Raw genomic sequence first — 144,179 nt, 5'->3', positions numbered from 1 at the left:
TACTTGTGAGTTTTAACATTTTTATACGGGTATCTGAGCCCTATCAGATAAAATGTTTAAGTGTTTAACCAACCTTCTTTCAAAAACACCACTCATTTAGACTAAATTATAAATGTAACCAGTATCCACCTCAGTTCTCAGGTTTTCAACACAATTTCCCAGTGACCAAACAGGTTCCTTCCCATACAAAAGCTTTTTCATCCTGTATTCCTAATATATGAAGCACATTTCTAAATATTTCCCTTGTCTATCAATGTGAATTCTCAGAGTTTGATTCACTATTCTGTAAAGATTCTAGCTCATTCATTATGAAATCCACGTGTTTATACAGCCATTCCCTGCATATAAGAGCTCTTTCAACTTAATTATTACTACTTTGAACACTAGAATAACTATCATTTTGAATCCTAAGAGTTTTGAATACTTTCATGCTGTTATATCGATCCATGAAAGCAAAGATTTAAGTGTTTAACTTAAGAACTCCAACCCATTTTGACAGAATAATAAATATAAACATTATGGCACTCACCTCTCAGCTTTTTGAACACATTTCCCAGTGACTAAATTGTGTCCTTCAGATAATTGAGATCTCTGAACAAGTAATTCTAGAGTATGAAGCCTTACTTTAAATATTTCCCTAGTCTTAGGCCTAACACTAACCATAATACTAACCCTAAACCGAGTCCAAACCCTAACCCTAACCCTAACCCTAACCCTAACCCTAACCTTAACCCTAACCCTAACCCTAACTCTAACCCTAAACCTAGCCCTAGCTCTAACCCTACCCTAGCATTAACCCTAACCCTAACCCTAACCCTAGACCTAACGCTATCCCTAACCCTAACCCTAACCCTAGCCCTAGCCCTAACAATAACCCGAACACTAACCCTAACCTTACCCCTAACCCTAACTCTAACCCTTACTCTAAACTGTCATATCAGCTGTATGAAAATAACTATTTAAACTCTGAGACCTAAGAAAATGAATGTTAAAATGTATAACCTACCTTCTTTCAAAAACGCCAACTCATTGAGAATGAATTATAAATGTAACCAGTATCCAAATCAGTTCTCTACTCTTAGAACACAATTTCCCAGTGATTAAACAGTGTCCATCAGATATTATGGCTCTATGAACAGGTATACCTAGTGTTGCAAGTACATTCCTAAATATTTCCCTTGACTATCATTGTGAATTCTGCATTTGATTGACTTTATTCCACTGTTTCAAGCTCCTTCATTGTGAATTCCAAGTATTTATACAGCATTTTTCCATATATACCAGCTCTTTTAACGTGAGTGATTATTATTCTAAAGACTATCATACCTTTCACAGCTCATGGAATACAAATTCTCAGTATTTCCACAGTGCACTAGAGGTATTAATGTTCTACAAACATATTCTCGGTGTTTTAGACACATTCCTAGACATTTCCCTAGTCAGTCATTTTTACTTGTGAGTTTTAACATTTTTATACGGGTATCTGAGCCCTATCAGATAAAATGTTTAAGTGTTTAACCAACCTTCTTTCAAAAACACCACTCATTTAGACTAAATTATAAATGTAACCAGTATCCACCTCAGTTCTCAGGTTTTCAACACAATTTCCCAGTGACCAAACAGGTTCCTTCCCATACAAAAGCTTTTTCATCCTGTATTCCTAATATATGAAGCACATTTCTAAATATTTCCCTTGTCTATCAATGTGAATTCTCAGAGTTTGATTCACTATTCTGTAAAGATTCTAGCTCATTCATTATGAAATCCACGTGTTTATACAGCCATTCCCTGCATATAAGAGCTCTTTCAACTTAATTATTACTACTTTGAACACTAGAATAACTATCATTTTGAATCCTAAGAGTTTTGAATACTTTCATGCTGTTATATCGATCCATGAAAGCAAAGATTTAAGTGTTTAACTTAAGAACTCCAACCCATTTTGACAGAATAATAAATATAAACATTATGGCACTCACCTCTCAGCTTTTTGAACACATTTCCCAGTGACTAAATTGTGTCCTTCAGATAATTGAGATCTCTGAACAAGTAATTCTAGAGTATGAAGCCTTACTTTAAATATTTCCCTAGTCTTAGGCCTAACACTAACCATAATACTAACCCTAAACCGAGTCCAAACCCTAACCCTAACCCTAACCCTAACCCTAACCCTAACCCTAACCTTAACCCTAACCCTAACCCTAACTCTAACCCTAAACCTAGCCCTAGCTCTAACCCTACCCTAGCATTAACCCTAACCCTAACCCTAACCCTAGACCTAACGCTATCCCTAACCCTAACCCTAACCCTAGCCCTAGCCCTAACAATAACCCGAACACTAACCCTAACCTTACCCCTAACCCTAACTCTAACCCTTACTCTAAACTGTCATATCAGCTGTATGAAAATAACTATTTAAACTCTGAGACCTAAGAAAATGAATGTTAAAATGTATAACCTACCTTCTTTCAAAAACGCCAACTCATTGAGAATGAATTATAAATGTAACCAGTATCCAAATCAGTTCTCTACTCTTAGAACACAATTTCCCAGTGATTAAACAGTGTCCATCAGATATTATGGCTCTATGAACAGGTATACCTAGTGTTGCAAGTACATTCCTAAATATTTCCCTTGACTATCATTGTGAATTCTGCATTTGATTGACTTTATTCCACTGTTTCAAGCTCCTTCATTGTGAATTCCAAGTATTTATACAGCATTTTTCCATATATACAAGCTCTTTTAACATGAGTGATTATTATTCTAAAGACTATCATACCTTTCACAGCTCATGGAATACAAATTCTCAGTATTTCCACAGTGCACTAGAGGTATTAATGTTCTACAAACATATTCTCGGTGTTTTAGACACATTCCTAGACATTTCCCTAGTCAGTCATTTTTACTTGTGAGTTTTAACATTTTTATACGGGTATCTGAGCCCTATCAGATAAAATGTTTAAGTGTTTAACCAACCTTCTTTCAAAAACACCACTCATTTAGACTAAATTATAAATGTAACCAATATCCACCTCAGTTCTCAGGTTTTCAACACAATTTCCCAGTGACCAAACAGGTTCCTTCCCATACAAAAGCTTTTTCATCCTGTATTCCTAATATATGAAGCACATTTCTAAATATTTCCCTTGTCTATCAATGTGAATTCTCAGAGTTTGATTCACTATTCTGTAAAGATTCTAGCTCATTCATTATGAAATCCACGTGTTTATACAGCCATTCCCTGCATATAAGAGCTCTTTCAACTTAATTATTACTACTTTGAACACTAGAATAACTATCATTTTGATTCCTAAGAGTTTTGAATACTTTCATGCTGTTATATCGATCCATGAAAGCGAAGATTTAAGTGTTTAACTTAAGAACTCCAACCCATTTTGACAGAATAATAAATATAAACATTATGGCACTCACCTCTCAGCTTTTTGAACACATTTCCCAGTGACTAAATTGTGTCCTTCAGATAATTGAGATCTCTGAACAAGTAATTCTAGAGTATGAAGCCTTACTTTAAATATTTCCCTAGTCTTAGGCCTAACACTAACCATAATACTAGCCCTAAACCGAGTCCAAACCCTAACCCTAACCCTAACCCTAACCCTAACCCTAACCTTAACCCTAACCCTAACCCTAACTCTAACCCTAAACCTAGCCCTAGCTCTAACCCTACCCTAGCATTAACCCTAACCCTAACCCTAACCCTAGACCTAACGCTATCCCTAACCCTAACCCTAGCCCTAGCCCTAGCCCTAACAATAACCCTAACACTAACCCTAACCTTACCCCTAACCCTAACTCTAACCCTTACTCTAAACTGTCATATCAGCTGTATGAAAATAACTATTTAAACTCTGAGACCTAAGAAAATGAATGTTAAAATGTATAACCTACCTTCTTTCAAAAACGCCAACTCATTGAGAATGAATTATAAATGTAACCAGTATCCAAATCAGTTCTCTACTCTTAGAACACAATTTCCCAGTGATTAAACAGTGTCCATCAGATATTATGGCTCTATGAACAGGTATACCTAGTGTTGCAAGTACATTCCTAAATATTTCCCTTGACTATCATTGTGAATTCTGCATTTGATTGACTTTATTCCACTGTTTCAAGCTCCTTCATTGTGAATTCCAAGTATTTATACAGCATTTTTCCATATATACCAGCTCTTTTAACGTGAGTGATTATTATTCTAAAGACTATCATACCTTTCACAGCTCATGGAATACAAATTCTTAGTATTTCCACAGTGCACTAGAGGTATTAATGTTCTACAAACATATTCTCGGTGTTTTAGACACATTCCTAGACATTTCCCTAGTCAGTCATTTTTACTTGTGAGTTTTAACATTTTTATATGGGTATCTGAGCCCTATCAGATAAAATGTTTAAGTGTTTAACCAACCTTCTTTCAAAAACACCACTCATTTAGACTAAATTATAAATGTAACCAGTATCCACCTCAGTTCTCAGGTTTTCAACACAATTTCCCAGTGACCAAACAGGTTCCTTCCCATACAAAAGCTTTTTCATCCTGTATTCCTAATATATGAAGCACATTTCTAAATATTTCCCTTGTCTATCAACGTGAATTCTCAGAGTTTGATTCACTATTCTGTAAAGATTCTAGCTCATTCATTATGAAATCCACGTGTTTATACAGCCATTCCCTGCATATAAGAGCTCTTTCAACTTAATTATTACTACTTTGAACACTAGAATAACTATCATTTTGATTCCTAAGTGTTTTGAATACTTTCATGCTGTTATATCGATCCATGAAAGCGAAGATTTAAGTGTTTAACTTAAGAACTCCAACCCATTTTGACAGAATAATAAATATAAACATTATGGCACTCACCTCTCAGCTTTTTGAACACATTTCCCAGTGACTAAATTGTGTCCTTCAGATAATTGAGATCTCTGAACAAGTAATTCTAGAGTATGAAGCCTTACTTTAAATATTTCCCTAGTCTTAGGCCTAACACTAACCATAATACTAGCCCTAAACCGAGTCCAAACCCTAACCCTAACCCTAACCCTAACCCTAACCCTAACCCTAACCCTAACCTTAACCCTAACCCTAACCCTAACTCTAACCCTAAACCTAGCCCTAGCTCTAACCCTACCCTAGCATTAACCCTAACCCTAACCCTAACCCTAGACCTAACGCTATCCCTAACCCTAACCCTAGCCCTAGCCCTAGCCCTAACAATAACCCTAACACTAACCCTAACCTTACCCCTAACCCTAACTCTAACCCTTACTCTAAACTGTCATATCAGCTGTATGAAAATAACTATTTAAACTCTGAGCCCTAAGAAAATGAATGTTAAAATGTATAACCTACCTTCTTTCAAAAACGCCAACTCATTGAGAATGAATTATAAATGTAACCAGTATCCAAATCAGTTCTCTACTCTTAGAACACAATTTCCCAGTGATTAAACAGTGTCCATCAGATATTATGGCTCTATGAACAGGTATACCTAGTGTTGCAAGTACATTCCTAAATATTTCCCTTGACTATCATTGTGAATTCTGCATTTGATTGACTTTATTCCACTGTTTCAAGCTCCTTCATTGTGAATTCCAAGTATTTATACAGCATTTTTCCATATATACCAGCTCTTTTAACGTGAGTGATTATTATTCTAAAGACTATCATACCTTTCACAGCTCATGGAATACAAATTCTCAGTATTTCCACAGTGCACTAGAGGTATTAATGTTCTACAAACATATTCTCGGTGTTTTAGACACATTCCTAGACATTTCCCTAGTCAGTCATTTTTACTTGTGAGTTTTAACATTTTTATACGGGTATCTGAGCCCTATCAGATAAAATGTTTAAGTGTTTAACCAACCTTCTTTCAAAAACACCACTCATTTAGACTAAATTATAAATGTAACCAGTATCCACCTCAGTTCTCAGGTTTTCAACACAATTTCCCAGTGACCAAACAGGTTCCTTCCCATACAAAAGCTTTTTCATCCTGTATTCCTAATATATGAAGCACATTTCTAAATATTTCCCTTGTCTATCAATGTGAATTCTCAGAGTTTGATTCACTATTCTGTAAAGATTCTAGCTCATTCATTATGAAATCCACGTGTTTATACAGCCATTCCCTGCATATAAGAGCTCTTTCAACTTAATTATTACTACTTTGAACACTAGAATAACTATCATTTTGATTCCTAAGTGTTTTGAATACTTTCATGCTGTTATATCGATCCATGAAAGCGAAGATTTAAGTGTTTAACTTAAGAACTCCAACCCATTTTGACAGAATAATAAATATAAACATTATGGCACTCACCTCTCAGCTTTTTGAACACATTTCCCAGTGACTAAATTGTGTCCTTCAGATAATTGAGATCTCTGAACAAGTAATTGTAGAGTATGAAGCCTTACTTTAAATATTTCCCTAGTCTTAGGCCTAACACTAACCATAATACTAGCCCTAAACCGAGTCCAAACCCTAACCCTAACCCTAACCCTAACCCTAACCCTAACCCTAACCCTAACCTTAACCCTAACCCTAACCCTAACTCTAACCCTAAACCTAGCCCTAGCTCTAACCCTACCCTAGCATTAACCCTAACCCTAACCCTAACCCTAGACCTAACGCTATCCCTAACCCTAACCCTAGCCCTAGCCCTAACAATAACCCTAACACTAACCCTAACCTTACCCCTAACCCTAACTCTAACCCTTACTCTAAACTGTCATATCAGCTGTATGAAAATAACTATTTAAACTCTGAGACCTAAGAAAATGAATGTTAAAATGTATAACCTACCTTCTTTCAAAAACGCCAACTCATTGAGAATGAATTATAAATGTAACCAGTATCCAAATCAATTCTCTACTCTTAGAACACAATTTCCCAGTGATTAAACAGTGTCCATCAGATATTATGGCTCTATGAACAGGTATACCTAGTGTTGCAAGTACATTCCTAAATATTTCCCTTGACTATCATTGTGAATTCTGCATTTGATTGACTTTATTCCACTGTTTCAAGCTCCTTCATTGTGAATTCCAAGTATTTATACAGCATTTTTCCATATATACCAGCTCTTTTAACGTGAGTGATTATTATTCTAAAGACTATCATACCTTTCACAGCTCATGGAATACAAATTCTCAGTATTTCCACAGTGCACTAGAGGTATTAATGTTCTACAAACATATTCTCGGTGTTTTAGACACATTCCTAGACATTTCCCTAGTCAGTCATTTTTACTTGTGAGTTTTAACATTTTTATACGGGTATCTGAGCCCTATAAGATAAAATGTTTAAGTGTTTAACCAACCTTCTTTCAAAAACACCACTCATTTAGACTAAATTATAAATGTAACCAGTATCCACCTCAGTTCTCAGGTTTTCAACACAATTTCCCAGTGACCAAACAGGTTCCTTCCCATACAAAAGCTTTTTCATCCTGTATTCCTAATATATGAAGCACATTTCTAAATATTTCCCTTGTCTATCAATGTGAATTCTCAGAGTTTGATTCACTATTCTGTAAAGATTCTAGCTCATTCATTATGAAATCCACGTGTTTATACAGCCATTCCCTGCATATAAGAGCTCTTTCAACTTAATTATTACTACTTTGAACACTAGAATAACTATTATTTAGATTCCTAAGAGTTTTGAATACTTTCATGCTGTTATATCGATCCATGAAAGCGAAGATTTACGTGTTTAACTTACAAATTCCAACTCATTTTGACAGAATAATAAATATAAACATTATGGCACTCACCTCTAAGCTTTTTGAACACATTTCCCAGTGACTAAATTGTGTCCTTCAGATAATTGAGATCTCTGAACAAGTAATTCTAGAGTATGAAGCCTTACTTTAAATATTTCCCTAGTCTTAGGCCTAACACTAACCATAATACTAGCCCTAAACCGAGTCCAAACCCTAGCCTTAACCCTATCCATAACCCTAACCCTAACCCTAGCCCTAACCCTAACCTTAACTCCAAGCATAACTCTAACCCTAAACCTAGCCCTAGCTCTAACCCTACCCTATCATTAACCCTAACCCTAACCCTAACCCTAACAAACCCTAACCCTAACCCTAGACCTAACGCTATCCCTAACCCTAACCCTAGCCCTAGCCCTAGCCCTAACAATAACCCTAACCCTAACCTAACCCTAACCCTAGCCCTAGCCCTAACCCTAACCCTAACCCTAACCCTTACTCTAAACTGTCATATCAGCTGTATGAAAATAACTATTTAAACTCTGAGCCCTAAGAAAATGAATGTTAAAATGTATAACCTACCTTCTTTCAAAAACGCCAACTCATTGAGAATGAATTATAAATGTAACCAGTATCCAAATCAGTTCTCTACTCTTTGAACACAATTTCCCTGTGATTAAACAGTGTCCATCAGATATTATAGCTCTATGAACAGGTATACCTAGTGTTGCAAGTACATTCCTAAATATTTCCCTTGACTATCATTGTGAATTCTGCATTTGATTGACTTTATTCCACTGTTTCAAGCTCCTTCATTGTGAATTCCAAGTATTTATACAGCATTTTTCCATATATACCAGCTCTTTTAACGTGAGTGATTATTATTCTAAAGACTATCATACCTTTCACAGCTCATGGAATACAAATTCTCAGTATTTCCACAGTGCACTAGAGGTATTAATGTTCTACAAACATATTCTCGGTGTTTTAGACACATTCCTAGACATTCCCCTAGTCAGTCATTTTTACTTGTGAGTTTTAACATTTTTATACGGGTATCTGAGCCCTATCAGATAAAATGTTTAAGTGTTTAACCAACCTTCTTTCAAAAACACCACTCATTTAGACTAAATTATAAATGTAACCAGTATCCACCTCAGTTCTCAGGTTTTCAACACAATTTCCCAGTGACCAAACAGGTTCCTTCCCATACAAAAGCTTTTTCATCCTGTATTCCTAATATATGAAGCACATTTCTAAATATTTCCCTTGTCTATCAATGTGAATTCTCAGAGTTTGGTTCACTATTCTGTAAAGATTCTAGCTCATTCATTATGAAATCCACGTGTTTATACAGCCATTCCCTGCATATAAGAGCTCTTTCAACTTAATTATTACTACTTTGAACACTAGAATAACTATCATTTTGATTCCTAAGAGTTTTGAATACTTTCATGCTGTTATATCGATCCATGAAAGCGAAGATTTACGTATTTAACTTAAAAATTCCAACTCATTTTGACAGAATAATAAATATAAACATTATGGCACTCAAATCTAAGCTTTTTGAACACATTTCCCAGTGACTAAATTGTGTCCTTCAGATAATTGAGATCTCTGAACAAGTAATTCTAGAGTATGAAGCCTTACTTTAAATATTTCCCTAGTCTTAGGCCTAACACTAACCATAATACTAGCCCTAAACCGAGTCCAAACCCTAGCCTTAACCCTATCCATAACCCTAACCCTAACCCTAGCCCTAACCCTAACCTTAACTCCAACCATAACTCTAACCCTAAACCTAGCCCTAGCTCTAACCCTACCCTATCATTAACCCTAACCCTAACCCTAACTCTAACAAACCCTAACCCTAACCCTAGACCTAACGCTATCCCTAACCCTAACCCTAGCCCTAGCCCTAGCCCTAACAATAACCCTAACCCGAACCTAACCCTAACCCTAGCCCTAGCCCTAACCCTAACCCTAACCCTAACCCTTACTCTAAACTGTCATATCAGCTGTATGAAAATAACTATTTAAACTCTGAGCCCTAAGAAAATGAATGTTAAAATGAATAACCTACCTTCTTTCAAAAACGCCAACTCATTGAGAATGAATTATAAATGTAACCAGTATCCAAATCAGTTCTCTACTCTTAGAACACAATTTCCCAGTGATTAAACAGTGTCCATCAGATATTATGGCTCTATGAACAGGTATACCTAGTGTTGCAAGTACATTCCTAAATATTTCCCTTGACTATCATTGTGAATTCTGCATTTGATTGACTTTATTCCACTGTTTCAAGCTCCTTCATTGTGAATTCCAAGTATTTATACAGCATTTTTCCATATATACCAGCTCTTTTAACGTGAGTGATTATTATTCTAAAGACTATCATACCTTTCACAGCTCATGGAATACAAATTCTCAGTATTTGCACAGTGCACTAGAGGTATTAATGTTCTACAAACATATTCTCGGTGTTTTAGACACATTCCTAGACATTTCCCTAGTCAGTCATTTTTACTTGTGAGTTTTAACATTTTTATACGGGTATCTGAGCCCTATCAGATAAAATGTTTAAGTGTTTAACCAACCTTCTTTCAAAAACACCACTCATTTAGACTAAATTATAAATGTAACCAGTATCCACCTCAGTTCTCAGGTTTTCAACACAATTTCCCAGTGACCAAACAGGTTCCTTCCCATACAAAAGCTTTTTCATCCTGTATTCCTAATATATGAAGCACATTTCTAAATATTTCCCTTGTCTATCAATGTGAATTCTCAGAGTTTGGTTCACTATTCTGTAAAGATTCTAGCTCATTCATTATGAAATCCACGTGTTTATACAGCCATTCCCTGCATATAAGAGCTCTTTCAACTTAATTATTACTACTTTGAACACTAGAATAACTATCATTTTGATTCCTAAGAGTTTTGAATACTTTCATGCTGTTATATCGATCCATGAAAGCGAAGATTTACGTATTTAACTTAAAAATTCCAACTCATTTTGACAGAATAATAAATATAAACATTATGGCACTCAAATCTAAGCTTTTTGAACACATTTCCCAGTGACTAAATTGTGTCCTTCAGATAATTGAGATCTCTGAACAAGTAATTCTAGAGTATGAAGCCTTACTTTAAATATTTCCCTAGTCTTAGGCCTAACACTAACCATAATACTAGCCCTAAACCGAGTCCAAACCCTAGCCTTAACCCTATCCATAACCCTAACCCTAACCCTAGCCCTAACCCTAACCTTAACTCCAACCATAACTCTAACCCTAAACCTAGCCCTAGCTCTAACCCTACCCTATCATTAACCCTAACCCTAACCCTAACTCTAACAAACCCTAACCCTAACCCTAGACCTAACGCTATCCCTAACCCTAACCCTAGCCCTAGCCCTAGCCCTAACAATAACCCTAACCCGAACCTAACCCTAACCCTAGCCCTAGCCCTAACCCTAACCCTAACCCTAACCCTTACTCTAAACTGTCATATCAGCTGTATGAAAATAACTATTTAAACTCTGAGCCCTAAGAAAATGAATGTTAAAATGAATAACCTACCTTCTTTCAAAAACGCCAACTCATTGAGAATGAATTATAAATGTAACCAGTATCCAAATCAGTTCTCTACTCTTAGAACACAATTTCCCAGTGATTAAACAGTGTCCATCAGATATTATGGCTCTATGAACAGGTATACCTAGTGTTGCAAGTACATTCCTAAATATTTCCCTTGACTATCATTGTGAATTCTGCATTTGATTGACTTTATTCCACTGTTTCAAGCTCCTTCATTGTGAATTCCAAGTATTTATACAGCATTTTTCCATATATACCAGCTCTTTTAACGTGAGTGATTATTATTCTAAAGACTATCATACCTTTCACAGCTCATGGAATACAAATTCTCAGTATTTGCACAGTGCACTAGAGGTATTAATGTTCTACAAACATATTCTCGGTGTTTTAGACACATTCCTAGACATTTCCCTAGTCAGTCATTTTTACTTGTGAGTTTTAACATTTTTATACGGGTATCTGAGCCCTATCAGATAAAATGTTTAAGTGTTTAACCAACCTTCTTTCAAAAACACCACTCATTTAGACTAAATTATAAATGTAACCAGTATCCACCTCAGTTCTCAGGTTTTCAACACAATTTCCCAGTGACCAAACAGGTTCCTTCCCATACAAAAGCTTTTTCATCCTGTATTCCTAATATATGAAGCACATTTCTAAATATTTCCCTTGTCTATCAATGTGAATTCTCAGAGTTTGATTCACTATTCTGTAAAGATTCTAGCTCATTCATTATGAAATCTACGTGTTTATACAGCCATTCCCTGCATATAAGAGCTCTTTCAACTTAATTATTACTACTTTGAACACTAGAATAACTATCATTTTGATTCCTAAGAGTTTTGAATACTTTCATGCTGTTATATCGATCCAAGAAAGCGAAGATTTAAGTGTTTAACTTAAAAATTCCAACTCATTTTGACAGAATAATAAATATAAACATTATGGCACTCACCTCTCAGCGTTTTGAACATGATTTCCCAGTGACTAAATTGTGTCCTTCAGATATTAAATACCTCTGACCAAGTATTTCCAGTGTATGAAGCCTTACTCTAAATATTTCCCCAGTCTATCACTGTGAATTCTCAGTTTGATTCATTACTGTCTTGTAATTCAAGCTTTCATTGTGAATTCCAAGTTTTTCTATAGCATTTTTCCATCTACAGCAGCCCTTTTAAAGTGAGTGATTACTCTTTTAAAGACTATCCTCCTTTCACAGCTCATTGAATACAAATTCTCGGTATTTCAACATTGTTCTAGAGGTATTACGGTTCTAATTCGTATTCCAAGTGTTTCTGACACATTCCTAGACTTTTCCCTGGTCTCTCATTTGTACCTGTGCGAGTTTTAAGATTTTCATACAGGTATGTGAGCCCTAAGATAATGAATGTTTAAATGTTTAACAAACCTTTCTAAAACGCCAACGCATTTAGACTAAATTATAAATGTAACCAGTGTCCAACTCAGTTCTCAGCTCTTTGAACACGATTTTCCAATGACTAAACAGTTTCCTTCGATTATAAAGCTCTTTGCACATGTATTCCCAGTGTTTTAGCACATTCCTGAATATTTCCCTAGTGTATCCTTGTGAATTCTCAGTGTGTGATTCACTTTTGTCCACTGATTCCACCTCATTCATGGTGAATTCCAAATGTTTATATGCCATAACTCTATCCTTAACCCTAACCCTCACGCTAATCCTAACCCTAACCTTAAGCTTAAACTGTCGTATCAGCTGTATGATAATAACTATTTAAGGTACCTGAGCCTTATGAAAATGAATGTTCAAATATTTAACCCACCTTCTTTCAAAATCGCCAACTCATTGAGACTGAATTATAAACGTACCCAGAATCCAACTCAGTTCTCTACTCTTTGAACACAATTTGCCAGTGGGTAAACGCTGTCAATCACATATTGAAGCTCTATTGAACAAGTGCACCTAGGGTATCAAGTACATTCCTTGATAATTCCGTAGTCTATCAGTGTGAATTCACATTGGTTTATTCAGTTTTTTCTCATAATTCAAGCTCCTTCATTCTTAATTCCAAGTGTTTTCACAGCGTTTTTTGTCATATAGCAGCTCTTTTAACGTGTGTGATTACTATTTTAAACACTATCCTACCTTTCACAGCTCTTTGAATACAAATTCTCGGCATTACCACAGTGCTCTGGAGGTATGAAGATGCCACAGACATATTCCAAGTGTTTCCGACACATTCCTAGACATTTCCCTGGTCTGTCATTCGTAGCTCCGAGAGTCTGAACATTTTCATATGGGTATGTGAGCCCTAAGAAAATGAATGTTTAAGTGTTTAACCAACCTTCTTTCAAAAACGCCAGCACATTTAGACTGAATTTAAAAGGTAATCAGTATCCACCTCAGTTCCCAGGTCTTCAAACAATTTACCAGTGACCAAACAGTTTCCTTCCGATACAAAATCTCCTTAATCCTGTATTCCTAGGATATGAAGCACATTCCTAAATATTTCTCTTGTCTATCAATGTGAATTGTTAGTTTGATTCACTATTCTGTAGAGATTCTAGCTCATTCATTATAAAATCCACGTGTTTATACAGCCATTCACTATATATAAAAGCTCTTTTAACGTAAATTATTACTACTTTGAACACTAGAATAACTATCATTTTGATTCCTAAGAGTTTTGAATAATTTCATGCTGTTATATCGATCCATGAAAGCGAAGATTTAAGTGTTTAACTTAAAAACTCCAACTCATTTTGACAGAGTAATAAATATAAACATTATGGCACTCACCTCTCAGCTTTTTGAACACGATTTCCCAGTGACTAAATTGTGTCTTCAGATATTAAAGATCTCTGAAGAAGCATTTCTAGTGTACGAAGCCATATTCTAAATATGTCCCTAGTCTATCACTGTGAATTCTCAGTTTGATTCACTATTGTCTTGTAATTCAAGCTTTTTTTTGTTAATTCCACGTGTTTCTATAGCATTTTTCCATCTACAGCATCCCTTTTAATGTGAGTGAATACTATTTTAAAGACTATCCTACCTTTCACAGCTCTTTGAATATACATTCTCAGTATTTCAACAGTGCTCTAGAGATATTATGGTTTTAGACGTATTCCAAATGTTTCTGACACATTCCTAGACTTTTCCCTGGTCTCTCATTTGTACCTGTGAGAGTTTTAAGATTTTCATAGAGGTATGTGAGCCCTAAGATAATGAATGTTCAAATGTTTAACCAACCTTTCGAAAAAGCAAACGCATTTAGACTAAATTATAAATGTAAGCAGTGTCCAACTCAGTTCTCAGCTCTTTGAACACGATTTTCCACTGAGTAAATTGTGTACTAACTCTAACACTAACCTTAAACTGTCATTTTAGCTGTATGATAATAACTATTTAAGATATGTGAGCATTATGAAAATGAATATTTAAATATTTAACCAACCTTCTTTCAAAAACGCCAACACATTTAGACTGAATTTAAAAGTTCAGTACCCACCTCAGTTCCCAGGGCTTCAACACAATTTCCCAGTGACCAAACAGTTTCCTTCTCATACAAATGCTCTTTCATCCTGTATTCCTAGGATAGGAAGCACATTCCTAAATATTTCCCTTATCTATCAATGTGAATTCTCAGATTTTGATTCACTATTTTGTAAAGATTCTAGCTCTTTCATTATGAAATCCACGTGTTTATACAGCCATTCCCTATATATAAGAGTTCTTTCAACTTAATTTTTACTACTTTGAACACTAGAATAACTATCATTTGGTTCCTAAGAGTTTTGAATACTTTTATGCTGTTATATCGATCCATGAAAGCGAAGATTTAAGTGTTTAACTTAAAAACTCCAACTCATTTTGACAGAATAATAAATATAAACATTATGGCACTCACCTCTCAGCGTTTTAAACACGATTTCCCAGTGACTAAATTGTGTCCTTCAGATATTAAAGACCTCTGATCAAGTATTTCTAGTGTATGTGCCTTACTCTAAATATTTCCCCAGTCTATCACTGTGAATTCTCAGTTTGATTCATTACTGTCTTGTAATTCAAGCTTTCATTGTGAATTCCAAGTTTTTCTATAGCATTTTTCCATCTACAGCAGCCCTTTTAATGTGAGTGATTACTATTTTAAAGACTATCCTCCTTTCACAGCTCTTTGAATACAAATTCTCGGTATTTCAACATTGCTCTAGAGGTATTACGGTTCTAATTCGTATTCCAAGTGTTTCTGACACATTCCTAGACTTTTCCCTGGTCTCTCATTTGTACCTGTGCGAGTTTTAAGATTTTCATACAGGTATGTGAGCCCTAAGATAATGAATGTTTAAATGTTTAACCAACCTTTCGATAACGCCAACGCATTTAGACTAAATTATAAATGTAACCAGTGTCCAACTCAGTTCTCAGCTCTTTGAACACGATTTTCCAATGACTAAACAGTTTCCTTCGATTATAAAGCTCTTTGCACATGTATTCCCAGTGTTTTAGCACATTCCTGAATATTTCCCTAGTGTATCCTTGTGAATTCTCAGTGTGTGATTCACTTTTGTCCACTGATTCCACCTCATTCATGGTGAATTCCAAATATTTATATGCCATAACTCTATCCTTAACCCTATCCCTCACGCTAATCCTAACCCTAACCTTAAGCTTAAACTGTCGTATCAGCTGTATGATAATAACTATTTAAGGTACCTGAGCCTTATGAAAATGAATGTTCAAATATTTAACCCACCTTCTTTCAAAATCGCCAACTCATTGAGACTGAATTATAAATGTTACCAGAATCCAACTCAGTTCTCTACTCTTTGAACACAATTTGCCAGTGGGTAAACGCTGTCAATCACATATTGAAGCTCTATTGATCAAGTGCGCCTAGGGTATCAAGAACATTTCTAGATAATTCCATAGTCTCTCAGTGTGAATTCACATTGCTTTATTTAGTTTTTTCCCATAATTCAAGCTCCTTCATTATTAATTCCAAGTGTTTACACAGCGTTTTTTTGTCATATAGCAGCTCTTTTAACATTTGTGATTACTATTTTAAACACTATCCTACCTTTCACAGCTCTTTGAATACAAATTCTCGGCATTAACACAGTGCTCTGGAGGTATGCAGGTTCCACAGACATATTCCAAGTGTTTCCGACACATTCTTAGACATTTCCCTGGTCTGTCATTCATAGCTCCGAGATTCTGAACATTTTCATATGGGTATGTGAGCCCTAAGAAAATGAATGTTTCAGTGGTTAACTAACCTTCTTTCAAAAACGCCAGCACATTTAGACAGAATTTAAAAGGCAATCAGTTTCCACCTCAGTTCCCAGGTCTTCAAACAATTTACCAGTGACCAAACAGTTTCCTTCCGATCAAAATCTCCTTAATCCTGTATTCCTAGGATATGAAGCACATTCCTAAATATTTCTCTTGTCTATCAATGTGAATTGTTAGTTTGATTCACTATTCTATAGAGATTCTAGCTTATTCATTATAAAATCCACGTGTTTATACAGCCATTCCCTATATATAAGAGCTCTTTTAATGTAAATTATTACTACTTTGAACACTAGAATAACTATCATTTGGTTCCTAAGAGTTTGGAATACTTTTATGCTGTTATATCGATCCATGAAAGCGAAGATTTAAGTGTTTAACTTAAAAACTCCAACTCATTTTGACAGAATAATAAATATAAACATTATGGCACTCACCTCTCAGCGTTTTGAACACGATTTCCCAGTGACTAAATTGTGTCCTTCAGATATTAAAGACCTCTGATCAAGTATTTCTAGTGTATGAAGCCTTACTCTAAATATTTCCCCAGTCTATCACTGTGAATTCTCAGTTTGATTCATTACTGTCTTGTAATTCAAGCTTTCATTGTGAATTCCAAGTGTTTCTATAGCATTTTTCCATCTACAGCAGCCCTTTTAATGTGAGTGATTACTATTTTAAAGACTATCCTACCTTTCACAGCTCTTTGAATACAAATTCTCGGTATTTCAACATTGCTCTAGAGGTATTACGGTTCTAATTCGTATTCCAAGTGTTTCTGACACATTCCTAGATTTTTCCCTTGTCTCTCAATTTTACCTGTGCGAGTTTTAAGATTTTCATACAGGTATGTGAGCCCTAAGATAATGAATGTTTAAATGTTTAACCAACCTTTCGAAAACGCCAACGCATTTAGACTAAATTATAAATGTAACCAGTGTCCAACTCAGTTCTCAGCTCTTTGAACACGATTTTCCAATGACTAAACAGTTTCCTTCGATAATAAAGCTCTTTGCACATGTATTCCCAGGGTTTTAGCACATTCCTGAATATTTCCCTAGTCTATCCTTGTGAATTCTCAGTGTGTGATTCACTTTTGTCCACTGATTCCACCTCATTCATGGTGAATTCCAAATGTTTATATGCCATAACTCTATCCTTAACCCTAACCCTCACGCTAATCCTAACCCTAACCTTAAGCTTAAACTGTCGTATCAGCTGTATGATAATAACTATTTAAGGTACCTGAGCCTTATGAAAATGAATGTTCAAATATTTAACCCACCTTCTTTCAAAATCGCCAACTCATTGAGACTGAATTATAAACGTACATAGAATCCAACTCAGTTCTCTACTCTTTGAACACAATTTGCCAGTGGGTAAACGCTGTCAATCACATATTGAAGCTCTATTGAACAAGTGCACCTAGGGTATCAAGTACATTCCTTGATAATTCCGTAGTCTATCAGTGTGAATTCACATTGGTTTATTCAGTTTTTTCTCATAATTCAAGCTCCTTCATTCTTAATTCCAAGTGTTTTCACAGCGTTTTTTGTCATATAGCAGCTCTTTTAACGTGTGTGATTACTATTTTAAACACTATCCTACCTTTCACAGCTCTTTGAATACAAATTCTCGGCATTACCACAGTGCTCTGGAGGTATGAAGATGCCACAGACATATTCCAAGTGTTTCCGACACATTCCTAGACATTTCCCTGGTCTGTCATTCGTAGCTCCGAGAGTCTGAACATTTTCATATGGGTATGTGAGCCCTAAGAAAATGAATGTTTAAGTGTTTAACCAACCTTCTTTCAAAAACGCCAGCACATTTAGACTGAATTTAAAAGGTAATCAGTATCCACCTCAGTTCCCAGGTCTTCAAACAATTTACCAGTGACCAAACAGTTTCCTTCCGATACAAAATCTCCTTAATCCTGTATTCCTAGGATATGAAGCACATTCCTAAATATTTCTCTTGTCTATCAATGTGAATTGTTAGTTTGATTCACTATTCTGTAGAGATTCTAGCTCATTCATTATAAAATCCACGTGTTTATACAGCCATTCACTATATATAAAAGCTCTTTTAACGTAAATTATTACTACTTTGAACACTAGAATAACTATCATTTTGATTCCTAAGAGTTTTGAATAATTTCATGCTGTTATATCGATCCATGAAAGCGAAGATTTAAGTGTTTAACTTAAAAACTCCAACTCATTTTGACAGAGTAATAAATATAAACATTATGGCACTCACCTCTCAGCTTTTTGAACACGATTTCCCAGTGACTAAATTGTGTCTTCAGATATTAAAGATCTCTGAAGAAGCATTTCTAGTGTACGAAGCCATATTCTAAATATGTCCCTAGTCTATCACTGTGAATTCTCAGTTTGATTCACTATTGTCTTGTAATTCAAGCTTTTTTTTGTTAATTCCACGTGTTTCTATAGCATTTTTCCATCTACAGCATCCCTTTTAATGTGAGTGAATACTATTTTAAAGACTATCCTACCTTTCACAGCTCTTTGAATATACATTCTCAGTATTTCAACAGTGCTCTAGAGATATTATGGTTTTAGACGTATTCCAAATGTTTCTGACACATTCCTAGACTTTTCCCTGGTCTCTCATTTGTACCTGTGAGAGTTTTAAGATTTTCATAGAGGTATGTGAGCCCTAAGATAATGAATGTTCAAATGTTTAACCAACCTTTCGAAAAAGCAAACGCATTTAGACTAAATTATAAATGTAAGCAGTGTCCAACTCAGTTCTCAGCTCTTTGAACACGATTTTCCACTGAGTAAATTGTGTACTAACTCTAACACTAACCTTAAACTGTCATTTTAGCTGTATGATAATAACTATTTAAGATATGTGAGCATTATGAAAATGAATATTTAAATATTTAACCAACCTTCTTTCAAAAACGCCAACACATTTAGACTGAATTTAAAAGTTCAGTACCCACCTCAGTTCCCAGGGCTTCAACACAATTTCCCAGTGACCAAACAGTTTCCTTCTCATACAAATGCTCTTTCATCCTGTATTCCTAGGATAGGAAGCACATTCCTAAATATTTCCCTTATCTATCAATGTGAATTCTCAGATTTTGATTCACTATTTTGTAAAGATTCTAGCTCTTTCATTATGAAATCCACGTGTTTATACAGCCATTCCCTATATATAAGAGTTCTTTCAACTTAATTTTTACTACTTTGAACACTAGAATAACTATCATTTGGTTCCTAAGAGTTTTGAATACTTTTATGCTGTTATATCGATCCATGAAAGCGAAGATTTAAGTGTTTAACTTAAAAACTCCAACTCATTTTGACAGAATAATAAATATAAACATTATGGCACTCACCTCTCAGCGTTTTAAACACGATTTCCCAGTGACTAAATTGTGTCCTTCAGATATTAAAGACCTCTGATCAAGTATTTCTAGTGTATGTGCCTTACTCTAAATATTTCCCCAGTCTATCACTGTGAATTCTCAGTTTGATTCATTACTGTCTTGTAATTCAAGCTTTCATTGTGAATTCCAAGTTTTTCTATAGCATTTTTCCATCTACAGCAGCCCTTTTAATGTGAGTGATTACTATTTTAAAGACTATCCTCCTTTCACAGCTCTTTGAATACAAATTCTCGGTATTTCAACATTGCTCTAGAGGTATTACGGTTCTAATTCGTATTCCAAGTGTTTCTGACACATTCCTAGACTTTTCCCTGGTCTCTCATTTGTACCTGTGCGAGTTTTAAGATTTTCATACAGGTATGTGAGCCCTAAGATAATGAATGTTTAAATGTTTAACCAACCTTTCGAAAACGCCAACGCATTTAGACTAAATTATAAATGTAACCAGTGTCCAACTCAGTTCTCAGCTCTTTGAACACGATTTTCCAATGACTAAACAGTTTCCTTCGATTATAAAGCTCTTTGCACATGTATTCCCAGTGTTTTAGCACATTCCTGAATATTTCCCTAGTGTATCCTTGTGAATTCTCAGTGTGTGATTCACTTTTGTCCACTGATTCCACCTCATTCATGGTGAATTCCAAATATTTATATGCCATAACTCTATCCTTAACCCTATCCCTCACGCTAATCCTAACCCTAACCTTAAGCTTAAACTGTCGTATCAGCTGTATGATAATAACTATTTAAGGTACCTGAGCCTTATGAAAATGAATGTTCAAATATTTAACCCACCTTCTTTCAAAATCGCCAACTCATTGAGACTGAATTATAAATGTTACCAGAATCCAACTCAGTTCTCTACTCTTTGAACACAATTTGCCAGTGGGTAAACGCTGTCAATCACATATTGAAGCTCTATTGATCAAGTGCGCCTAGGGTATCAAGAACATTTCTAGATAATTCCATAGTCTCTCAGTGTGAATTCACATTGCTTTATTTAGTTTTTTCCCATAATTCAAGCTCCTTCATTATTAATTCCAAGTGTTTACACAGCGTTTTTTTGTCATATAGCAGCTCTTTTAACATGTGTGATTACTATTTTAAACACTATCCTACCTTTCACAGCTCTTTGAATACAAATCCTCGGCATTAACACAGTGCTCTGGAGGTATGCAGGTTCCACAGACATATTCCAAGTGTTTCCGACACATTCTTAGACATTTCCCTGGTCTGTCATTCATAGCTCCGAGATTCTGAACATTTTCATATGGGTATGTGAGCCCTAAGAAAATGAATGTTTCAGTGGTTAACTAACCTTCTTTCAAAAACGCCAGCACATTTAGACAGAATTTAAAAGGCAATCAGTTTCCACCTCAGTTCCCAGGTCTTCAAACAATTTACCAGTGACCAAACAGTTTCCTTCCGATCAAAATCTCCTTAATCCTGTATTCCTAGGATATGAAGCACATTCCTAAATATTTCTCTTGTCTATCAATGTGAATTGTTAGTTTGATTCACTATTCTATAGAGATTCTAGCTTATTCATTATAAAATCCACGTGTTTATACAGCCATTCCCTATATATAAGAGCTCTTTTAATGTAAATTATTACTACTTTGAACACTAGAATAACTATCATTTGGTTCCTAAGAGTTTGGAATACTTTTATGCTGTTATATCGATCCATGAAAGCGAAGATTTAAGTGTTTAACTTAAAAACTCCAACACTTTTGACAGAATAATAAATATAAACATTATGGCACTCACCTCTCAGCGTTTTGAACACGATTTCCCAGTGACTAAATTGTGTCCTTCAGATATTAAAGACCTCTGATCAAGTATTTCTAGTGTATGAAGCCTTACTCTAAATATTTCCCCAGTCTATCACTGTGAATTCTCAGTTTGATTCATTACTGTCTTGTAATTCAAGCTTTCATTGTGAATTCCAAGTGTTTCTATAGCATTTTTCCATCTACAGCAGCCCTTTTAATGTGAGTGATTACTATTTTAAAGACTATCCTACCTTTCACAGCTCTTTGAATACAAATTCTCGGTATTTCAACATTGCTCTAGAGGTATTACGGTTCTAATTCGTATTCCAAGTGTTTCTGACACATTCCTAGATTTTTCCCTTGTCTCTCAATTTTACCTGTGCGAGTTTTAAGATTTTCATACAGGTATGTGAGCCCTAAGATAATGAATGTTTAAATGTTTAACCAACCTTTCGAAAACGCCAACGCATTTAGACTAAATTATAAATGTAACCAGTGTCCAACTCAGTTCTCAGCTCTTTGAACACGATTTTCCAATGACTAAACAGTTTCCTTCGATAATAAAGCTCTTTGCACATGTATTCCCAGGGTTTTAGCACATTCCTGAATATTTCCCTAGTCTATCCTTGTGAATTCTCAGTGTGTGATTCACTTTTGTCCACTGATTCCACCTCATTCATGGTGAATTCCAAATGTTTATATGCCATAACTCTATCCTTAACCCTAACCCTCACGCTAATCCTAACCCTAACCTTAAGCTTAAACTGTCGTATCAGCTGTATGATAATAACTATTTAAGGTACCTGAGCCTTATGAAAATGAATGTTCAAATATTTAACCCACCTTCTTTCAAAATCGCCAACTCATTGAGACTGAATTATAAACGTACATAGAATCCAACTCAGTTCTCTACTCTTTGAACACAATTTGCCAGTGGGTAAACGCTGTCAATCACATATTGAAGCTCTATTGAACAAGTGCACCTAGGGTATCAAGTACATTCCTTGATAATTCCGTAGTCTATCAGTGTGAATTCACATTGGTTTATTCAGTTTTTTCTCATAATTCAAGCTCCTTCATTCTTAATTCCAAGTGTTTTCACAGCGTTTTTTGTCATATAGCAGCTCTTTTAACGTGTGTGATTACTATTTTAAACACTATCCTACCTTTCACAGCTCTTTGAATACAAATTCTCGGCATTACCACAGTGCTCTGGAGGTATGAAGATGCCACAGACATATTCCAAGTGTTTCCGACACATTCCTAGACATTTCCCTGGTCTGTCATTCGTAGCTCCGAGAGTCTGAACATTTTCATATGGGTATGTGAGCCCTAAGAAAATGAATGTTTAAGTGTTTAACCAACCTTCTTTCAAAAACGCCAGCACATTTAGACTGAATTTAAAAGGTAATCAGTATCCACCTCAGTTCCCAGGTCTTCAAACAATTTACCAGTGACCAAACAGTTTCCTTCCGATACAAAATCTCCTTAATCCTGTATTCCTAGGATATGAAGCACATTCCTAAATATTTCTCTTGTCTATCAATGTGAATTGTTAGTTTGATTCACTATTCTGTAGAGATTCTAGCTCATTCATTATAAAATCCACGTGTTTATACAGCCATTCACTATATATAAAAGCTCTTTTAACGTAAATTATTACTACTTTGAACACTAGAATAACTATCATTTTGATTCCTAAGAGTTTTGAATAATTTCATGCTGTTATATCGATCCATGAAAGCGAAGATTTAAGTGTTTAACTTAAAAACTCCAACTCATTTTGACAGAGTAATAAATATAAACATTATGGCACTCACCTCTCAGCTTTTTGAACACGATTTCCCAGTGACTAAATTGTGTCTTCAGATATTAAAGATCTCTGAAGAAGCATTTCTAGTGTACGAAGCCATATTCTAAATATGTCCCTAGTCTATCACTGTGAATTCTCAGTTTGATTCACTATTGTCTTGTAATTCAAGCTTTTTTTTGTTAATTCCACGTGTTTCTATAGCATTTTTCCATCTACAGCATCCCTTTTAATGTGAGTGAATACTATTTTAAAGACTATCCTACCTTTCACAGCTCTTTGAATATACATTCTCAGTATTTCAACAGTGCTCTAGAGATATTATGGTTTTAGACGTATTCCAAATGTTTCTGACACATTCCTAGACTTTTCCCTGGTCTCTCATTTGTACCTGTGAGAGTTTTAAGATTTTCATAGAGGTATGTGAGCCCTAAGATAATGAATGTTCAAATGTTTAACCAACCTTTCGAAAAAGCAAACGCATTTAGACTAAATTATAAATGTAAGCAGTGTCCAACTCAGTTCTCAGCTCTTTGAACACGATTTTCCACTGAGTAAATTGTGTACTAACTCTAACACTAACCTTAAACTGTCATTTTAGCTGTATGATAATAACTATTTAAGATATGTGAGCATTATGAAAATGAATATTTAAATATTTAACCAACCTTCTTTCAAAAACGCCAACACATTTAGACTGAATTTAAAAGTTCAGTACCCACCTCAGTTCCCAGGGCTTCAACACAATTTCCCAGTGACCAAACAGTTTCCTTCTCATACAAATGCTCTTTCATCCTGTATTCCTAGGATAGGAAGCACATTCCTAAATATTTCCCTTATCTATCAATGTGAATTCTCAGATTTTGATTCACTATTTTGTAAAGATTCTAGCTCTTTCATTATGAAATCCACGTGTTTATACAGCCATTCCCTATATATAAGAGTTCTTTCAACTTAATTTTTACTACTTTGAACACTAGAATAACTATCATTTGGTTCCTAAGAGTTTTGAATACTTTTATGCTGTTATATCGATCCATGAAAGCGAAGATTTAAGTGTTTAACTTAAAAACTCCAACTCATTTTGACAGAATAATAAATATAAACATTATGGCACTCACCTCTCAGCGTTTTAAACACGATTTCCCAGTGACTAAATTGTGTCCTTCAGATATTAAAGACCTCTGATCAAGTATTTCTAGTGTATGTGCCTTACTCTAAATATTTCCCCAGTCTATCACTGTGAATTCTCAGTTTGATTCATTACTGTCTTGTAATTCAAGCTTTCATTGTGAATTCCAAGTTTTTCTATAGCATTTTTCCATCTACAGCAGCCCTTTTAATGTGAGTGATTACTATTTTAAAGACTATCCTCCTTTCACAGCTCTTTGAATACAAATTCTCGGTATTTCAACATTGCTCTAGAGGTATTACGGTTCTAATTCGTATTCCAAGTGTTTCTGACACATTCCTAGACTTTTCCCTGGTCTCTCATTTGTACCTGTGCGAGTTTTAAGATTTTCATACAGGTATGTGAGCCCTAAGATAATGAATGTTTAAATGTTTAACCAACCTTTCGATAACGCCAACGCATTTAGACTAAATTATAAATGTAACCAGTGTCCAACTCAGTTCTCAGCTCTTTGAACACGATTTTCCAATGACTAAACAGTTTCCTTCGATTATAAAGCTCTTTGCACATGTATTCCCAGTGTTTTAGCACATTCCTGAATATTTCCCTAGTGTATCCTTGTGAATTCTCAGTGTGTGATTCACTTTTGTCCACTGATTCCACCTCATTCATGGTGAATTCCAAATATTTATATGCCATAACTCTATCCTTAACCCTATCCCTCACGCTAATCCTAACCCTAACCTTAAGCTTAAACTGTCGTATCAGCTGTATGATAATAACTATTTAAGGTACCTGAGCCTTATGAAAATGAATGTTCAAATATTTAACCCACCTTCTTTCAAAATCGCCAACTCATTGAGACTGAATTATAAATGTTACCAGAATCCAACTCAGTTCTCTACTCTTTGAACACAATTTGCCAGTGGGTAAACGCTGTCAATCACATATTGAAGCTCTATTGATCAAGTGCGCCTAGGGTATCAAGAACATTTCTAGATAATTCCATAGTCTCTCAGTGTGAATTCACATTGCTTTATTTAGTTTTTTCCCATAATTCAAGCTCCTTCATTATTAATTCCAAGTGTTTACACAGCGTTTTTTTGTCATATAGCAGCTCTTTTAACATGTGTGATTACTATTTTAAACACTATCCTACCTTTCACAGCTCTTTGAATACAAATCCTCGGCATTAACACAGTGCTCTGGAGGTATGCAGGTTCCACAGACATATTCCAAGTGTTTCCGACACATTCTTAGACATTTCCCTGGTCTGTCATTCATAGCTCCGAGATTCTGAACATTTTCATATGGGTATGTGAGCCCTAAGAAAATGAATGTTTCAGTGGTTAACTAACCTTCTTTCAAAAACGCCAGCACATTTAGACAGAATTTAAAAGGCAATCAGTTTCCACCTCAGTTCCCAGGTCTTCAAACAATTTACCAGTGACCAAACAGTTTCCTTCCGATCAAAATCTCCTTAATCCTGTATTCCTAGGATATGAAGCACATTCCTAAATATTTCTCTTGTCTATCAATGTGAATTGTTAGTTTGATTCACTATTCTATAGAGATTCTAGCTTATTCATTATAAAATCCACGTGTTTATACAGCCATTCCCTATATATAAGAGCTCTTTTAATGTAAATTATTACTACTTTGAACACTAGAATAACTATCATTTGGTTCCTAAGAGTTTGGAATACTTTTATGCTGTTATATCGATCCATGAAAGCGAAGATTTAAGTGTTTAACTTAAAAACTCCAACACTTTTGACAGAATAATAAATATAAACATTATGGCACTCACCTCTCAGCGTTTGGAACACGATTTCCCAGTGACTAAATTGTGTCCTTCAGATATTAAAGACCTCTGATCAAGTATTTCTAGTGTATGAAGCCTTACTCTAAATATTTCCCCAGTCTATCACTGTGAATTCTCAGTTTGATTCATTACTGTCTTGTAATTCAAGCTTTCATTGTGAATTCCAAGTGTTTCTATAGCATTTTTCCATCTACAGCAGCCCTTTTAATGTGAGTGATTACTATTTTAAAGACTATCCTACCTTTCACAGCTCTTTGAATACAAATTCTCGGTATTTCAACATTGCTCTAGAGGTATTACGGTTCTAATTCGTATTCCAAGTGTTTCTGACACATTCCTAGACTTTTCCCTTGTCTCTCAATTTTACCTGTGCGAGTTTTAAGATTTTCATACAGGTATGTGAGCCCTAAGATAATGAATGTTTAAATGTTTAACCAACCTTTCGAAAACGCCAACGCATTTAGACTAAATTATAAATGTAACCAGTGTCCAACTCAGTTCTCAGCTCTTTGAACACGATTTTCCAATGACTAAACAGTTTCCTTCGATAATAAAGCTCTTTGCACATGTATTCCCAGGGTTTTAGCACATTCCTGAATATTTCCCTAGTCTATCCTTGTGAATTCTCAGTGTGTGATTCACTTTTGTCCACTGATTCCACCTCATTCATGGTGAATTCCAAATGTTTATATGCCATAACTCTATCCTTAACCCTAACCCTCACGCTAATCCTAACCCTAACCTTAAGCTTAAACTGTCGTATCAGCTGTATGATAATAACTATTTAAGGTACCTGAGCCTTATGAAAATGAATGTTCAAATATTTAACCCACCTTCTTTCAAAATCGCCAACTCATTGAGACTGAATTATAAACGTACATAGAATCCAACTCAGTTCTCTACTCTTTGAACACAATTTGCCAGTGGGTAAACGCTGTCAATCACATATTGAAGCTCTATTGAACAAGTGCACCTAGGGTATCAAGTACATTCCTTGATAATTCCGTAGTCTATCAGTGTGAATTCACATTGGTTTATTCAGTTTTTTCTCATAATTCAAGCTCCTTCATTCTTAATTCCAAGTGTTTTCACAGCGTTTTTTGTCATATAGCAGCTCTTTTAACGTGTGTGATTACTATTTTAAACACTATCCTACCTTTCACAGCTCTTTGAATACAAATTCTCGGCATTACCACAGTGCTCTGGAGGTATGAAGATGCCACAGACATATTCCAAGTGTTTCCGACACATTCCTAGACATTTCCCTGGTCTGTCATTCGTAGCTCCGAGAGTCTGAACATTTTCATATGGGTATGTGAGCCCTAAGAAAATGAATGTTTAAGTGTTTAACCAACCTTCTTTCAAAAACGCCAGCACATTTAGACTGAATTTAAAAGGTAATCAGTATCCACCTCAGTTCCCAGGTCTTCAAACAATTTACCAGTGACCAAACAGTTTCCTTCCGATACAAAATCTCCTTAATCCTGTATTCCTAGGATATGAAGCACATTCCTAAATATTTCTCTTGTCTATCAATGTGAATTGTTAGTTTGATTCACTATTCTGTAGAGATTCTAGCTCATTCATTATAAAATCCACGTGTTTATACAGCCATTCACTATATATAAAAGCTCTTTTAACGTAAATTATTACTACTTTGAACACTAGAATAACTATCATTTTGATTCCTAAGAGTTTTGAATAATTTCATGCTGTTATATAGATCCATGAAAGCGAAGATTTAAGTGTTTAACTTAAAAACTCCAACTCATTTTGAAAGAGTAATAAATATAAACATTATGGCACTCACCTCTCAGCTTTTTGAACACGATTTCCCAGTGACTAAATTGTGTCTTCAGATATTAAAGATCTCTGAAGAAGCATTTCTAGTGTACGAAGCCATATTCTAAATATGTCCCTAGTCTATCACTGTGAATTCTCAGTTTGATTCACTATTGTCTTGTAATTCAAGCTTTTTTTGTTAATTCCACGTGTTTCTATAGCATTTTTCCATCTACAGCATCCCTTTTAATGTGAGTGAATACTATTTTAAAGACTATCCTACCTTTCACAGCTCTTTGAATATACATTCTCAGTATTTCAACAGTGCTCTAGAGATATTATGGTTTTAGACGTATTCCAAATGTTTCTGACACATTCCTAGACTTTTCCCTGGTCTCTCATTTGTACCTGTGAGAGTTTTAAGATTTTCATAGAGGTATGTGAGCCCTAAGATAATGAATGTTCAAATGTTTAACCAACCTTTCGAAAAAGCAAACGCATTTAGACTAAATTATAAATGTAAGCAGTGTCCAACTCAGTTCTCAGCTCTTTGAACACGATTTTCCACTGAGTAAATTGTGTACTAACTCTAACACTAACCTTAAACTGTCATTTTAGCTGTATGATAATAACTATTTAAGATATGTGAGCATTATGAAAATGAATATTTAAATATTTAACCAACCTTCTTTCAAAAACGCCAACACATTTAGACTGAATTTAAAAGTTCAGTACCCACCTCAGTTCCCAGGGCTTCAACACAATTTCCCAGTGACCAAACAGTTTCCTTCTCATACAAATGCTCTTTCATCCTGTATTCCTAGGATAGGAAGCACATTCCTAAATATTTCCCTTATCTATCAATGTGAATTCTCAGATTTTGATTCACTATTTTGTAAAGATTCTAGCTCTTTCATTATGAAATCCACGTGTTTATACAGCCATTCCCTATATATAAGAGTTCTTTCAACTTAATTTTTACTACTTTGAACACTAGAATAACTATCATTTGGTTCCTAAGAGTTTTGAATACTTTTATGCTGTTATATCGATCCATGAAAGCGAAGATTTAAGTGTTTAACTTAAAAACTCCAACTCATTTTGACAGAATAATAAATATAAACATTATGGCACTCACCTCTCAGCGTTTTAAACACGATTTCCCAGTGACTAAATTGTGTCCTTCAGATATTAAAGACCTCTGATCAAGTATTTCTAGTGTATGTGCCTTACTCTAAATATTTCCCCAGTCTATCACTGTGAATTCTCAGTTTGATTCATTACTGTCTTGTAATTCAAGCTTTCATTGTGAATTCCAAGTTTTTCTATAGCATTTTTCCATCTACAGCAGCCCTTTTAATGTGAGTGATTACTATTTTAAAGACTATCCTCCTTTCACAGCTCTTTGAATACAAATTCTCGGTATTTCAACATTGCTCTAGAGGTATTACGGTTCTAATTCGTATTCCAAGTGTTTCTGACACATTCCTAGACTTTTCCCTGGTCTCTCATTTGTACCTGTGCGAGTTTTAAGATTTTCATACAGGTATGTGAGCCCTAAGATAATGAATGTTTAAATGTTTAACCAACCTTTCGAAAACGCCAACGCATTTAGACTAAATTATAAATGTAACCAGTGTCCAACTCAGTTCTCAGCTCTTTGAACACGATTTTCCAATGACTAAACAGTTTCCTTCGATTATAAAGCTCTTTGCACATGTATTCCCAGTGTTTTAGCACATTCCTGAATATTTCCCTAGTGTATCCTTGTGAATTCTCAGTGTGTGATTCACTTTTGTCCACTGATTCCACCTCATTCATGGTGAATTCCAAATATTTATATGCCATAACTCTATCCTTAACCCTATCCCTCACGCTAATCCTAACCCTAACCTTAAGCTTAAACTGTCGTATCAGCTGTATGATAATAACTATTTAAGGTACCTGAGCCTTATGAAAATGAATGTTCAAATATTTAACCCACCTTCTTTCAAAATCGCCAACTCATTGAGACTGAATTATAAATGTTACCAGAATCCAACTCAGTTCTCTACTCTTTGAACACAATTTGCCAGTGGGTAAACGCTGTCAATCACATATTGAAGCTCTATTGATCAAGTGCGCCTAGGGTATCAAGAACATTTCTAGATAATTCCATAGTCTATCAGTGTGAATTCACATTGCTTTATTTAGTTTTTTCCCATAATTCAAGCTCCTTCATTATTAATTCCAAGTGTTTACACAGCGTTTTTTTGTCATATAGCAGCTCTTTTAACATTTGTGATTACTATTTTAAACACTATCCTACCTTTCACAGCTCTTTGAATACAAATTCTCGGCATTAACACAGTGCTCTGGAGGTATGCAGGTTCCACAGACATATTCCAAGTGTTTCCGACACATTCTTAGACATTTCCCTGGTCTGTCATTCATAGCTCCGAGATTCTGAACATTTTCATATGGGTATGTGAGCCCTAAGAAAATGAATGTTTCAGTGGTTAACTAACCTTCTTTCAAAAACGCCAGCACATTTAGACAGAATTTAAAAGGCAATCAGTTTCCACCTCAGTTCCCAGGTCTTCAAACAATTTACCAGTGACCAAACAGTTTCCTTCCGATCAAAATCTCCTTAATCCTGTATTCCTAGGATATGAAGCACATTCCTAAATATTTCTCTTGTCTATCAATGTGAATTGTTAGTTTGATTCACTATTCTATAGAGATTCTAGCTTATTCATTATAAAATCCACGTGTTTATACAGCCATTCCCTATATATAAGAGCTCTTTTAATGTAAATTATTACTACTTTGAACACTAGAATAACTATCATTTGGTTCCTAAGAGTTTTGAATACTTTTATGCTGTTATATCGATCCATGAAAGCGAAGATTTAAGTGTTTAACTTAAAAACTCCAACTCATTTTGACAGAATAATAAATATAAACATTATGGCACTCACCTCTCAGCATTTTAAACACGATTTCCCAGTGACTAAATTGTGTCCTTCAGATATTAAAGACCTCTGATCAAGTATTTCTAGTGTATGTGCCTTACTCTAAATATTTCCCCAGTCTATCACTGTGAATTCTCAGTTTGATTCATTACTGTCTTGTAATTCAAGCTTTCATTGTGAATTCCAAGTTTTTCTATAGCATTTTTCCATCTACAGCAGCCCTTTTAATGTGAGTGATTACTATTTTAAAGACTATCCTCCTTTCACAGCTCTTTGAATACAAATTCTCGGTATTTCAACATTGCTCTAGAGGTATTACGGTTCTAATTCGTATTCCAAGTGTTTCTGACACATTCCTAGACTTTTCCCTTGTCTCTCAATTTTACCTGTGCGAGTTTTAAGATTTTCATACAGGTATGTGAGCCCTAAGATAATGAATGTTTAAATGTTTAACCAACCTTTCGAAAACGCCAACGCATTTAGACTAAATTATAAATGTAACCAGTGTCCAACTCAGTTCTCAGCTCTTTGAACACGATTTTCCAATGACTAAACAGTTTCCTTCGATTATAAAGCTCTTTGCACATGTATTCCCAGTGTTTTAGCACATTCCTGAATATTTCCCTAGTGTATCCTTGTGAATTCTCAGTGTGTGATTCACTTTTGTCCACTGATTCCACCTCATTCATGGTGAATTCCAAATGTTTATATGCCATAACTCTATCCTTAACCCTAACCCTCACGCTAATCCTAACCCTAACCTTAAGCTTAAACTGTCGTATCAGCTGTATGATAATAACTATTTAAGGTACCTGAGCCTTATGAAAATGAATGTTCAAATATTTAACCCACCTTCTTTCAAAATCGCCAACTCATTGAGACTGAATTATAAACGTACCCAGAATCCAACTCAGTTCTCTACTCTTTGAACACAATTTGCCAGTGGGTAAACGCTGTCAATCACATATTGAAGCTCTATTGAACAAGTGCACCTAGGGTATCAAGTACATTCCTTGATAATTCCGTAGTCTATCAGTGTGAATTCACATTGGTTTATTCAGTTTTTTCTCATAATTCAAGCTCCTTCATTCTTAATTCCAAGTGTTTTCACAGCGTTTTTTGTCATATAGCAGCTCTTTTAACGTGTGTGATTACTATTTTAAACACTATCCTACCTTTCACAGCTCTTTGAATACAAATTCTCGGCATTACCACAGTGCTCTGGAGGTATGAAGATGCCACAGACATATTCCAAGTGTTTCCGACACATTCCTAGACATTTCCCTGGTCTGTCATTCGTAGCTCCGAGAGTCTGAACATTTTCATATGGGTATGTGAGCCCTAAGAAAATGAATGTTTAAGTGTTTAACCAACCTTCTTTCAAAAACGCCAGCACATTTAGACTGAATTTAAAAGGTAATCAGTATCCACCTCAGTTCCCAGGTCTTCAAACAATTTACCAGTGACCAAACAGTTTCCTTCCGATACAAAATCTCCTTAATCCTGTATTCCTAGGATATGAAGCACATTCCTAAATATTTCTCTTGTCTATCAATGTGAATTGTTAGTTTGATTCACTATTCTGTAGAGATTCTAGCTCATTCATTATAAAATCCACGTGTTTATACAGCCATTCACTATATATAAAAGCTCTTTTAACGTAAATTATTACTACTTTGAACACTAGAATAACTACCATTTTGATTCCTAAGAGTTTTGAATAATTTCATGCTGTTATATAGATCCATGAAAGCGAAGATTTAAGTGTTTAACTTAAAAACTCCAACTCATTTTGAAAGAGTAATAAATATAAACATTATGGCACTCACCTCTCAGCTTTTTGAACACGATTTCCCAGTGACTAAATTGTGTCTTCAGATATTAAAGATCTCTGAAGAAGCATTTCTAGTGTACGAAGCCATATTCTAAATATGTCCCTAGTCTATCACTGTGAATTCTCAGTTTGATTCACTATTGTCTTGTAATTCAAGCTTTTTTTGTTAATTCCACGTGTTTCTATAGCATTTTTCCATCTACAGCATCCCTTTTAATGTGAGTGAATACTATTTTAAAGACTATCCTACCTTTCACAGCTCTTTGAATATACATTCTCAGTATTTCAACAGTGCTCTAGAGATATTATGGTTTTAGACGTATTCCAAATGTTTCTGACACATTCCTAGACTTTTCCCTGGTCTCTCATTTGTACCTGTGAGAGTTTTAAGATTTTCATACAGGTATGTGAGCCCTAAGATAATGAATGTTCAAATGTTTAACCAACCTTTCGAAAAAGCAAACGCATTTAGACTAAATTATAAATGTAAGCAGTGTCCAACTCAGTTCTCAGCTCTTTGAACACGATTTTCCACTGAGTAAATTGTGTACTAACTCTAACACTAACCTTAAACTGTCATTTTAGCTGTATGATAATAACTATTTAAGATATGTGAGCATTATGAAAATGAATATTTAAATATTTAACCAACCTTCTTTCAAAAACGCCAACACATTTAGACTGAATTTAAAAGATCAGTATCCACCTCAGTTCCCAGGGCTTCAACACAATTTCCCAGTGACCAAACACTTTCCTTCCCATACAAATGCTCTTTCATCCTGTATTCCTAGTATATGAAGCCCATTCCTAAATATTTCCCATGTCTATCAATGTGAATTGTCAGTTTGATTCACTATTCTGTAAAGATTCTAGCTCATTCATTATGATATCCCGTGTTATACCGCCATTCCTTATATATAAGAGCTCTTTCAACTTAATTATTACTACTTTGAACACTAGAATAACTATCATTTGGTTCCTAAGAGTTTTGAATACTTTTATGCTGTTATATCGATCCATGAAAGCGAAGATTTAAGTGTTTAACTTAAAAACTCCAACTCATTTTGACAGAATAATAAATATAAACATTATGGCACTCACCTCTCAGAGTTTTGAACACGATTTCCCAGTGACTAAATTGTGTCCTTCAGATATTAAAGACCTCTGATCAAGTATTTCTAGTGTATGTGCCTTACTCTAAATATTTCCCCAGTCTATCACTGTGAATTCTCAGTTTGATTCATTACTGTCTTGTAATTCAAGCTTTCATTGTGAATTCCAAGTTTTTCTATAGCATTTTTCCATCTACAGCAGCCCTTTTAATGTGAGTGATTACTATTTTAAAGACTATCCTCCTTTCACAGCTCTTTGAATACAAATTCTCGGTATTTCAACATTGCTCTAGAGGTATTACGGTTCTAATTCGTATTCCAAGTGTTTCTGACACATTCCTAGACTTTTCCCTGGTCTCTCATTTGTACCTGTGCGAGTTTTAAGATTTTCATACAGGTATGTGAGCCCTAAGATAATGAATGTTTAAATGTTTAACCAACCTTTCGATAACGCCAACGCATTTAGACTAAATTATAAATGTAACCAGTGTCCAACTCAGTTCTCAGCTCTTTGAACACGATTTTCCAATGACTAAACAGTTTCCTTCGATTATAAAGCTCTTTGCACATGTATTCCCAGTGTTTTAGCACATTCCTGAATATTTCCCTAGTGTATCCTTGTGAATTCTCAGTGTGTGATTCACTTTTGTCCACTGATTCCACCTCATTCATGGTGAATTCCAAATATTTATATGCCATAACTCTATCCTTAACGCTATCCCTCACGCTAATCCTAACCCTAACCTTAAGCTTAAACTGTCGTATCAGCTGTATGATAATAACTATTTAAGGTACCTGAGCCTTATGAAAATGAATGTTCAAATATTTAACCCACCTTCTTTCAAAATCGCCAACTCATTGAGACTGAATTATAAACGTACCCAGAATCCAACTCAGTTCTCTACTCTTTGAACACAATTTGCCAGTGGGTAAACGCTGTCAATCACATATTGAAGCTCTATTGATCAAGTGCGCCTAGGGTATCAAGAACATTTCTAGATAATTCCATAGTCTCTCAGTGTGAATTCACATTGCTTTATTTAGTTTTTTCCCATAACTCAAGCTCCTTCATTATTAATTCCAAGTGTTTACACAGCGTTTTTTTGTCATATAGCAGCTCTTTTAACATGTGTGATTACTATTTTAAACACTATCCTACCTTTCACAGCTCTTTGAATACAAATCCTCGGCATTAACACAGTGCTCTGGAGGTATGCAGGTTCCACAGACATATTCCAAGTGTTTCCGACACATTCTTAGACATTTCCCTGGTCTGTCATTCATAGCTCCGAGATTCTGAACATTTTCATATGGGTATGTGAGCCCTAAGAAAATGAATGTTTCAGTGGTTAACTAACCTTCTTTCAAAAACGCCAGCACATTTAGACAGAATTTAAAAGGCAATCAGTTTCCACCTCAGTTCCCAGGTCTTCAAACAATTTACCAGTGACCAAACAGTTTCCTTCCGATCAAAATCTCCTTAATCCTGTATTCCTAGGATATGAAGCACATTCCTAAATATTTCTCTTGTCTATCAATGTGAATTGTTAGTTTGATTCACTATTCTATAGAGATTCTAGCTTATTCATTATAAAATCCACGTGTTTATACAGCCATTCCCTATATATAAGAGCTCTTTTAATGTAAATTATTACTACTTTGAACACTAGAATAACTATCATTTGGTTCCTAAGAGTTTGGAATACTTTTATGCTGTTATATCGATCCATGAAAGCGAAGATTTAAGTGTTTAACTTAAAAACTCCAACTCATTTTGACAGAATAATAAATATAAACATTATGGCACTCACCTCTCAGCGTTTTGAACACGATTTCCCAGTGACTAAATTGTGTCCTTCAGATATTAAAGACCTCTGATCAAGTATTTCTAGTGTATGAAGCCTTACTCTAAATATTTCCCCAGTCTATCACTGTGAATTCTCAGTTTGATTCATTACTGTCTTGTAATTCAAGCTTTCATTGTGAATTCCAAGTGTTTCTATAGCATTTTTCCATCTACAGCAGCCCTTTTAATGTGAGTGATTACTATTTTAAAGACTATCCTACCTTTCACAGCTCTTTGAATACAAATTCTCGGTATTTCAACATTGCTCTAGAGGTATTACGGTTCTAATTCGTATTCCAAGTGTTTCTGACACATTCCTAGACTTTTCCCTTGTCTCTCAATTTTACCTGTGCGAGTTTTAAGATTTTCATACAGGTATGTGAGCCCTAAGATAATGAATGTTTAAATGTTTAACCAACCTTTCGAAAACGCCAACGCATTTAGACTAAATTATAAATGTAACCAGTGTCCAACTCAGTTCTCAGCTCTTTGAACACGATTTTCCAATGACTAAACAGTTTCCTTCGATAATAAAGCTCTTTGCACATGTATTCCCAGGGTTTTAGCACATTCCTGAATATTTCCCTAGTCTATCCTTGTGAATTCTCAGTGTGTGATTCACTTTTGTCCACTGATTCCACCTCATTCATGGTGAATTCCAAATGTTTATATGCCATAACTCTATCCTTAACCCTAACCCTCACGCTAATCCTAACCCTAACCTTAAGCTTAAACTGTCGTATCAGCTGTATGATAATAACTATTTAAGGTACCTGAGCCTTATGAAAATGAATGTTCAAATATTTAACCCACCTTCTTTCAAAATCGCCAACTCATTGAGACTGAATTATAAACGTACCCAGAATCCAACTCAGTTCTCTACTCTTTGAACACAATTTGCCAGTGGGTAAACGCTGTCAATCACATATTGAAGCTCTATTGAACAAGTGCACCTAGGGTATCAAGTACATTCCTTGATAATTCCGTAGTCTATCAGTGTGAATTCACATTGGTTTATTCAGTTTTTTCTCATAATTCAAGCTCCTTCATTCTTAATTCCAAGTGTTTTCACAGCGTTTTTTGTCATATAGCAGCTCTTTTAACGTGTGTGATTACTATTTTAAACACTATCCTACCTTTCACAGCTCTTTGAATACAAATTCTCGGCATTACCACAGTGCTCTGGAGGTATGAAGATGCCACAGACATATTCCAAGTGTTTCCGACACATTCCTAGACATTTCCCTGGTCTGTCATTCGTAGCTCCGAGAGTCTGAACATTTTCATATGGGTATGTGAGCCCTAAGAAAATGAATGTTTAAGTGTTTAACCAACCTTCTTTCAAAAACGCCAGCACATTTAGACTGAATTTAAAAGGTAATCAGTATCCACCTCAGTTCCCAGGTCTTCAAACAATTTACCAGTGACCAAACAGTTTCCTTCCGATACAAAATCTCCTTAATCCTGTATTCCTAGGATATGAAGCACATTCCTAAATATTTCTCTTGTCTATCAATGTGAATTGTTAGTTTGATTCACTATTCTGTAGAGATTCTAGCTCATTCATTATAAAATCCACGTGTTTATACAGCCATTCACTATATATAAAAGCTCTTTTAACGTAAATTATTACTACTTTGAACACTAGAATAACTATCATTTTGATTCCTAAGAGTTTTGAATAATTTCATGCTGTTATATCGATCCATGAAAGCGAAGATTTAAGTGTTTAACTTAAAAACTCCAACTCATTTTGACAGAGTAATAAATATAAACATTATGGCACTCACCTCTCAGCTTTTTGAACACGATTTCCCAGTGACTAAATTGTGTCTTCAGATATTAAAGATCTCTGAAGAAGCATTTCTAGTGTACGAAGCCATATTCTAAATATGTCCCTAGTCTATCACTGTGAATTCTCAGTTTGATTCACTATTGTCTTGTAATTCAAGCTTTTTTTTGTTAATTCCACGTGTTTCTATAGCATTTTTCCATCTACAGCATCCCTTTTAATGTGAGTGAATACTATTTTAAAGACTATCCTACCTTTCACAGCTCTTTGAATATACATTCTCAGTATTTCAACAGTGCTCTAGAGATATTATGGTTTTAGACGTATTCCAAATGTTTCTGACACATTCCTAGACTTTTCCCTGGTCTCTCATTTGTACCTGTGAGAGTTTTAAGATTTTCATAGAGGTATGTGAGCCCTAAGATAATGAATGTTCAAATGTTTAACCAACCTTTCGAAAAAGCAAACGCATTTAGACTAAATTATAAATGTAAGCAGTGTCCAACTCAGTTCTCAGCTCTTTGAACACGATTTTCCACTGAGTAAATTGTGTACTAACTCTAACACTAACCTTAAACTGTCATTTTAGCTGTATGATAATAACTATTTAAGATATGTGAGCATTATGAAAATGAATATTTAAATATTTAACCAACCTTCTTTCAAAAACGCCAACACATTTAGACTGAATTTAAAAGTTCAGTACCCACCTCAGTTCCCAGGGCTTCAACACAATTTCCCAGTGACCAAACAGTTTCCTTCTCATACAAATGCTCTTTCATCCTGTATTCCTAGGATAGGAAGCACATTCCTAAATATTTCCCTTATCTATCAATGTGAATTCTCAGATTTTGATTCACTATTTTGTAAAGATTCTAGCTCTTTCATTATGAAATCCACGTGTTTATACAGCCATTCCCTATATATAAGAGTTCTTTCAACTTAATTTTTACTACTTTGAACACTAGAATAACTATCATTTGGTTCCTAAGAGTTTTGAATACTTTTATGCTGTTATATCGATCCATGAAAGCGAAGATTTAAGTGTTTAACTTAAAAACTCCAACTCATTTTGACAGAATAATAAATATAAACATTATGGCACTCACCTCTCAGCGTTTTAAACACGATTTCCCAGTGACTAAATTGTGTCCTTCAGATATTAAAGACCTCTGATCAAGTATTTCTAGTGTATGTGCCTTACTCTAAATATTTCCCCAGTCTATCACTGTGAATTCTCAGTTTGATTCATTACTGTCTTGTAATTCAAGCTTTCATTGTGAATTCCAAGTTTTTCTATAGCATTTTTCCATCTACAGCAGCCCTTTTAATGTGAGTGATTACTATTTTAAAGACTATCCTCCTTTCACAGCTCTTTGAATACAAATTCTCGGTATTTCAACATTGCTCTAGAGGTATTACGGTTCTAATTCGTATTCCAAGTGTTTCTGACACATTCCTAGACTTTTCCCTGGTCTCTCATTTGTACCTGTGCGAGTTTTAAGATTTTCATACAGGTATGTGAGCCCTAAGATAATGAATGTTTAAATGTTTAACCAACCTTTCGATAACGCCAACGCATTTAGACTAAATTATAAATGTAACCAGTGTCCAACTCAGTTCTCAGCTCTTTGAACACGATTTTCCAATGACTAAACAGTTTCCTTCGATTATAAAGCTCTTTGCACATGTATTCCCAGTGTTTTAGCACATTCCTGAATATTTCCCTAGTGTATCCTTGTGAATTCTCAGTGTGTGATTCACTTTTGTCCACTGATTCCACCTCATTCATGGTGAATTCCAAATATTTATATGCCATAACTCTATCCTTAACCCTATCCCTCACGCTAATCCTAACCCTAACCTTAAGCTTAAACTGTCGTATCAGCTGTATGATAATAACTATTTAAGGTACCTGAGCCTTATGAAAATGAATGTTCAAATATTTAACCCACCTTCTTTCAAAATCGCCAACTCATTGAGACTGAATTATAAACGTACCCAGAATCCAACTCAGTTCTCTACTCTTTGAACACAATTTGCCAGTGGGTAAACGCTGTCAATCACATATTGAAGCTCTATTGATCAAGTGCGCCTAGGGTATCAAGAACATTTCTAGATAATTCCATAGTCTCTCAGTGTGAATTCACATTGCTTTATTTAGTTTTTTCCCATAATTCAAGCTCCTTCATTATTAATTCCAAGTGTTTACACAGCGTTTTTTTGTCATATAGCAGCTCTTTTAACATGTGTGATTACTATTTTAAACACTATCCTACCTTTCACAGCTCTTTGAATACAAATTCTCGGCATTAACACAGTGCTCTGGAGGTATGCAGGTTCCACAGGCATATTCCAAGTGTTTCCGACACATTCTTAGACATTTCCCTGGTCTGTCATTCATAGCTCCGAGATTCTGAACATTTTCATATGGGTATGTGAGCCCTAAGAAAATGAATGTTTCAGTGGTTAACTAACCTTCTTTCAAAAACGCCAGCACATTTAGACAGAATTTTAAAGGCAATCAGTTTCCACCTCAGTTCCCAGGTCTTCAAACAATTTACCAGTGACCAAACAGTTTCCTTCCGATCAAAATCTCCTTAATCCTGTATTCCTAGGATATGAAGCACATTCCTAAATATTTCTCTTGTCTATCAATGTGAATTGTTAGTTTGATTCACTATTCTATAGAGATTCTAGCTTATTCATTATAAAATCCACGTGTTTATACAGCCATTCCCTATATATAAGAGCTCTTTTAATGTAAATTATTACTACTTTGAACACTAGAATAACTATCATTTGGTTCCTAAGAGTTTTGAATACTTTTATGCTGTTATATCGATCCATGAAAGCGAAGATTTAAGTGTTTAACTTAAAAACTCCAACTCATTTTGACAGAATAATAAATATAAACATTATGGCACTCACCTCTCAGCGTTTTGAACACGATTTCCCAGTGACTAAATTGTGTCCTTCAGATATTAAAGACCTCTGATCAAGTATTTCTAGTGTATGAAGCCTTACTCTAAATATTTCCCCAGTCTATCACTGTGAATTCTCAGTTTGATTCATTACTGTCTTGTAATTCAAGCTTTCATTGTGAATTCCAAGTGTTTCTATAGCATTTTTCCATCTACAGCAGCCCTTTTAATGTGAGTGATTACTATTTTAAAGACTATCCTACCTTTCACAGCTCTTTGAATACAAATTCTCGGTATTTCAACATTGCTCTAGAGGTATTACGGTTCTAATTCGTATTCCAAGTGTTTCTGACACATTCCTAGACTTTTCCCTTGTCTCTCAATTTTACCTGTGCGAGTTTTAAGATTTTCATACAGGTATGTGAGCCCTAAGATAATGAATGTTTAAATGTTTAACCAACCTTTCGAAAACGCCAACGCATTTAGACTAAATTATAAATGTAACCAGTGTCCAACTCAGTTCTCAGCTCTTTGAACACGATTTTCCAATGACTAAACAGTTTCCTTCGATAATAAAGCTCTTTGCACATGTATTCCCAGGGTTTTAGCACATTCCTGAATATTTCCCTAGTCTATCCTTGTGAATTCTCAGTGTGTGATTCACTTTTGTCCACTGATTCCACCTCATTCATGGTGAATTCCAAATGTTTATATGCCATAACTCTATCCTTAACCCTAACCCTCACGCTAATCCTAACCCTAACCTTAAGCTTAAACTGTCGTATCAGCTGTATGATAATAACTATTTAAGGTACCTGAGCCTTATGAAAATGAATGTTCAAATATTTAACCCACCTTCTTTCAAAATCGCCAACTCATTGAGACTGAATTATAAACGTACCCAGAATCCAACTCAGTTCTCTACTCTTTGAACACAATTTGCCAGTGGGTAAACGCTGTCAATCACATATTGAAGCTCTATTGAACAAGTGCACCTAGGGTATCAAGTACATTCCTTGATAATTCCGTAGTCTATCAGTGTGAATTCACATTGGTTTATTCAGTTTTTTCTCATAATTCAAGCTCCTTCATTCTTAATTCCAAGTGTTTTCACAGCGTTTTTTGTCATATAGCAGCTCTTTTAACGTGTGTGATTACTATTTTAAACACTATCCTACCTTTCACAGCTCTTTGAATACAAATTCTCGGCATTACCACAGTGCTCTGGAGGTATGAAGATGCCACAGACATATTCCAAGTGTTTCCGACACATTCCTAGACATTTCCCTGGTCTGTCATTCGTAGCTCCGAGAGTCTGAACATTTTCATATGGGTATGTGAGCCCTAAGAAAATGAATGTTTAAGTGTTTAACCAACCTTCTTTCAAAAACGCCAGCACATTTAGACTGAATTTAAAAGGTAATCAGTATCCACCTCAGTTCCCAGGTCTTCAAACAATTTACCAGTGACCAAACAGTTTCCTTCCGATACAAAATCTCCTTAATCCTGTATTCCTAGGATATGAAGCACATTCCTAAATATTTCTCTTGTCTATCAATGTGAATTGTTAGTTTGATTCACTATTCTGTAGAGATTCTAGCTCATTCATTATAAAATCCACGTGTTTATACAGCCATTCACTATATATAAAAGCTCTTTTAACGTAAATTATTACTACTTTGAACACTAGAATAACTATCATTTTGATTCCTAAGAGTTTTGAATAATTTCATGCTGTTATATCGATCCATGAAAGCGAAGATTTAAGTGTTTAACTTAAAAACTCCAACTCATTTTGACAGAGTAATAAATATAAACATTATGGCACTCACCTCTCAGCTTTTTGAACACGATTTCCCAGTGACTAAATTGTGTCTTCAGATATTAAAGATCTCTGAAGAAGCATTTCTAGTGTACGAAGCCATATTCTAAATATGTCCCTAGTCTATCACTGTGAATTCTCAGTTTGATTCACTATTGTCTTGTAATTCAAGCTTTTTTTGTTAATTCCACGTGTTTCTATAGCATTTTTCCATCTACAGCATCCCTTTTAATGTGAGTGAATACTATTTTAAAGACTATCCTACCTTTCACAGCTCTTTGAATATACATTCTCAGTATTTCAACAGTGCTCTAGAGATATTATGGTTTTAGACGTATTCCAAATGTTTCTGACACATTCCTAGACTTTTCCCTGGTCTCTCATTTGTACCTGTGAGAGTTTTAAGATTTTCATAGAGGTATGTGAGCCCTAAGATAATGAATGTTCAAATGTTTAACCAACCTTTCGAAAAAGCAAACGCATTTAGACTAAATTATAAATGTAAGCAGTGTCCAACTCAGTTCTCAGCTCTTTGAACACGATTTTCCACTGAGTAAATTGTGTACTAACTCTAACACTAACCTTAAACTGTCATTTTAGCTGTATGATAATAACTATTTAAGATATGTGAGCATTATGAAAATGAATATTTAAATATTTAACCAACCTTCTTTCAAAAACGCCAACACATTTAGACTGAATTTAAAAGTTCAGTACCCACCTCAGTTCCCAGGGCTTCAACACAATTTCCCAGTGACCAAACAGTTTCCTTCTCATACAAATGCTCTTTCATCCTGTATTCCTAGGATAGGAAGCACATTCCTAAATATTTCCCTTATCTATCAATGTGAATTCTCAGATTTTGATTCACTATTTTGTAAAGATTCTAGCTCTTTCATTATGAAATCCACGTGTTTATACAGCCATTCCCTATATATAAGAGTTCTTTCAACTTAATTTTTACTACTTTGAACACTAGAATAACTATCATTTGGTTCCTAAGAGTTTTGAATACTTTTATGCTGTTATATCGATCCATGAAAGCGAAGATTTAAGTGTTTAACTTAAAAACTCCAACTCATTTTGACAGAATAATAAATATAAACATTATGGCACTCACCTCTCAGCGTTTTAAACACGATTTCCCAGTGACTAAATTGTGTCCTTCAGATATTAAAGACCTCTGATCAAGTATTTCTAGTGTATGTGCCTTACTCTAAATATTTCCCCAGTCTATCACTGTGAATTCTCAGTTTGATTCATTACTGTCTTGTAATTCAAGCTTTCATTGTGAATTCCAAGTTTTTCTATAGCATTTTTCCATCTACAGCAGCCCTTTTAATGTGAGTGATTACTATTTTAAAGACTATCCTCCTTTCACAGCTCTTTGAATACAAATTCTCGGTATTTCAACATTGCTCTAGAGGTATTACGGTTCTAATTCGTATTCCAAGTGTTTCTGACACATTCCTAGACTTTTCCCTGGTCTCTCATTTGTACCTGTGCGAGTTTTAAGATTTTCATACAGGTATGTGAGCCCTAAGATAATGAATGTTTAAATGTTTAACCAACCTTTCGATAACGCCAACGCATTTAGACTAAATTATAAATGTAACCAGTGTCCAACTCAGTTCTCAGCTCTTTGAACACGATTTTCCAATGACTAAACAGTTTCCTTCGATTATAAAGCTCTTTGCACATGTATTCCCAGTGTTTTAGCACATTCCTGAATATTTCCCTAGTGTATCCTTGTGAATTCTCAGTGTGTGATTCACTTTTGTCCACTGATTCCACCTCATTCATGGTGAATTCCAAATATTTATATGCCATAACTCTATCCTTAACCCTATCCCTCACGCTAATCCTAACCCTAACCTTAAGCTTAAACTGTCGTATCAGCTGTATGATAATAACTATTTAAGGTACCTGAGCCTTATGAAAATGAATGTTCAAATATTTAACCCACCTTCTTTCAAAATCGCCAACTCATTGAGACTGAATTATAAACGTACCCAGAATCCAACTCAGTTCTCTACTCTTTGAACACAATTTGCCAGTGGGTAAACGCTGTCAATCACATATTGAAGCTCTATTGATCAAGTGCGCCTAGGGTATCAAGAACATTTCTAGATAATTCCATAGTCTCTCAGTGTGAATACACATTGCTTTATTTAGTTTTTTCCCATAATTCAAGCTCCTTCATTATTAATTCCAAGTGTTTACACAGCGTTTTTTTGTCATATAGCAGCTCTTTTAACATGTGTGATTACTATTTTAAACACTATCCTACCTTTCACAGCTCTTTGAATACAAATTCTCGGCATTAACACAGTGCTCTGGAGGTATGCAGGTTCCACAGACATATTCCAAGTGTTTCCGACACATTCTTAGACATTTCCCTGGTCTGTCATTCATAGCTCCGAGATTCTGAACATTTTCATATGGGTATGTGAGCCCTAAGAAAATGAATGTTTCAGTGGTTAACTAACCTTCTTTCAAAAACGCCAGCACATTTAGACAGAATTTTAAAGGCAATCAGTTTCCACCTCAGTTCCCAGGTCTTCAAACAATTTACCAGTGACCAAACAGTTTCCTTCCGATCAAAATCTCCTTAATCCTGTATTCCTAGGATATGAAGCACATTCCTAAATATTTCTCTTGTCTATCAATGTGAATTGTTAGTTTGATTCACTATTCTATAGAGATTCTAGCTTATTCATTATAAAATCCACGTGTTTATACAGCCATTCCCTATATATAAGAGCTCTTTTAATGTAAATTATTACTACTTTGAACACTAGAATAACTATCATTTGGTTCCTAAGAGTTTTGAATACTTTTATGCTGTTATATCGATCCATGAAAGCGAAGATTTAAGTGTTTAACTTAAAAACTCCAACTCATTTTGACAGAATAATAAATATAAACATTATGGCACTCACCTCTCAGCGTTTTGAACACGATTTCCCAGTGACTAAATTGTGTCCTTCAGATATTAAAAACCTCTGATCAAGTATTTCTAGTGTATGAAGCCTTACTCTAAATATTTCCCCAGTCTATCACTGTGAATTCTCAGTTTGATTCATTACTGTCTTGTAATTCAAGCTTTCATTGTGAATTCCAAGTGTTTCTATAGCATTTTTCCATCTACAGCAGCCCTTTTAATGTGAGTGATTACTATTTTAAAGACTATCCTACCTTTCACAGCTCTTTGAATACAAATTCTCGGTATTTCAACATTGCTCTAGAGGTATTACGGTTCTAATTCGTATTCCAAGTGTTTCTGACACATTCCTAGACTTTTCCCTTGTCTCTCAATTTTACCTGTGCGAGTTTTAAGATTTTCATACAGGTATGTGAGCCCTAAGATAATGAATGTTTAAATGTTTAACCAACCTTTCGAAAACGCCAACGCATTTAGACTAAATTATAAATGTAACCAGTGTCCAACTCAGTTCTCAGCTCTTTGAACACGATTTTCCAATGACTAAACAGTTTCCTTCGATAATAAAGCTCTTTGCACATGTATTCCCAGGGTTTTAGCACATTCCTGAATATTTCCCTAGTCTATCCTTGTGAATTCTCAGTGTGTGATTCACTTTTGTCCACTGATTCCACCTCATTCATGGTGAATTCCAAATGTTTATATGCCATAACTCTATCCTTAACCCTAACCCTCACGCTAATCCTAACCCTAACCTTAAGCTTAAACTGTCGTATCAGCTGTATGATAATAACTATTTAAGGTACCTGAGCCTTATGAAAATGAATGTTCAAATATTTAACCCACCTTCTTTCAAAATCGCCAACTCATTGAGACTGAATTATAAACGTACCCAGAATCCAACTCAGTTCTCTACTCTTTGAACACAATTTGCCAGTGGGTAAACGCTGTCAATCACATATTGAAGCTCTATTGAACAAGTGCACCTAGGGTATCAAGTACATTCCTTGATAATTCCGTAGTCTATCAGTGTGAATTCACATTGCTTTATTTAGTTTTTTCCCATAATTCAAGCTCCTTCATTATTAATTCCAAGTGTTTACACAGCGTTTTTTTGTCATATAGCAGCTCTTTTAACATGTGTGATTACTATTTTAAACACTATCCTACCTTTCACAGCTCTTTGAATACAAATTCTAGGCATTAACACAGTGCTCTGGAGGTATGCAGGTTCCACAGGCATATTCCAAGTGTTTCCGACACATTCTTAGACATTTCCCTGGTCTGTCATTCATAGCTCCGAGATTCTGAACATTTTCATATGGGTATGTGAGCCCTAAGAAAATGAATGTTTCAGTGGTTAACTAACCTTCTTTCAAAAACGCCAGCACATTTAGACAGAATTTAAAAGGCAATCAGTTTCCACCTCAGTTCCCAGGTCTTCAAACAATTTACCAGTGACCAGTTTCCTTCCGATCAAAATCTCCTTAATCCTGTATTCCTAGGATATGAAGCACATTCCTAAATATTTCTCTTGTCTATCAATGTGAATTGTTAGTTTGATTCACTATTCTATAGAGATTCTAGCTTATTCATTATAAAATCCACGTGTTTATACAGCCATTCCTTATATATAAGAGCTCTTTTAATGTAAATTATTACTACTTTGAACACTAGAATAACTATCATTTGGTTCCTAAGAGTTTTGAATACTTTTATGCTGTTATATCGATCCATGAAAGCGAAGATTTAAGTGTTTAACTTAAAAACTCCAACTCATTTTGACAGAATAATAAATATAAACATTATGGCACTCACCTCGCAGCGTTTTGAACATGATTTCCCAGTGACTAAATTGTGTCCTTCAGATATTAAAGACCTCTGATCAAGTATTTCTAGTGTATGAAGCCTTACTCTAAATATTTCCCCAGTCTATCACTGTGAATTCTCAGTTTGATTCATTACTGTCTTGTAATTCAAGCTTTCATTGTGAATTCCAAGTGTTTCTATAGCATTTTTCCATCTACAGCAGCCCTTTTAATGTGAGTGATTACTATTTTAAAGACTATCCTACCTTTCACAGCTCTTTGAATACAAATTCTCGGTATTTCAACATTGCTCTAGAGGTATTACGGTTCTAATTCGTATTCCAAGTGTTTCTGACACATTCCTAGACTTTTCCCTTGTCTCTCAATTTTACCTGTGCGAGTTTTAAGATTTTCATACAGGTATGTGAGCCCTAAGATAATGAATGTTTAAATGTTTAACCAACCTTTCGAAAACGCCAACGCATTTAGACTAAATTATAAATGTAACCAGTGTCCAACTCAGTTCTCAGCTCTTTGAACACGATTTTCCAATGACTAAACAGTTTCCTTCGATAATAAAGCTCTTTGCACATGTATTCCCAGGGTTTTAGCACATTCCTGAATATTTCCCTAGTCTATCCTTGTGAATTCTCAGTGTGTGATTCACTTTTGTCCACTGATTCCACCTCATTCATGGTGAATTCCAAATGTTTATATGCCATAACTCTATCCTTAACCCTAACCCTCACGCTAATCCTAACCCTAACCTTAAGCTTAAACTGTCGTATCAGCTGTATGATAATAACTATTTAAGGTACCTGAGCCTTATGAAAATGAATGTTCAAATATTTAACCCACCTTCTTTCAAAATCGCCAACTCATTGAGACTGAATTATAAACGTACCCAGAATCCAACTCAGTTCTCTACTCTTTGAACACAATTTGCCAGTGGGTAAACGCTGTCAATCACATATTGAAGCTCTATTGAACAAGTGCACCTAGGGTATCAAGTACATTCCTTGATAATTCCGTAGTCTATCAGTGTGAATTCACATTGCTTTATTTAGTTTTTTCCCATAATTCAAGCTCCTTCATTATTAATTCCAAGTGTTTTCACAGCGTTTTTTGTCATATAGCAGCTCTTTTAACGTGTGTGATTACTATTTTAAACACTATCCTACCTTTCACAGCTCTTTGAATACAAATTCTCGGCATTACCACAGTGCTCTGGAGGTATGAAGATGCCACAGACATATTCCAAGTGTTTCCGACACATTCCTAGACATTTCCCTGGTCTGTCATTCGTAGCTCCGAGAGTCTGAACATTTTCATATGGGTATGTGAGCCCTAAGAAAATGAATGTTTAAGTGTTTAACCAACCTTCTTTCAAAAACGCCAGCACATTTAGACTGAATTTAAAAGGTAATCAGTATCCACCTCAGTTCCCAGGTCTTCAAACAATTTACCAGTGACCAAACAGTTTCCTTCCGATACAAAATCTCCTTAATCCTGTATTCCTAGGATATGAAGCACATTCCTAAATATTTCTCTTGTCTATCAATGTGAATTGTTAGTTTGATTCACTATTCTGTAGAGATTCTAGCTCATTCATTATAAAATCCACGTGTTTATACAGCCATTCACTATATATAAAAGCTCTTTTAACGTAAATTATTACTACTTTGAACACTAGAATAACTATCATTTTGATTCCTAAGAGTTTTGAATAATTTCATGCTGTTATATCGATCCATGAAAGCGAAGATTTAAGTGTTTAACTTAAAAACTCCAACTCATTTTGACAGAGTAATAAATATAAACATTATGGCACTCACCTCTCAGCTTTTTGAACACGATTTCCCAGTGACTAAATTGTGTCTTCAGATATTAAAGATCTCTGAAGAAGCATTTCTAGTGTACGAAGCCATATTCTAAATATGTCCCTAGTCTATCACTGTGAATTCTCAGTTTGATTCACTATTGTCTTGTAATTCAAGCTTTTTTTTGTTAATTCCACGTGTTTCTATAGCATTTTTCCATCTACAGCATCCCTTTTAATGTGAGTGAATACTATTTTAAAGACTATCCTACCTTTCACAGCTCTTTGAATATACATTCTCAGTATTTCAACAGTGCTCTAGAGATATTATGGTTTTAGACGTATTCCAAATGTTTCTGACACATTCCTAGACTTTTCCCTGGTCTCTCATTTGTACCTGTGAGAGTTTTAAGATTTTCATAGAGGTATGTGAGCCCTAAGATAATGAATGTTCAAATGTTTAACCAACCTTTCGAAAAAGCAAACGCATTTAGACTAAATTATAAATGTAAGCAGTGTCCAACTCAGTTCTCAGCTCTTTGAACACGATTTTCCACTGAGTAAATTGTGTACTAACTCTAACACTAACCTTAAACTGTCATTTTAGCTGTATGATAATAACTATTTAAGATATGTGAGCATTATGAAAATGAATATTTAAATATTTAACCAACCTTCTTTCAAAAACGCCAACACATTTAGACTGAATTTAAAAGTTCAGTACCCACCTCAGTTCCCAGGGCTTCAACACAATTTCCCAGTGACCAAACAGTTTCCTTCTCATACAAATGCTCTTTCATCCTGTATTCCTAGGATAGGAAGCACATTCCTAAATATTTCCCTTATCTATCAATGTGAATTCTCAGATTTTGATTCACTATTTTGTAAAGATTCTAGCTCTTTCATTATGAAATCCACGTGTTTATACAGCCATTCCCTATATATAAGAGTTCTTTCAACTTAATTTTTACTACTTTGAACACTAGAATAACTATCATTTGGTTCCTAAGAGTTTTGAATACTTTTATGCTGTTATATCGATCCATGAAAGCGAAGATTTAAGTGTTTAACTTAAAAACTCCAACTCATTTTGACAGAATAATAAATATAAACATTATGGCACTCACCTCTCAGCGTTTTAAACACGATTTCCCAGTGACTAAATTGTGTCCTTCAGATATTAAAGACCTCTGATCAAGTATTTCTAGTGTATGTGCCTTACTCTAAATATTTCCCCAGTCTATCACTGTGAATTCTCAGTTTGATTCATTACTGTCTTGTAATTCAAGCTTTCATTGTGAATTCCAAGTTTTTCTATAGCATTTTTCCATCTACAGCAGCCCTTTTAATGTGAGTGATTACTATTTTAAAGACTATCCTCCTTTCACAGCTCTTTGAATACAAATTCTCGGTATTTCAACATTGCTCTAGAGGTATTACGGTTCTAATTCGTATTCCAAGTGTTTCTGACACATTCCTAGACTTTTCCCTGGTCTCTCATTTGTACCTGTGCGAGTTTTAAGATTTTCATACAGGTATGTGAGCCCTAAGATAATGAATGTTTAAATGTTTAACCAACCTTTCGATAACGCCAACGCATTTAGACTAAATTATAAATGTAACCAGTGTCCAACTCAGTTCTCAGCTCTTTGAACACGATTTTCCAATGACTAAACAGTTTCCTTCGATTATAAAGCTCTTTGCACATGTATTCCCAGTGTTTTAGCACATTCCTGAATATTTCCCTAGTGTATCCTTGTGAATTCTCAGTGTGTGATTCACTTTTGTCCACTGATTCCACCTCATTCATGGTGAATTCCAAATATTTATATGCCATAACTCTATCCTTAACCCTATCCCTCACGCTAATCCTAACCCTAACCTTAAGCTTAAACTGTCGTATCAGCTGTATGATAATAACTATTTAAGGTACCTGAGCCTTATGAAAATGAATGTTCAAATATTTAACCCACCTTCTTTCAAAATCGCCAACTCATTGAGACTGAATTATAAACGTACCCAGAATCCAACTCAGTTCTCTACTCTTTGAACACAATTTGCCAGTGGGTAAACGCTGTCAATCACATATTGAAGCTCTATTGATCAAGTGCGCCTAGGGTATCAAGAACATTTCTAGATAATTCCATAGTCTCTCAGTGTGAATTCACATTGCTTTATTTAGTTTTTTCCCATAATTCAAGCTCCTTCATTATTAATTCCAAGTGTTTACACAGCGTTTTTTTGTCATATAGCAGCTCTTTTAACATGTGTGATTACTATTTTAAACACTATCCTACCTTTCACAGCTCTTTGAATACAAATCCTCGGCATTAACACAGTGCTCTGGAGGTATGCAGGTTCCACAGGCATATTCCAAGTGTTTCCGACACATTCTTAGACATTTCCCTGGTCTGTCATTCATAGCTCCGAGATTCTGAACATTTTCATATGGGTATGTGAGCCCTAAGAAAATGAATGTTTCAGTGGTTAACTAACCTTCTTTCAAAAACGCCAGCACATTTAGACAGAATTTAAAAGGCAATCAGTTTCCACCTCAGTTCCCAGGTCTTCAAACAATTTACCAGTGACCAAACAGTTTCCTTCCGATCAAAATCTCCTTAATCCTGTATTCCTAGGATATGAAGCACATTCCTAAATATTTCTCTTGTCTATCAATGTGAATTGTTAGTTTGATTCACTATTCTATAGAGATTCTAGCTTATTCATTATAAAATCCACGTGTTTATACAGCCATTCCCTATATATAAGAGCTCTTTTAATGTAAATTATTACTACTTTGAACACTAGAATAACTATCATTTGGTTCCTAAGAGTTTTGAATACTTTTATGCTGTTATATCGATCCATGAAAGCGAAGATTTAAGTGTTTAACTTAAAAACTCCAACTCATTTTGACAGAATAATAAATATAAACATTATGGCACTCACCTCTCAGCGTTTTGAACACGATTTCCCAGTGACTAAATTGTGTCCTTCAGATATTAAAGACCTCTGATCAAGTATTTCTAGTGTATGAAGCCTTACTCTAAATATTTCCCCAGTCTATCACTGTGAATTCTCAGTTTGATTCATTACTGTCTTGTAATTCAAGCTTTCATTGTGAATTCCAAGTGTTTCTATAGCATTTTTCCATCTACAGCAGCCCTTTTAATGTGAGTGATTACTATTTTAAAGACTATCCTACCTTTCACAGCTCTTTGAATACAAATTCTCGGTATTTCAACATTGCTCTAGAGGTATTACGGTTCTAATTCGTATTCCAAGTGTTTCTGACACATTCCTAGACTTTTCCCTTGTCTCTCAATTTTACCTGTGCGAGTTTTAAGATTTTCATACAGGTATGTGAGCCCTAAGATAATGAATGTTTAAATGTTTAACCAACCTTTCGAAAACGCCAACGCATTTAGACTAAATTATAAATGTAACCAGTGTCCAACTCAGTTCTCAGCTCTTTGAACACGATTTTCCAATGACTAAACAGTTTCCTTCGATAATAAAGCTCTTTGCACATGTATTCCCAGGGTTTTAGCACATTCCTGAATATTTCCCTAGTCTATCCTTGTGAATTCTCAGTGTGTGATTCACTTTTGTCCACTGATTCCACCTCATTCATGGTGAATTCCAAATGTTTATATGCCATAACTCTATCCTTAACCCTAACCCTCACGCTAATCCTAACCCTAACCTTAAGCTTAAACTGTCGTATCAGCTGTATGATAATAACTATTTAAGGTACCTGAGCCTTATGAAAATGAATGTTCAAATATTTAACCCACCTTCTTTCAAAATCGCCAACTCATTGAGACTGAATTATAAACGTACCCAGAATCCAACTCAGTTCTCTACTCTTTGAACACAATTTGCCAGTGGGTAAACGCTGTCAATCACATATTGAAGCTCTATTGAACAAGTGCACCTAGGGTATCAAGTACATTCCTTGATAATTCCGTAGTCTATCAGTGTGAATTCACATTGGTTTATTCAGTTTTTTCTCATAATTCAAGCTCCTTCATTCTTAATTCCAAGTGTTTTCACAGCGTTTTTTGTCATATAGCAGCTCTTTTAACGTGTGTGATTACTATTTTAAACACTATCCTACCTTTCACAGCTCTTTGAATACAAATTCTCGGCATTACCACAGTGCTCTGGAGGTATGAAGATGCCACAGACATATTCCAAGTGTTTCCGACACATTCCTAGACATTTCCCTGGTCTGTCATTCGTAGCTCCGAGAGTCTGAACATTTTCATATGGGTATGTGAGCCCTAAGAAAATGAATGTTTAAGTGTTTAACCAACCTTCTTTCAAAAACGCCAGCACATTTAGACTGAATTTAAAAGGTAATCAGTATCCACCTCAGTTCCCAGGTCTTCAAACAATTTACCAGTGACCAAACAGTTTCCTTCCGATACAAAATCTCCTTAATCCTGTATTCCTAGGATATGAAGCACATTCCTAAATATTTCTCTTGTCTATCAATGTGAATTGTTAGTTTGATTCACTATTCTGTAGAGATTCTAGCTCATTCATTATAAAATCCACGTGTTTATACAGCCATTCACTATATATAAAAGCTCTTTTAACGTAAATTATTACTACTTTGAACACTAGAATAACTATCATTTTGATTCCTAAGAGTTTTGAATAATTTCATGCTGTTATATCGATCCATGAAAGCGAAGATTTAAGTGTTTAACTTAAAAACTCCAACTCATTTTGACAGAGTAATAAATATAAACATTATGGCACTCACCTCTCAGCTTTTTGAACACGATTTCCCAGTGACTAAATTGTGTCTTCAGATATTAAAGATCTCTGAAGAAGCATTTCTAGTGTACGAAGCCATATTCTAAATATGTCCCTAGTCTATCACTGTGAATTCTCAGTTTGATTCACTATTGTCTTGTAATTCAAGCTTTTTTTTGTTAATTCCACGTGTTTCTATAGCATTTTTCCATCTACAGCATCCCTTTTAATGTGAGTGAATACTATTTTAAAGACTATCCTACCTTTCACAGCTCTTTGAATATACATTCTCAGTATTTCAACAGTGCTCTAGAGATATTATGGTTTTAGACGTATTCCAAATGTTTCTGACACATTCCTAGACTTTTCCCTGGTCTCTCATTTGTACCTGTGAGAGTTTTAAGATTTTCATAGAGGTATGTGAGCCCTAAGATAATGAATGTTCAAATGTTTAACCAACCTTTCGAAAAAGCAAACGCATTTAGACTAAATTATAAATGTAAGCAGTGTCCAACTCAGTTCTCAGCTCTTTGAACACGATTTTCCACTGAGTAAATTGTGTACTAACTCTAACACTAACCTTAAACTGTCATTTTAGCTGTATGATAATAACTATTTAAGATATGTGAGCATTATGAAAATGAACATTTAAATATTTAACCAACCTTCTTTCAAAAACGCCAACACATTTAGACTGAATTTAAAAGTTCAGTACCCACCTCAGTTCCCAGGGCTTCAACACAATTTCCCAGTGACCAAACAGTTTCCTTCTCATACAAATGCTCTTTCATCCTGTATTCCTAGGATAGGAAGCACATTCCTAAATATTTCCCTTATCTATCAATGTGAATTCTCAGATTTTGATTCACTATTTTGTAAAGATTCTAGCTCTTTCATTATGAAATCCACGTGTTTATACAGCCATTCCCTATATATAAGAGTTCTTTCAACTTAATTTTTACTACTTTGAACACTAGAATAACTATCATTTGGTTCCTAAGAGTTTTGAATACTTTTATGCTGTTATATCGATCCATGAAAGCGAAGATTTAAGTGTTTAACTTAAAAACTCCAACTCATTTTGACAGAATAATAAATATAAACATTATGGCACTCACCTCTCAGCGTTTTGAACACGATTTCCCAGTGACTAAATTGTGTCCTTCAGATATTAAAGACCTCTGATCAAGTATTTCTAGTGTATGTGCCTTACTCTAAATATTTCCCCAGTCTATCACTGTGAATTCTCAGTTTGATTCATTACTGTCTTGTAATTCAAGCTTTCATTGTGAATTCCAAGTTTTTCTATAGCATTTTTCCATCTACAGCAGCCCTTTTAATGTGAGTGATTACTATTTTAAAGACTATCCTCCTTTCACAGCTCTTTGAATACAAATTCTCGGTATTTCAACATTGCTCTAGAGGTATTACGGTTCTAATTCGTATTCCAAGTGTTTCTGACACATTCCTAGACTTTTCCCTGGTCTCTCATTTGTACCTGTGCGAGTTTTAAGATTTTCATACAGGTATGTGAGCCCTAAGATAATGAATGTTTAAATGTTTAACCAACCTTTCGATAACGCCAACGCATTTAGACTAAATTATAATTGTAACCAGTGTCCAACTCAGTTCTCAGCTCTTTGAACACGATTTTCCAATGACTAAACAGTTTCCTTCGATTATAAAGCTCTTTGCACATGTATTCCCAGTGTTTTAGCACATTCCTGAATATTTCCCTAGTGTATCCTTGTGAATTCTCAGTGTGTGATTCACTTTTGTCCACTGATTCCACCTCATTCATGGTGAATTCCAAATATTTATATGCCATAACTCTATCCTTAACCCTATCCCTCACGCTAATCCTAACCCTAACCTTAAGCTTAAACTGTCGTATCAGCTGTATGATAATAACTATTTAAGGTACCTGAGCCTTATGAAAATGAATGTTCAAATATTTAACCCACCTTCTTTCAAAATCGCCAACTCATTGAGACTGAATTATAAACGTACCCAGAATCCAACTCAGTTCTCTACTCTTTGAACACAATTTGCCAGTGGGTAAACGCTGTCAATCACATATTGAAGCTCTATTGATCAAGTGCGCCTAGGGTATCAAGAACATTTCTAGATAATTCCATAGTCTCTCAGTGTGAATTCACATTGCTTTATTTAGTTTTTTCCCATAATTCAAGCTCCTTCATTATTAATTCCAAGTGTTTACACAGCGTTTTTTTGTCATATAGCAGCTCTTTTAACATGTGTGATTACTATTTTAAACACTATCCTACCTTTCACAGCTCTTTGAATACAAATCCTCGGCATTAACACAGTGCTCTGGAGGTATGCAGGTTCCACAGACATATTCCAAGTGTTTCCGACACATTCTTAGACATTTCCCTGGTCTGTCATTCATAGCTCCGAGATTCTGAACATTTTCATATGGGTATGTGAGCCCTAAGAAAATGAATGTTTCAGTGGTTAACTAACCTTCTTTCAAAAACGCCAGCACATTTAGACAGAATTTAAAAGGCAATCAGTTTCCACCTCAGTTCCCAGGTCTTCAAACAATTTACCAGTGACCAAACAGTTTCCTTCCGATCAAAATCTCCTTAATCCTGTATTCCTAGGATATGAAGCACATTCCTAAATATTTCTCTTGTCTATCAATGTGAATTGTTAGTTTGATTCACTATTCTATAGAGATTCTAGCTTATTCATTATAAAATCCACGTGTTTATACAGCCATTCCCTATATATAAGAGCTCTTTTAATGTAAATTATTACTACTTTGAACACTAGAATAACTATCATTTGGTTCCTAAGAGTTTTGAATACTTTTATGCTGTTATATCGATCCATGAAAGCGAAGATTTAAGTGTTTAACTTAAAAACTCCAACTCATTTTGACAGAATAATAAATATAAACATTATGGCACTCACCTCTCAGCGTTTTGAACACGATTTCCCAGTGACTAAATTGTGTCCTTCAGATATTAAAGACCTCTGATCAAGTATTTCTAGTGTATGAAGCCTTACTCTAAATATTTCCCCAGTCTATCACTGTGAATTCTCAGTTTGATTCATTACTGTCTTGTAATTCAAGCTTTCATTGTGAATTCCAAGTGTTTCTATAGCATTTTTCCATCTACAGCAGCCCTTTTAATGTGAGTGATTACTATTTTAAAGACTATCCTACCTTTCACAGCTCTTTGAATACAAATTCTCGGTATTTCAACATTGCTCTAGAGGTATTACGGTTCTAATTCGTATTCCAAGTGTTTCTGACACATTCCTAGACTTTTCCCTTGTCTCTCAATTTTACCTGTGCGAGTTTTAAGATTTTCATACAGGTATGTGAGCCCTAAGATAATGAATGTTTAAATGTTTAACCAACCTTTCGAAAACGCCAACGCATTTAGACTAAATTATAAATGTAACCAGTGTCCAACTCAGTTCTCAGCTCTTTGAACACGATTTTCCAATGACTAAACAGTTTCCTTCGATAATAAAGCTCTTTGCACATGTATTCCCAGGGTTTTAGCACATTCCTGAATATTTCCCTAGTCTATCCTTGTGAATTCTCAGTGTGTGATTCACTTTTGTCCACTGATTCCACCTCATTCATGGTGAATTCCAAATGTTTATATGCCATAACTCTATCCTTAACCCTAACCCTCACGCTAATCCTAACCCTAACCTTAAGCTTAAACTGTCGTATCAGCTGTATGATAATAACTATTTAAGGTACCTGAGCCTTATGAAAATGAATGTTCAAATATTTAACCCACCTTCTTTCAAAATCGCCAACTCATTGAGACTGAATTATAAACGTACCCAGAATCCAACTCAGTTCTCTACTCTTTGAACACAATTTGCCAGTGGGTAAACGCTGTCAATCACATATTGAAGCTCTATTGAACAAGTGCACCTAGGGTATCAAGTACATTCCTTGATAATTCCGTAGTCTATCAGTGTGAATTCACATTGGTTTATTCAGTTTTTTCTCATAATTCAAGCTCCTTCATTCTTAATTCCAAGTGTTTTCACAGCGTTTTTTGTCATATAGCAGCTCTTTTAACGTGTGTGATTACTATTTTAAACACTATCCTACCTTTCACAGCTCTTTGAATACAAATTCTCGGCATTACCACAGTGCTCTGGAGGTATGAAGATGCCACAGACATATTCCAAGTGTTTCCGACACATTCCTAGACATTTCCCTGGTCTGTCATTCGTAGCTCCGAGAGTCTGAACATTTTCATATGGGTATGTGAGCCCTAAGAAAATGAATGTTTAAGTGTTTAACCAACCTTCTTTCAAAAACGCCAGCACATTTAGACTGAATTTAAAAGGTAATCAGTATCCACCTCAGTTCCCAGGTCTTCAAACAATTTACCAGTGACCAAACAGTTTCCTTCCGATACAAAATCTCCTTAATCCTGTATTCCTAGGATATGAAGCACATTCCTAAATATTTCTCTTGTCTATCAATGTGAATTGTTAGTTTGATTCACTATTCTGTAGAGATTCTAGCTCATTCATTATAAAATCCACGTGTTTATACAGCCATTCACTATATATAAAAGCTCTTTTAACGTAAATTATTACTACTTTGAACACTAGAATAACTATCATTTTGATTCCTAAGAGTTTTGAATAATTTCATGCTGTTATATCGATCCATGAAAGCGAAGATTTAAGTGTTTAACTTAAAAACTCCAACTCATTTTGACAGAGTAATAAATATAAACATTATGGCACTCACCTCTCAGCTTTTTGAACACGATTTCCCAGTGACTAAATTGTGTCTTCAGATATTAAAGATCTCTGAAGAAGCATTTCTAGTGTACGAAGCCATATTCTAAATATGTCCCTAGTCTATCACTGTGAATTCTCAGTTTGATTCACTATTGTCTTGTAATTCAAGCTTTTTTTTGTTAATTCCACGTGTTTCTATAGCATTTTTCCATCTACAGCATCCCTTTTAATGTGAGTGAATACTATTTTAAAGACTATCCTACCTTTCACAGCTCTTTGAATATACATTCTCAGTATTTCAACAGTGCTCTAGAGATATTATGGTTTTAGACGTATTCCAAATGTTTCTGACACATTCCTAGACTTTTCCCTGGTCTCTCATTTGTACCTGTGAGAGTTTTAAGATTTTCATAGAGGTATGTGAGCCCTAAGATAATGAATGTTCAAATGTTTAACCAACCTTTCGAAAAAGCAAACGCATTTAGACTAAATTATAAATGTAAGCAGTGTCCAACTCAGTTCTCAGCTCTTTGAACACGATTTTCCACTGAGTAAATTGTGTACTAACTCTAACACTAACCTTAAACTGTCATTTTAGCTGTATGATAATAACTATTTAAGATATGTGAGCATTATGAAAATGAACATTTAAATATTTAACCAACCTTCTTTCAAAAACGCCAACACATTTAGACTGAATTTAAAAGTTCAGTACCCACCTCAGTTCCCAGGGCTTCAACACAATTTCCCAGTGACCAAACAGTTTCCTTCTCATACAAATGCTCTTTCATCCTGTATTCCTAGGATAGGAAGCACATTCCTAAATATTTCCCTTATCTATCAATGTGAATTCTCAGATTTTGATTCACTATTTTGTAAAGATTCTAGCTCTTTCATTATGAAATCCACGTGTTTATACAGCCATTCCCTATATATAAGAGTTCTTTCAACTTAATTTTTACTACTTTGAACACTAGAATAACTATCATTTGGTTCCTAAGAGTTTTGAATACTTTTATGCTGTTATATCGATCCATGAAAGCGAAGATTTAAGTGTTTAACTTAAAAACTCCAACTCATTTTGACAGAATAATAAATATAAACATTATGGCACTCACCTCTCAGCGTTTTGAACACGATTTCCCAGTGACTAAATTGTGTCCTTCAGATATTAAAGACCTCTGATCAAGTATTTCTAGTGTATGTGCCTTACTCTAAATATTTCCCCAGTCTATCACTGTGAATTCTCAGTTTGATTCATTACTGTCTTGTAATTCAAGCTTTCATTGTGAATTCCAAGTTTTTCTATAGCATTTTTCCATCTACAGCAGCCCTTTTAATGTGAGTGATTACTATTTTAAAGACTATCCTCCTTTCACAGCTCTTTGAATACAAATTCTCGGTATTTCAACATTGCTCTAGAGGTATTACGGTTCTAATTCGTATTCCAAGTGTTTCTGACACATTCCTAGACTTTTCCCTGGTCTCTCATTTGTACCTGTGCGAGTTTTAAGATTTTCATACAGGTATGTGAGCCCTAAGATAATGAATGTTTAAATGTTTAACCAACCTTTCGATAACGCCAACGCATTTAGACTAAATTATAATTGTAACCAGTGTCCAACTCAGTTCTCAGCTCTTTGAACACGATTTTCCAATGACTAAACAGTTTCCTTCGATTATAAAGCTCTTTGCACATGTATTCCCAGTGTTTTAGCACATTCCTGAATATTTCCCTAGTGTATCCTTGTGAATTCTCAGTGTGTGATTCACTTTTGTCCACTGATTCCACCTCATTCATGGTGAATTCCAAATATTTATATGCCATAACTCTATCCTTAACCCTATCCCTCACGCTAATCCTAACCCTAACCTTAAGCTTAAACTGTCGTATCAGCTGTATGATAATAACTATTTAAGGTACCTGAGCCTTATGAAAATGAATGTTCAAATATTTAACCCACCTTCTTTCAAAATCGCCAACTCATTGAGACTGAATTATAAACGTACCCAGAATCCAACTCAGTTCTCTACTCTTTGAACACAATTTGCCAGTGGGTAAACGCTGTCAATCACATATTGAAGCTCTATTGATCAAGTGCGCCTAGGGTATCAAGAACATTTCTAGATAATTCCATAGTCTCTCAGTGTGAATTCACATTGCTTTATTTAGTTTTTTCCCATAATTCAAGCTCCTTCATTATTAATTCCAAGTGTTTACACAGCGTTTTTTTGTCATATAGCAGCTCTTTTAACATGTGTGATTACTATTTTAAACACTATCCTACCTTTCACAGCTCTTTGAATACAAATCCTCGGCATTAACACAGTGCTCTGGAGGTATGCAGGTTCCACAGACATATTCCAAGTGTTTCCGACACATTCTTAGACATTTCCCTGGTCTGTCATTCATAGCTCCGAGATTCTGAACATTTTCATATGGGTATGTGAGCCCTAAGAAAATGAATGTTTCAGTGGTTAACTAACCTTCTTTCAAAAACGCCAGCACATTTAGACAGAATTTAAAAGGCAATCAGTTTCCACCTCAGTTCCCAGGTCTTCAAACAATTTACCAGTGACCAAACAGTTTCCTTCCGATCAAAATCTCCTTAATCCTGTATTCCTAGGATATGAAGCACATTCCTAAATATTTCTCTTGTCTATCAATGTGAATTGTTAGTTTGATTCACTATTCTATAGAGATTCTAGCTTATTCATTATAAAATCCACGTGTTTATACAGCCATTCCCTATATATAAGAGCTCTTTTAATGTAAATTATTACTACTTTGAACACTAGAATAACTATCATTTGGTTCCTAAGAGTTTTGAATACTTTTATGCTGTTATATCGATCCATGAAAGCGAAGATTTAAGTGTTTAACTTAAAAACTCCAACTCATTTTGACAGAATAATAAATATAAACATTATGGCACTCACCTCTCAGCGTTTTGAACACGATTTCCCAGTGACTAAATTGTGTCCTTCAGATATTAAAGACCTCTGATCAAGTATTTCTAGTGTATGAAGCCTTACTCTAAATATTTCCCCAGTCTATCACTGTGAATTCTCAGTTTGATTCATTACTGTCTTGTAATTCAAGCTTTCATTGTGAATTCCAAGTGTTTCTATAGCATTTTTCCATCTACAGCAGCCCTTTTAATGTGAGTGATTACTATTTTAAAGACTATCCTACCTTTCACAGCTCTTTGAATACAAATTCTCGGTATTTCAACATTGCTCTAGAGGTATTACGGTTCTAATTCGTATTCCAAGTGTTTCTGACACATTCCTAGACTTTTCCCTTGTCTCTCAATTTTACCTGTGCGAGTTTTAAGATTTTCATACAGGTATGTGAGCCCTAAGATAATGAATGTTTAAATGTTTAACCAACCTTTCGAAAACGCCAACGCATTTAGACTAAATTATAAATGTAACCAGTGTCCAACTCAGTTCTCAGCTCTTTGAACACGATTTTCCAATGACTAAACAGTTTCCTTCGATAATAAAGCTCTTTGCACATGTATTCCCAGGGTTTTAGCACATTCCTGAATATTTCCCTAGTCTATCCTTGTGAATTCTCAGTGTGTGATTCACTTTTGTCCACTGATTCCACCTCATTCATGGTGAATTCCAAATGTTTATATGCCATAACTCTATCCTTAACCCTAACCCTCACGCTAATCCTAACCCTAACCTTAAGCTTAAACTGTCGTATCAGCTGTATGATAATAACTATTTAAGGTACCTGAGCCTTATGAAAATGAATGTTCAAATATTTAACCCACCTTCTTTCAAAATCGCCAACTCATTGAGACTGAATTATAAACGTACCCAGAATCCAACTCAGTTCTCTACTCTTTGAACACAATTTGCCAGTGGGTAAACGCTGTCAATCACATATTGAAGCTCTATTGAACAAGTGCACCTAGGGTATCAAGTACATTCCTTGATAATTCCGTAATCAGTGTGAATTCACATTGGTTTATTCAGTTTTTTCTCATAATTCAAGCTCCTTCATTCTTAATTCCAAGTGTTTTCACAGCGTTTTTTGTCATATAGCAGCTCTTTTAACGTGTGTGATTACTATTTTAAACACTATCCTACCTTTCACAGCTCTTTGAATACAAATTCTCGGCATTACCACAGTGCTCTGGAGGTATGAAGATGCCACAGACATATTCCAAGTGTTTCCGACACATTCCTAGACATTTCCCTGGTCTGTCATTCGTAGCTCCGAGAGTCTGAACATTTTCATATGGGTATGTGAGCCCTAAGAAAATGAATGTTTAAGTGTTTAACCAACCTTCTTTCAAAAACGCCAGCACATTTAGACTGAATTTAAAAGGTAATCAGTATCCACCTCAGTTCCCAGGTCTTCAAACAATTTACCAGTGACCAAACAGTTTCCTTCCGATACAAAATCTCCTTAATCCTGTATTCCTAGGATATGAAGCACATTCCTAAATATTTCTCTTGTCTATCAATGTGAATTGTTAGTTTGATTCACTATTCTGTAGAGATTCTAGCTCATTCATTATAAAATCCACGTGTTTATACAGCCATTCACTATATATAAAAGCTCTTTTAACGTAAATTATTACTACTTTGAACACTAGAATAACTATCATTTTGATTCCTAAGAGTTTTGAATAATTTCATGCTGTTATATCGATCCATGAAAGCGAAGATTTAAGTGTTTAACTTAAAAACTCCAACTCATTTTGACAGAGTAATAAATATAAACATTATGGCACTCACCTCTCAGCTTTTTGAACACGATTTCCCAGTGACTAAATTGTGTCTTCAGATATTAAAGATCTCTGAAGAAGCATTTCTAGTGTACGAAGCCATATTCTAAATATGTCCCTAGTCTATCACTGTGAATTCTCAGTTTGATTCACTATTGTCTTGTAATTCAAGCTTTTTTTTGTTAATTCCACGTGTTTCTATAGCATTTTTCCATCTACAGCATCCCTTTTAATGTGAGTGAATACTATTTTAAAGACTATCCTACCTTTCACAGCTCTTTGAATATACATTCTCAGTATTTCAACAGTGCTCTAGAGATATTATGGTTTTAGACGTATTCCAAATGTTTCTGACACATTCCTAGACTTTTCCCTGGTCTCTCATTTGTACCTGTGAGAGTTTTAAGATTTTCATAGAGGTATGTGAGCCCTAAGATAATGAATGTTCAAATGTTTAACCAACCTTTCGAAAAAGCAAACGCATTTAGACTAAATTATAAATGTAAGCAGTGTCCAACTCAGTTCTCAGCTCTTTGAACACGATTTTCCACTGAGTAAATTGTGTACTAACTCTAACACTAACCTTAAACTGTCATTTTAGCTGTATGATAATAACTATTTAAGATATGTGAGCATTATGAAAATGAACATTTAAATATTTAACCAACCTTCTTTCAAAAACGCCAACACATTTAGACTGAATTTAAAAGTTCAGTACCCACCTCAGTTCCCAGGGCTTCAACACAATTTCCCAGTGACCAAACAGTTTCCTTCTCATACAAATGCTCTTTCATCCTGTATTCCTAGGATAGGAAGCACATTCCTAAATATTTCCCTTATCTATCAATGTGAATTCTCAGATTTTGATTCACTATTTTGTAAAGATTCTAGCTCTTTCATTATGAAATCCACGTGTTTATACAGCCATTCCCTATATATAAGAGTTCTTTCAACTTAATTTTTACTACTTTGAACACTAGAATAACTATCATTTGGTTCCTAAGAGTTTTGAATACTTTTATGCTGTTATATCGATCCATGAAAGCGAAGATTTAAGTGTTTAACTTAAAAACTCCAACTCATTTTGACAGAATAATAAATATAAACATTATGGCACTCACCTCTCAGCGTTTTGAACACGATTTCCCAGTGACTAAATTGTGTCCTTCAGATATTAAAGACCTCTGATCAAGTATTTCTAGTGTATGTGCCTTACTCTAAATATTTCCCCAGTCTATCACTGTGAATTCTCAGTTTGATTCATTACTGTCTTGTAATTCAAGCTTTCATTGTGAATTCCAAGTTTTTCTATAGCATTTTTCCATCTACAGCAGCCCTTTTAATGTGAGTGATTACTATTTTAAAGACTATCCTCCTTTCACAGCTCTTTGAATACAAATTCTCGGTATTTCAACATTGCTCTAGAGGTATTACGGTTCTAATTCGTATTCCAAGTGTTTCTGACACATTCCTAGACTTTTCCCTGGTCTCTCATTTGTACCTGTGCGAGTTTTAAGATTTTCATACAGGTATGTGAGCCCTAAGATAATGAATGTTTAAATGTTTAACCAACCTTTCGATAACGCCAACGCATTTAGACTAAATTATAATTGTAACCAGTGTCCAACTCAGTTCTCAGCTCTTTGAACACGATTTTCCAATGACTAAACAGTTTCCTTCGATTATAAAGCTCTTTGCACATGTATTCCCAGTGTTTTAGCACATTCCTGAATATTTCCCTAGTGTATCCTTGTGAATTCTCAGTGTGTGATTCACTTTTGTCCACTGATTCCACCTCATTCATGGTGAATTCCAAATATTTATATGCCATAACTCTATCCTTAACCCTATCCCTCACGCTAATCCTAACCCTAACCTTAAGCTTAAACTGTCGTATCAGCTGTATGATAATAACTATTTAAGGTACCTGAGCCTTATGAAAATGAATGTTCAAATATTTAACCCACCTTCTTTCAAAATCGCCAACTCATTGAGACTGAATTATAAACGTACCCAGAATCCAACTCAGTTCTCTACTCTTTGAACACAATTTGCCAGTGGGTAAACGCTGTCAATCACATATTGAAGCTCTATTGATCAAGTGCGCCTAGGGTATCAAGAACATTTCTAGATAATTCCATAGTCTCTCAGTGTGAATTCACATTGCTTTATTTAGTTTTTTCCCATAATTCAAGCTCCTTCATTATTAATTCCAAGTGTTTACACAGCGTTTTTTTGTCATATAGCAGCTCTTTTAACATGTGTGATTACTATTTTAAACACTATCCTACCTTTCACAGCTCTTTGAATACAAATCCTCGGCATTAACACAGTGCTCTGGAGGTATGCAGGTTCCACAGACATATTCCAAGTGTTTCCGACACATTCTTAGACATTTCCCTGGTCTGTCATTCATAGCTCCGAGATTCTGAACATTTTCATATGGGTATGTGAGCCCTAAGAAAATGAATGTTTCAGTGGTTAACTAACCTTCTTTCAAAAACGCCAGCACATTTAGACAGAATTTAAAAGGCAATCAGTTTCCACCTCAGTTCCCAGGTCTTCAAACAATTTACCAGTGACCAAACAGTTTCCTTCCGATCAAAATCTCCTTAATCCTGTATTCCTAGGATATGAAGCACATTCCTAAATATTTCTCTTGTCTATCAATGTGAATTGTTAGTTTGATTCACTATTCTATAGAGATTCTAGCTTATTCATTATAAAATCCACGTGTTTATACAGCCATTCCCTATATATAAGAGCTCTTTTAATGTAAATTATTACTACTTTGAACACTAGAATAACTATCATTTGGTTCCTAAGAGTTTTGAATACTTTTATGCTGTTATATCGATCCATGAAAGCGAAGATTTAAGTGTTTAACTTAAAAACTCCAACTCATTTTGACAGAATAATAAATATAAACATTATGGCACTCACCTCTCAGCGTTTTGAACACGATTTCCCAGTGACTAAATTGTGTCCTTCAGATATTAAAGACCTCTGATCAAGTATTTCTAGTGTATGAAGCCTTACTCTAAATATTTCCCCAGTCTATCACTGTGAATTCTCAGTTTGATTCATTACTGTCTTGTAATTCAAGCTTTCATTGTGAATTCCAAGTGTTTCTATAGCATTTTTCCATCTACAGCAGCCCTTTTAATGTGAGTGATTACTATTTTAAAGACTATCCTACCTTTCACAGCTCTTTGAATACAAATTCTCGGTATTTCAACATTGCTCTAGAGGTATTACGGTTCTAATTCGTATTCCAAGTGTTTCTGACACATTCCTAGACTTTTCCCTTGTCTCTCAATTTTACCTGTGCGAGTTTTAAGATTTTCATACAGGTATGTGAGCCCTAAGATAATGAATGTTTAAATGTTTAACCAACCTTTCGAAAACGCCAACGCATTTAGACTAAATTATAAATGTAACCAGTGTCCAACTCAGTTCTCAGCTCTTTGAACACGATTTTCCAATGACTAAACAGTTTCCTTCGATAATAAAGCTCTTTGCACATGTATTCCCAGGGTTTTAGCACATTCCTGAATATTTCCCTAGTCTATCCTTGTGAATTCTCAGTGTGTGATTCACTTTTGTCCACTGATTCCACCTCATTCATGGTGAATTCCAAATGTTTATATGCCATAACTCTATCCTTAACCCTAACCCTCACGCTAATCCTAACCCTAACCTTAAGCTTAAACTGTCGTATCAGCTGTATGATAATAACTATTTAAGGTACCTGAGCCTTATGAAAATGAATGTTCAAATATTTAACCCACCTTCTTTCAAAATCGCCAACTCATTGAGACTGAATTATAAACGTACCCAGAATCCAACTCAGTTCTCTACTCTTTGAACACAATTTGCCAGTGGGTAAACGCTGTCAATCACATATTGAAGCTCTATTGAACAAGTGCACCTAGGGTATCAAGTACATTCCTTGATAATTCCGTAGTCTATCAGTGTGAATTCACATTGGTTTATTCAGTTTTTTCTCATAATTCAAGCTCCTTCATTCTTAATTCCAAGTGTTTTCACAGCGTTTTTTGTCATATAGCAGCTCTTTTAACGTGTGTGATTACTATTTTAAACACTATCCTACCTTTCACAGCTCTTTGAATACAAATTCTCGGCATTACCACAGTGCTCTGGAGGTATGAAGATGCCACAGACATATTCCAAGTGTTTCCGACACATTCCTAGACATTTCCCTGGTCTGTCATTCGTAGCTCCGAGAGTCTGAACATTTTCATATGGGTATGTGAGCCCTAAGAAAATGAATGTTTAAGTGTTTAACCAACCTTCTTTCAAAAACGCCAGCACATTTAGACTGAATTTAAAAGGTAATCAGTATCCACCTCAGTTCCCAGGTCTTCAAACAATTTACCAGTGACCAAACAGTTTCCTTCCGATACAAAATCTCCTTAATCCTGTATTCCTAGGATATGAAGCACATTCCTAAATATTTCTCTTGTCTATCAATGTGAATTGTTAGTTTGATTCACTATTCTGTAGAGATTCTAGCTCATTCATTATAAAATCCACGTGTTTATACAGCCATTCACTATATATAAAAGCTCTTTTAACGTAAATTATTACTACTTTGAACACTAGAATAACTATCATTTTGATTCCTAAGAGTTTTGAATAATTTCATGCTGTTATATCGATCCATGAAAGCGAAGATTTAAGTGTTTAACTTAAAAACTCCAACTCATTTTGACAGAGTAATAAATATAAACATTATGGCACTCACCTCTCAGCTTTTTGAACACGATTTCCCAGTGACTAAATTGTGTCTTCAGATATTAAAGATCTCTGAAGAAGCATTTCTAGTGTACGAAGCCATATTCTAAATATGTCCCTAGTCTATCACTGTGAATTCTCAGTTTGATTCACTATTGTCTTGTAATTCAAGCTTTTTTTGTTAATTCCACGTGTTTCTATAGCATTTTTCCATCTACAGCATCCCTTTTAATGTGAGTGAATACTATTTTAAAGACTATCCTACCTTTCACAGCTCTTTGAATATACATTCTCAGTATTTCAACAGTGCTCTAGAGATATTATGGTTTTAGACGTATTCCAAATGTTTCTGACACATTCCTAGACTTTTCCCTGGTCTCTCATTTGTACCTGTGAGAGTTTTAAGATTTTCATAGAGGTATGTGAGCCCTAAGATAATGAATGTTCAAATGTTTAACCAACCTTTCGAAAAAGCAAACGCATTTAGACTAAATTATAAATGTAAGCAGTGTCCAACTCAGTTCTCAGCTCTTTGAACACGATTTTCCACTGAGTAAATTGTGTACTAACTCTAACACTAACCTTAAACTGTCATTTTAGCTGTATGATAATAACTATTTAAGATATGTGAGCATTATGAAAATGAACATTTAAATATTTAACCAACCTTCTTTCAAAAACGCCAACACATTTAGACTGAATTTAAAAGTTCAGTACCAACCTCAGTTCCCAGGGCTTCAACACAATTTCCCAGTGACCAAACAGTTTCCTTCTCATACAAATGCTCTTTCATCCTGTATTCCTAGGATAGGAAGCACATTCCTAAATATTTCCCTTATCTATCAATGTGAATTCTCAGATTTTGATTCACTATTTTGTAAAGATTCTAGCTCTTTCATTATGAAATCCACGTGTTTATACAGCCATTCCCTATATATAAGAGTTCTTTCAACTTAATTTTTACTACTTTGAACACTAGAATAACTATCATTTGGTTCCTAAGAGTTTTGAATACTTTTATGCTGTTATATCGATCCATGAAAGCGAAGATTTAAGTGTTTAACTTAAAAACTCCAACTCATTTTGACAGAATAATAAATATAAACATTATGGCACTCACCTCTCAGCGTTTTGAACACGATTTCCCAGTGACTAAATTGTGTCCTTCAGATATTAAAGACCTCTGATCAAGTATTTCTAGTGTATGTGCCTTACTCTAAATATTTCCCCAGTCTATCACTGTGAATTCTCAGTTTGATTCATTACTGTCTTGTAATTCAAGCTTTCATTGTGAATTCCAAGTTTTTCTATAGCATTTTTCCATCTACAGCAGCCCTTTTAATGTGAGTGATTACTATTTTAAAGACTATCCTCCTTTCACAGCTCTTTGAATACAAATTCTCGGTATTTCAACATTGCTCTAGAGGTATTACGGTTCTAATTCGTATTCCAAGTGTTTCTGACACATTCCTAGACTTTTCCCTGGTCTCTCATTTGTACCTGTGCGAGTTTTAAGATTTTCATACAGGTATGTGAGCCCTAAGATAATGAATGTTTAAATGTTTAACCAACCTTTCGATAACGCCAACGCATTTAGACTAAATTATAATTGTAACCAGTGTCCAACTCAGTTCTCAGCTCTTTGAACACGATTTTCCAATGACTAAACAGTTTCCTTCGATTATAAAGCTCTTTGCACATGTATTCCCAGTGTTTTAGCACATTCCTGAATATTTCCCTAGTGTATCCTTGTGAATTCTCAGTGTGTGATTCACTTTTGTCCACTGATTCCACCTCATTCATGGTGAATTCCAAATATTTATATGCCATAACTCTATCCTTAACCCTATCCCTCACGCTAATCCTAACCCTAACCTTAAGCTTAAACTGTCGTATCAGCTGTATGATAATAACTATTTAAGGTACCTGAGCCTTATGAAAATGAATGTTCAAATATTTAACCCACCTTCTTTCAAAATCGCCAACTCATTGAGACTGAATTATAAACGTACCCAGAATCCAACTCAGTTCTCTACTCTTTGAACACAATTTGCCAGTGGGTAAACGCTGTCAATCACATATTGAAGCTCTATTGATCAAGTGCGCCTAGGGTATCAAGAACATTTCTAGATAATTCCATAGTCTCTCAGTGTGAATTCACATTGCTTTATTTAGTTTTTTCCCATAATTCAAGCTCCTTCATTATTAATTCCAAGTGTTTACACAGCGTTTTTTTGTCATATAGCAGCTCTTTTAACATGTGTGATTACTATTTTAAACACTATCCTACCTTTCACAGCTCTTTGAATACAAATCCTCGGCATTAACACAGTGCTCTGGAGGTATGCAGGTTCCACAGACATATTCCAAGTGTTTCCGACACATTCTTAGACATTTCCCTGGTCTGTCATTCATAGCTCCGAGATTCTGAACATTTTCATATGGGTATGTGAGCCCTAAGAAAATGAATGTTTCAGTGGTTAACTAACCTTCTTTCAAAAACGCCAGCACATTTAGACAGAATTTAAAAGGCAATCAGTTTCCACCTCAGTTCCCAGGTCTTCAAACAATTTACCAGTGACCAAACAGTTTCCTTCCGATCAAAATCTCCTTAATCCTGTATTCCTAGGATATGAAGCACATTCCTAAATATTTCTCTTGTCTATCAATGTGAATTGTTAGTTTGATTCACTATTCTATAGAGATTCTAGCTTATTCATTATAAAATCCACGTGTTTATACAGCCATTCCCTATATATAAGAGCTCTTTTAATGTAAATTATTACTACTTTGAACACTAGAATAACTATCATTTGGTTCCTAAGAGTTTTGAATACTTTTATGCTGTTATATCGATCCATGAAAGCGAAGATTTAAGTGTTTAACTTAAAAACTCCAACTCATTTTGACAGAATAATAAATATAAACATTATGGCACTCACCTCTCAGCGTTTTGAACACGATTTCCCAGTGACTAAATTGTGTCCTTCAGATATTAAAGACCTCTGATCAAGTATTTCTAGTGTATGAAGCCTTACTCTAAATATTTCCCCAGTCTATCACTGTGAATTCTCAGTTTGATTCATTACTGTCTTGTAATTCAAGCTTTCATTGTGAATTCCAAGTGTTTCTATAGCATTTTTCCATCTACAGCAGCCCTTTTAATGTGAGTGATTACTATTTTAAAGACTATCCTACCTTTCACAGCTCTTTGAATACAAATTCTCGGTATTTCAACATTGCTCTAGAGGTATTACGGTTCTAATTCGTATTCCAAGTGTTTCTGACACATTCCTAGACTTTTCCCTTGTCTCTCAATTTTACCTGTGCGAGTTTTAAGATTTTCATACAGGTATGTGAGCCCTAAGATAATGAATGTTTAAATGTTTAACCAACCTTTCGAAAACGCCAACGCATTTAGACTAAATTATAAATGTAACCAGTGTCCAACTCAGTTCTCAGCTCTTTGAACACGATTTTCCAATGACTAAACAGTTTCCTTCGATAATAAAGCTCTTTGCACATGTATTCCCAGGGTTTTAGCACATTCCTGAATATTTCCCTAGTCTATCCTTGTGAATTCTCAGTGTGTGATTCACTTTTGTCCACTGATTCCACCTCATTCATGGTGAATTCCAAATGTTTATATGCCATAACTCTATCCTTAACCCTAACCCTCACGCTAATCCTAACCCTAACCTTAAGCTTAAACTGTCGTATCAGCTGTATGATAATAACTATTTAAGGTACCTGAGCCTTATGAAAATGAATGTTCAAATATTTAACCCACCTTCTTTCAAAATCGCCAACTCATTGAGACTGAATTATAAACGTACCCAGAATCCAACTCAGTTCTCTACTCTTTGAACACAATTTGCCAGTGGGTAAACGCTGTCAATCACATATTGAAGCTCTATTGAACAAGTGCACCTAGGGTATCAAGTACATTCCTTGATAATTCCGTAGTCTATCAGTGTGAATTCACATTGGTTTATTCAGTTTTTTCTCATAATTCAAGCTCCTTCATTCTTAATTCCAAGTGTTTTCACAGCGTTTTTTGTCATATAGCAGCTCTTTTAACGTGTGTGATTACTATTTTAAACACTATCCTACCTTTCACAGCTCTTTGAATACAAATTCTCGGCATTACCACAGTGCTCTGGAGGTATGAAGATGCCACAGACATATTCCAAGTGTTTCCGACACATTCCTAGACATTTCCCTGGTCTGTCATTCGTAGCTCCGAGAGTCTGAACATTTTCATATGGGTATGTGAGCCCTAAGAAAATGAATGTTTAAGTGTTTAACCAACCTTCTTTCAAAAACGCCAGCACATTTAGACTGAATTTAAAAGGTAATCAGTATCCACCTCAGTTCCCAGGTCTTCAAACAATTTACCAGTGACCAAACAGTTTCCTTCCGATACAAAATCTCCTTAATCCTGTATTCCTAGGATATGAAGCACATTCCTAAATATTTCTCTTGTCTATCAATGTGAATTGTTAGTTTGATTCACTATTCTGTAGAGATTCTAGCTCATTCATTATAAAATCCACGTGTTTATACAGCCATTCACTATATATAAAAGCTCTTTTAACGTAAATTATTACTACTTTGAACACTAGAATAACTATCATTTTGATTCCTAAGAGTTTTGAATAATTTCATGCTGTTATATCGATCCATGAAAGCGAAGATTTAAGTGTTTAACTTAAAAACTCCAACTCATTTTGACAGAGTAATAAATATAAACATTATGGCACTCACCTCTCAGCTTTTTGAACACGATTTCCCAGTGACTAAATTGTGTCTTCAGATATTAAAGATCTCTGAAGAAGCATTTCTAGTGTACGAAGCCATATTCTAAATATGTCCCTAGTCTATCACTGTGAATTCTCAGTTTGATTCACTATTGTCTTGTAATTCAAGCTTTTTTTTGTTAATTCCACGTGTTTCTATAGCATTTTTCCATCTACAGCATCCCTTTTAATGTGAGTGAATACTATTTTAAAGACTATCCTACCTTTCACAGCTCTTTGAATATACATTCTCAGTATTTCAACAGTGCTCTAGAGATATTATGGTTTTAGACGTATTCCAAATGTTTCTGACACATTCCTAGACTTTTCCCTGGTCTCTCATTTGTACCTGTGAGAGTTTTAAGATTTTCATAGAGGTATGTGAGCCCTAAGATAATGAATGTTCAAATGTTTAACCAACCTTTCGAAAAAGCAAACGCATTTAGACTAAATTATAAATGTAAGCAGTGTCCAACTCAGTTCTCAGCTCTTTGAACACGATTTTCCACTGAGTAAATTGTGTACTAACTCTAACACTAACCTTAAACTGTCATTTTAGCTGTATGATAATAACTATTTAAGATATGTGAGCATTATGAAAATGAACATTTAAATATTTAACCAACCTTCTTTCAAAAACGCCAACACATTTAGACTGAATTTAAAAGTTCAGTACCAACCTCAGTTCCCAGGGCTTCAACACAATTTCCCAGTGACCAAACAGTTTCCTTCTCATACAAATGCTCTTTCATCCTGTATTCCTAGGATAGGAAGCACATTCCTAAATATTTCCCTTATCTATCAATGTGAATTCTCAGATTTTGATTCACTATTTTGTAAAGATTCTAGCTCTTTCATTATGAAATCCACGTGTTTATACAGCCATTCCCTATATATAAGAGTTCTTTCAACTTAATTTTTACTACTTTGAACACTAGAATAACTATCATTTGGTTCCTAAGAGTTTTGAATACTTTTATGCTGTTATATCGATCCATGAAAGCGAAGATTTAAGTGTTTAACTTAAAAACTCCAACTCATTTTGACAGAATAATAAATATAAACATTATGGCACTCACCTCTCAGCGTTTTAAACACGATTTCCCAGTGACTAAATTGTGTCCTTCAGATATTAAAGACCTCTGATCAAGTATTTCTAGTGTATGTGCCTTACTCTAAATATTTCCCCAGTCTATCACTGTGAATTCTCAGTTTGATTCATTACTGTCTTGTAATTCAAGCTTTCATTGTGAATTCCAAGTTTTTCTATAGCATTTTTCCATCTACAGCAGCCCTTTTAATGTGAGTGATTACTATTTTAAAGACTATCCTCCTTTCACAGCTCTTTGAATACAAATTCTCGGTATTTCAACATTGCTCTAGAGGTATTACGGTTCTAATTCGTATTCCAAGTGTTTCTGACACATTCCTAGACTTTTCCCTGGTCTCTCATTTGTACCTGTGCGAGTTTTAAGATTTTCATACAGGTATGTGAGCCCTAAGATAATGAATGTTTAAATGTTTAACCAACCTTTCGATAACGCCAACGCATTTAGACTAAATTATAAATGTAACCAGTGTCCAACTCAGTTCTCAGCTCTTTGAACACGATTTTCCAATGACTAAACAGTTTCCTTCGATAATAAAGCTCTTTGCACATGTATTCCCAGGGTTTTAGCACATTCCTGAATATTTCCCTAGTCTATCCTTGTGAATTCTCAGTGTGTGATTCACTTTTGTCCACTGATTCCACCTCATTCATGGTGAATTCCAAATGTTTATATGCCATAACTCTATCCTTAACCCTAACCCTCACGCTAATCCTAACCCTAACCTTAAGCTTAAACTGTCGTATCAGCTGTATGATAATAACTATTTAAGGTACCTGAGCCTTATGAAAATGAATGTTCAAATATTTAACCCACCTTCTTTCAAAATCGCCAACTCATTGAGACTGAATTATAAACGTACCCAGAATCCAACTCAGTTCTCTACTCTTTGAACACAATTTGCCAGTGGGTAAACGCTGTCAATCACATATTGAAGCTCTATTGATCAAGTGCGCCTAGGGTATCAAGAACATTTCTAGATAATTCCATAGTCTCTCAGTGTGAATTCACATTGCTTTATTTAGTTTTTTCCCATAATTCAAGCTCCTTCATTATTAATTCCAAGTGTTTACACAGCGTTTTTTTGTCATATAGCAGCTCTTTTAACATGTGTGATTACTATTTTAAACACTATCCTACCTTTCACAGCTCTTTGAATACAAATCCTCGGCATTAACACAGTGCTCTGGAGGTATGCAGGTTCCACAGACATATTCCAAGTGTTTCCGACACATTCTTAGACATTTCCCTGGTCTGTCATTCATAGCTCCGAGATTCTGAACATTTTCATATGGGTATGTGAGCCCTAAGAAAATGAATGTTTCAGTGGTTAACTAACCTTCTTTCAAAAACGCCAGCACATTTAGACAGAATTTAAAAGGCAATCAGTTTCCACCTCAGTTCCCAGGTCTTCAAACAATTTACCAGTGACCAAACAGTTTCCTTCCGATCAAAATCTCCTTAATCCTGTATTCCTAGGATATGAAGCACATTCCTAAATATTTCTCTTGTCTATCAATGTGAATTGTTAGTTTGATTCACTATTCTATAGAGATTCTAGCTTATTCATTATAAAATCCACGTGTTTATACAGCCATTCCCTATATATAAGAGCTCTTTTAATGTAAATTATTACTACTTTGAACACTAGAATAACTATCATTTGGTTCCTAAGAGTTTTGAATACTTTTATGCTGTTATATCGATCCATGAAAGCGAAGATTTAAGTGTTTAACTTAAAAACTCCAACTCATTTTGACAGAATAATAAATATAAACATTATGGCACTCACCTCTCAGCGTTTTGAACACGATTTCCCAGTGACTAAATTGTGTCCTTCAGATATTAAAGACCTCTGATCAAGTATTTCTAGTGTATGAAGCCTTACTCTAAATATTTCCCCAGTCTATCACTGTGAATTCTCAGTTTGATTCATTACTGTCTTGTAATTCAAGCTTTCATTGTGAATTCCAAGTGTTTCTATAGCATTTTTCCATCTACAGCAGCCCTTTTAATGTGAGTGATTACTATTTTAAAGACTATCCTACCTTTCACAGCTCTTTGAATACAAATTCTCGGTATTTCAACATTGCTCTAGAGGTATTACGGTTCTAATTCGTATTCCAAGTGTTTCTGACACATTCTTAGACTTTTCCCTTGTCTCTCAATTTTACCTGTGCGAGTTTTAAGATTTTCATACAGGTATGTGAGCCCTAAGATAATGAATGTTTAAATGTTTAACCAACCTTTCGAAAACGCCAACGCATTTAGACTAAATTATAAATGTAACCAGTGTCCAACTCAGTTCTCAGCTCTTTGAACACGATTTTCCAATGACTAAACAGTTTCCTTCGATAATAAAGCTCTTTGCACATGTATTCCCAGGGTTTTAGCACATTCCTGAATATTTCCCTAGTCTATCCTTGTGAATTCTCAGTGTGTGATTCACTTTTGTCCACTGATTCCACCTCATTCATGGTGAATTCCAAATGTTTATATGCCATAACTCTATCCTTAACCCTAACCCTCACGCTAATCCTAACCCTAACCTTAAGCTTAAACTGTCGTATCAGCTGTATGATAATAACTATTTAAGGTACCTGAGCCTTATGAAAATGAATGTTCAAATATTTAACCCACCTTCTTTCAAAATCGCCAACTCATTGAGACTGAATTATAAACGTACCCAGAATCCAACTCAGTTCTCTACTCTTTGAACACAATTTGCCAGTGGGTAAACGCTGTCAATCACATATTGAAGCTCTATTGAACAAGTGCACCTAGGGTATCAAGTACATTCCTTGATAATTCCGTAGTCTATCAGTGTGAATTCACATTGGTTTATTCAGTTTTTTCTCATAATTCAAGCTCCTTCATTCTTAATTCCAAGTGTTTTCACAGCGTTTTTTGTCATATAGCAGCTCTTTTAACGTGTGTGATTACTATTTTAAACACTATCCTACCTTTCACAGCTCTTTGAATACAAATTCTCGGCATTACCACAGTGCTCTGGAGGTATGAAGATGCCACAGACATATTCCAAGTGTTTCCGACACATTCCTAGACATTTCCCTGGTCTGTCATTCGTAGCTCCGAGAGTCTGAACATTTTCATATGGGTATGTGAGCCCTAAGAAAATGAATGTTTAAGTGTTTAACCAACCTTCTTTCAAAAACGCCAGCACATTTAGACTGAATTTAAAAGGTAATCAGTATCCACCTCAGTTCCCAGGTCTTCAAACAATTTACCAGTGACCAAACAGTTTCCTTCCGATACAAAATCTCCTTAATCCTGTATTCCTAGGATATGAAGCACATTCCTAAATATTTCTCTTGTCTATCAATGTGAATTGTTAGTTTGATTCACTATTCTGTAGAGATTCTAGCTCATTCATTATAAAATCCACGTGTTTATACAGCCATTCACTATATATAAAAGCTCTTTTAACGTAAATTATTACTACTTTGAACACTAGAATAACTATCATTTTGATTCCTAAGAGTTTTGAATAATTTCATGCTGTTATATCGATCCATGAAAGCGAAGATTTAAGTGTTTAACTTAAAAACTCCAACTCATTTTGACAGAGTAATAAATATAAACATTATGGCACTCACCTCTCAGCTTTTTGAACACGATTTCCCAGTGACTAAATTGTGTCTTCAGATATTAAAGATCTCTGAAGAAGCATTTCTAGTGTACGAAGCCATATTCTAAATATGTCCCTAGTCTATCACTGTGAATTCTCAGTTTGATTCACTATTGTCTTGTAATTCAAGCTTTTTTTTGTTAATTCCACGTGTTTCTATAGCATTTTTCCATCTACAGCATCCCTTTTAATGTGAGTGAATACTATTTTAAAGACTATCCTACCTTTCACAGCTCTTTGAATATACATTCTCAGTATTTCAACAGTGCTCTAGAGATATTATGGTTTTAGACGTATTCCAAATGTTTCTGACACATTCCTAGACTTTTCCCTGGTCTCTCATTTGTACCTGTGAGAGTTTTAAGATTTTCATAGAGGTATGTGAGCCCTAAGATAATGAATGTTCAAATGTTTAACCAACCTTTCGAAAAAGCAAACGCATTTAGACTAAATTATAAATGTAAGCAGTGTCCAACTCAGTTCTCAGCTCTTTGAACACGATTTTCCACTGAGTAAATTGTGTACTAACTCTAACACTAACCTTAAACTGTCATTTTAGCTGTATGATAATAACTATTTAAGATATGTGAGCATTATGAAAATGAACATTTAAATATTTAACCAACCTTCTTTCAAAAACGCCAACACATTTAGACTGAATTTAAAAGTTCAGTACCAACCTCAGTTCCCAGGGCTTCAACACAATTTCCCAGTGACCAAACAGTTTCCTTCTCATACAAATGCTCTTTCATCCTGTATTCCTAGGATAGGAAGCACATTCCTAAATATTTCCCTTATCTATCAATGTGAATTCTCAGATTTTGATTCACTATTTTGTAAAGATTCTAGCTCTTTCATTATGAAATCCACGTGTTTATACAGCCATTCCCTATATATAAGAGTTCTTTCAACTTAATTTTTACTACTTTGAACACTAGAATAACTATCATTTGGTTCCTAAGAGTTTTGAATACTTTTATGCTGTTATATCGATCCATGAAAGCGAAGATTTAAGTGTTTAACTTAAAAACTCCAACTCATTTTGACAGAATAATAAATATAAACATTATGGCACTCACCTCTCAGCGTTTTAAACACGATTTCCCAGTGACTAAATTGTGTCCTTCAGATATTAAAGACCTCTGATCAAGTATTTCTAGTGTATGTGCCTTACTCTAAATATTTCCCCAGTCTATCACTGTGAATTCTCAGTTTGATTCATTACTGTCTTGTAATTCAAGCTTTCATTGTGAATTCCAAGTTTTTCTATAGCATTTTTCCATCTACAGCAGCCCTTTTAATGTGAGTGATTACTATTTTAAAGACTATCCTCCTTTCACAGCTCTTTGAATACAAATTCTCGGTATTTCAACATTGCTCTAGAGGTATTACGGTTCTAATTCGTATTCCAAGTGTTTCTGACACATTCCTAGACTTTTCCCTGGTCTCTCATTTGTACCTGTGCGAGTTTTAAGATTTTCATACAGGTATGTGAGCCCTAAGATAATGAATGTTTAAATGTTTAACCAACCTTTCGATAACGCCAACGCATTTAGACTAAATTATAAATGTAACCAGTGTCCAACTCAGTTCTCAGCTCTTTGAACACGATTTTCCAATGACTAAACAGTTTCCTTCGATAATAAAGCTCTTTGCACATGTATTCCCAGGGTTTTAGCACATTCCTGAATATTTCCCTAGTCTATCCTTGTGAATTCTCAGTGTGTGATTCACTTTTGTCCACTGATTCCACCTCATTCATGGTGAATTCCAAATGTTTATATGCCATAACTCTATCCTTAACCCTAACCCTCACGCTAATCCTAACCCTAACCTTAAGCTTAAACTGTCGTATCAGCTGTATGATAATAACTATTTAAGGTACCTGAGCCTTATGAAAATGAATGTTCAAATATTTAACCCACCTTCTTTCAAAATCGCCAACTCATTGAGACTGAATTATAAACGTACCCAGAATCCAACTCAGTTCTCTACTCTTTGAACACAATTTGCCAGTGGGTAAACGCTGTCAATCACATATTGAAGCTCTATTGATCAAGTGCGCCTAGGGTATCAAGAACATTTCTAGATAATTCCATAGTCTCTCAGTGTGAATTCACATTGCTTTATTTAGTTTTTTCCCATAATTCAAGCTCCTTCATTCTTAATTCCAAGTGTTTACACAGCGTTTTTTTGTCATATAGCAGCTCTTTTAACATGTGTGATTACTATTTTAAACACTATCCTACCTTTCACAGCTCTTTGAATACAAATCCTCGGCATTAACACAGTGCTCTGGAGGTATGCAGGTTCCACAGACATATTCCAAGTGTTTCCGACACATTCTTAGACATTTCCCTGGTCTGTCATTCATAGCTCCGAGATTCTGAACATTTTCATATGGGTATGTGAGCCCTAAGAAAATGAATGTTTCAGTGGTTAACTAACCTTCTTTCAAAAACGCCAGCACATTTAGACAGAATTTAAAAGGCAATCAGTTTCCACCTCAGTTCCCAGGTCTTCAAACAATTTACCAGTGACCAAACAGTTTCCTTCCGATCAAAATCTCCTTAATCCTGTATTCCTAGGATATGAAGCACATTCCTAAATATTTCTCTTGTCTATCAATGTGAATTGTTAGTTTGATTCACTATTCTATAGAGATTCTAGCTTATTCATTATAAAATCCACGTGTTTATACAGCCATTCCCTATATATAAGAGCTCTTTTAATGTAAATTATTACTACTTTGAACACTAGAATAACTATCATTTGGTTCCTAAGAGTTTTGAATACTTTTATGCTGTTATATCGATCCATGAAAGCGAAGATTTAAGTGTTTAACTTAAAAACTCCAACTCATTTTGACAGAATAATAAATATAAACATTATGGCACTCACCTCTCAGCGTTTTGAACACGATTTCCCAGTGACTAAATTGTGTCCTTCAGATATTAAAGACCTCTGATCAAGTATTTCTAGTGTATGAAGCCTTACTCTAAATATTTCCCCAGTCTATCACTGTGAATTCTCAGTTTGATTCATTACTGTCTTGTAATTCAAGCTTTCATTGTGAATTCCAAGTGTTTCTATAGCATTTTTCCATCTACAGCAGCCCTTTTAATGTGAGTGATTACTATTTTAAAGACTATCCTACCTTTCACAGCTCTTTGAATACAAATTCTCGGTATTTCAACATTGCTCTAGAGGTATTACGGTTCTAATTCGTATTCCAAGTGTTTCTGACACATTCTTAGACTTTTCCCTTGTCTCTCAATTTTACCTGTGCGAGTTTTAAGATTTTCATACAGGTATGTGAGCCCTAAGATAATGAATGTTTAAATGTTTAACCAACCTTTCGAAAACGCCAACGCATTTAGACTAAATTATAAATGTAACCAGTGTCCAACTCAGTTCTCAGCTCTTTGAACACGATTTTCCAATGACTAAACAGTTTCCTTCGATAATAAAGCTCTTTGCACATGTATTCCCAGGGTTTTAGCACATTCCTGAATATTTCCCTAGTCTATCCTTGTGAATTCTCAGTGTGTGATTCACTTTTGTCCACTGATTCCACCTCATTCATGGTGAATTCCAAATGTTTATATGCCATAACTCTATCCTTAACCCTAACCCTCACGCTAATCCTAACCCTAACCTTAAGCTTAAACTGTCGTATCAGCTGTATGATAATAACTATTTAAGGTACCTGAGCCTTATGAAAATGAATGTTCAAATATTTAACCCACCTTCTTTCAAAATCGCCAACTCATTGAGACTGAATTATAAACGTACCCAGAATCCAACTCAGTTCTCTACTCTTTGAACACAATTTGCCAGTGGGTAAACGCTGTCAATCACATATTGAAGCTCTATTGAACAAGTGCACCTAGGGTATCAAGTACATTCCTTGATAATTCCGTAGTCTATCAGTGTGAATTCACATTGGTTTATTCAGTTTTTTCTCATAATTCAAGCTCCTTCATTCTTAATTCCAAGTGTTTTCACAGCGTTTTTTGTCATATAGCAGCTCTTTTAACGTGTGTGATTACTATTTTAAACACTATCCTACCTTTCACAGCTCTTTGAATACAAATTCTCGGCATTACCACAGTGCTCTGGAGGTATGAAGATGCCACAGACATATTCCAAGTGTTTCCGACACATTCCTAGACATTTCCCTGGTCTGTCATTCGTAGCTCCGAGAGTCTGAACATTTTCATATGGGTATGTGAGCCCTAAGAAAATGAATGTTTAAGTGTTTAACCAACCTTCTTTCAAAAACGCCAGCACATTTAGACTGAATTTAAAAGGTAATCAGTATCCACCTCAGTTCCCAGGTCTTCAAACAATTTACCAGTGACCAAACAGTTTCCTTCCGATACAAAATCTCCTTAATCCTGTATTCCTAGGATATGAAGCACATTCCTAAATATTTCTCTTGTCTATCAATGTGAATTGTTAGTTTGATTCACTATTCTGTAGAGATTCTAGCTCATTCATTATAAAATCCACGTGTTTATACAGCCATTCACTATATATAAAAGCTCTTTTAACGTAAATTATTACTACTTTGAACACTAGAATAACTATCATTTTGATTCCTAAGAGTTTTGAATAATTTCATGCTGTTATATCGATCCATGAAAGCGAAGATTTAAGTGTTTAACTTAAAAACTCCAACTCATTTTGACAGAGTAATAAATATAAACATTATGGCACTCACCTCTCAGCTTTTTGAACACGATTTCCCAGTGACTAAATTGTGTCTTCAGATATTAAAGATCTCTGAAGAAGCATTTCTAGTGTACGAAGCCATATTCTAAATATGTCCCTAGTCTATCACTGTGAATTCTCAGTTTGATTCACTATTGTCTTGTAATTCAAGCTTTTTTTGTTAATTCCACGTGTTTCTATAGCATTTTTCCATCTACAGCATCCCTTTTAATGTGAGTGAATACTATTTTAAAGACTATCCTACCTTTCACAGCTCTTTGAATATACATTCTCAGTATTTCAACAGTGCTCTAGAGATATTATGGTTTTAGACGTATTCCAAATGTTTCTGACACATTCCTAGACTTTTCCCTGGTCTCTCATTTGTACCTGTGAGAGTTTTAAGATTTTCATAGAGGTATGTGAGCCCTAAGATAATGAATGTTCAAATGTTTAACCAACCTTTCGAAAAAGCAAACGCATTTAGACTAAATTATAAATGTAAGCAGTGTCCAACTCAGTTCTCAGCTCTTTGAACACGATTTTCCACTGAGTAAATTGTGTACTAACTCTAACACTAACCTTAAACTGTCATTTTAGCTGTATGATAATAACTATTTAAGATATGTGAGCATTATGAAAATGAACATTTAAATATTTAACCAACCTTCTTTCAAAAACGCCAACACATTTAGACTGAATTTAAAAGTTCAGTACCAACCTCAGTTCCCAGGGCTTCAACACAATTTCCCAGTGACCAAACAGTTTCCTTCTCATACAAATGCTCTTTCATCCTGTATTCCTAGGATAGGAAGCACATTCCTAAATATTTCCCTTATCTATCAATGTGAATTCTCAGATTTTGATTCACTATTTTGTAAAGATTCTAGCTCTTTCATTATGAAATCCACGTGTTTATACAGCCATTCCCTATATATAAGAGTTCTTTCAACTTAATTTTTACTACTTTGAACACTAGAATAACTATCATTTGGTTCCTAAGAGTTTTGAATACTTTTATGCTGTTATATCGATCCATGAAAGCGAAGATTTAAGTGTTTAACTTAAAAACTCCAACTCATTTTGACAGAATAATAAATATAAACATTATGGCACTCACCTCTCAGCGTTTTGAACACGATTTCCCAGTGACTAAATTGTGTCCTTCAGATATTAAAGACCTCTGATCAAGTATTTCTAGTGTATGTGCCTTACTCTAAATATTTCCCCAGTCTATCACTGTGAATTCTCAGTTTGATTCATTACTGTCTTGTAATTCAAGCTTTCATTGTGAATTCCAAGTTTTTCTATAGCATTTTTCCATCTACAGCAGCCCTTTTAATGTGAGTGATTACTATTTTAAAGACTATCCTCCTTTCACAGCTCTTTGAATACAAATTCTCGGTATTTCAACATTGCTCTAGAGGTATTACGGTTCTAATTCGTATTCCAAGTGTTTCTGACACATTCCTAGACTTTTCCCTGGTCTCTCATTTGTACCTGTGCGAGTTTTAAGATTTTCATACAGGTATGTGAGCCCTAAGATAATGAATGTTTAAATGTTTAACCAACCTTTCGATAACGCCAACGCATTTAGACTAAATTATAATTGTAACCAGTGTCCAACTCAGTTCTCAGCTCTTTGAACACGATTTTCCAATGACTAAACAGTTTCCTTCGATTATAAAGCTCTTTGCACATGTATTCCCAGTGTTTTAGCACATTCCTGAATATTTCCCTAGTGTATCCTTGTGAATTCTCAGTGTGTGATTCACTTTTGTCCACTGATTCCACCTCATTCATGGTGAATTCCAAATATTTATATGCCATAACTCTATCCTTAACCCTATCCCTCACGCTAATCCTAACCCTAACCTTAAGCTTAAACTGTCGTATCAGCTGTATGATAATAACTATTTAAGGTACCTGAGCCTTATGAAAATGAATGTTCAAATATTTAACCCACCTTCTTTCAAAATCGCCAACTCATTGAGACTGAATTATAAACGTACCCAGAATCCAACTCAGTTCTCTACTCTTTGAACACAATTTGCCAGTGGGTAAACGCTGTCAATCACATATTGAAGCTCTATTGATCAAGTGCGCCTAGGGTATCAAGAACATTTCTAGATAATTCCATAGTCTCTCAGTGTGAATTCACATTGCTTTATTTAGTTTTTTCCCATAATTCAAGCTCCTTCATTATTAATTCCAAGTGTTTACACAGCGTTTTTTTGTCATATAGCAGCTCTTTTAACATGTGTGATTACTATTTTAAACACTATCCTACCTTTCACAGCTCTTTGAATACAAATCCTCGGCATTAACACAGTGCTCTGGAGGTATGCAGGTTCCACAGACATATTCCAAGTGTTTCCGACACATTCTTAGACATTTCCCTGGTCTGTCATTCATAGCTCCGAGATTCTGAACATTTTCATATGGGTATGTGAGCCCTAAGAAAATGAATGTTTCAGTGGTTAACTAACCTTCTTTCAAAAACGCCAGCACATTTAGACAGAATTTAAAAGGCAATCAGTTTCCACCTCAGTTCCCAGGTCTTCAAACAATTTACCAGTGACCAAACAGTTTCCTTCCGATCAAAATCTCCTTAATCCTGTATTCCTAGGATATGAAGCACATTCCTAAATATTTCTCTTGTCTATCAATGTGAATTGTTAGTTTGATTCACTATTCTATAGAGATTCTAGCTTATTCATTATAAAATCCACGTGTTTATACAGCCATTCCCTATATATAAGAGCTCTTTTAATGTAAATTATTACTACTTTGAACACTAGAATAACTATCATTTGGTTCCTAAGAGTTTTGAATACTTTTATGCTGTTATATCGATCCATGAAAGCGAAGATTTAAGTGTTTAACTTAAAAACTCCAACTCATTTTGACAGAATAATAAATATAAACATTATGGCACTCACCTCTCAGCGTTTTGAACACGATTTCCCAGTGACTAAATTGTGTCCTTCAGATATTAAAGACCTCTGATCAAGTATTTCTAGTGTATGAAGCCTTACTCTAAATATTTCCCCAGTCTATCACTGTGAATTCTCAGTTTGATTCATTACTGTCTTGTAATTCAAGCTTTCATTGTGAATTCCAAGTGTTTCTATAGCATTTTTCCATCTACAGCAGCCCTTTTAATGTGAGTGATTACTATTTTAAAGACTATCCTACCTTTCACAGCTCTTTGAATACAAATTCTCGGTATTTCAACATTGCTCTAGAGGTATTACGGTTCTAATTCGTATTCCAAGTGTTTCTGACACATTCCTAGACTTTTCCCTTGTCTCTCAATTTTACCTGTGCGAGTTTTAAGATTTTCATACAGGTATGTGAGCCCTAAGATAATGAATGTTTAAATGTTTAACCAACCTTTCGAAAACGCCAACGCATTTAGACTAAATTATAAATGTAACCAGTGTCCAACTCAGTTCTCAGCTCTTTGAACACGATTTTCCAATGACTAAACAGTTTCCTTCGATAATAAAGCTCTTTGCACATGTATTCCCAGGGTTTTAGCACATTCCTGAATATTTCCCTAGTCTATCCTTGTGAATTCTCAGTGTGTGATTCACTTTTGTCCACTGATTCCACCTCATTCATGGTGAATTCCAAATGTTTATATGCCATAACTCTATCCTTAACCCTAACCCTCACGCTAATCCTAACCCTAACCTTAAGCTTAAACTGTCGTATCAGCTGTATGATAATAACTATTTAAGGTACCTGAGCCTTATGAAAATGAATGTTCAAATATTTAACCCACCTTCTTTCAAAATCGCCAACTCATTGAGACTGAATTATAAACGTACCCAGAATCCAACTCAGTTCTCTACTCTTTGAACACAATTTGCCAGTGGGTAAACGCTGTCAATCACATATTGAAGCTCTATTGAACAAGTGCACCTAGGGTATCAAGTACATTCCTTGATAATTCCGTAGTCTATCAGTGTGAATTCACATTGGTTTATTCAGTTTTTTCTCATAATTCAAGCTCCTTCATTCTTAATTCCAAGTGTTTTCACAGCGTTTTTTGTCATATAGCAGCTCTTTTAACGTGTGTGATTACTATTTTAAACACTATCCTACCTTTCACAGCTCTTTGAATACAAATTCTCGGCATTACCACAGTGCTCTGGAGGTATGAAGATGCCACAGACATATTCCAAGTGTTTCCGACACATTCCTAGACATTTCCCTGGTCTGTCATTCGTAGCTCCGAGAGTCTGAACATTTTCATATGGGTATGTGAGCCCTAAGAAAATGAATGTTTAAGTGTTTAACCAACCTTCTTTCAAAAACGCCAGCACATTTAGACTGAATTTAAAAGGTAATCAGTATCCACCTCAGTTCCCAGGTCTTCAAACAATTTACCAGTGACCAAACAGTTTCCTTCCGATCAAAATCTCCTTAATCCTGTATTCCTAGGATATGAAGCACATTCCTAAATATTTCTCTTGTCTATCAATGTGAATTGTTAGTTTGATTCACTATTCTATAGAGATTCTAGCTTATTCATTATAAAATCCACGTGTTTTTACAGCCATTCCCTATATATAAGAGCTCTTTTAATGTAAGTTATTACTACTTTGAACACTAGAATAACTATCATTTGGTTCCTAAGAGTTTTGAATACTTTTATGCTGTTATATCGATCCATGAAAGCGAAGATTTAAGTGTTTAACTTAAAAACTCCAACTCATTTTGACAGAATAATAAATATAAACATTATGGCACTCACCTCTCAGCGTTTTGAACACGATTTCCCAGTGACTAAATTGTGTCCTTCAGATATTAAAGACCTCTGATCAAGTATTTCTAGTGTATGAAGCCTTACTCTAAATATTTCCCCAGTCTATCACTGTGAATTCTCAGTTTGATTCATTACTGTCTTGTAATTCAAGCTTTCATTGTGAATTCCAAGTGTTTCTATAGCATTTTTCCATCTACAGCAGCCCTTTTAATGTGAGTGATTACTATTTTAAAGACTATCCTACCTTTCACAGCTCTTTGAATACAAATTCTCGGTATTTCAACATTGCTCTAGAGGTATTACGGTTCTAATTCGTATTCCAAGTGTTTCTGACACATTCCTAGACTTTTCCCTTGTCTCTCAATTTTACCTGTGCGAGTTTTAAGATTTTCATACAGGTATGTGAGCCCTAAGATAATGAATGTTTAAATGTTTAACCAACCTTTCGAAAACGCCAACGCATTTAGACTAAATTATAAATGTAACCAGTGTCCAACTCAGTTCTCAGCTCTTTGAACACGATTTTCCAATGACTAAACAGTTTCCTTCGATAATAAAGCTCTTTGCACATGTATTCCCAGGGTTTTAGCACATTCCTGAATATTTCCCTAGTCTATCCTTGTGAATTCTCAGTGTGTGATTCACTTTTGTCCACTGATTCCACCTCATTCATGGTGAATTCCAAATGTTTATATGCCATAACTCTATCCTTAACCCTAACCCTCACGCTAATCCTAACCCTAACCTTAAGCTTAAACTGTCGTATCAGCTGTATGATAATAACTATTTAAGGTACCTGAGCCTTATGAAAATGAATGTTCAAATATTTAACCCACCTTCTTTCAAAATCGCCAACTCATTGAGACTGAATTATAAACGTACCCAGAATCCAACTCAGTTCTCTACTCTTTGAACACAATTTGCCAGTGGGTAAACGCTGTCAATCACATATTGAAGCTCTATTGAACAAGTGCACCTAGGGTATCAAGTACATTCCTTGATAATTCCGTAGTCTATCAGTGTGAATTCACATTGGTTTATTCAGTTTTTTCTCATAATTCAAGCTCCTTCATTCTTAATTCCAAGTGTTTTCACAGCGTTTTTTGTCATATAGCAGCTCTTTTAACGTGTGTGATTACTATTTTAAACACTATCCTACCTTTCACAGCTCTTTGAATACAAATTCTCGGCATTACCACAGTGCTCTGGAGGTATGAAGATGCCACAGACATATTCCAAGTGTTTCCGACACATTCCTAGACATTTCCCTGGTCTGTCATTCGTAGCTCCGAGAGTCTGAACATTTTCATATGGGTATGTGAGCCCTAAGAAAATGAATGTTTAAGTGTTTAACCAACCTTCTTTCAAAAACGCCAGCACATTTAGACTGAATTTAAAAGGTAATCAGTATCCACCTCAGTTCCCAGGTCTTCAAACAATTTACCAGTGACCAAACAGTTTCCTTCCGATACAAAATCTCCTTAATCCTGTATTCCTAGGATATGAAGCACATTCCTAAATATTTCTCTTGTCTATCAATGTGAATTGTTAGTTTGATTCACTATTCTGTAGAGATTCTAGCTCATTCATTATAAAATCCACGTGTTTATACAGCCATTCACTATATATAAAAGCTCTTTTAACGTAAATTATTACTACTTTGAACACTAGAATAACTATCATTTTGATTCCTAAGAGTTTTGAATAATTTCATGCTGTTATATCGATCCATGAAAGCGAAGATTTAAGTGTTTAACTTAAAAACTCCAACTCATTTTGACAGAGTAATAAATATAAACATTATGGCACTCACCTCTCAGCTTTTTGAACACGATTTCCCAGTGACTAAATTGTGTCTTCAGATATTAAAGATCTCTGAAGAAGCATTTCTAGTGTACGAAGCCATATTCTAAATATGTCCCTAGTCTATCACTGTGAATTCTCAGTTTGATTCACTATTGTCTTGTAATTCAAGCTTTTTTTGTTAATTCCACGTGTTTCTATAGCATTTTTCCATCTACAGCATCCCTTTTAATGTGAGTGAATACTATTTTAAAGACTATCCTACCTTTCACAGCTCTTTGAATATACATTCTCAGTATTTCAACAGTGCTCTAGAGATATTATGGTTTTAGACGTATTCCAAATGTTTCTGACACATTCCTAGACTTTTCCCTGGTCTCTCATTTGTACCTGTGAGAGTTTTAAGATTTTCATAGAGGTATGTGAGCCCTAAGATAATGAATGTTCAAATGTTTAACCAACCTTTCGAAAAAGCAAACGCATTTAGACTAAATTATAAATGTAAGCAGTGTCCAACTCAGTTCTCAGCTCTTTGAACACGATTTTCCACTGAGTAAATTGTGTACTAACTCTAACACTAACCTTAAACTGTCATTTTAGCTGTATGATAATAACTATTTAAGATATGTGAGCATTATGAAAATGAACATTTAAATATTTAACCAACCTTCTTTCAAAAACGCCAACACATTTAGACTGAATTTAAAAGTTCAGTACCAACCTCAGTTCCCAGGGCTTCAACACAATTTCCCAGTGACCAAACAGTTTCCTTCTCATACAAATGCTCTTTCATCCTGTATTCCTAGGATAGGAAGCACATTCCTAAATATTTCCCTTATCTATCAATGTGAATTCTCAGATTTTGATTCACTATTTTGTAAAGATTCTAGCTCTTTCATTATGAAATCCACGTGTTTATACAGCCATTCCCTATATATAAGAGTTCTTTCAACTTAATTTTTACTACTTTGAACACTAGAATAACTATCATTTGGTTCCTAAGAGTTTTGAATACTTTTATGCTGTTATATCGATCCATGAAAGCGAAGATTTAAGTGTTTAACTTAAAAACTCCAACTCATTTTGACAGAATAATAAATATAAACATTATGGCACTCACCTCTCAGCGTTTTGAACACGATTTCCCAGTGACTAAATTGTGTCCTTCAGATATTAAAGACCTCTGATCAAGTATTTCTAGTGTATGTGCCTTACTCTAAATATTTCCCCAGTCTATCACTGTGAATTCTCAGTTTGATTCATTACTGTCTTGTAATTCAAGCTTTCATTGTGAATTCCAAGTTTTTCTATAGCATTTTTCCATCTACAGCAGCCCTTTTAATGTGAGTGATTACTATTTTAAAGACTATCCTCCTTTCACAGCTCTTTGAATACAAATTCTCGGTATTTCAACATTGCTCTAGAGGTATTACGGTTCTAATTCGTATTCCAAGTGTTTCTGACACATTCCTAGACTTTTCCCTGGTCTCTCATTTGTACCTGTGCGAGTTTTAAGATTTTCATACAGGTATGTGAGCCCTAAGATAATGAATGTTTAAATGTTTAACCAACCTTTCGATAACGCCAACGCATTTAGACTAAATTATAATTGTAACCAGTGTCCAACTCAGTTCTCAGCTCTTTGAACACGATTTTCCAATGACTAAACAGTTTCCTTCGATTATAAAGCTCTTTGCACATGTATTCCCAGTGTTTTAGCACATTCCTGAATATTTCCCTAGTGTATCCTTGTGAATTCTCAGTGTGTGATTCACTTTTGTCCACTGATTCCACCTCATTCATGGTGAATTCCAAATATTTATATGCCATAACTCTATCCTTAACCCTATCCCTCACGCTAATCCTAACCCTAACCTTAAGCTTAAACTGTCGTATCAGCTGTATGATAATAACTATTTAAGGTACCTGAGCCTTATGAAAATGAATGTTCAAATATTTAACCCACCTTCTTTCAAAATCGCCAACTCACTGAGACTGAATTATAAACGTACCCAGAATCCAACTCAGTTCTCTACTCTTTGAACACAATTTGCCAGTGGGTAAACGCTGTCAATCACATATTGAAGCTCTATTGATCAAGTGCGCCTAGGGTATCAAGAACATTTCTAGATAATTCCATAGTCTCTCAGTGTGAATTCACATTGCTTTATTTAGTTTTTTCCCATAATTCAAGCTCCTTCATTATTAATTCCAAGTGTTTACACAGCGTTTTTTTGTCATATAGCAGCTCTTTTAACATGTGTGATTACTATTTTAAACACTATCCTACCTTTCACAGCTCTTTGAATACAAATCCTCGGCATTAACACAGTGCTCTGGAGGTATGCAGGTTCCACAGACATATTCCAAGTGTTTCCGACACATTCTTAGACATTTCCCTGGTCTGTCATTCATAGCTCCGAGATTCTGAACATTTTCATATGGGTATGTGAGCCCTAAGAAAATGAATGTTTCAGTGGTTAACTAACCTTCTTTCAAAAACGCCAGCACATTTAGACAGAATTTAAAAGGCAATCAGTTTCCACCTCAGTTCCCAGGTCTTCAAACAATTTACCAGTGACCAAACAGTTTCCTTCCGATCAAAATCTCCTTAATCCTGTATTCCTAGGATATGAAGCACATTCCTAAATATTTCTCTTGTCTATCAATGTGAATTGTTAGTTTGATTCACTATTCTATAGAGATTCTAGCTTATTCATTATAAAATCCACGTGTTTATACAGCCATTCCCTATATATAAGAGCTCTTTTAATGTAAATTATTACTACTTTGAACACTAGAATAACTATCATTTGGTTCCTAAGAGTTTTGAATACTTTTATGCTGTTATATCGATCCATGAAAGCGAAGATTTAAGTGTTTAACTTAAAAACTCCAACTCATTTTGACAGAATAATAAATATAAACATTATGGCACTCACCTCTCAGCGTTTTGAACACGATTTCCCAGTGACTAAATTGTGTCCTTCAGATATTAAAGACCTCTGATCAAGTATTTCTAGTGTATGAAGCCTTACTCTAAATATTTCCCCAGTCTATCACTGTGAATTCTCAGTTTGATTCATTACTGTCTTGTAATTCAAGCTTTCATTGTGAATTCCAAGTGTTTCTATAGCATTTTTCCATCTACAGCAGCCCTTTTAATGTGAGTGATTACTATTTTAAAGACTATCCTACCTTTCACAGCTCTTTGAATACAAATTCTCGGTATTTCAACATTGCTCTAGAGGTATTACGGTTCTAATTCGTATTCCAAGTGTTTCTGACACATTCTTAGACTTTTCCCTTGTCTCTCAATTTTACCTGTGCGAGTTTTAAGATTTTCATACAGGTATGTGAGCCCTAAGATAATGAATGTTTAAATGTTTAACCAACCTTTCGAAAACGCCAACGCATTTAGACTAAATTATAAATGTAACCAGTGTCCAACTCAGTTCTCAGCTCTTTGAACACGATTTTCCAATGACTAAACAGTTTCCTTCGATAATAAAGCTCTTTGCACATGTATTCCCAGGGTTTTAGCACATTCCTGAATATTTCCCTAGTCTATCCTTGTGAATTCTCAGTGTGTGATTCACTTTTGTCCACTGATTCCACCTCATTCATGGTGAATTCCAAATGTTTATATGCCATAACTCTATCCTTAACCCTAACCCTCACGCTAATCCTAACCCTAACCTTAAGCTTAAACTGTCGTATCAGCTGTATGATAATAACTATTTAAGGTACCTGAGCCTTATGAAAATGAATGTTCAAATATTTAACCCACCTTCTTTCAAAATCGCCAACTCATTGAGACTGAATTATAAACGTACCCAGAATCCAACTCAGTTCTCTACTCTTTGAACACAATTTGCCAGTGGGTAAACGCTGTCAATCACATATTGAAGCTCTATTGAACAAGTGCACCTAGGGTATCAAGTACATTCCTTGATAATTCCGTAGTCTATCAGTGTGAATTCACATTGGTTTATTCAGTTTTTTCTCATAATTCAAGCTCCTTCATTCTTAATTCCAAGTGTTTTCACAGCGTTTTTTGTCATATAGCAGCTCTTTTAACGTGTGTGATTACTATTTTAAACACTATCCTACCTTTCACAGCTCTTTGAATACAAATTCTCGGCATTACCACAGTGCTCTGGAGGTATGAAGATGCCACAGACATATTCCAAGTGTTTCCGACACATTCCTAGACATTTCCCTGGTCTGTCATTCGTAGCTCCGAGAGTCTGAACATTTTCATATGGGTATGTGAGCCCTAAGAAAATGAATGTTTAAGTGTTTAACCAACCTTCTTTCAAAAACGCCAGCACATTTAGACTGAATTTAAAAGGTAATCAGTATCCACCTCAGTTCCCAGGTCTTCAAACAATTTACCAGTGACCAAACAGTTTCCTTCCGATCAAAATCTCCTTAATCCTGTATTCCTAGGATATGAAGCACATTCCTAAATATTTCTCTTGTCTATCAATGTGAATTGTTAGTTTGATTCACTATTCTATAGAGATTCTAGCTTATTCATTATAAAATCCACGTGTTTATACAGCCATTCCCTATATATAAGAGCTCTTTTAATGTAAATTATTACTACTTTGAACACTAGAATAACTATCATTTGGTTCCTAAGAGTTTTGAATACTTTTATGCTGTTATATCGATCCATGAAAGCGAAGATTTAAGTGTTTAACTTAAAAACTCCAACTCATTTTGACAGAATAATAAATATAAACATTATGGCACTCACCTCTCAGCGTTTTGAACACGATTTCCCAGTGACTAAATTGTGTCCTTCAGATATTAAAGACCTCTGATCAAGTATTTCTAGTGTATGAAGCCTTACTCTAAATATTTCCCCAGTCTATCACTGTGAATTCTCAGTTTGATTCATTACTGTCTTGTAATTCAAGCTTTCATTGTGAATTCCAAGTGTTTCTATAGCATTTTTCCATCTACAGCAGCCCTTTTAATGTGAGTGATTACTATTTTAAAGACTATCCTACCTTTCACAGCTCTTTGAATACAAATTCTCGGTATTTCAACATTGCTCTAGAGGTATTACGGTTCTAATTCGTATTCCAAGTGTTTCTGACACATTCCTAGACTTTTCCCTTGTCTCTCAATTTTACCTGTGCGAGTTTTAAGATTTTCATACAGGTATGTGAGCCCTAAGATAATGAATGTTTAAATGTTTAACCAACCTTTCGAAAACGCCAACGCATTTAGACTAAATTATAAATGTAACCAGTGTCCAACTCAGTTCTCAGCTCTTTGAACACGATTTTCCAATGACTAAACAGTTTCCTTCGATAATAAAGCTCTTTGCACATGTATTCCCAGGGTTTTAGCACATTCCTGAATATTTCCCTAGTCTATCCTTGTGAATTCTCAGTGTGTGATTCACTTTTGTCCACTGATTCCACCTCATTCATGGTGAATTCCAAATGTTTATATGCCATAACTCTATCCTTAACCCTAACCCTCACGCTAATCCTAACCCTAACCTTAAGCTTAAACTGTCGTATCAGCTGTATGATAATAACTATTTAAGGTACCTGAGCCTTATGAAAATGAATGTTCAAATATTTAACCCACCTTCTTTCAAAATCGCCAACTCATTGAGACTGAATTATAAACGTACCCAGAATCCAACTCAGTTCTCTACTCTTTGAACACAATTTGCCAGTGGGTAAACGCTGTCAATCACATATTGAAGCTCTATTGAACAAGTGCACCTAGGGTATCAAGTACATTCCTTGATAATTCCGTAGTCTATCAGTGTGAATTCACATTGGTTTATTCAGTTTTTTCTCATAATTCAAGCTCCTTCATTCTTAATTCCAAGTGTTTTCACAGCGTTTTTTGTCATATAGCAGCTCTTTTAACGTGTGTGATTACTATTTTAAACACTATCCTACCTTTCACAGCTCTTTGAATACAAATTCTCGGCATTACCACAGTGCTCTGGAGGTATGAAGATGCCACAGACATATTCCAAGTGTTTCCGACACATTCCTAGACATTTCCCTGGTCTGTCATTCGTAGCTCCGAGAGTCTGAACATTTTCATATGGGTATGTGAGCCCTAAGAAAATGAATGTTTAAGTGTTTAACCAACCTTCTTTCAAAAACGCCAGCACATTTAGACTGAATTTAAAAGGTAATCAGTATCCACCTCAGTTCCCAGGTCTTCAAACAATTTACCAGTGACCAAACAGTTTCCTTCCGATACAAAATCTCCTTAATCCTGTATTCCTAGGATATGAAGCACATTCCTAAATATTTCTCTTGTCTATCAATGTGAATTGTTAGTTTGATTCACTATTCTGTAGAGATTCTAGCTCATTCATTATAAAATCCACGTGTTTATACAGCCATTCACTATATATAAAAGCTCTTTTAACGTAAATTATTACTACTTTGAACACTAGAATAACTATCATTTTGATTCCTAAGAGTTTTGAATAATTTCATGCTGTTATATCGATCCATGAAAGCGAAGATTTAAGTGTTTAACTTAAAAACTCCAACTCATTTTGACAGAGTAATAAATATAAACATTATGGCACTCACCTCTCAGCTTTTTGAACACGATTTCCCAGTGACTAAATTGTGTCTTCAGATATTAAAGATCTCTGAAGAAGCATTTCTAGTGTACGAAGCCATATTCTAAATATGTCCCTAGTCTATCACTGTGAATTCTCAGTTTGATTCACTATTGTCTTGTAATTCAAGCTTTTTTTGTTAATTCCACGTGTTTCTATAGCATTTTTCCATCTACAGCATCCCTTTTAATGTGAGTGAATACTATTTTAAAGACTATCCTACCTTTCACAGCTCTTTGAATATACATTCTCAGTATTTCAACAGTGCTCTAGAGATATTATGGTTTTAGACGTATTCCAAATGTTTCTGACACATTCCTAGACTTTTCCCTGGTCTCTCATTTGTACCTGTGAGAGTTTTAAGATTTTCATAGAGGTATGTGAGCCCTAAGATAATGAATGTTCAAATGTTTAACCAACCTTTCGAAAAAGCAAACGCATTTAGACTAAATTATAAATGTAAGCAGTGTCCAACTCAGTTCTCAGCTCTTTGAACACGATTTTCCACTGAGTAAATTGTGTACTAACTCTAACACTAACCTTAAACTGTCATTTTAGCTGTATGATAATAACTATTTAAGATATGTGAGCATTATGAAAATGAATATTTAAATATTTAACCAACCTTCTTTCAAAAACGCCAACACATTTAGACTGAATTTAAAAGTTCAGTACCAACCTCAGTTCCCAGGGCTTCAACACAATTTCCCAGTGACCAAACAGTTTCCTTCTCATACAAATGCTCTTTCATCCTGTATTCCTAGGATAGGAAGCACATTCCTAAATATTTCCCTTATCTATCAATGTGAATTCTCAGATTTTGATTCACTATTTTGTAAAGATTCTAGCTCTTTCATTATGAAATCCACGTGTTTATACAGCCATTCCCTATATATAAGAGTTCTTTCAACTTAATTTTTACTACTTTGAACAATAGAATAACTATCATTTGGTTCCTAAGAGTTTTGAATACTTTTATGCTGTTATATCGATCCATGAAAGCGAAGATTTAAGTGTTTAACTTAAAAACTCCAACTCATTTTGACAGAATAATAAATATAAACATTATGGCACTCACCTCTCAGCGTTTTAAACACGATTTCCCAGTGACTAAATTGTGTCCTTCAGATATTAAAGACCTCTGATCAAGTATTTCTAGTGTATGTGCCTTACTCTAAATATTTCCCCAGTCTATCACTGTGAATTCTCAGTTTGATTCATTACTGTCTTGTAATTCAAGCTTTCATTGTGAATTCCAAGTGTTTCTATAGCATTTTTCCATCTACAGCAGCCCTTTTAATGTGAGTGATTACTATTTTAAAGACTATCCTCCTTTCACAGCTCTTTGAATACAAATTCTCGGTATTTCAACATTGCTCTAGAGGTATTACGGTTCTAATTCGTATTCCAAGTGTTTCTGACACATTCCTAGACTTTTCCCTGGTCTCTCATTTGTACCTGTGCGAGTTTTAAGATTTTCATACAGGTATGTGAGCCCTAAGATAATGAATGTTTAAATGTTTAACCAACCTTTCGATAACGCCAACGCATTTAGACTAAATTATAATTGTAACCAGTGTCCAACTCAGTTCTCAGCTCTTTGAACACGATTTTCCAATGACTAAACAGTTTCCTTCGATTATAAAGCTCTTTGCACATGTATTCCCAGTGTTTTAGCACATTCCTGAATATTTCCCTAGTGTATCCTTGTGAATTCTCAGTGTGTGATTCACTTTTGTCCACTGATTCCACCTCATTCATGGTGAATTCCAAATATTTATATGCCATAACTCTATCCTTAACCCTATCCCTCACGCTAATCCTAACCCTAACCTTAAGCTTAAACTGTCGTATCAGCTGTATGATAATAACTATTTAAGGTACCTGAGCCTTATGAAAATGAATGTTCAAATATTTAACCCACCTTCTTTCAAAATCGCCAACTCATTGAGACTGAATTATAAACGTACCCAGAATCCAACTCAGTTCTCTACTCTTTGAACACAATTTGCCAGTGGGTAAACGCTGTCAATCACATATTGAAGCTCTATTGATCAAGTGCGCCTAGGGTATCAAGAACATTTCTAGATAATTCCATAGTCTCTCAGTGTGAATTCACATTGCTTTATTTAGTTTTTTCCCATAATTCAAGCTCCTTCATTATTAATTCCAAGTGTTTACACAGCGTTTTTTTGTCATATAGCAGCTCTTTTAACATGTGTGATTACTATTTTAAACACTATCCTACCTTTCACAGCTCTTTGAATACAAATCCTCGGCATTAACACAGTGCTCTGGAGGTATGCAGGTTCCACAGACATATTCCAAGTGTTTCCGACACATTCTTAGACATTTCCCTGGTCTGTCATTCATAGCTCCGAGATTCTGAACATTTTCATATGGGTATGTGAGCCCTAAGAAAATGAATGTTTCAGTGGTTAACTAACCTTCTTTCAAAAACGCCAGCACATTTAGACAGAATTTAAAAGGCAATCAGTTTCCACCTCAGTTCCCAGGTCTTCAAACAATTTACCAGTGACCAAACAGTTTCCTTCCGATCAAAATCTCCTTAATCCTGTATTCCTAGGATATGAAGCACATTCCTAAATATTTCTCTTGTCTATCAATGTGAATTGTTAGTTTGATTCACTATTCTATAGAGATTCTAGCTTATTCATTATAAAATCCACGTGTTTATACAGCCATTCCCTATATATAAGAGCTCTTTTAATGTAAATTATTACTACTTTGAACACTAGAATAACTATCATTTGGTTCCTAAGAGTTTTGAATACTTTTATGCTGTTATATCGATCCATGAAAGCGAAGATTTAAGTGTTTAACTTAAAAACTCCAACTCATTTTGACAGAATAATAAATATAAACATTATGGCACTCACCTCTCAGCGTTTTGAACACGATTTCCCAGTGACTAAATTGTGTCCTTCAGATATTAAAGACCTCTGATCAAGTATTTCTAGTGTATGAAGCCTTACTCTAAATATTTCCCCAGTCTATCACTGTGAATTCTCAGTTTGATTCATTACTGTCTTGTAATTCAAGCTTTCATTGTGAATTCCAAGTGTTTCTATAGCATTTTTCCATCTACAGCAGCCCTTTTAATGTGAGTGATTACTATTTTAAAGACTATCCTACCTTTCACAGCTCTTTGAATACAAATTCTCGGTATTTCAACATTGCTCTAGAGGTATTACGGTTCTAATTCGTATTCCAAGTGTTTCTGACACATTCCTAGACTTTTCCCTTGTCTCTCAATTTTACCTGTGCGAGTTTTAAGATTTTCATACAGGTATGTGAGCCCTAAGATAATGAATGTTTAAATGTTTAACCAACCTTTCGAAAACGCCAACGCATTTAGACTAAATTATAAATGTAACCAGTGTCCAACTCAGTTCTCAGCTCTTTGAACACGATTTTCCAATGACTAAACAGTTTCCTTCGATAATAAAGCTCTTTGCACATGTATTCCCAGGGTTTTAGCACATTCCTGAATATTTCCCTAGTCTATCCTTGTGAATTCTCAGTGTGTGATTCACTTTTGTCCACTGATTCCACCTCATTCATGGTGAATTCCAAATGTTTATATGCCATAACTCTATCCTTAACCCTAACCCTCACGCTAATCCTAACCCTAACCTTAAGCTTAAACTGTCGTATCAGCTGTATGATAATAACTATTTAAGGTACCTGAGCCTTATGAAAATGAATGTTCAAATATTTAACCCACCTTCTTTCAAAATCGCCAACTCATTGAGACTGAATTATAAACGTACCCAGAATCCAACTCAGTTCTCTACTCTTTGAACACAATTTGCCAGTGGGTAAACGCTGTCAATCACATATTGAAGCTCTATTGAACAAGTGCACCTAGGGTATCAAGTACATTCCTTGATAATTCCGTAGTCTATCAGTGTGAATTCACATTGGTTTATTCAGTTTTTTCTCATAATTCAAGCTCCTTCATTCTTAATTCCAAGTGTTTTCACAGCGTTTTTTGTCATATAGCAGCTCTTTTAACGTGTGTGATTACTATTTTAAACACTATCCTACCTTTCACAGCTCTTTGAATACAAATTCTCGGCATTACCACAGTGCTCTGGAGGTATGAAGATGCCACAGACATATTCCAAGTGTTTCCGACACATTCCTAGACATTTCCCTGGTCTGTCATTCGTAGCTCCGAGAGTCTGAACATTTTCATATGGGTATGTGAGCCCTAAGAAAATGAATGTTTAAGTGTTTAACCAACCTTCTTTCAAAAACGCCAGCACATTTAGACTGAATTTAAAAGGTAATCAGTATCCACCTCAGTTCCCAGGTCTTCAAACAATTTACCAGTGACCAAACAGTTTCCTTCCGATCAAAATCTCCTTAATCCTGTATTCCTAGGATATGAAGCACATTCCTAAATATTTCTCTTGTCTATCAATGTGAATTGTTAGTTTGATTCACTATTCTATAGAGATTCTAGCTTATTCATTATAAAATCCACGTGTTTATACAGCCATTCCCTATATATAAGAGCTCTTTTAATGTAAATTATTACTACTTTGAACACTAGAATAACTATCATTTGGTTCCTAAGAGTTTTGAATACTTTTATGCTGTTATATCGATCCATGAAAGCGAAGATTTAAGTGTTTAACTTAAAAACTCCAACTCATTTTGACAGAATAATAAATATAAACATTATGGCACTCACCTCTCAGCGTTTTGAACACGATTTCCCAGTGACTAAATTGTGTCCTTCAGATATTAAAGACCTCTGATCAAGTATTTCTAGTGTATGAAGCCTTACTCTAAATATTTCCCCAGTCTATCACTGTGAATTCTCAGTTTGATTCATTACTGTCTTGTAATTCAAGCTTTCATTGTGAATTCCAAGTGTTTCTATAGCATTTTTCCATCTACAGCAGCCCTTTTAATGTGAGTGATTACTATTTTAAAGACTATCCTACCTTTCACAGCTCTTTGAATACAAATTCTCGGTATTTCAACATTGCTCTAGAGGTATTACGGTTCTAATTCGTATTCCAAGTGTTTCTGACACATTCTTAGACTTTTCCCTTGTCTCTCAATTTTACCTGTGCGAGTTTTAAGATTTTCATACAGGTATGTGAGCCCTAAGATAATGAATGTTTAAATGTTTAACCAACCTTTCGAAAACGCCAACGCATTTAGACTAAATTATAAATGTAACCAGTGTCCAACTCAGTTCTCAGCTCTTTGAACACGATTTTCCAATGACTAAACAGTTTCCTTCGATAATAAAGCTCTTTGCACATGTATTCCCAGGGTTTTAGCACATTCCTGAATATTTCCCTAGTCTATCCTTGTGAATTCTCAGTGTGTGATTCACTTTTGTCCACTGATTCCACCTCATTCATGGTGAATTCCAAATGTTTATATGCCATAACTCTATCCTTAACCCTAACCCTCACGCTAATCCTAACCCTAACCTTAAGCTTAAACTGTCGTATCAGCTGTATGATAATAACTATTTAAGGTACCTGAGCCTTATGAAAATGAATGTTCAAATATTTAACCCACCTTCTTTCAAAATCGCCAACTCATTGAGACTGAATTATAAACGTACCCAGAATCCAACTCAGTTCTCTACTCTTTGAACACAATTTGCCAGTGGGTAAACGCTGTCAATCACATATTGAAGCTCTATTGAACAAGTGCACCTAGGGTATCAAGTACATTCCTTGATAATTCCGTAGTCTATCAGTGTGAATTCACATTGGTTTATTCAGTTTTTTCTCATAATTCAAGCTCCTTCATTCTTAATTCCAAGTGTTTTCACAGCGTTTTTTGTCATATAGCAGCTCTTTTAACGTGTGTGATTACTATTTTAAACACTATCCTACCTTTCACAGCTCTTTGAATACAAATTCTCGGCATTACCACAGTGCTCTGGAGGTATGAAGATGCCACAGACATATTCCAAGTGTTTCCGACACATTCCTAGACATTTCCCTGGTCTGTCATTCGTAGCTCCGAGAGTCTGAACATTTTCATATGGGTATGTGAGCCCTAAGAAAATGAATGTTTAAGTGTTTAACCAACCTTCTTTCAAAAACGCCAGCACATTTAGACTGAATTTAAAAGGTAATCAGTATCCACCTCAGTTCCCAGGTCTTCAAACAATTTACCAGTGACCAAACAGTTTCCTTCCGATACAAAATCTCCTTAATCCTGTATTCCTAGGATATGAAGCACATTCCTAAATATTTCTCTTGTCTATCAATGTGAATTGTTAGTTTGATTCACTATTCTGTAGAGATTCTAGCTCATTCATTATAAAATCCACGTGTTTATACAGCCATTCACTATATATAAAAGCTCTTTTAACGTAAATTATTACTACTTTGAACACTAGAATAACTATCATTTTGATTCCTAAGAGTTTTGAATAATTTCATGCTGTTATATCGATCCATGAAAGCGAAGATTTAAGTGTTTAACTTAAAAACTCCAACTCATTTTGACAGAGTAATAAATATAAACATTATGGCACTCACCTCTCAGCTTTTTGAACACGATTTCCCAGTGACTAAATTGTGTCTTCAGATATTAAAGATCTCTGAAGAAGCATTTCTAGTGTACGAAGCCATATTCTAAATATGTCCCTAGTCTATCACTGTGAATTCTCAGTTTGATTCACTATTGTCTTGTAATTCAAGCTTTTTTTGTTAATTCCACGTGTTTCTATAGCATTTTTCCATCTACAGCATCCCTTTTAATGTGAGTGAATACTATTTTAAAGACTATCCTACCTTTCACAGCTCTTTGAATATACATTCTCAGTATTTCAACAGTGCTCTAGAGATATTATGGTTTTAGACGTATTCCAAATGTTTCTGACACATTCCTAGACTTTTCCCTGGTCTCTCATTTGTACCTGTGAGAGTTTTAAGATTTTCATAGAGGTATGTGAGCCCTAAGATAATGAATGTTCAAATGTTTAACCAACCTTTCGAAAAAGCAAACGCATTTAGACTAAATTATAAATGTAAGCAGTGTCCAACTCAGTTCTCAGCTCTTTGAACACGATTTTCCACTGAGTAAATTGTGTACTAACTCTAACACTAACCTTAAACTGTCATTTTAGCTGTATGATAATAACTATTTAAGATATGTGAGCATTATGAAAATGAATATTTAAATATTTAACCAACCTTCTTTCAAAAACGCCAACACATTTAGACTGAATTTAAAAGTTCAGTACCAACCTCAGTTCCCAGGGCTTCAACACAATTTCCCAGTGACCAAACAGTTTCCTTCTCATACAAATGCTCTTTCATCCTGTATTCCTAGGATAGGAAGCACATTCCTAAATATTTCCCTTATCTATCAATGTGAATTCTCAGATTTTGATTCACTATTTTGTAAAGATTCTAGCTCTTTCATTATGAAATCCACGTGTTTATACAGCCATTCCCTATATATAAGAGTTCTTTCAACTTAATTTTTACTACTTTGAACAATAGAATAACTATCATTTGGTTCCTAAGAGTTTTGAATACTTTTATGCTGTTATATCGATCCATGAAAGCGAAGATTTAAGTGTTTAACTTAAAAACTCCAACTCATTTTGACAGAATAATAAATATAAACATTATGGCACTCACCTCTCAGCGTTTTAAACACGATTTCCCAGTGACTAAATTGTGTCCTTCAGATATTAAAGACCTCTGATCAAGTATTTCTAGTGTATGTGCCTTACTCTAAATATTTCCCCAGTCTATCACTGTGAATTCTCAGTTTGATTCATTACTGTCTTGTAATTCAAGCTTTCATTGTGAATTCCAAGTTTTTCTATAGCATTTTTCCATCTACAGCAGCCCTTTTAATGTGAGTGATTACTATTTTAAAGACTATCCTCCTTTCACAGCTCTTTGAATACAAATTCTCGGTATTTCAACATTGCTCTAGAGGTATTACGGTTCTAATTCGTATTCCAAGTGTTTCTGACACATTCCTAGACTTTTCCCTGGTCTCTCATTTGTACCTGTGCGAGTTTTAAGATTTTCATACAGGTATGTGAGCCCTAAGATAATGAATGTTTAAATGTTTAACCAACCTTTCGATAACGCCAACGCATTTAGACTAAATTATAATTGTAACCAGTGTCCAACTCAGTTCTCAGCTCTTTGAACACGATTTTCCAATGACTAAACAGTTTCCTTCGATTATAAAGCTCTTTGCACATGTATTCCCAGTGTTTTAGCACATTCCTGAATATTTCCCTAGTGTATCCTTGTGAATTCTCAGTGTGTGATTCACTTTTGTCCACTGATTCCACCTCATTCATGGTGAATTCCAAATATTTATATGCCATAACTCTATCCTTAACCCTATCCCTCACGCTAATCCTAACCCTAACCTTAAGCTTAAACTGTCGTATCAGCTGTATGATAATAACTATTTAAGGTACCTGAGCCTTATGAAAATGAATGTTCAAATATTTAACCCACCTTCTTTCAAAATCGCCAACTCATTGAGACTGAATTATAAACGTACCCAGAATCCAACTCAGTTCTCTACTCTTTGAACACAATTTGCCAGTGGGTAAACGCTGTCAATCACATATTGAAGCTCTATTGATCAAGTGCGCCTAGGGTATCAAGAACATTTCTAGATAATTCCATAGTCTCTCAGTGTGAATTCACATTGCTTTATTTAGTTTTTTCCCATAATTCAAGCTCCTTCATTATTAATTCCAAGTGTTTACACAGCGTTTTTTTGTCATATAGCAGCTCTTTTAACATGTGTGATTACTATTTTAAACACTATCCTACCTTTCACAGCTCTTTGAATACAAATCCTCGGCATTAACACAGTGCTCTGGAGGTATGCAGGTTCCACAGACATATTCCAAGTGTTTCCGACACATTCTTAGACATTTCCCTGGTCTGTCATTCATAGCTCCGAGATTCTGAACATTTTCATATGGGTATGTGAGCCCTAAGAAAATGAATGTTTCAGTGGTTAACTAACCTTCTTTCAAAAACGCCAGCACATTTAGACAGAATTTAAAAGGCAATCAGTTTCCACCTCAGTTCCCAGGTCTTCAAACAATTTACCAGTGACCAAACAGTTTCCTTCCGATCAAAATCTCCTTAATCCTGTATTCCTAGGATATGAAGCACATTCCTAAATATTTCTCTTGTCTATCAATGTGAATTGTTAGTTTGATTCACTATTCTATAGAGATTCTAGCTTATTCATTATAAAATCCACGTGTTTATACAGCCATTCCCTATATATAAGAGCTCTTTTAATGTAAATTATTACTACTTTGAACACTAGAATAACTATCATTTGGTTCCTAAGAGTTTTGAATACTTTTATGCTGTTATATCGATCCATGAAAGCGAAGATTTAAGTGTTTAACTTAAAAACTCCAACTCATTTTGACAGAATAATAAATATAAACATTATGGCACTCACCTCTCAGCGTTTTGAACACGATTTCCCAGTGACTAAATTGTGTCCTTCAGATATTAAAGACCTCTGATCAAGTATTTCTAGTGTATGAAGCCTTACTCTAAATATTTCCCCAGTCTATCACTGTGAATTCTCAGTTTGATTCATTACTGTCTTGTAATTCAAGCTTTCATTGTGAATTCCAAGTGTTTCTATAGCATTTTTCCATCTACAGCAGCCCTTTTAATGTGAGTGATTACTATTTTAAAGACTATCCTACCTTTCACAGCTCTTTGAATACAAATTCTCGGTATTTCAACATTGCTCTAGAGGTATTACGGTTCTAATTCGTATTCCAAGTGTTTCTGACACATTCCTAGACTTTTCCCTTGTCTCTCAATTTTACCTGTGCGAGTTTTAAGATTTTCATACAGGTATGTGAGCCCTAAGATAATGAATGTTTAAATGTTTAACCAACCTTTCGAAAACGCCAACGCATTTAGACTAAATTATAAATGTAACCAGTGTCCAACTCAGTTCTCAGCTCTTTGAACACGATTTTCCAATGACTAAACAGTTTCCTTCGATAATAAAGCTCTTTGCACATGTATTCCCAGGGTTTTAGCACATTCCTGAATATTTCCCTAGTCTATCCTTGTGAATTCTCAGTGTGTGATTCACTTTTGTCCACTGATTCCACCTCATTCATGGTGAATTCCAAATGTTTATATGCCATAACTCTATCCTTAACCCTAACCCTCACGCTAATCCTAACCCTAACCTTAAGCTTAAACTGTCGTATCAGCTGTATGATAATAACTATTTAAGGTACCTGAGCCTTATGAAAATGAATGTTCAAATATTTAACCCACCTTCTTTCAAAATCGCCAACTCATTGAGACTGAATTATAAACGTACCCAGAATCCAACTCAGTTCTCTACTCTTTGAACACAATTTGCCAGTGGGTAAACGCTGTCAATCACATATTGAAGCTCTATTGAACAAGTGCACCTAGGGTATCAAGTACATTCCTTGATAATTCCGTAGTCTATCAGTGTGAATTCACATTGGTTTATTCAGTTTTTTCTCATAATTCAAGCTCCTTCATTCTTAATTCCAAGTGTTTTCACAGCGTTTTTTGTCATATAGCAGCTCTTTTAACGTGTGTGATTACTATTTTAAACACTATCCTACCTTTCACAGCTCTTTGAATACAAATTCTCGGCATTACCACAGTGCTCTGGAGGTATGAAGATGCCACAGACATATTCCAAGTGTTTCCGACACATTCCTAGACATTTCCCTGGTCTGTCATTCGTAGCTCCGAGAGTCTGAACATTTTCATATGGGTATGTGAGCCCTAAGAAAATGAATGTTTAAGTGTTTAACCAACCTTCTTTCAAAAACGCCAGCACATTTAGACTGAATTTAAAAGGTAATCAGTATCCACCTCAGTTCCCAGGTCTTCAAACAATTTACCAGTGACCAAACAGTTTCCTTCCGATACAAAATCTCCTTAATCCTGTATTCCTAGGATATGAAGCACATTCCTAAATATTTCTCTTGTCTATCAATGTGAATTGTTAGTTTGATTCACTATTCTGTAGAGATTCTAGCTCATTCATTATAAAATCCACGTGTTTATACAGCCATTCACTATATATAAAAGCTCTTTTAACGTAAATTATTACTACTTTGAACACTAGAATAACTATCATTTTGATTCCTAAGAGTTTTGAATAATTTCATGCTGTTATATCGATCCATGAAAGCGAAGATTTAAGTGTTTAACTTAAAAACTCCAACTCATTTTGACAGAGTAATAAATATAAACATTATGGCACTCACCTCTCAGCTTTTTGAACACGATTTCCCAGTGACTAAATTGTGTCTTCAGATATTAAAGATCTCTGAAGAAGCATTTCTAGTGTACGAAGCCATATTCTAAATATGTCCCTAGTCTATCACTGTGAATTCTCAGTTTGATTCACTATTGTCTTGTAATTCAAGCTTTTTTTGTTAATTCCACGTGTTTCTATAGCATTTTTCCATCTACAGCATCCCTTTTAATGTGAGTGAATACTATTTTAAAGACTATCCTACCTTTCACAGCTCTTTGAATATACATTCTCAGTATTTCAACAGTGCTCTAGAGATATTATGGTTTTAGACGTATTCCAAATGTTTCTGACACATTCCTAGACTTTTCCCTGGTCTCTCATTTGTACCTGTGAGAGTTTTAAGATTTTCATAGAGGTATGTGAGCCCTAAGATAATGAATGTTCAAATGTTTAACCAACCTTTCGAAAAAGCAAACGCATTTAGACTAAATTATAAATGTAAGCAGTGTCCAACTCAGTTCTCAGCTCTTTGAACACGATTTTCCACTGAGTAAATTGTGTACTAACTCTAACACTAACCTTAAACTGTCATTTTAGCTGTATGATAATAACTATTTAAGATATGTGAGCATTATGAAAATGAATATTTAAATATTTAACCAACCTTCTTTCAAAAACGCCAACACATTTAGACTGAATTTAAAAGTTCAGTACCAACCTCAGTTCCCAGGGCTTCAACACAATTTCCCAGTGACCAAACAGTTTCCTTCTCATACAAATGCTCTTTCATCCTGTATTCCTAGGATAGGAAGCACATTCCTAAATATTTCCCTTATCTATCAATGTGAATTCTCAGATTTTGATTCACTATTTTGTAAAGATTCTAGCTCTTTCATTATGAAATCCACGTGTTTATACAGCCATTCCCTATATATAAGAGTTCTTTCAACTTAATTTTTACTACTTTGAACAATAGAATAACTATCATTTGGTTCCTAAGAGTTTTGAATACTTTTATGCTGTTATATCGATCCATGAAAGCGAAGATTTAAGTGTTTAACTTAAAAACTCCAACTCATTTTGACAGAATAATAAATATAAACATTATGGCACTCACCTCTCAGCGTTTTAAACACGATTTCCCAGTGACTAAATTGTGTCCTTCAGATATTAAAGACCTCTGATCAAGTATTTCTAGTGTATGTGCCTTACTCTAAATATTTCCCCAGTCTATCACTGTGAATTCTCAGTTTGATTCATTACTGTCTTGTAATTCAAGCTTTCATTGTGAATTCCAAGTTTTTCTATAGCATTTTTCCATCTACAGCAGCCCTTTTAATGTGAGTGATTACTATTTTAAAGACTATCCTCCTTTCACAGCTCTTTGAATACAAATTCTCGGTATTTCAACATTGCTCTAGAGGTATTACGGTTCTAATTCGTATTCCAAGTGTTTCTGACACATTCCTAGACTTTTCCCTGGTCTCTCATTTGTACCTGTGCGAGTTTTAAGATTTTCATACAGGTATGTGAGCCCTAAGATAATGAATGTTTAAATGTTTAACCAACCTTTCGATAACGCCAACGCATTTAGACTAAATTATAATTGTAACCAGTGTCCAACTCAGTTCTCAGCTCTTTGAACACGATTTTCCAATGACTAAACAGTTTCCTTCGATTATAAAGCTCTTTGCACATGTATTCCCAGTGTTTTAGCACATTCCTGAATATTTCCCTAGTGTATCCTTGTGAATTCTCAGTGTGTGATTCACTTTTGTCCACTGATTCCACCTCATTCATGGTGAATTCCAAATATTTATATGCCATAACTCTATCCTTAACCCTATCCCTCACGCTAATCCTAACCCTAACCTTAAGCTTAAACTGTCGTATCAGCTGTATGATAATAACTATTTAAGGTACCTGAGCCTTATGAAAATGAATGTTCAAATATTTAACCCACCTTCTTTCAAAATCGCCAACTCATTGAGACTGAATTATAAACGTACCCAGAATCCAACTCAGTTCTCTACTCTTTGAACACAATTTGCCAGTGGGTAAACGCTGTCAATCACATATTGAAGCTCTATTGATCAAGTGCGCCTAGGGTATCAAGAACATTTCTAGATAATTCCATAGTCTCTCAGTGTGAATTCACATTGCTTTATTTAGTTTTTTCCCATAATTCAAGCTCCTTCATTATTAATTCCAAGTGTTTACACAGCGTTTTTTTGTCATATAGCAGCTCTTTTAACATGTGTGATTACTATTTTAAACACTATCCTACCTTTCACAGCTCTTTGAATACAAATCCTCGGCATTAACACAGTGCTCTGGAGGTATGCAGGTTCCACAGACATATTCCAAGTGTTTCCGACACATTCTTAGACATTTCCCTGGTCTGTCATTCATAGCTCCGAGATTCTGAACATTTTCATATGGGTATGTGAGCCCTAAGAAAATGAATGTTTCAGTGGTTAACTAACCTTCTTTCAAAAACGCCAGCACATTTAGACAGAATTTAAAAGGCAATCAGTTTCCACCTCAGTTCCCAGGTCTTCAAACAATTTACCAGTGACCAAACAGTTTCCTTCCGATCAAAATCTCCTTAATCCTGTATTCCTAGGATATGAAGCACATTCCTAAATATTTCTCTTGTCTATCAATGTGAATTGTTAGTTTGATTCACTATTCTATAGAGATTCTAGCTTATTCATTATAAAATCCACGTGTTTATACAGCCATTCCCTATATATAAGAGCTCTTTTAATGTAAATTATTACTACTTTGAACACTAGAATAACTATCATTTGGTTCCTAAGAGTTTTGAATACTTTTATGCTGTTATATCGATCCATGAAAGCGAAGATTTAAGTGTTTAACTTAAAAACTCCAACTCATTTTGACAGAATAATAAATATAAACATTATGGCACTCACCTCTCAGCGTTTTGAACACGATTTCCCAGTGACTAAATTGTGTCCTTCAGATATTAAAGACCTCTGATCAAGTATTTCTAGTGTATGAAGCCTTACTCTAAATATTTCCCCAGTCTATCACTGTGAATTCTCAGTTTGATTCATTACTGTCTTGTAATTCAAGCTTTCATTGTGAATTCCAAGTGTTTCTATAGCATTTTTCCATCTACAGCAGCCCTTTTAATGTGAGTGATTACTATTTTAAAGACTATCCTACCTTTCACAGCTCTTTGAATACAAATTCTCGGTATTTCAACATTGCTCTAGAGGTATTACGGTTCTAATTCGTATTCCAAGTGTTTCTGACACATTCCTAGACTTTTCCCTTGTCTCTCAATTTTACCTGTGCGAGTTTTAAGATTTTCATACAGGTATGTGAGCCCTAAGATAATGAATGTTTAAATGTTTAACCAACCTTTCGAAAACGCCAACGCATTTAGACTAAATTATAAATGTAACCAGTGTCCAACTCAGTTCTCAGCTCTTTGAACACGATTTTCCAATGACTAAACAGTTTCCTTCGATAATAAAGCTCTTTGCACATGTATTCCCAGGGTTTTAGCACATTCCTGAATATTTCCCTAGTCTATCCTTGTGAATTCTCAGTGTGTGATTCACTTTTGTCCACTGATTCCACCTCATTCATGGTGAATTCCAAATGTTTATATGCCATAACTCTATCCTTAACCCTAACCCTCACGCTAATCCTAACCCTAACCTTAAGCTTAAACTGTCGTATCAGCTGTATGATAATAACTATTTAAGGTACCTGAGCCTTATGAAAATGAATGTTCAAATATTTAACCCACCTTCTTTCAAAATCGCCAACTCATTGAGACTGAATTATAAACGTACCCAGAATCCAACTCAGTTCTCTACTCTTTGAACACAATTTGCCAGTGGGTAAACGCTGTCAATCACATATTGAAGCTCTATTGAACAAGTGCACCTAGGGTATCAAGTACATTCCTTGATAATTCCGTAGTCTATCAGTGTGAATTCACATTGGTTTATTCAGTTTTTTCTCATAATTCAAGCTCCTTCATTCTTAATTCCAAGTGTTTTCACAGCGTTTTTTGTCATATAGCAGCTCTTTTAACGTGTGTGATTACTATTTTAAACACTATCCTACCTTTCACAGCTCTTTGAATACAAATTCTCGGCATTACCACAGTGCTCTGGAGGTATGAAGATGCCACAGACATATTCCAAGTGTTTCCGACACATTCCTAGACATTTCCCTGGTCTGTCATTCGTAGCTCCGAGAGTCTGAACATTTTCATATGGGTATGTGAGCCCTAAGAAAATGAATGTTTAAGTGTTTAACCAACCTTCTTTCAAAAACGCCAGCACATTTAGACTGAATTTAAAAGGTAATCAGTATCCACCTCAGTTCCCAGGTCTTCAAACAATTTACCAGTGACCAAACAGTTTCCTTCCGATACAAAATCTCCTTAATCCTGTATTCCTAGGATATGAAGCACATTCCTAAATATTTCTCTTGTCTATCAATGTGAATTGTTAGTTTGATTCACTATTCTGTAGAGATTCTAGCTCATTCATTATAAAATCCACGTGTTTATACAGCCATTCACTATATATAAAAGCTCTTTTAACGTAAATTATTACTACTTTGAACACTAGAATAACTATCATTTTGATTCCTAAGAGTTTTGAATAATTTCATGCTGTTATATCGATCCATGAAAGCGAAGATTTAAGTGTTTAACTTAAAAACTCCAACTCATTTTGACAGAGTAATAAATATAAACATTATGGCACTCACCTCTCAGCTTTTTGAACACGATTTCCCAGTGACTAAATTGTGTCTTCAGATATTAAAGATCTCTGAAGAAGCATTTCTAGTGTACGAAGCCATATTCTAAATATGTCCCTAGTCTATCACTGTGAATTCTCAGTTTGATTCACTATTGTCTTGTAATTCAAGCTTTTTTTGTTAATTCCACGTGTTTCTATAGCATTTTTCCATCTACAGCATCCCTTTTAATGTGAGTGAATACTATTTTAAAGACTATCCTACCTTTCACAGCTCTTTGAATATACATTCTCAGTATTTCAACAGTGCTCTAGAGATATTATGGTTTTAGACGTATTCCAAATGTTTCTGACACATTCCTAGACTTTTCCCTGGTCTCTCATTTGTACCTGTGAGAGTTTTAAGATTTTCATAGAGGTATGTGAGCCCTAAGATAATGAATGTTCAAATGTTTAACCAACCTTTCGAAAAAGCAAACGCATTTAGACTAAATTATAAATGTAAGCAGTGTCCAACTCAGTTCTCAGCTCTTTGAACACGATTTTCCACTGAGTAAATTGTGTACTAACTCTAACACTAACCTTAAACTGTCATTTTAGCTGTATGATAATAACTATTTAAGATATGTGAGCATTATGAAAATGAATATTTAAATATTTAACCAACCTTCTTTCAAAAACGCCAACACATTTAGACTGAATTTAAAAGTTCAGTACCAACCTCAGTTCCCAGGGCTTCAACACAATTTCCCAGTGACCAAACAGTTTCCTTCTCATACAAATGCTCTTTCATCCTGTATTCCTAGGATAGGAAGCACATTCCTAAATATTTCCCTTATCTATCAATGTGAATTCTCAGATTTTGATTCACTATTTTGTAAAGATTCTAGCTCTTTCATTATGAAATCCACGTGTTTATACAGCCATTCCCTATATATAAGAGTTCTTTCAACTTAATTTTTACTACTTTGAACAATAGAATAACTATCATTTGGTTCCTAAGAGTTTTGAATACTTTTATGCTGTTATATCGATCCATGAAAGCGAAGATTTAAGTGTTTAACTTAAAAACTCCAACTCATTTTGACAGAATAATAAATATAAACATTATGGCACTCACCTCTCAGCGTTTTAAACACGATTTCCCAGTGACTAAATTGTGTCCTTCAGATATTAAAGACCTCTGATCAAGTATTTCTAGTGTATGTGCCTTACTCTAAATATTTCCCCAGTCTATCACTGTGAATTCTCAGTTTGATTCATTACTGTCTTGTAATTCAAGCTTTCATTGTGAATTCCAAGTTTTTCTATAGCATTTTTCCATCTACAGCAGCCCTTTTAATGTGAGTGATTACTATTTTAAAGACTATCCTCCTTTCACAGCTCTTTGAATACAAATTCTCGGTATTTCAACATTGCTCTAGAGGTATTACGGTTCTAATTCGTATTCCAAGTGTTTCTGACACATTCCTAGACTTTTCCCTGGTCTCTCATTTGTACCTGTGCGAGTTTTAAGATTTTCATACAGGTATGTGAGCCCTAAGATAATGAATGTTTAAATGTTTAACCAACCTTTCGATAACGCCAACGCATTTAGACTAAATTATAATTGTAACCAGTGTCCAACTCAGTTCTCAGCTCTTTGAACACGATTTTCCAATGACTAAACAGTTTCCTTCGATTATAAAGCTCTTTGCACATGTATTCCCAGTGTTTTAGCACATTCCTGAATATTTCCCTAGTGTATCCTTGTGAATTCTCAGTGTGTGATTCACTTTTGTCCACTGATTCCACCTCATTCATGGTGAATTCCAAATATTTATATGCCATAACTCTATCCTTAACCCTATCCCTCACGCTAATCCTAACCCTAACCTTAAGCTTAAACTGTCGTATCAGCTGTATGATAATAACTATTTAAGGTACCTGAGCCTTATGAAAATGAATGTTCAAATATTTAACCCACCTTCTTTCAAAATCGCCAACTCATTGAGACTGAATTATAAACGTACCCAGAATCCAACTCAGTTCTCTACTCTTTGAACACAATTTGCCAGTGGGTAAACGCTGTCAATCACATATTGAAGCTCTATTGATCAAGTGCGCCTAGGGTATCAAGAACATTTCTAGATAATTCCATAGTCTCTCAGTGTGAATTCACATTGCTTTATTTAGTTTTTTCCCATAATTCAAGCTCCTTCATTATTAATTCCAAGTGTTTACACAGCGTTTTTTTGTCATATAGCAGCTCTTTTAACATGTGTGATTACTATTTTAAACACTATCCTACCTTTCACAGCTCTTTGAATACAAATCCTCGGCATTAACACAGTGCTCTGGAGGTATGCAGGTTCCACAGACATATTCCAAGTGTTTCCGACACATTCTTAGACATTTCCCTGGTCTGTCATTCATAGCTCCGAGATTCTGAACATTTTCATATGGGTATGTGAGCCCTAAGAAAATGAATGTTTCAGTGGTTAACTAACCTTCTTTCAAAAACGCCAGCACATTTAGACAGAATTTAAAAGGCAATCAGTTTCCACCTCAGTTCCCAGGTCTTCAAACAATTTACCAGTGACCAAACAGTTTCCTTCCGATCAAAATCTCCTTAATCCTGTATTCCTAGGATATGAAGCACATTCCTAAATATTTCTCTTGTCTATCAATGTGAATTGTTAGTTTGATTCACTATTCTATAGAGATTCTAGCTTATTCATTATAAAATCCACGTGTTTATACAGCCATTCCCTATATATAAGAGCTCTTTTAATGTAAATTATTACTACTTTGAACACTAGAATAACTATCATTTGGTTCCTAAGAGTTTTGAATACTTTTATGCTGTTATATCGATCCATGAAAGCGAAGATTTAAGTGTTTAACTTAAAAACTCCAACTCATTTTGACAGAATAATAAATATAAACATTATGGCACTCACCTCTCAGCGTTTTGAACACGATTTCCCAGTGACTAAATTGTGTCCTTCAGATATTAAAGACCTCTGATCAAGTATTTCTAGTGTATGAAGCCTTACTCTAAATATTTCCCCAGTCTATCACTGTGAATTCTCAGTTTGATTCATTACTGTCTTGTAATTCAAGCTTTCATTGTGAATTCCAAGTGTTTCTATAGCATTTTTCCATCTACAGCAGCCCTTTTAATGTGAGTGATTACTATTTTAAAGACTATCCTACCTTTCACAGCTCTTTGAATACAAATTCTCGGTATTTCAACATTGCTCTAGAGGTATTACGGTTCTAATTCGTATTCCAAGTGTTTCTGACACATTCCTAGACTTTTCCCTTGTCTCTCAATTTTACCTGTGCGAGTTTTAAGATTTTCATACAGGTATGTGAGCCCTAAGATAATGAATGTTTAAATGTTTAACCAACCTTTCGAAAACGCCAACGCATTTAGACTAAATTATAAATGTAACCAGTGTCCAACTCAGTTCTCAGCTCTTTGAACACGATTTTCCAATGACTAAACAGTTTCCTTCGATAATAAAGCTCTTTGCACATGTATTCCCAGGGTTTTAGCACATTCCTGAATATTTCCCTAGTCTATCCTTGTGAATTCTCAGTGTGTGATTCACTTTTGTCCACTGATTCCACCTCATTCATGGTGAATTCCAAATGTTTATATGCCATAACTCTATCCTTAACCCTAACCCTCACGCTAATCCTAACCCTAACCTTAAGCTTAAACTGTCGTATCAGCTGTATGATAATAACTATTTAAGGTACCTGAGCCTTATGAAAATGAATGTTCAAATATTTAACCCACCTTCTTTCAAAATCGCCAACTCATTGAGACTGAATTATAAACGTACCCAGAATCCAACTCAGTTCTCTACTCTTTGAACACAATTTGCCAGTGGGTAAACGCTGTCAATCACATATTGAAGCTCTATTGAACAAGTGCACCTAGGGTATCAAGTACATTCCTTGATAATTCCGTAGTCTATCAGTGTGAATTCACATTGGTTTATTCAGTTTTTTCTCATAATTCAAGCTCCTTCATTCTTAATTCCAAGTGTTTTCACAGCGTTTTTTGTCATATAGCAGCTCTTTTAACGTGTGTGATTACTATTTTAAACACTATCCTACCTTTCACAGCTCTTTGAATACAAATTCTCGGCATTACCACAGTGCTCTGGAGGTATGAAGATGCCACAGACATATTCCAAGTGTTTCCGACACATTCCTAGACATTTCCCTGGTCTGTCATTCGTAGCTCCGAGAGTCTGAACATTTTCATATGGGTATGTGAGCCCTAAGAAAATGAATGTTTAAGTGTTTAACCAACCTTCTTTCAAAAACGCCAGCACATTTAGACTGAATTTAAAAGGTAATCAGTATCCACCTCAGTTCCCAGGTCTTCAAACAATTTACCAGTGACCAAACAGTTTCCTTCCGATACAAAATCTCCTTAATCCTGTATTCCTAGGATATGAAGCACATTCCTAAATATTTCTCTTGTCTATCAATGTGAATTGTTAGTTTGATTCACTATTCTGTAGAGATTCTAGCTCATTCATTATAAAATCCACGTGTTTATACAGCCATTCACTATATATAAAAGCTCTTTTAACGTAAATTATTACTACTTTGAACACTAGAATAACTATCATTTTGATTCCTAAGAGTTTTGAATAATTTCATGCTGTTATATCGATCCATGAAAGCGAAGATTTAAGTGTTTAACTTAAAAACTCCAACTCATTTTGACAGAGTAATAAATATAAACATTATGGCACTCACCTCTCAGCTTTTTGAACACGATTTCCCAGTGACTAAATTGTGTCTTCAGATATTAAAGATCTCTGAAGAAGCATTTCTAGTGTACGAAGCCATATTCTAAATATGTCCCTAGTCTATCACTGTGAATTCTCAGTTTGATTCACTATTGTCTTGTAATTCAAGCTTTTTTTTGTTAATTCCACGTGTTTCTATAGCATTTTTCCATCTACAGCATCCCTTTTAATGTGAGTGAATACTATTTTAAAGACTATCCTACCTTTCACAGCTCTTTGAATATACATTCTCAGTATTTCAACAGTGCTCTAGAGATATTATGGTTTTAGACGTATTCCAAATGTTTCTGACACATTCCTAGACTTTTCCCTGGTCTCTCATTTGTACCTGTGAGAGTTTTAAGATTTTCATAGAGGTATGTGAGCCCTAAGATAATGAATGTTCAAATGTTTAACCAACCTTTCGAAAAAGCAAACGCATTTAGACTAAATTATAAATGTAAGCAGTGTCCAACTCAGTTCTCAGCTCTTTGAACACGATTTTCCACTGAGTAAATTGTGTACTAACTCTAACACTAACCTTAAACTGTCATTTTAGCTGTATGATAATAACTATTTAAGATATGTGAGCATTATGAAAATGAACATTTAAATATTTAACCAACCTTCTTTCAAAAACGCCAACACATTTAGACTGAATTTAAAAGTTCAGTACCAACCTCAGTTCCCAGGGCTTCAACACAATTTCCCAGTGACCAAACAGTTTCCTTCTCATACAAATGCTCTTTCATCCTGTATTCCTAGGATAGGAAGCACATTCCTAAATATTTCCCTTATCTATCAATGTGAATTCTCAGATTTTGATTCACTATTTTGTAAAGATTCTAGCTCTTTCATTATGAAATCCACGTGTTTATACAGCCATTCCCTATATATAAGAGTTCTTTCAACTTAATTTTTACTACTTTGAACACTAGAATAACTATCATTTGGTTCCTAAGAGTTTTGAATACTTTTATGCTGTTATATCGATCCATGAAAGCGAAGATTTAAGTGTTTAACTTAAAAACTCCAACTCATTTTGACAGAATAATAAATATAAACATTATGGCACTCACCTCTCAGCGTTTTAAACACGATTTCCCAGTGACTAAATTGTGTCCTTCAGATATTAAAGACCTCTGATCAAGTATTTCTAGTGTATGTGCCTTACTCTAAATATTTCCCCAGTCTATCACTGTGAATTCTCAGTTTGATTCATTACTGTCTTGTAATTCAAGCTTTCATTGTGAATTCCAAGTTTTTCTATAGCATTTTTCCATCTACAGCAGCCCTTTTAATGTGAGTGATTACTATTTTAAAGACTATCCTACCTTTCACAGCTCTTTGAATACAAATTCTCGGTATTTCAACATTGCTCTAGAGGTATTACGGTTCTAATTCGTATTCCAAGTGTTTCTGACACATTCTTAGACTTTTCCCTTGTCTCTCAATTTTACCTGTGCGAGTTTTAAGATTTTCATACAGGTATGTGAGCCCTAAGATAATGAATGTTTAAATGTTTAACCAACCTTTCGAAAACGCCAACGCATTTAGACTAAATTATAAATGTAACCAGTGTCCAACTCAGTTCTCAGCTCTTTGAACACGATTTTCCAATGACTAAACAGTTTCCTTCGATAATAAAGCTTTTTGCACATGTATTCCCAGGGTTTTAGCACATTCCTGAATATTTCCCTAGTCTATCCTTGTGAATTCTCAGTGTGTGATTCACTTTTGTCCACTGATTCCACCTCATTCATGGTGAATTCCAAATGTTTATATGCCATAACTCTATCCTTAACCCTATCCCTCACGCTAATCCTAACCCTAACCTTAAGCTTAAACTGTCGTATCAGCTGTATGATAATAACTATTTAAGGTACCTGAGCCTTATGAAAATGAATGTTCAAATATTTAACCCACCTTCTTTCAAAATCGCCAACTCATTGAGACTGAATTATAAACGTACCCAGAATCCAACTCAGTTCTCTACTCTTTGAACACAATTTGCCAGTGGGTAAACGCTGTCAATCACATATTGAAGCTCTATTGATCAAGTGCGCCTAGGGTATCAAGAACATTTCTAGATAATTCCATAGTCTCTCAGTGTGAATTCACATTGCTTTATTTAGTTTTTTCCCATAATTCAAGCTCCTTCATTATTAATTCCAAGTGTTTACACAGCGTTTTTTTGTCATATAGCAGCTCTTTTAACATGTGTGATTACTATTTTAAACACTATCCTACCTTTCACAGCTCTTTGAATACAAATCCTCGGCATTAACACAGTGCTCTGGAGGTATGCAGGTTCCACAGACATATTCCAAGTGTTTCCGACACATTCTTAGACATTTCCCTGGTCTGTCATTCATAGCTCCGAGATTCTGAACATTTTCATATGGGTATGTGAGCCCTAAGAAAATGAATGTTTCAGTGGTTAACTAACCTTCTTTCAAAAACGCCAGCACATTTAGACAGAATTTAAAAGGCAATCAGTTTCCACCTCAGTTCCCAGGTCTTCAAACAATTTACCAGTGACCAAACAGTTTCCTTCCGATCAAAATCTCCTTAATCCTGTATTCCTAGGATATGAAGCACATTCCTAAATATTTCTCTTGTCTATCAATGTGAATTGTTAGTTTGATTCACTATTCTATAGAGATTCTAGCTTATTCATTATAAAATCCACGTGTTTATACAGCCATTCCCTATATATAAGAGCTCTTTTAATGTAAATTATTACTACTTTGAACACTAGAATAACTATCATTTGGTTCCTAAGAGTTTTGAATACTTTTATGCTGTTATATCGATCCATGAAAGCGAAGATTTAAGTGTTTAACTTAAAAACTCCAACTCATTTTGACAGAATAATAAATATAAACATTATGGCACTCACCTCTCAGCGTTTTGAACACGATTTCCCAGTGACTAAATTGTGTCCTTCAGATATTAAAGACCTCTGATCAAGTATTTCTAGTGTATGAAGCCTTACTCTAAATATTTCCCCAGTCTATCACTGTGAATTCTCAGTTTGATTCATTACTGTCTTGTAATTCAAGCTTTCATTGTGAATTCCAAGTGTTTCTATAGCATTTTTCCATCTACAGCAGCCCTTTTAATGTGAGTGATTACTATTTTAAAGACTATCCTACCTTTCACAGCTCTTTGAATACAAATTCTCGGTATTTCAACATTGCTCTAGAGGTATTACGGTTCTAATTCGTATTCCAAGTGTTTCTGACACATTCCTAGACTTTTCCCTTGTCTCTCAATTTTACCTGTGCGAGTTTTAAGATTTTCATACAGGTATGTGAGCCCTAAGATAATGAATGTTTAAATGTTTAACCAACCTTTCGAAAACGCCAACGCATTTAGACTAAATTATAAATGTAACCAGTGTCCAACTCAGTTCTCAGCTCTTTGAACACGATTTTCCAATGACTAAACAGTTTCCTTCGATAATAAAGCTCTTTGCACATGTATTCCCAGGGTTTTAGCACATTCCTGAATATTTCCCTAGTCTATCCTTGTGAATTCTCAGTGTGTGATTCACTTTTGTCCACTGATTCCACCTCATTCATGGTGAATTCCAAATGTTTATATGCCATAACTCTATCCTTAACCCTAACCCTCACGCTAATCCTAACCCTAACCTTAAGCTTAAACTGTCGTATCAGCTGTATGATAATAACTATTTAAGGTACCTGAGCCTTATGAAAATGAATGTTCAAATATTTAACCCACCTTCTTTCAAAATCGCCAACTCATTGAGACTGAATTATAAACGTACCCAGAATCCAACTCAGTTCTCTACTCTTTGAACACAATTTGCCAGTGGGTAAACGCTGTCAATCACATATTGAAGCTCTATTGAACAAGTGCACCTAGGGTATCAAGTACATTCCTTGATAATTCCGTAGTCTATCAGTGTGAATTCACATTGGTTTATTCAGTTTTTTCTCATAATTCAAGCTCCTTCATTCTTAATTCCAAGTGTTTTCACAGCGTTTTTTGTCATATAGCAGCTCTTTTAACGTGTGTGATTACTATTTTAAACACTATCCTACCTTTCACAGCTCTTTGAATACAAATTCTCGGCATTACCACAGTGCTCTGGAGGTATGAAGATGCCACAGACATATTCCAAGTGTTTCCGACACATTCCTAGACATTTCCCTGGTCTGTCATTCGTAGCTCCGAGAGTCTGAACATTTTCATATGGGTATGTGAGCCCTAAGAAAATGAATGTTTAAGTGTTTAACCAACCTTCTTTCAAAAACGCCAGCACATTTAGACTGAATTTAAAAGGTAATCAGTATCCACCTCAGTTCCCAGGTCTTCAAACAATTTACCAGTGACCAAACAGTTTCCTTCCGATACAAAATCTCCTTAATCCTGTATTCCTAGGATATGAAGCACATTCCTAAATATTTCTCTTGTCTATCAATGTGAATTGTTAGTTTGATTCACTATTCTGTAGAGATTCTAGCTCATTCATTATAAAATCCACGTGTTTATACAGCCATTCACTATATATAAAAGCTCTTTTAACGTAAATTATTACTACTTTGAACACTAGAATAACTATCATTTTGATTCCTAAGAGTTTTGAATAATTTCATGCTGTTATATCGATCCATGAAAGCGAAGATTTAAGTGTTTAACTTAAAAACTCCAACTCATTTTGACAGAGTAATAAATATAAACATTATGGCACTCACCTCTCAGCTTTTTGAACACGATTTCCCAGTGACTAAATTGTGTCTTCAGATATTAAAGATCTCTGAAGAAGCATTTCTAGTGTACGAAGCCATATTCTAAATATGTCCCTAGTCTATCACTGTGAATTCTCAGTTTGATTCACTATTGTCTTGTAATTCAAGCTTTTTTTGTTAATTCCACGTGTTTCTATAGCATTTTTCCATCTACAGCATCCCTTTTAATGTGAGTGAATACTATTTTAAAGACTATCCTACCTTTCACAGCTCTTTGAATATACATTCTCAGTATTTCAACAGTGCTCTAGAGATATTATGGTTTTAGACGTATTCCAAATGTTTCTGACACATTCCTAGACTTTTCCCTGGTCTCTCATTTGTACCTGTGAGAGTTTTAAGATTTCATAGAGGTATGTGAGCCCTAAGATAATGAATGTTCAAATGTTTAACCAACCTTTCGAAAAAGCAAACGCATTTAGACTAAATTATAAATGTAAGCAGTGTCCAACTCAGTTCTCAGCTCTTTGAACACGATTTTCCACTGAGTAAATTGTGTACTAACTCTAACACTAACCTTAAACTGTCATTTTAGCTGTATGATAATAACTATTTAAGATATGTGAGCATTATGAAAATGAACATTTAAATATTTAACCAACCTTCTTTCAAAAACGCCAACACATTTAGACTGAATTTAAAAGTTCAGTACCAACCTCAGTTCCCAGGGCTTCAACACAATTTCCCAGTGACCAAACAGTTTCCTTCTCATACAAATGCTCTTTCATCCTGTATTCCTAGGATAGGAAGCACATTCCTAAATATTTCCCTTATCTATCAATGTGAATTCTCAGATTTTGATTCACTATTTTGTAAAGATTCTAGCTCTTTCATTATGAAATCCACGTGTTTATACAGCCATTCCCTATATATAAGAGTTCTTTCAACTTAATTTTTACTACTTTGAACACTAGAATAACTATCATTTGGTTCCTAAGAGTTTTGAATACTTTTATGCTGTTATATCGATCCATGAAAGCGAAGATTTAAGTGTTTAACTTAAAAACTCCAACTCATTTTGACAGAATAATAAATATAAACATTATGGCACTCACCTCTCAGCGTTTTGAACACGATTTCCCAGTGACTAAATTGTGTCCTTCAGATATTAAAGACCTCTGATCAAGTATTTCTAGTGTATGTGCCTTACTCTAAATATTTCCCCAGTCTATCACTGTGAATTCTCAGTTTGATTCATTACTGTCTTGTAATTCAAGCTTTCATTGTGAATTCCAAGTGTTTCTATAGCATTTTTCCATCTACAGCAGCCCTTTTAATGTGAGTGATTACTATTTTAAAGACTATCCTACCTTTCACAGCTCTTTGAATACAAATTCTCGGTATTTCAACATTGCTCTAGAGGTATTACGGTTCTAATTCGTATTCCAAGTGTTTCTGACACATTCTTAGACTTTTCCCTTGTCTCTCAATTTTACCTGTGCGAGTTTTAAGATTTTCATACAGGTATGTGAGCCCTAAGATAATGAATGTTTAAATGTTTAACCAACCTTTCGAAAACGCCAACGCATTTAGACTAAATTATAAATGTAACCAGTGTCCAACTCAGTTCTCAGCTCTTTGAACACGATTTTCCAATGACTAAACAGTTTCCTTCGATAATAAAGCTCTTTGCACATGTATTCCCAGGGTTTTAGCACATTCCTGAATATTTCCCTAGTCTATCCTTGTGAATTCTCAGTGTGTGATTCACTTTTGTCCACTGATTCCACCTCATTCATGGTGAATTCCAAATGTTTATATGCCATAACTCTATCCTTAACCCTAACCCTCACGCTAATCCTAACCCTAACCTTAAGCTTAAACTGTCGTATCAGCTGTATGATAATAACTATTTAAGGTACCTGAGCCTTATGAAAATGAATGTTCAAATATTTAACCCACCTTCTTTCAAAATCGCCAACTCATTGAGACTGAATTATAAACGTACCCAGAATCCAACTCAGTTCTCTACTCTTTGAACACAATTTGCCAGTGGGTAAACGCTGTCAATCACATATTGAAGCTCTATTGAACAAGTGCACCTAGGGTATCAAGTACATTCCTTGATAATTCCGTAGTCTATCAGTGTGAATTCACATTGGTTTATTCAGTTTTTTCTCATAATTCAAGCTCCTTCATTCTTAATTCCAAGTGTTTTCACAGCGTTTTTTGTCATATAGCAGCTCTTTTAACGTGTGTGATTACTATTTTAAACACTATCCTACCTTTCACAGCTCTTTGAATACAAATTCTCGGCATTACCACAGTGCTCTGGAGGTATGAAGATGCCACAGACATATTCCAAGTGTTTCCGACACATTCCTAGACATTTCCTGGTCTGTCATTCGTAGCTCCGAGAGTCTGAACATTTTCATATGGGTATGTGAGCCCTAAGAAAATGAATGTTTAAGTGTTTAACCAACCTTCTTTCAAAAACGCCAGCACATTTAGACTGAATTTAAAAGGTAATCAGTATCCACCTCAGTTCCCAGGTCTTCAAACAATTTACCAGTGACCAAACAGTTTCCTTCCGATACAAAATCTCCTTAATCCTGTATTCCTAGGATATGAAGCACATTCCTAAATATTTCTCTTGTCTATCAATGTGAATTGTTAGTTTGATTCACTATTCTGTAGAGATTCTAGCTCATTCATTATAAAATCCACGTGTTTATACAGCCATTCACTATATATAAAAGCTCTTTTAACGTAAATTATTACTACTTTGAACACTAGAATAACTATCATTTTGATTCCTAAGAGTTTTGAATAATTTCATGCTGTTATATCGATCCATGAAAGCGAAGATTTAAGTGTTTAACTTAAAAACTCCAACTCATTTTGACAGAGTAATAAATATAAACATTATGGCACTCACCTCTCAGCTTTTTGAACACGATTTCCCAGTGACTAAATTGTGTCTTCAGATATTAAAGATCTCTGAAGAAGCATTTCTAGTGTACGAAGCCATATTCTAAATATGTCCCTAGTCTATCACTGTGAATTCTCAGTTTGATTCACTATTGTCTTGTAATTCAAGCTTTTTTTGTTAATTCCACGTGTTTCTATAGCATTTTTCCATCTACAGCATCCCTTTTAATGTGAGTGAATACTATTTTAAAGACTATCCTACCTTTCACAGCTCTTTGAATATACATTCTCAGTATTTCAACAGTGCTCTAGAGATATTATGGTTTTAGACGTATTCCAAATGTTTCTGACACATTCCTAGACTTTTCCCTGGTCTCTCATTTGTACCTGTGAGAGTTTTAAGATTTCATAGAGGTATGTGAGCCCTAAGATAATGAATGTTCAAATGTTTAACCAACCTTTCGAAAAAGCAAACGCATTTAGACTAAATTATAAATGTAAGCAGTGTCCAACTCAGTTCTCAGCTCTTTGAACACGATTTTCCACTGAGTAAATTGTGTACTAACTCTAACACTAACCTTAAACTGTCATTTTAGCTGTATGATAATAACTATTTAAGATATGTGAGCATTATGAAAATGAATATTTAAATATTTAACCAACCTTCTTTCAAAAACGCCAACACATTTAGACTGAATTTAAAAGTTCAGTACCAACCTCAGTTCCCAGGGCTTCAACACAATTTCCCAGTGACCAAACAGTTTCCTTCTCATACAAATGCTCTTTCATCCTGTATTCCTAGGATAGGAAGCACATTCCTAAATATTTCCCTTATCTATCAATGTGAATTCTCAGATTTTGATTCACTATTTTGTAAAGATTCTAGCTCTTTCATTATGAAATCCACGTGTTTATACAGCCATTCCCTATATATAAGAGTTCTTTCAACTTAATTTTTACTACTTTGAACAATAGAATAACTATCATTTGGTTCCTAAGAGTTTTGAATACTTTTATGCTGTTATATCGATCCATGAAAGCGAAGATTTAAGTGTTTAACTTAAAAACTCCAACTCATTTTGACAGAATAATAAATATAAACATTATGGCACTCACCTCTCAGCGTTTTAAACACGATTTCCCAGTGACTAAATTGTGTCCTTCAGATATTAAAGACCTCTGATCAAGTATTTCTAGTGTATGTGCCTTACTCTAAATATTTCCCCAGTCTATCACTGTGAATTCTCAGTTTGATTCATTACTGTCTTGTAATTCAAGCTTTCATTGTGAATTCCAAGTTTTTCTATAGCATTTTTCCATCTACAGCAGCCCTTTTAATGTGAGTGATTACTATTTTAAAGACTATCCTCCTTTCACAGCTCTTTGAATACAAATTCTCGGTATTTCAACATTGCTCTAGAGGTATTACGGTTCTAATTCGTATTCCAAGTGTTTCTGACACATTCCTAGACTTTTCCCTGGTCTCTCATTTGTACCTGTGCGAGTTTTAAGATTTTCATACAGGTATGTGAGCCCTAAGATAATGAATGTTTAAATGTTTAACCAACCTTTCGATAACGCCAACGCATTTAGACTAAATTATAAATGTAACCAGTGTCCAACTCAGTTCTCAGCTCTTTGAACACGATTTTCCAATGACTAAACAGTTTCCTTCGATAATAAAGCTCTTTGCACATGTATTCCCAGGGTTTTAGCACATTCCTGAATATTTCCCTAGTCTATCCTTGTGAATTCTCAGTGTGTGATTCACTTTTGTCCACTGATTCCACCTCATTCATGGTGAATTCCAAATGTTTATATGCCATAACTCTATCCTTAACCCTAACCCTCACGCTAATCCTAACCCTAACCTTAAGCTTAAACTGTCGTATCAGCTGTATGATAATAACTATTTAAGGTACCTGAGCCTTATGAAAATGAATGTTCAAATATTTAACCCACCTTCTTTCAAAATCGCCAACTCATTGAGACTGAATTATAAACGTACCCAGAATCCAACTCAGTTCTCTACTCTTTGAACACAATTTGCCAGTGGGTAAACGCTGTCAATCACATATTGAAGCTCTATTGAACAAGTGCACCTAGGGTATCAAGTACATTCCTTGATAATTCCGTAGTCTATCAGTGTGAATTCACATTGGTTTATTCAGTTTTTTCTCATAATTCAAGCTCCTTCATTCTTAATTCCAAGTGTTTTCACAGCGTTTTTTGTCATATAGCAGCTCTTTTAACGTGTGTGATTACTATTTTAAACACTATCCTACCTTTCACAGCTCTTTGAATACAAATTCTCGGCATTACCACAGTGCTCTGGAGGTATGAAGATGCCACAGACATATTCCAAGTGTTTCCGACACATTCCTAGACATTTCCCTGGTCTGTCATTCGTAGCTCCGAGAGTCTGAACATTTTCATATGGGTATGTGAGCCCTAAGAAAATGAATGTTTAAGTGTTTAACCAACCTTCTTTCAAAAACGCCAGCACATTTAGACTGAATTTAAAAGGTAATCAGTATCCACCTCAGTTCCCAGGTCTTCAAACAATTTACCAGTGACCAAACAGTTTCCTTCCGATACAAAATCTCCTTAATCCTGTATTCCTAGGATATGAAGCACATTCCTAAATATTTCTCTTGTCTATCAATGTGAATTGTTAGTTTGATTCACTATTCTGTAGAGATTCTAGCTCATTCATTATAAAATCCACGTGTTTATACAGCCATTCACTATATATAAAAGCTCTTTTAACGTAAATTATTACTACTTTGAACACTAGAATAACTATCATTTTGATTCCTAAGAGTTTTGAATAATTTCATGCTGTTATATCGATCCATGAAAGCGAAGATTTAAGTGTTTAACTTAAAAACTCCAACTCATTTTGACAGAGTAATAAATATAAACATTATGGCACTCACCTCTCAGCTTTTTGAACACGATTTCCCAGTGACTAAATTGTGTCTTCAGATATTAAAGATCTCTGAAGAAGCATTTCTAGTGTACGAAGCCATATTCTAAATATGTCCCTAGTCTATCACTGTGAATTCTCAGTTTGATTCACTATTGTCTTGTAATTCAAGCTTTTTTTGTTAATTCCACGTGTTTCTATAGCATTTTTCCATCTACAGCATCCCTTTTAATGTGAGTGAATACTATTTTAAAGACTATCCTACCTTTCACAGCTCTTTGAATATACATTCTCAGTATTTCAACAGTGCTCTAGAGATATTATGGTTTTAGACGTATTCCAAATGTTTCTGACACATTCCTAGACTTTTCCCTGGTCTCTCATTTGTACCTGTGAGAGTTTTAAGATTTCATAGAGGTATGTGAGCCCTAAGATAATGAATGTTCAAATGTTTAACCAACCTTTCGAAAAAGCAAACGCATTTAGACTAAATTATAAATGTAAGCAGTGTCCAACTCAGTTCTCAGCTCTTTGAACACGATTTTCCACTGAGTAAATTGTGTACTAACTCTAACACTAACCTTAAACTGTCATTTTAGCTGTATGATAATAACTATTTAAGATATGTGAGCATTATGAAAATGAATATTTAAATATTTAACCAACCTTCTTTCAAAAACGCCAACACATTTAGACTGAATTTAAAAGTTCAGTACCAACCTCAGTTCCCAGGGCTTCAACACAATTTCCCAGTGACCAAACAGTTTCCTTCTCATACAAATGCTCTTTCATCCTGTATTCCTAGGATAGGAAGCACATTCCTAAATATTTCCCTTATCTATCAATGTGAATTCTCAGATTTTGATTCACTATTTTGTAAAGATTCTAGCTCTTTCATTATGAAATCCACGTGTTTATACAGCCATTCCCTATATATAAGAGTTCTTTCAACTTAATTTTTACTACTTTGAACAATAGAATAACTATCATTTGGTTCCTAAGAGTTTTGAATACTTTTATGCTGTTATATCGATCCATGAAAGCGAAGATTTAAGTGTTTAACTTAAAAACTCCAACTCATTTTGACAGAATAATAAATATAAACATTATGGCACTCACCTCTCAGCGTTTTAAACACGATTTCCCAGTGACTAAATTGTGTCCTTCAGATATTAAAGACCTCTGATCAAGTATTTCTAGTGTATGTGCCTTACTCTAAATATTTCCCCAGTCTATCACTGTGAATTCTCAGTTTGATTCATTACTGTCTTGTAATTCAAGCTTTCATTGTGAATTCCAAGTTTTTCTATAGCATTTTTCCATCTACAGCAGCCCTTTTAATGTGAGTGATTACTATTTTAAAGACTATCCTCCTTTCACAGCTCTTTGAATACAAATTCTCGGTATTTCAACATTGCTCTAGAGGTATTACGGTTCTAATTCGTATTCCAAGTGTTTCTGACACATTCCTAGACTTTTCCCTGGTCTCTCATTTGTACCTGTGCGAGTTTTAAGATTTTCATACAGGTATGTGAGCCCTAAGATAATGAATGTTTAAATGTTTAACCAACCTTTCGATAACGCCAACGCATTTAGACTAAATTATAATTGTAACCAGTGTCCAACTCAGTTCTCAGCTCTTTGAACACGATTTTCCAATGACTAAACAGTTTCCTTCGATTATAAAGCTCTTTGCACATGTATTCCCAGTGTTTTAGCACATTCCTGAATATTTCCCTAGTGTATCCTTGTGAATTCTCAGTGTGTGATTCACTTTTGTCCACTGATTCCACCTCATTCATGGTGAATTCCAAATATTTATATGCCATAACTCTATCCTTAACCCTATCCCTCACGCTAATCCTAACCCTAACCTTAAGCTTAAACTGTCGTATCAGCTGTATGATAATAACTATTTAAGGTACCTGAGCCTTATGAAAATGAATGTTCAAATATTTAACCCACCTTCTTTCAAAATCGCCAACTCATTGAGACTGAATTATAAACGTACCCAGAATCCAACTCAGTTCTCTACTCTTTGAACACAATTTGCCAGTGGGTAAACGCTGTCAATCACATATTGAAGCTCTATTGATCAAGTGCGCCTAGGGTATCAAGAACATTTCTAGATAATTCCATAGTCTCTCAGTGTGAATTCACATTGCTTTATTTAGTTTTTTCCCATAATTCAAGCTCCTTCATTATTAATTCCAAGTGTTTACACAGCGTTTTTTTGTCATATAGCAGCTCTTTTAACATGTGTGATTACTATTTTAAACACTATCCTACCTTTCACAGCTCTTTGAATACAAATCCTCGGCATTAACACAGTGCTCTGGAGGTATGCAGGTTCCACAGACATATTCCAAGTGTTTCCGACACATTCTTAGACATTTCCCTGGTCTGTCATTCATAGCTCCGAGATTCTGAACATTTTCATATGGGTATGTGAGCCCTAAGAAAATGAATGTTTCAGTGGTTAACTAACCTTCTTTCAAAAACGCCAGCACATTTAGACAGAATTTAAAAGGCAATCAGTTTCCACCTCAGTTCCCAGGTCTTCAAACAATTTACCAGTGACCAAACAGTTTCCTTCCGATCAAAATCTCCTTAATCCTGTATTCCTAGGATATGAAGCACATTCCTAAATATTTCTCTTGTCTATCAATGTGAATTGTTAGTTTGATTCACTATTCTATAGAGATTCTAGCTTATTCATTATAAAATCCACGTGTTTATACAGCCATTCCCTATATATAAGAGCTCTTTTAATGTAAATTATTACTACTTTGAACACTAGAATAACTATCATTTGGTTCCTAAGAGTTTTGAATACTTTTATGCTGTTATATCGATCCATGAAAGCGAAGATTTAAGTGTTTAACTTAAAAACTCCAACTCATTTTGACAGAATAATAAATATAAACATTATGGCACTCACCTCTCAGCGTTTTGAACACGATTTCCCAGTGACTAAATTGTGTCCTTCAGATATTAAAGACCTCTGATCAAGTATTTCTAGTGTATGAAGCCTTACTCTAAATATTTCCCCAGTCTATCACTGTGAATTCTCAGTTTGATTCATTACTGTCTTGTAATTCAAGCTTTCATTGTGAATTCCAAGTGTTTCTATAGCATTTTTCCATCTACAGCAGCCCTTTTAATGTGAGTGATTACTATTTTAAAGACTATCCTACCTTTCACAGCTCTTTGAATACAAATTCTCGGTATTTCAACATTGCTCTAGAGGTATTACGGTTCTAATTCGTATTCCAAGTGTTTCTGACACATTCTTAGACTTTTCCCTTGTCTCTCAATTTTACCTGTGCGAGTTTTAAGATTTTCATACAGGTATGTGAGCCCTAAGATAATGAATGTTTAAATGTTTAACCAACCTTTCGAAAACGCCAACGCATTTAGACTAAATTATAAATGTAACCAGTGTCCAACTCAGTTCTCAGCTCTTTGAACACGATTTTCCAATGACTAAACAGTTTCCTTCGATAATAAAGCTCTTTGCACATGTATTCCCAGGGTTTTAGCACATTCCTGAATATTTCCCTAGTCTATCCTTGTGAATTCTCAGTGTGTGATTCACTTTTGTCCACTGATTCCACCTCATTCATGGTGAATTCCAAATGTTTATATGCCATAACTCTATCCTTAACCCTAACCCTCACGCTAATCCTAACCCTAACCTTAAGCTTAAACTGTCGTATCAGCTGTATGATAATAACTATTTAAGGTACCTGAGCCTTATGAAAATGAATGTTCAAATATTTAACCCACCTTCTTTCAAAATCGCCAACTCATTGAGACTGAATTATAAACGTACCCAGAATCCAACTCAGTTCTCTACTCTTTGAACACAATTTGCCAGTGGGTAAACGCTGTCAATCACATATTGAAGCTCTATTGAACAAGTGCACCTAGGGTATCAAGTACATTCCTTGATAATTCCGTAGTCTATCAGTGTGAATTCACATTGGTTTATTCAGTTTTTTCTCATAATTCAAGCTCCTTCATTCTTAATTCCAAGTGTTTTCACAGCGTTTTTTGTCATATAGCAGCTCTTTTAACATGTGTGATTACTATTTTAAACACTATCCTACCTTTCACAGCTCTTTGAATACAAATCCTCGGCATTAACACAGTGCTCTGGAGGTATGCAGGTTCCACAGACATATTCCAAGTGTTTCCGACACATTCTTAGACATTTCCCTGGTCTGTCATTCATAGCTCCGAGATTCTGAACATTTTCATATGGGTATGTGAGCCCTAAGAAAATGAATGTTTCAGTGGTTAACTAACCTTCTTTCAAAAACGCCAGCACATTTAGACAGAATTTAAAAGGCAATCAGTTTCCACCTCAGTTCCCAGGTCTTCAAACAATTTACCAGTGACCAAACAGTTTCCTTCCGATCAAAATCTCCTTAATCCTGTATTCCTAGGATATGAAGCACATTCCTAAATATTTCTCTTGTCTATCAATGTGAATTGTTAGTTTGATTCACTATTCTATAGAGATTCTAGCTTATTCATTATAAAATCCACGTGTTTATACAGCCATTCCCTATATATAAGAGCTCTTTTAATGTAAATTATTACTACTTTGAACACTAGAATAACTATCATTTGGTTCCTAAGAGTTTTGAATACTTTTATGCTGTTATATCGATCCATGAAAGCGAAGATTTAAGTGTTTAACTTAAAAACTCCAACTCATTTTGACAGAATAATAAATATAAACATTATGGCACTCACCTCTCAGCGTTTTAAACACGATTTCCCAGTGACTAAATTGTGTCCTTCAGATATTAAAGACCTCTGATCAAGTATTTCTAGTGTATGTGCCTTACTCTAAATATTTCCCCAGTCTATCACTGTGAATTCTCAGTTTGATTCATTACTGTCTTGTAATTCAAGCTTTCATTGTGAATTCCAAGTTTTTCTATAGCATTTTTCCATCTACAGCAGCCCTTTTAATGTGAGTGATTACTATTTTAAAGACTATCCTCCTTTCACAGCTCTTTGAATACAAATTCTCGGTATTTCAACATTGCTCTAGAGGTATTACGGTTCTAATTCGTATTCCAAGTGTTTCTGACACATTCCTAGACTTTTCCCTGGTCTCTCATTTGTACCTGTGCGAGTTTTAAGATTTTCATACAGGTATGTGAGCCCTAAGATAATGAATGTTTAAATGTTTAACCAACCTTTCGATAACGCCAACGCATTTAGACTAAATTATAAATGTAACCAGTGTCCAACTCAGTTCTCAGCTCTTTGAACACGATTTTCCAATGACTAAACAGTTTCCTTCGATTATAAAGCTCTTTGCACATGTATTCCCAGTGTTTTAGCACATTCCTGAATATTTCCCTAGTGTATCCTTGTGAATTCTCAGTGTGTGATTCACTTTTGTCCACTGATTCCACCTCATTCATGGTGAATTCCAAATATTTATATGCCATAACTCTATCCTTAACCCTATCCCTCACGCTAATCCTAACCCTAACCTTAAGCTTAAACTGTCGTATCAGCTGTATGATAATAACTATTTAAGGTACCTGAGCCTTATGAAAATGAATGTTCAAATATTTAACCCACCTTCTTTCAAAATCGCCAACTCATTGAGACTGAATTATAAACGTACCCAGAATCCAACTCAGTTCTCTACTCTTTGAACACAATTTGCCAGTGGGTAAACGCTGTCAATCACATATTGAAGCTCTATTGATCAAGTGCGCCTAGGGTATCAAGAACATTTCTAGATAATTCCATAGTCTCTCAGTGTGAATTCACATTGCTTTATTTAGTTTTTTCCCATAATTCAAGCTCCTTCATTATTAATTCCAAGTGTTTACACAGCGTTTTTTTGTCATATAGCAGCTCTTTTAACATGTGTGATTACTATTTTAAACACTATCCTACCTTTCACAGCTCTTTGAATACAAATCCTCGGCATTAACACAGTGCTCTGGAGGTATGCAGGTTCCACAGGCATATTCCAAGTGTTTCCGACACATTCTTAGACATTTCCCTGGTCTGTCATTCATAGCTCCGAGATTCTGAACATTTTCATATGGGTATGTGAGCCCTAAGAAAATGAATGTTTCAGTGGTTAACTAACCTTCTTTCAAAAACGCCAGCACATTTAGACAGAATTTAAAAGGCAATCAGTTTCCACCTCAGTTCCCAGGTCTTCAAACAATTTACCAGTGACCAAACAGTTTCCTTCCGATCAAAATCTCCTTAATCCTGTATTCCTAGGATATGAAGCACATTCCTAAATATTTCTCTTGTCTATCAATGTGAATTGTTAGTTTGATTCACTATTCTATAGAGATTCTAGCTTATTCATTATAAAATCCACGTGTTTATACAGCCATTCCCTATATATAAGAGCTCTTTTAATGTAAATTATTACTACTTTGAACACTAGAATAACTATCATTTGGTTCCTAAGAGTTTTGAATACTTTTATGCTGTTATATCGATCCATGAAAGCGAAGATTTAAGTGTTTAACTTAAAAACTCCAACTCATTTTGACAGAATAATAAATATAAACATTATGGCACTCACCTCTCAGCGTTTTGAACACGATTTCCCAGTGACTAAATTGTGTCCTTCAGATATTAAAGACCTCTGATCAAGTATTTCTAGTGTATGAAGCCTTACTCTAAATATTTCCCCAGTCTATCACTGTGAATTCTCAGTTTGATTCATTACTGTCTTGTAATTCAAGCTTTCATTGTGAATTCCAAGTGTTTCTATAGCATTTTTCCATCTACAGCAGCCCTTTTAATGTGAGTGATTACTATTTTAAAGACTATCCTACCTTTCACAGCTCTTTGAATACAAATTCTCGGTATTTCAACATTGCTCTAGAGGTATTACGGTTCTAATTCGTATTCCAAGTGTTTCTGACACATTCCTAGACTTTTCCCTTGTCTCTCAATTTTACCTGTGCGAGTTTTAAGATTTTCATACAGGTATGTGAGCCCTAAGATAATGAATGTTTAAATGTTTAACCAACCTTTCGAAAACGCCAACGCATTTAGACTAAATTATAAATGTAACCAGTGTCCAACTCAGTTCTCAGCTCTTTGAACACGATTTTCCAATGACTAAACAGTTTCCTTCGATAATAAAGCTCTTTGCACATGTATTCCCAGGGTTTTAGCACATTCCTGAATATTTCCCTAGTCTATCCTTGTGAATTCTCAGTGTGTGATTCACTTTTGTCCACTGATTCCACCTCATTCATGGTGAATTCCAAATGTTTATATGCCATAACTCTATCCTTAACCCTAACCCTCACGCTAATCCTAACCCTAACCTTAAGCTTAAACTGTCGTATCAGCTGTATGATAATAACTATTTAAGGTACCTGAGCCTTATGAAAATGAATGTTCAAATATTTAACCCACCTTCTTTCAAAATCGCCAACTCATAGAGACTGAATTATAAACGTACCCAGAATCCAACTCAGTTCTCTACTCTTTGAACACAATTTGCCAGTGGGTAAACGCTGTCAATCACATATTGAAGCTCTATTGAACAAGTGCACCTAGGGTATCAAGTACATTCCTTGATAATTCCGTAGTCTATCAGTGTGAATTCACATTGGTTTATTCAGTTTTTTCTCATAATTCAAGCTCCTTCATTCTTAATTCCAAGTGTTTTCACAGCGTTTTTTGTCATATAGCAGCTCTTTTAACGTGTGTGATTACTATTTTAAACACTATCCTACCTTTCACAGCTCTTTGAATACAAATTCTCGGCATTACCACAGTGCTCTGGAGGTATGAAGATGCCACAGACATATTCCAAGTGTTTCCGACACATTCCTAGACATTTCCCTGGTCTGTCATTCGTAGCTCCGAGAGTCTGAACATTTTCATATGGGTATGTGAGCCCTAAGAAAATGAATGTTTAAGTGTTTAACCAACCTTCTTTCAAAAACGCCAGCACATTTAGACTGAATTTAAAAGGTAATCAGTATCCACCTCAGTTCCCAGGTCTTCAAACAATTTACCAGTGACCAAACAGTTTCCTTCCGATACAAAATCTCCTTAATCCTGTATTCCTAGGATATGAAGCACATTCCTAAATATTTCTCTTGTCTATCAATGTGAATTGTTAGTTTGATTCACTATTCTGTAGAGATTCTAGCTCATTCATTATAAAATCCACGTGTTTATACAGCCATTCACTATATATAAAAGCTCTTTTAACGTAAATTATTACTACTTTGAACACTAGAATAACTATCATTTTGATTCCTAAGAGTTTTGAATAATTTCATGCTGTTATATCGATCCATGAAAGCGAAGATTTAAGTGTTTAACTTAAAAACTCCAACTCATTTTGACAGAGTAATAAATATAAACATTATGGCACTCACCTCTCAGCTTTTTGAACACGATTTCCCAGTGACTAAATTGTGTCTTCAGATATTAAAGATCTCTGAAGAAGCATTTCTAGTGTACGAAGCCATATTCTAAATATGTCCCTAGTCTATCACTGTGAATTCTCAGTTTGATTCACTATTGTCTTGTAATTCAAGCTTTTTTTTGTTAATTCCACGTGTTTCTATAGCATTTTTCCATCTACAGCATCCCTTTTAATGTGAGTGAATACTATTTTAAAGACTATCCTACCTTTCACAGCTCTTTGAATATACATTCTCAGTATTTCAACAGTGCTCTAGAGATATTATGGTTTTAGACGTATTCCAAATGTTTCTGACACATTCCTAGACTTTTCCCTGGTCTCTCATTTGTACCTGTGAGAGTTTTAAGATTTTCATAGAGGTATGTGAGCCCTAAGATAATGAATGTTCAAATGTTTAACCAACCTTTCGAAAAAGCAAACGCATTTAGACTAAATTATAAATGTAAGCAGTGTCCAACTCAGTTCTCAGCTCTTTGAACACGATTTTCCACTGAGTAAATTGTGTACTAACTCTAACACTAACCTTAAACTGTCATTTTAGCTGTATGATAATAACTATTTAAGATATGTGAGCATTATGAAAATGAATATTTAAATATTTAACCAACCTTCTTTCAAAAACGCCAACACATTTAGACTGAATTTAAAAGTTCAGTACCCACCTCAGTTCCCAGGGCTTCAACACAATTTCCCAGTGACCAAACAGTTTCCTTCTCATACAAATGCTCTTTCATCCTGTATTCCTAGGATAGGAAGCACATTCCTAAATATTTCCCTTATCTATCAATGTGAATTCTCAGATTTTGATTCACTATTTTGTAAAGATTCTAGCTCTTTCATTATGAAATCCACGTGTTTATACAGCCATTCCCTATATATAAGAGTTCTTTCAACTTAATTTTTACTACTTTGAACACTAGAATAACTATCATTTGGTTCCTAAGAGTTTTGAATACTTTTATGCTGTTATATCGATCCATGAAAGCGAAGATTTAAGTGTTTAACTTAAAAACTCCAACTCATTTTGACAGAATAATAAATATAAACATTATGGCACTCACCTCTCAGCGTTTTAAACACGATTTCCCAGTGACTAAATTGTGTCCTTCAGATATTAAAGACCTCTGATCAAGTATTTCTAGTGTATGTGCCTTACTCTAAATATTTCCCCAGTCTATCACTGTGAATTCTCAGTTTGATTCATTACTGTCTTGTAATTCAAGCTTTCATTGTGAATTCCAAGTTTTTCTATAGCATTTTTCCATCTACAGCAGCCCTTTTAATGTGAGTGATTACTATTTTAAAGACTATCCTCCTTTCACAGCTCTTTGAATACAAATTCTCGGTATTTCAACATTGCTCTAGAGGTATTACGGTTCTAATTCGTATTCCAAGTGTTTCTGACACATTCCTAGACTTTTCCCTGGTCTCTCATTTGTACCTGTGCGAGTTTTAAGATTTTCATACAGGTATGTGAGCCCTAAGATAATGAATGTTTAAATGTTTAACCAACCTTTCGATAACGCCAACGCATTTAGACTAAATTATAAATGTAACCAGTGTCCAACTCAGTTCTCAGCTCTTTGAACACGATTTTCCAATGACTAAACAGTTTCCTTCGATTATAAAGCTCTTTGCACATGTATTCCCAGTGTTTTAGCACATTCCTGAATATTTCCCTAGTGTATCCTTGTGAATTCTCAGTGTGTGATTCACTTTTGTCCACTGATTCCACCTCATTCATGGTGAATTCCAAATATTTATATGCCATAACTCTATCCTTAACCCTATCCCTCACGCTAATCCTAACCCTAACCTTAAGCTTAAACTGTCGTATCAGCTGTATGATAATAACTATTTAAGGTACCTGAGCCTTATGAAAATGAATGTTCAAATATTTAACCCACCTTCTTTCAAAATCGCCAACTCATTGAGACTGAATTATAAACGTACCCAGAATCCAACTCAGTTCTCTACTCTTTGAACACAATTTGCCAGTGGGTAAACGCTGTCAATCACATATTGAAGCTCTATTGATCAAGTGCGCCTAGGGTATCAAGAACATTTCTAGATAATTCCATAGTCTCTCAGTGTGAATTCACATTGCTTTATTTAGTTTTTTCCCATAATTCAAGCTCCTTCATTATTAATTCCAAGTGTTTACACAGCGTTTTTTTGTCATATAGCAGCTCTTTTAACATGTGTGATTACTATTTTAAACACTATCCTACCTTTCACAGCTCTTTGAATACAAATCCTCGGCATTAACACAGTGCTCTGGAGGTATGCAGGTTCCACAGGCATATTCCAAGTGTTTCCGACACATTCTTAGACATTTCCCTGGTCTGTCATTCATAGCTCCGAGATTCTGAACATTTTCATATGGGTATGTGAGCCCTAAGAAAATGAATGTTTCAGTGGTTAACTAACCTTCTTTCAAAAACGCCAGCACATTTAGACAGAATTTAAAAGGCAATCAGTTTCCACCTCAGTTCCCAGGTCTTCAAACAATTTACCAGTGACCAAACAGTTTCCTTCCGATCAAAATCTCCTTAATCCTGTATTCCTAGGATATGAAGCACATTCCTAAATATTTCTCTTGTCTATCAATGTGAATTGTTAGTTTGATTCACTATTCTATAGAGATTCTAGCTTATTCATTATAAAATCCACGTGTTTATACAGCCATTCCCTATATATAAGAGCTCTTTTAATGTAAATTATTACTACTTTGAACACTAGAATAACTATCATTTGGTTCCTAAGAGTTTTGAATACTTTTATGCTGTTATATCGATCCATGAAAGCGAAGATTTAAGTGTTTAACTTAAAAACTCCAACTCATTTTGACAGAATAATAAATATAAACATTATGGCACTCACCTCTCAGCGTTTTGAACACGATTTCCCAGTGACTAAATTGTGTCCTTCAGATATTAAAGACCTCTGATCAAGTATTTCTAGTGTATGAAGCCTTACTCTAAATATTTCCCCAGTCTATCACTGTGAATTCTCAGTTTGATTCATTACTGTCTTGTAATTCAAGCTTTCATTGTGAATTCCAAGTGTTTCTATAGCATTTTTCCATCTACAGCAGCCCTTTTAATGTGAGTGATTACTATTTTAAAGACTATCCTACCTTTCACAGCTCTTTGAATACAAATTCTCGGTATTTCAACATTGCTCTAGAAGTATTACGGTTCTAATTCGTATTCCAAGTGTTTCTGACACATTCCTAGACTTTTCCCTTGTCTCTCAATTTTACCTGTGCGAGTTTTAAGATTTTCATACAGGTATGTGAGCCCTAAGATAATGAATGTTTAAATGTTTAACCAACCTTTCGAAAACGCCAACGCATTTAGACTAAATTATAAATGTAACCAGTGTCCAACTCAGTTCTCAGCTCTTTGAACACGATTTTCCAATGACTAAACAGTTTCCTTCGATAATAAAGCTCTTTGCACATGTATTCCCAGGGTTTTAGCACATTCCTGAATATTTCCCTAGTCTATCCTTGTGAATTCTCAGTGTGTGATTCACTTTTGTCCACTGATTCCACCTCATTCATGGTGAATTCCAAATGTTTATATGCCATAACTCTATCCTTAACCCTAACCCTCACGCTAATCCTAACCCTAACCTTAAGCTTAAACTGTCGTATCAGCTGTATGATAATAACTATTTAAGGTACCTGAGCCTTATGAAAATGAATGTTCAAATATTTAACCCACCTTCTTTCAAAATCGCCAACTCATTGAGACTGAATTATAAACGTACCCAGAATCCAACTCAGTTCTCTACTCTTTGAACACAATTTGCCAGTGGGTAAACGCTGTCAATCACATATTGAAGCTCTATTGAACAAGTGCACCTAGGGTATCAAGTACATTCCTTGATAATTCCGTAGTCTATCAGTGTGAATTCACATTGCTTTATTTAGTTTTTTCCCATAATTCAAGCTCCTTCATTATTAATTCCAAGTGTTTACACAGCGTTTTTTTGTCATATAGCAGCTCTTTTAACATGTGTGATTACTATTTTAAACACTATCCTACCTTTCACAGCTCTTTGAATACAAATTCTCGGCATTAACACAGTGCTCTGGAGGTATGCAGGTTCCACAGGCATATTCCAAGTGTTTCCGACACATTCTTAGACATTTCCCTGGTCTGTCATTCATAGCTCCGAGATTCTGAACATTTTCATATGGGTATGTGAGCCCTAAGAAAATGAATGTTTCAGTGGTTAACTAACCTTCTTTCAAAAACGCCAGCACATTTAGACAGAATTTAAAAGGCAATCAGTTTCCACCTCAGTTCCCAGGTCTTCAAACAATTTACCAGTGACCAAACAGTTTCCTTCCGATCAAAATCTCCTTAATCCTGTATTCCTAGGATATGAAGCACATTCCTAAATATTTCTCTTGTCTATCAATGTGAATTGTTAGTTTGATTCACTATTCTATAGAGATTCTAGCTTATTCATTATAAAATCCACGTGTTTATACAGCCATTCCCTATATATAAGAGCTCTTTTAATGTAAATTATTACTACTTTGAACACTAGAATAACTATCATTTGGTTCCTAAGAGTTTTGAATACTTTTATGCTGTTATATCGATCCATGAAAGCGAAGATTTAAGTGTTTAACTTAAAAACTCCAACTCATTTTGACAGAATAATAAATATAAACATTATGGCACTCACCTCTCAGCGTTTTGAACACGATTTCCCAGTGACTAAATTGTGTCCTTCAGATATTAAAGACCTCTGATCAAGTATTTCTAGTGTATGAAGCCTTACTCTAAATATTTCCCCAGTCTATCACTGTGAATTCTCAGTTTGATTCACTATTGTCTTGTAATTCAAGCTTTTTTTGTTAATTCCACGTGTTTCTATAGCATTTTTCCATCTACAGCATCCCTTTTAATGTGAGTGAATACTATTTTAAAGACTATCCTACCTTTCACAGCTCTTTGAATATACATTCTCAGTATTTCAACAGTGCTCTAGAGATATTATGGTTTTAGACGTATTCCAAATGTTTCTGACACATTCCTAGACTTTTCCCTGGTCTCTCATTTGTACCTGTGAGAGTTTTAAGATTTTCATAGAGGTATGTGAGCCCTAAGATAATGAATGTTCAAATGTTTAACCAACCTTTCGAAAAAGCAAACGCATTTAGACTAAATTATAAATGTAACCAGTGTCCAACTCAGTTCTCAGCTCTTTGAACACGATTTTCCAATGACTAAACAGTTTCCTTCGATAATAAAGCTCTTTGCACATGTATTCCCAGGGTTTTAGCACATTCCTGAATATTTCCCTAGTCTATCCTTGTGAATTCTCAGTGTGTGATTCACTTTTGTCCACTGATTCCACCTCATTCATGGTGAATTCCAAATGTTTATATGCCATAACTCTATCCTTAACCCTAACCCTCACGCTAATCCTAACCCTAACCTTAAGCTTAAACTGTCGTATCAGCTGTATGATAATAACTATTTAAGGTACCTGAGCCTTATGAAAATGAATGTTCAAATATTTAACCCACCTTCTTTCAAAATCGCCAACTCATTGAGACTGAATTATAAACGTACCCAGAATCCAACTCAGTTCTCTACTCTTTGAACACAATTTGCCAGTGGGTAAACGCTGTCAATCACATATTGAAGCTCTATTGAACAAGTGCACCTAGGGTATCAAGTACATTCCTTGATAATTCCGTAGTCTATCAGTGTGAATTCACATTGCTTTATTTAGTTTTTTCCCATAATTCAAGCTCCTTCATTATTAATTCCAAGTGTTTACACAGCGTTTTTTTGTCATATAGCAGCTCTTTTAACATGTGTGATTACTATTTTAAACACTATCCTACCTTTCACAGCTCTTTGAATACAAATTCTCGGCATTAACACAGTGCTCTGGAGGTATGCAGGTTCCACAGGCATATTCCAAGTGTTTCCGACACATTCTTAGACATTTCCCTGGTCTGTCATTCATAGCTCCGAGATTCTGAACATTTTCATATGGGTATGTGAGCCCTAAGAAAATGAATGTTTCAGTGGTTAACTAACCTTCTTTCAAAAACGCCAGCACATTTAGACAGAATTTAAAAGGCAATCAGTTTCCACCTCAGTTCCCAGGTCTTCAAACAATTTACCAGTGACCAAACAGTTTCCTTCCGATCAAAATCTCCTTAATCCTGTATTCCTAGGATATGAAGCACATTCCTAAATATTTCTCTTGTCTATCAATGTGAATTGTTAGTTTGATTCACTATTCTATAGAGATTCTAGCTTATTCATTATAAAATCCACGTGTTTATACAGCCATTCCCTATATATAAGAGCTCTTTTAATGTAAATTATTACTACTTTGAACACTAGAATAACTATCATTTGGTTCCTAAGAGTTTTGAATACTTTTATGCTGTTATATCGATCCATGAAAGCGAAGATTTAAGTGTTTAACTTAAAAACTCCAACTCATTTTGACAGAATAATAAATATAAACATTATGGCACTCACCTCTCAGCGTTTTGAACACGATTTCCCAGTGACTAAATTGTGTCCTTCAGATATTAAAGACCTCTGATCAAGTATTTCTAGTGTATGAAGCCTTACTCTAAATATTTCCCCAGTCTATCACTGTGAATTCTCAGTTTGATTCACTATTGTCTTGTAATTCAAGCTTTTTTTGTTAATTCCACGTGTTTCTATAGCATTTTTCCATCTACAGCATCCCTTTTAATGTGAGTGAATACTATTTTAAAGACTATCCTACCTTTCACAGCTCTTTGAATATACATTCTCAGTATTTCAACAGTGCTCTAGAGATATTATGGTTTTAGACGTATTCCAAATGTTTCTGACACATTCCTAGACTTTTCCCTGGTCTCTCATTTGTACCTGTGAGAGTTTTAAGATTTTCATAGAGGTATGTGAGCCCTAAGATAATGAATGTTCAAATGTTTAACCAACCTTTCGAAAAAGCAAACGCATTTAGACTAAATTATAAATGTAAGCAGTGTCCAACTCAGTTCTCAGCTCTTTGAACACGATTTTCCACTGAGTAAATTGTGTACTAACTCTAACACTAACCTTAAACTGTCATTTTAGCTGTATGATAATAACTATTTAAGATATGTGAGCATTATGAAAATGAATATTTAAATATTTAACCAACCTTCTTTCAAAAACGCCAACACATTTAGACTGAATTTAAAAGTTCAGTACCCACCTCAGTTCCCAGGGCTTCAACACAATTTCCCAGTGACCAAACAGTTTCCTTCTCATACAAATGCTCTTTCATCCTGTATTCCTAGGATAGGAAGCACATTCCTAAATATTTCCCTTATCTATCAATGTGAATTCTCAGATTTTGATTCACTATTTTGTAAAGATTCTAGCTCTTTCATTATGAAATCCACGTGTTTATACAGCCATTCCCTATATATAAGAGTTCTTTCAACTTAATTTTTACTACTTTGAACACTAGAATAACTATCATTTGGTTCCTAAGAGTTTTGAATACTTTTATGCTGTTATATCGATCCATGAAAGCGAAGATTTAAGTGTTTAACTTAAAAACTCCAACTCATTTTGACAGAATAATAAATATAAACATTATGGCACTCACCTCTCAGCGTTTTAAACACGATTTCCCAGTGACTAAATTGTGTCCTTCAGATATTAAAGACCTCTGATCAAGTATTTCTAGTGTATGTGCCTTACTCTAAATATTTCCCCAGTCTATCACTGTGAATTCTCAGTTTGATTCATTACTGTCTTGTAATTCAAGCTTTCATTGTGAATTCCAAGTTTTTCTATAGCATTTTTCCATCTACAGCAGCCCTTTTAATGTGAGTGATTACTATTTTAAAGACTATCCTCCTTTCACAGCTCTTTGAATACAAATTCTCGGTATTTCAACATTGCTCTAGAGGTATTACGGTTCTAATTCGTATTCCAAGTGTTTCTGACACATTCCTAGACTTTTCCCTGGTCTCTCATTTGTACCTGTGCGAGTTTTAAGATTTTCATACAGGTATGTGAGCCCTAAGATAATGAATGTTTAAATGTTTAACCAACCTTTCGATAACGCCAACGCATTTAGACTAAATTATAAATGTAACCAGTGTCCAACTCAGTTCTCAGCTCTTTGAACACGATTTTCCAATGACTAAACAGTTTCCTTCGATTATAAAGCTCTTTGCACATGTATTCCCAGTGTTTTAGCACATTCCTGAATATTTCCCTAGTGTATCCTTGTGAATTCTCAGTGTGTGATTCACTTTTGTCCACTGATTCCACCTCATTCATGGTGAATTCCAAATGTTTATATGCCATAACTCTATCCTTAACCCTAACCCTCACGCTAATCCTAACCCTAACCTTAAGCTTAAACTGTCGTATCAGCTGTATGATAATAACTATTTAAGGTACCTGAGCCTTATGAAAATGAATGTTCAAATATTTAACCCACCTTCTTTCAAAATCGCCAACTCATTGAGACTGAATTATAAACGTACCCAGAATCCAACTCA

The sequence above is a fragment of the Plecotus auritus genome, assembly GCF_963455305.1.
Source record: "Plecotus auritus genome assembly, chromosome: 5".
NCBI lineage: Eukaryota > Metazoa > Chordata > Mammalia > Chiroptera > Vespertilionidae > Plecotus > Plecotus auritus.
Note: the sequence above shows the minus strand (reverse complement) of the source record.